Source organism: Gorilla gorilla, chromosome X (genome assembly GCF_029281585.2).
Source record: "Gorilla gorilla gorilla isolate KB3781 chromosome X, NHGRI_mGorGor1-v2.1_pri, whole genome shotgun sequence".
Lineage (NCBI taxonomy): Eukaryota > Metazoa > Chordata > Mammalia > Primates > Hominidae > Gorilla > Gorilla gorilla.
Genome location: NC_073247.2, coordinates 169,963,226 through 170,107,404, shown reverse-complemented (window position 1 = coordinate 170,107,404; position 144,179 = coordinate 169,963,226).

Genomic DNA, 144,179 nt, shown 5'->3' with positions numbered 1-144,179 from the left:
AATAAAAGCCTACACCAAAAAAGAGGAAAGATTTTCAAATCACAAAGCAAAATTATACACTTCAAGTAACTAGAACATCAAAAACAAACTAAACCCAAAATTGGTAGAAGGAAGGAAATAATAAAGCTCACAGCAGATATAAATGAAACAGACACTAAAAAATATTTCAAAAGATAAATAAGACAAAGTGTAAAGGTAAAACTGACAAACCTTTAGCTAAACTAAGACAAAAGGAGAGAAAATTCAAATAAATAAAAGATGAAAAAGGAGACATTACAACTGATACACCACAGAAATATAAGGGATTGTAAGACATTACTCATAACTATATGCCAACAAATTTGATAATGTAGAATAAAGTGAATAAATTTCTGCACACATACAACTACCCAGATTAAATTGTGAGGAAATATAACATCTGAACACATCAATAATTAGTTTGGAAATTGAATCAATAATAAAACATCTTCCATCAAAACAACAACAACAACAACCAACACCCAGGACCTGATGTCTTCACTGCTGAAATCTACCAAACAGTTAAAGAATAACTACCAATTCTCCACAAACTTTTCCACAAAAGTAATGAGGAAGGAATACTTCCATACTCATCTTATGAGGCTCGCAATATCCTGATTCTAAAACCAGACAAAGACATGCACAAAATGAAAATAACAGGCCAATATTCCTGGAGAACATAGATACAAAAATTCTCAACAAGATACAAGTGAACTGACTTCGACAGCACACTAAAAAGAGTATTCACTATAATCAAGTGGGATTCATCCCAGGGATGAAAGGATGGCTTAACATGCACAAATCAGTAAATATGATACACCACCACAATAGAAAGAAAAACAAAAACCATGTGATCATTTCAACAGATGCAAAAAGAACACTTGACAAAAGTCAACATTCCTCTTTGATAAAAACTGTCAAGAAAGTAGGTATAGGAGTGTACCTCAACGCAGTAAAGGCCATATGTGACAAACCCACAGCTAACATCTTATTTATGGTGAATAGTTAAATGCTTTTCCTCTATGATATGGAGGAAGACAAGGATGTCAACTTCTACCACTTCTATTTAGCATAGTACTGGAGGTCAGAGCCAGAGCAATTAGACAAAAGAAATAAATAAGAGGGATCCAAACTGGAAAGAAGGAAGTCAGATTGTTTCTGTTTGTAGAAAATGTGATCTCACATACATATGTATACATCTATATATATGATCATATAGATATATATGATCTCTCTCTCTTTAGGGTTCTTTCTATATATACTTATATAGAGTGAGAACCCTAAAGACTTGACCAAAAACTACTAGAAATCATAAATAAATTCAGTAAAGTTGTAGTATACAAAATCAACACAGAAAATTCAGTGGTGTTTCTATACACTAATAGTGAACTATCTGAAAAAGTCATCAAGAAAGGAATTCCATTTACAATAGCTACCAAGAAATCTGCAGATAAATTTTATCAAGGTCGTGAAAGATCTCTACAATGAAAACTATAACACACTGATGGAAAAATTTACAATACACAAAAAATGGACACTATATACTCATGGAATGGAAGAACTGATACTATTGAAATGACCATACTAACAAAATGTCCTACAGATTCAATGCAATCCCTATCAAAATACCAATGAAATTCTTCACAGAAATAGAAAAAAATACCCTCAAATTTGTATGAAACCAGAAAAGACCCCAAATAACCAAAGCAAACCTGTGCAAAAATAACAAAGCTGGAGGCACCACACTACCTGACTTCAAAATATACTACAAAGCCATAGTAAGCAAAACAGCATGGCACTGCCATAAAGCAAACACATAGACCAGTGGAAGAGAATATACAGCTCAGAAATAAATTCTCATACCTAAAGTCAACTGATTTTCAAAAAAGGAGTCAAGAGCACACACAGGGGTAAAGACAGTCTCTTCATTAAATGGTACTGAGAAGATTGGATATCTACATGTGGCATAATGAAATCAGACCCCTATCTTTTACCTTATACAAAAATCAACTCAAATGTGATTAAAGACCTAAAGGTAAGATTGAAAACTATGAAAAACTACTAGAAGATAACTTGTGGGAAATTCTCTATAACTTTGGGTTGTACAAGGATTTTTTAAATGAGACGTCAAAAGCACAGGCAACAAAAGCAAAAATAGATAAATGGGGTTTCATCAAACTAAAATGCTTTTGCACAGCAAACGAAACTTAACAGAGTGAAAAAACAACTTACAGAATGGGATACAATATTTGCAAACTATACATCTGCTAAGGAGTTAATGCCCAGATTATATAAGAAACTTAAACAACTCAACAGCAAAAACATAAATAACTTATTTAAAAATGGGCAAAACTGGGAGGCTGAGGCAGGTGGATTGCCTGAGGTCAGGAGTTTGAGACCAGCCTGACCAATATGGTGAAATCATTTCTCTACTAAAAATACAAAAATTTAGCCAAACATGATGGCGTGTGCCTGTAACCCCAGCTACTCAGCAGGCTGAGGCAGGGGAATTGCTTGAACCAGGGAGATGGAGGTTGCCGTGAGCCCCGATTGCACCACTGTACTCCAGCTTGGGCAACAGAGCAAGACTCCTTCTCAAAAAAAAAAAAAGGACAAAATAAACTAAAAGACATGCCACAAGAGAAAATATAGAAATGGTCAAGACGAATATATAATAAAATCATGTTCAACATCACTAACCATCAGGGAAATGCAAATCAAAACCACAGTGAGATACCAGTTCACCCATTAGAATGGCTATTACCAAAAAGGTAAAAGATAACAAGAGTTGGCAAGGAAGTGGAGAAAAGGGAACACTTACACACTGTTGATGGGGTTGTAAACTAGTACAACCATTAAGCAAAACTTTATGGAAATTCGCTAAAAAATAAAAAAAACAAAAAAACAATCATTCGATCACATAACCCAGCAATCCCACTACTGGGTATTCATCCATAGGAAATGAAATCATTGTGTTTGAAAAATATCTGCACTCTTATGTTTACTGTAGCACTATTTCTAATAATCAAATATGGAATCAATCTATGTGTCTAAAAACAAACAAGTGAATTATATATATACAATATATATTATGTATATTACATATATAATATATATTATGTATATTATATATAATATATAATGTATATAAGATATATTATATATTATATATAATATATATTATGTACATAATATATACTATGTATATTATACATAATATATATTATCTATATAATATATATTATATATAATATATATTATGTATATTATATAATATATATTATGTATATTATATAATATATATGATGTATAATATATATAATATATTATGTATATTATATATAATATATATTATGTATATTATATATAATATATATTATGTATATTATACATAATATATATTATGTATATTATACATAATATATATTATGTGTATTATACATAATATATTATGTATATTATACATAATGTGTTACGTATATTATACACATAATATATATTATGTATATAATATACATTGTATATTATGTATATTATATATAATATATATAACGTATAATATATAATATACGTTATGCATATTATATATAATATACATAACGTATATTATATATAATATACATAACGTATATTATGTATATTATATATTACATATAATATATATTATTATATATAATTATAATTATATATAATTTTATGTGTAATTATAATTATACATAAAATTAATTATATATATATATATATATATGTATATGGACACACACACAATGAAATACTATTCAACCATAAAAAAAGAATGAAATTCTGCCAGTTGCAACAACATGGATGACCCTGTAGGATACAATGTTAAGTGAAATAAGCCAGACACAGAAAGCAAATACCGCATGATCTCTCTCATATGTGGAATCTTAAAAGAAAAAAGTTAATAGAGAATTAGAGTAGAATAGTGGTTACCAAACAGTGAGGAAGAAGTGGGGAGGGCAAAATGGAGATAGATTGGTTAACAGTTATGAAATCACAATTATATAGGAAGAATAAGTTTTAGTGTTCTTTGCAAAGCAGGGTGACTATAGTTAAAAGTAAAGTATTGTGTATTACAAAGTATCTAGAAGAAAGGATTTTGAAATTTCTTATGAAAAAGAAATGATGAATGCATGAGGTAATTAATACACTAAGTATCCTTATTGGATCATTAGACAATATACATATTCATTGAAACATCAAATTGTATCCTATAAATCTATATAATTACAATGTGAAAATTTTTTAAAAATAAATTAATGAATTAAATAACAATTTTAAAATGTTCTCAATCACCAACGCAAAGTTTAGGAGCTCTGTTCTTGACTCAGCCTGAAGACTGAAAACTAATGTGTTAGAAATATTTGTAGATCCTCTCAATTTTGAAAGAATCCTAGCTAAACTACTGAAATATAAAATATATTCTATGTAATATGCTCTTAGGTATATTCTTAGGTGAACTCTGCTTTTAGATGAAGCTTATAAAAATGAAAAACGTATCTGAAATAAAATTTTAAAGTATTTGGAAAATTACAGCTTAACCTATTAAAGACAAATTTTCTATACAGTAACCTTTTTATATGCTTTTGAAATGGGATATACAATTATTTTCCCTGATGTGAAACAAAATATAGAAAGTTGGCATTTTATCTAAGAAGTTAACTTAGGAAGGAAGAGTGAGAGGCAGAGGAATGAGGGAAGAAAGGAAGGCTGATGATGGGATACCTTATCAAGTTGCCTAATGCTGTATTGGAACCTAATAGGCCTTCTAAGGAGTTTTATTACATAATGCAAGACTCCTCAATCTGGGAGGAGGAAAGGGCTTTATTTTTGAGTGGTCACAGGTTGCCCCATGGGCATAAACTCTACCAAGCTTCTAGGTTACACCTACATGAGCATCCCACCTGCTTAAGTGAGAGCAGCCACAAACTGTGGGCCATTCCAGGTAAGTGTCATATCACACCTGCACCAACTAGTCAAAGCCTGGGTCAAAGCCTGTGCAGAACTGATTGCTACAGCAGAGGCTAAAATAAGAAATGGGGCTAAGAGAATGAAAAGCAGTGCCCATATGTATCCAAAAACAGGTTGAAGATATCTTTAGGAAGGAACAGATAATTTTTTTTATTCATACAATAACAGATGCATATGAACTCCTCGAGTAGTCACCCATTCCTGTCAGCCCTTGGGCTTCATAACTAAATCACTCTTCCTTTGTAATCCAGTCCCACATTTTCAGCTATCTCTCTATGTTTCTTATCTTAAATATTTCTTTGCTCTATACTCTTCCCCTAGTCTTCAACCAATTTCTTTCTTTATTGTCCCAACCCACAGACTGTTATTTCCACTTCGATGTCCCATAGAAGCTTCAAGGGTTTGAAATACCTAAAAAACAACTCATCTTTCTCCCTAAAACTGCCTCTCCTTCTCCCACTTCAAAATTTCAACTAATGGCTCCCCCTGTTATCCCTACCAGAATCCTGAATGATCCCTGTTTCTCCTCATTCACTCCATACATGTAAATCTCATTAACGTTACTTTCTAGATATTTCATGAATCCTTTCCATTCATTCTGTACTAGAAAGTGTTCCCAGTTTAGACCCTGGTGGTTGGTGGCCTCTTACCTAGGCTCTCTCTCTCTCTCTCTCTCTCTCTGTGGGTGTGGGTGTGGGTGTGTGTGTCCTGAGAATTTATTTACTTCTGGTTTTTGTTTGTTTTTTAGTATCCAGAATCTACAGGGAACTTAAATCAATTAGAAAAAAAATAACCCAATTAACAAATGGGCAAAGGACATGAACAAACTCATCTCAAAAGAACATATACAAATGGCCAACAAATACACGAAAAAAAATGGTTAGAATCACTAATCATCAGAAAATTGCAAATCAAAACACAATGAGATACCATTTCATACCGGTTGGAATGGCTATTATTAAAAAGTCAAAATACAACAGATGCCAGCAGGGCTGTAGACAAGAGGAAGTGTCTGTATATTTTTAGCTATAGCCCTACTTCAAACGTGTCCCCCTTACAGCCAAAAGAGCAGCCTATCTAAAGCACTGTTCTGATCAGCTCACTTACCTGACTGAAACCTTCAGTGACTCCCATGGCCTGCAGGTCAATGCACTAATTCATGACTATAACATCTGAGATATCCTTGATCTGGCTACTGGTCTAGCCCTCTCTGACTCACGCTTTATAAACCATGCATTCTGGAACTTTTTAGTTGTTTCCCACATCAGCATGCTACTTCCCATCCATGTAGATTTGCAGAGACCTCCTCATCTTTTTAATTCCCAGTTCCCACTCTCAACATGGGCCATCTCCTACCCACACTTCAAAACCTAAGCAAAACAACACCTTCCGTGACACCTCCATGCTGAGTCAGATGCCATCCCCTTTGTATTGTAGTTCTTTGCTTGTGTGCCTTTGTCTCACTTTGTTCTCTTTAAAATAAACTCCATGAGGACAATGATCACCTGCTATTTGTGTTAATATCTGCACCAAGTGGCATAGTGTCTGGAGTATAGTAGGATCTATTTTCAAGGAACAAAAGATTATATCTATACCAATAGACATGAATTAGCGCTTTTTTTTTTAAAGATAAGCTCCCTTTGAACTAAGTCAATGTTTACAAGAAGAGTTATACTAAAAGGTTCACTTTTGCTGCTTATGTTTCATTTATTTCAGGCAATTAATTCATTGTTATTGGTAAATCGATACTTTTTATTGATACTGAAAAGAGAGAAATAAACTAATGACTATCTCTGTTAGAGTAGATTTGTTCATATCTATCAGTAAAATGTTAATTATCTGAAAGTCAATAATAAAACATAAACTGTGATCTTAAATGCTTTTAGGGGCTCAAAAATAATTAGAATTCATGTCAGCATATAAAAAAAGATCAGAGTATTTTTAAGATATGATAAAATTTTATTTTAGTTTCTTAATTGGGATTTTTGTGACCTTATAGAGTTCAACTAATTATAATTTTAAAAATAGGATTGATAGAGTTTTAGAATTAGAAACAATTTATAGATTATTTTATTTTTCTTTTGAGGAATCAGGTCATCAGAAGATCAAGGAACACCTATAATGTCACTAGATCCTAATTTAATTTAAATTTTAGAATCCAGGTATTCTAACTCCTGTCTTGATACTATTTCTACTTTATTATGTTGCTTCCCAGGGCTTTAAAAAATAAAAGCTGGGAAATTAAATTTCTTTTGCACATACAGCACCAATTATCAAATTCAGCATAAAAGCATAACATGTATACATCAAAAAGAAAACATAAAAACTTCATATTAAAAGCATCTCAAAACAATTGAATACAATAGGGAAACCTTATACAAATGCAACACTCCCCCATTAATAAAAAGAAACCAATTGGAGAAAAAAGAAATTCAATATAAACATGTTGGAATATAACCTAATTCATTTTAATCCAATGCTTCAAATTGAAAAAAATTAGCACTAGTGTTATTTTCCTTCATCATTACAATCTTGCTTTTCATTACATTATGCTATGTTTTGTATTAAACATAAAATCAATTTTTCACCTTAACACATGCTAGAAATACAGAGTCACCATGCTGGAAATCAGTAGAAAGTGTCTTTGTTTCTACTTTTTTTTTCTTTGAAAAAGCTTTGGGAAAAAATATCATTTACAATGTTTAATTTTAATAACTTAAAGAATGTAATTGATTTTTGTTTGTTTTTGACATGGAGTTTCACTCTTGTCACTCAGGCTGGAGTACAATAGCATGACCTCGGCTCACTGTAACCTCCACCTCCCAGGTTCAAATGATTCTCCTGTCTCAGCCACCCGAGTAGCTGGGATGACAGGCACTCGCCACCACACCTGGCTAATTTTTGTATTTTTAGTAGAGATGGGGTTTCATCATGTTGGCCAGGCTGGTCTCAAACTCCTGACCTCAGGCGATCCACCCACCTCGGCCTCCCAAAGAGCTGGGACTACAGGCGTGAGCCACCCTGCCCAGCCAATTGAATAGTTTTTAACTCAGAGGATAAATGCTTGAGGGGATGGAAAGCCCATTCCTCATGATGTGATTATTTCACACTGCATGCCTGTATCAAAACATCTCATGTACCCCACAAATATATAAACCTCCTTTGTACCCACAAACATTTTATAAAATAATGAAAATATTTTAAAACTAAAAAATTGTTTTTTAATTAAGCAACCTTATTTAAATAAAATCATTCTTCCTCATCCTCAGTCCTGGGATCTACCAGAAAGAATTAGCAACATCTTAAAGATGACAAAGTGTTAAAGATAAGCTGCTATTAAGTAAAAGTGTGAAGTGTGGAGGGGACAAGCTGGATGCCTGAACCATTTTATTCTATCTTTAGGACAGTGAAAGAGCAAGATGCAGGGTTGGGGTGGGGGACACTTATTCTGTTGAGCATTGTCACCACTATATTCACTGAAATTCATCTGCATGCTTGTATGTATACTGTTGATTCGCCTGATACACTGAAAATTATATGAAATTGTTCTCTATTCTTTAGATAATTATAATCTAAGTGCTAATATGAAGCTTAGAATTTATATGAAATATTTATGCCCACAACAAGACATTTCAGCTATTTCCTAGATAATAATCTCACTTCACCCTGCACAAAACAGGCACATGATCATGTCACTCTGACCTGGTTTGAGTCCAAGGAGACTTTTGTTTTTAAAATAATTTAGGTTAGTAGTTAAAATATGAACTTTGGGCCAGGAGTGGTGGCTCATGCCTATAATCCCAGCACTTCCGGAGGCTGAGGCGGGCGGATGACTTGAAGTCAGGAGTTGGAGACTGGCCTGGCCAACATGCTGAAACCCCATCTCTACTAAAAAAAAAAAATACAAAAATTAGCTGGGTGTGGTGGCAGGGACCTATAATCCCAGCTACTTGGGAGACTGAGGCAGGATAATTGCTTGAGCCTGGGAAGTGGAGGTTGCAGTGAGCAGAGATCTTACCACTACACTCCAAAACAAACAACAAACAAAAAAATTCTAGAGTCACACTGAAAATCTTAACAACCTGCTTCTACTTCTCATTTTTTTTTATTTTGACCTGATTTTAGACTGATGGTAAAATGCACAAATAACACAAAGTGCCCCCTATGTCCCTCACCCTGCTTCCCCTACTACTAACATTTTCAGAGCCATCCTTATTTTCTCTATAAAAAAGCAGAATTCTCCTTTTAGAGATTTGGAAAGATTATTAAAAGATAAGTTACAAAATACAGTACCTGACACGTATAAAATATTAAATAAATATTAGCCATGCTTAATTATTTGGTTTTGAGTCTATATGAGTCAAGTTTTAGTAGAAATATGGGCTAGAAAACAAAAGAAACAGAAAGCGGGACTCTGTGATCCGACTTGGGCTTATAGAACAGACTGTACTAGTTTGTTCTCATGCTGCTAATAAAGTCCTACCCAAGACCGGGTAATTTATAAAGGAAAGAGGTTTAATGAACTCACAATTCCACATGGCTGGGGAGGCCTCACAGTCATGGCAGAAGGCAAAAAAGAAGCAAAGGCACATCTTAAATGGTAGCAGAGAAGAAAGCTTGTGTAGGGAAACTCCCATTTGAAAACCATCAGATCTCGTGAGACTTATTCGCTACCAGGAGAACAGTAGGGGGAACCCGCCCCTATGATTCAATTATCTCCACCTGACTCCATCCTTGACATGCGGGGATAATTACAATCAAGGTGAGATTCGGCCGGAGACACAGCCGAATCATATCAATGACTAATGAGAGTTATGTCCAGAACCTAATGAAAACCTGTCTGAGGCCACATTCCCTGTAAAGCAGATTTGAGATAGAGATTTGTGTAGAGAACATTTAACTGGGTAAAATCCTAGGAACCAACAACTGTGGCGAAAAAGCTGAATTGGATAAAGGGAGTTGAGATGTGAGGCAGTCACAACAAATACCTCAGCTAATCTCAAGGGGGAGCTGAGAAGCTGGAGTGACCCTTCAGAGTTGCCCTAAATTGAGGCAGGAGTATGGAGTTTTAATACCTTTCACTGGCCATTCTTCAGATACGAGTTGTCCCAAGGATGGACATCAGCTTGACAAGTTATTAATTAGATCTCCTGAGAATAAGTTCTAGAGAGAATCAGCTGAGAGGCATGATTTGCCAACACTCCCAATAGCTGGGCAAACTTCAGTTTTGAGGGAGGATTTGGGTCACACACAAAAGTCTCCACAAATAATTATTCATGGGAAATTCTATGTAGGCAGAGCTATTTCATGGCCAGTTAATCAAAACTACATAATCTATTTGGTTAAGCAAAAGAAATTAAAAAGATAAAATAAAATCTATATATTAACACTCAAAAGATTTTAATGCATTTGCCTTGCATTTCGTATGTTTTGCCTTGCATTTCACATGTTTTGCCTTGCATTTGTTTATTTGCTTTTAAGAACCTTTAGAGAACAATAATTACTAATATAATATGCAGTAGCACAGCATAAACGAGGGAAGCTAACTCTCTCCCTTTTCCCAGGACCTGGAACAGCTAAAGATCCTAAGCATTGTCAGCTTTGGTATCTGACATAGTTTGGATGTTTGTCCCCTTCAAATCTCACGTTAAAATGTGATCCCCAATGTTGGAGACAGATGCCCCCTGAATGGCTTGGTGCTGTCCTCTTGGTAATGAATGAGTTCTTACCCTGTGAGTTCATGCGATATCTGGTTGTTTAAAAGAGACTGACACCTCCTCCCTGTCTCTCTTGCTTCCTCTCTCACCATATGATATGCTGGTTTCCCTTCACTTTCCACCATGATTGGAAGGTTCCTGAGGCCCTCCCTAGAAGCAGGTGCCAGTACTATGCTACACGTACAGCCTTCAGAACAAGGAGCCAAATAAACCTCATTTGTTTATAAACCACCCAGTCTCTGGTATTTCTTTATAACAATGCAAATGGGCTAAAAGAGTATCATTCATGGATAGTGAGTGTATTAGTCAATGTTCAAGCTGCTGATAAAGACATACCCAAGACAGGGTAATTTATAAAGAAGAAGAGGTTTAATGAATTCACATATCTGCACCGCTACCTGTATAAATATGGAAATATCTTAACCGCTACCTGTACAAACATGGAAATATCTACACCACCATCTCTATAAACATGGAAATACCTACACCGCCATCTGTATAAACATGGAAATATCTACACCGCCATCTCTATAAACATGGAAATATCTAAACTGCCATCTGTATGAACATGGAAATATCTACACCGCTATCTCTATAAATGTGGAAATATTAACAAAGCCATCTGTATAAACATGGAAATATCTACACCGCTATCTATATGAAGATGGAAATATCTACACCACCATCTCTATAAACGTGCAAATATCTACACCGCCATCTGTATGAACATGGAAATATCTACACCGCCGTCTGTATGAACATGGAAATATCTACACCGCCATATCTATGAACATGGAAATATCTACACTGCCGTCTGTATGAACATGGAAATATCTACACCGCCAACAGTATGAACATGGAAATATCTACACTGCTATCAGTATGAACATGGAAATATCTACACCGCTATCTGTATAAACATGGAAATATCTACACCACTATCACTTTAAACATGGAAATATCTACTACGCTGTCTGTATAAACACGGAAATATCTACACCGCCATCTGCATAAAAATGGAAATATCGACACCGCTATCTGTATAAACTTGGAAATATCTACTCCGCTATCTGTAAAAACATGGAAATATCTACACCACTATCTCTATAAACATGGAAATATCCACACCGCCAATTCTGTCAACATGGAAATATCTACACCGCCATCTGTATGAACATGAAAATATCTACACCGCCATCTCTATAAACATGGAAATAGCTATACCGCCATCTCTATAAAGATGGAAATATATAAACCACCATCTGTATGAACATGGAAATATCTACACCGCTATCTCTATAAAGAAGGAAATATCTATAACGCCATCGGTATAAACATGGAAATATTTCCAGGGCTATCTGTATAAAGATGGAAATATCTACACCGCTTTCTGAATAAACACGGAAATATCTACACCACCATCGGTATAAACATGGAAATATCTACACCGCCATCTGTATGATCATGGAAATATCTACACCGCCATCTGTATGAACATGGGAATATCTGCACCGCCATCTGTATGAACTAGGAAATATCTACAACGCCATCTGTTTTAAGATGAAAATATCTGCACCGCTATCTGTATAAACATGGAAATATGTACACCACTATCTGTATATACATGGAAATATCTACACTGCTCTCTGTATAAACATGGAAATATCTGCACCTCTATCTCTATAAACATGGAAATATCAACACCGCTATCTGTATATACATGGAAATATCCACACCGCTATCTGTGTAAACATGGAAATATCTTCACCGCGATCTGTATAAACATGGAAATAACTACACCGCTATCTCTACAAACATGTAAATATCTACAACGCTATCCGTGTAAACATGGAAATGTCTACACCGCTCTCTGTGTAAACATGGAAATATCTACATCACTATCTGTATAAACATGGAAATAACTACACCGCTATCTCTACAAACATGGAAATATCTGCACCGCCATCTGTATAAACATGGAAATATCTACACCTCCATCTCTATAAACATGGAAATATCTAAACCGCCATCTGTATGAACATGGAAATATGTACACCTCCATCTCTATAAACGTGTAAATATCTACACCGCTATCTGTATAAACTTGGAAATATCTACATCGCTATCTGTATAAACAAGAAAATATCTAGACCACCATCTCTATAAACGTGTAAATATCTACACCGCTATCTGTATAAACTTGGAAATATCTACACAGCTATGTGTATAAACATGGAAATATCTACACCGCTATCTCTATAAACTAGGAAATAACTACAACGCTATCTCTATAAACATGGAAATATCTAGACCGCCATCTCTATAAACATGGAAATATCTACACCGCCACCTGTATACATGGAAATATCTATACCGCTATCTCTATTAAGATGGAAATATCTACAAGGCTATATCTATAAACATGGAAATATCTACAGCGCTATCTCCATAAACTCGGAAATATCTACACCTCTGTGTGTATCAATGTGGAAATATCGACACCGCTATCTCTGTAAACATGGAAGTGTCTAAACCGCCCCCTGTATAAACATGGAAACATCTACACCGCCATCTCTATAAACATGGAAATTTCTACAACGTTATCTCTATAAACATGGAAATATATACACTGTCATCTGTATGAACATGAAAATATCTACACCGCCATCTCTATAAACATGGAAATAGCTATACCGCCATCTCAATAAAGATGGAAATATCTACACCGCCATCTGTATGAACATGGAAATATCTACACCGCCATCTGTATGAACATGGATATATCTACACCGCCATCTAGATGAACATGGAAATATCTACACCGCTATCTGTATGAACATGGAAATATCTACAGAGCTATCTTCATATACATGGAAATATCTACACAGCTTTCTATACAAACATGGAAATAACTGCACCACTACCTCTATAAACTTGGAAATATCTACACCGCCATCTGTATGAACATGGAAAATCTACACCGCCATCTGTAGGAACATGGAAATATCTACACCGCCATCTGTATTAAGATGGAAATAACTACACCGCTATCTCTATCAACATGGAAATACCTAAACCGCCATCTGTATGAACTTGGAAATATCTACACCACTATCTGTATAAACATGGAAATATCTACAGAGCTATCTGTATATACATGGAAATATCTACAAAGGTATCTCTATACACATGGAAATATCTCTACCGCCATCTCTATAAACATGGAAATATCTGCATCGCCATCTGTGTAAACATGGAAATATCTACACCTCCATCTCTGTAAACATGGAAATACCTGCACCGCCATGTGTATGAACATGGAAATATCTGCACCGCCATGTGTATGAACATGGCAATATCTACACCGCCATCTGTATGAACATGGGAATATCTGCACCGCCATCTGCATGAACAAGGAAATACCTACCACGCCATCTGTATTAACATGGAAATATCTACACCGCTATCTGTATAAACATGCAAATATCTACACCGGTATCTCTATAAACATGGAAATATCTACACCGTTATATCTATAAACATGGAAATATCTACACCGCCATCTCTCTAAAGGCGGAAATTTCTACAGCGCTATCTGTATGAACATGGAAACTTCTACACTGCTATCTGTATAAACAAGGAAATATCTAGACCGCCATCTCTTTAAACTTGGAAATATCTACACGTCTATCTGTATAAACATCGAGATATCTACACCGTTATCTGTATAATCATGGAAATATATACACCGCTATCTCTATAAACTTGGAAATATCTAGACCGCCATCTCTATAAACATGGAAATATCTACACCGCCATCTGTATAAACATGGAAATATTTATACCGCTACCTACATAAAGTTGGAAATATCTGCAACGCTATCTCTATCAACATGGAAATATCTACACCGCTGTCTCTATAAACTTGGAAATATCTACACCGCTATGCGTCTCATCATGGAAATATCTACACCGCCATCTCTATAAACATGGAAATATATACACCGCCAACTGTATGAAAATGGAAATATCTACACCGACATCTCTATAAAGGTGGAAGTATCTACACCGCTATCTGTATGAACATGGAAATATTCACACTACTAACTGTATAAAAACGGAAATATCTACACTGCTATGTCTATAAAGATGGAAATATCTACACCGCTATGTGTATAAACCTGGAAATACCTACACTGCTATCTGTATAAACATGGAAATATCTAAACTGCTATCTGTATAAACATGGAAATATCTACAACACTATCTCTATAAACTTGGAAATAACTACACCACTATCTCTATAAACATGGAAATATCTACACTGCCATCTGTATGAACATGGAAATATCTTCACCGCCATCTGTATGAATATGGAAATATCTACACCGCCATCTGGATGAACATGGAAATATCTACACCGCTATCTGTATGAACATGGAAATATCTAAAATGCTGTCTGTATAAACATGGAAATATTTACTCCGCTATCTCTATAAACTTGGAAATAACTACAACACTATCTCTATAAGAATAGAAATATCTAGACCGCCATCTGTGTAAACATGGAAATATCTACACCGCCATCTGTATATACATGGAAAAATCTATAACGCTATCAGTATAAGCATGGAAATATCTACACTGCCATCTCTATAAACATGGAAATATCTACACAGCCATCTGTATGAACATGGAAATACCTACACCACCATCTCTACAAAGGTGGAAATATCTACACCGCTATCTGAATGAACATGGAAATATCTACATTGCTATCTGTATAAAAATGGAAGTATCTACACCGCTATCTCTATAAACATGGAAATATCTACTCTGCTATCTGTATAAACAAGGAAATATCTAGACCGCCATATCTATAAACATGGAAATATCTACACCGCAATCTCTATAAACTCTGAAATCTCTACACCGCTATGTGTATCAACATGGAAATACCTACACCACTATCTCTGTAAACATGGAAATATCTAAACCGCCCTCTGTATAAACATGGAAATATCTACACCACCATCTGTATGAACATGGAAGTATCTACACCGCCATCTGTATGAACATGGAAATATCTACACCGCCATGTCTATGAACATGGAAGTATCTACACCGCCATTTGTATGAACATGGAAATATCTACACCGCCATCTCTATGAACATGGAAATACCTACACCGCCATTTGTATGAACATGGAAATATCTACACCGCCATCTGTATGAACATGGAAATATCTAGACCGCCATCTCTATAAACGTGGAAATATCTACACCGCTATCTGTATGAACTTGGAAATATCTACACTGCTCTCGGTATAAAATTGAAATTATCTACACCACTATCTCTATAAACATGGAAATATCTACAAAGCTATCTGTACGAACATGGAAATATCTACACCACTATCTCTATAAACATGGAAATAACTACACTGCTATCTGTATAAACATGGAAATATCTACACCGCCATCTCTATGAACATGCAAATATCTACACCGCCATTTGTATGAACACGGAAATATCTACACCGTCATCTCTATGAACATGGAAATATCTACACTGCCATTTGTATGAACATGGAAATATCTACACCGCCATCTCTATGAACATGGAAATATCTACACCGCCATTTGTATGAACATGGTAATATCTACACCGCCATCTGTATGAACATGGAAATATCTTCACCGCCATCTGTATGAACCTGGATATATCTACACCGTCATCTGGATGAACATGGAAATATCTACTCTGCTATCTGCATGAACATGGAAATATCTACACAGCTATCTGCATAAACATGGAAATATCCACACCGCTATCTCTGTAAACATGGAAATGTCTACACCGCAATCTGTGTAAACATGGAAATATCTACACTGCCATCTGTGTAAACATGAAAATATCTACACCGCGATCTCTATAAACATGGAAATATCTACACCGCCATCTGTATGAACATGTAAATATCTACACCGCCATCTGTATGAACATGGAAATATCTACACCGCTAACTGTATGGACATGGAAATATCTACACTGCTATTGGTATGAACATGGAAATATCTACACCGTTATCTGTATGAACTTGGAAATATCTACACCGCTATCTGTATAAACATGGAAATATCTACACCGCTATCTGTATGAACATGGAAATATCTACACCGCTATCTGTATGAACATGCAAATATCTACCCAGCTATCTGTATAAAATTGAAATTATCTACACCGCTATCTCTATAAACATGGAAATAACTACACTGCTATCTGTATAAACATGGAAATAGCTACACCGCCATCTCTATGAGCATGGAAATATCTACACCGCCATTTGTATGAACATGGAAATATCTACACCGCCATCTCTATGAACATGGAAATATCTACAACGCCATTTGTATGAACATGGATATATCCACACCGCCATCTGTATGAACTTGGAAATATCTTCACCGCCATCTGTATGAACATGGATATTTCTACACCGGCATCTGGATGAACATGGAAATATCTACACCGCTATCTGCATGAACATGGAAATATCTACACAGCTGTCTGCATATGCAAGGAAATATCTACACAGATTTCTCTATAAATATGGAAATAACTACAGCGCTATCTCTATAAACTTCGAAATATCTACACCGCCATCTGTATGAACATGGAAATCTCTACACCGCCATCTGTACGAACATGGACATATCTACACCGCCATCTGTATTAAGATGGAAATATCTACACCGCTATCTGTATAAACATGGAAATATCTGCCCAACTATCGGTATAAACATGGAAATATCCGCACCGCTATCTGTATAAACATGGAAATATCTAAACCGCTATCTGCATGAACATGGAAATATCCACACCGCGATCTGCGTAAACATGGAAATGTCTACACCGCTATCTGTGTAAACATGGAAATATCTACACCGCCATCTGTGTAAACAGGGAAATATCTACAGCGCCATCTCTATAAAGATGGAAATATCTACACCGCCTTCTGTATGAACATGGAAATATCTACCCCGCCATCTCTATAAACATGGAAATATCTACACCGCTATCTGTATGAACTTGGAAATATCTACACTGCTATCTGTATAAAGATGGAAATATCTTCACCGCTATCTGTATAAACATGGAAATATCTGCAATGATGTCTCTATAAACGTGGAAATAACTACACCACTATCTCTATAAACATGGAAATATCTAGACTGTCATCTCTATAAACATGGAAATAACTACACCACCATCTGTATAAACATGGAAATTTCTATACCGCTATCTGCATATACATGGAAATATCTACTCCGCCATCTCTATGAACATGGATATATCTACACCACCATCTGTACGAACATGGAAATATATACAACGCCATCTGCATGAACATGTAAATATCTACTCCGCCATCTGTATGAACATGGAAATATCTACACCGCTAACTGTATGAACATGGAAATATCTACACCGCTATCTGTATGAACATGGAAATATCTACACCGTTATCTGTATGAACATGGAAATATCTACACCGCTATCTGTATGAACATGGAAATATCTACACCGCTATCTGTACGAACATGGAAACATCTACACCGCTAACTGTATGAGCATGCAAATATCTACACAGCTATCTGTATATCAATGGAAATATCTACACTGCTATCTCTATAAACATGGAAATAACTACACTGCTATCTGTATAAACATGGAAATATCTACACCGCCACCTGTATGAACATGGAAATATCTGCACTGCCATCCGTACGAACATGGAAATATCTACACCACCATCTGTATGAACATGTAAATATCTACACCGCCATCTGTATGAACATGGAAATATCTACACCGCTAACTGTATGAACATGGAACTTTCTACACCGCTATCTGTATGAAAATGGGAATATCTACACCGCTATCTGTATAAACATGGAAATATCTACACCGCTATCTGTATGAACATGGAAAAATCTACACCGCTATCTGTATGAACATGGAAGGATCTTCACCGCCATCTGTATGAAAATGGATGTATCTACACCGGCATCTGGATGAACATGGAAATAACTACACCGCTATCTGCATGAACATGGAAATATCTACACACCTATCTGCATATACATGGAAATATCTACACAGATTTCTATGTAAATATAGAAGTAACTACAGCACTATCTCTATAAACTTCGAAATATCTACACCGCCATCTGTATGAACATGGAAATATCTACACCGCCATCTGTACAAACATGGACATATCTACACCGCTATCTGTAATAAGACGGAAATATCTACACCGCTATCTGTAATAAGACGGAAATATCTACAACGCTATCTGTATAAACATGGAAATATCCGCACCACTATCTGTATAAACATGGAAATATCCGCACAGCTGTCTGTATAAACATGGAAATATCTACACCGCTTTCTGCATAAACATGGAAATATCCACACCGCTATCTGTGTAAACATGGAAATGTCTACACCGCTATCTGTGTAAACATGGAAATATCTACACCGCCATCTGTGTAAACATGAAAATATCTACACCACCATCTCTATAAACATGGAAATATCTACACCGCCATCTGTATGAACATGGAAATATCTACAACGCCATCTCTATAAACGTGGAAATATCTACACCGCTATCTGTATGAACTTGGAAATATCTACACTGCTATCTGAATAAAATTGTAATTATCTGCACCACTATCTCTATCAACATGGAAATATCTACACCGCTATCTGTATAAACACGTAAATATCTACACCGCTATCTGTATAAACATGGAAATATCTTCACCGCTATCTGTATGAACATGGAAATATCTACAACGCTGTCTCTATAAACTTGGAAATAACTACACCACTATCTCTATAAACATGGAAATATCTAGACCGCTATCTCTACAAACATGGAAATATCTACACCAACATCTGTATAAACATTGAAATATCTATACCGCTATCTGCATAAACATGGAAATATCTACACCGGCATCTCTATGAACATGTAAATATCTACACCACCATCTGTATGAACATGGAAATATCTACACCGCCATATGTATGAACATGTAAATATCTACACCGCCATCTGTATGAACATGGAAATATCTTCACCGCTAACTATAAGAACATGGAAATATCTGCACCGCTATCTGTATGAACATGGAAATATCTACACCGTTATCCGTATGAACAAGGAAATATCTACACCGCTATCTGTATGAACATGGAAATATCTACACTGCTATCTGCATGAACATGGAAACATCTACACCACTATCTGTATGAACATGCAAATATCTACACAGCTATCTGTATATCAGTGAAAATATCTACAATGCTATCTCTATAAACATGGAAATAACTACACTGCTATCTGTATAAACATGGAAATATCTACACCGCCATCTCTATGAACATGGAAATATCTACACCGCCATTTGTATGAATATGGAAATATCTACTCCGCCATCTCTATAAACGTGGAAATATCTACCCCGCCATCTGTACGAACATGGAAATATCTACACCGCCATCTCTATAAACGTGGAAATATCTACACTGCTATCTGTATGAACTTGGAAATATCTACACAGCTATATGTATAAAATAGAAATTGTCTACACCACTATCTCTATAAACATGGAAATATCTACACCGCTATCTGTATAAACATGGAATTATCTACACCGCTATCTGTATAAACATGGAAATATCTTCACCACTATCTGTATGAACATGCAAATATCTACACAGCTATCTGTATATCAATGGAAATATCTACATTGCTATCTCTATAAACATGGAAATATCTACACTGCTATCTGTATAAACATGGAAACATCTACACCGCCACCTGTACAAACATGGAAATATCTACACTGCCATCCGTACGAAAATGGAAATATCTACACCGCCATCTGTATGAACATGGAAATATCTACACCGCCATCTGTATGAACATGGAAATATCTACACCGCTAACTGTGTGAACATGGAAATATCTACACCGCTATCTGTGTGAACATGGAAATATCTACACCGCTATCTGTATGAACATGGAAATATCTACACCGCTATCTGTATGAACATGGAAATATCTACACCGCTATCTGTATATCAATGGAAATATCTACAATGCTATCTCTATAAACATGGAAATAACTACACTGCTATCTGTATAAACATGGAAATATCTACACTGCCATCTCTATGAACATGGAAATATCTACACCGCCATTTGTATGAACACGGAAATATCTACACCGACATCTCTATGAACATGGAAATATCTACACCGCCATTTGTATGAACATGGAAATATCTACACCGCCATCTGTATGAATATGGAAATATCTTCACCGCCATCTGTATGAACATGGATATATCTACACCGGCATTTAGATGAACATGGAAATATCTACACCGCTATCTGCATATACATGGAAATATCTACAGAGATTTCTCTATAAATATGGAAATAACTACAGCGCAATCTCTATAAACTTCGAAATACCTACACTGCCATCTGTATGAACATGCAAATATCTACACCGCCATCTGTACAGACATGGACATATCTACAAAGCCATCTGTATAAAGATGGAAATACCTACACCGCTATCTGTAGAAACATGGAAATATCTACCCAACTATCTGTATAAACATGGAAATATCCGCACCGCTATCTGTATAAACGTGGAAATATCTACACCACTATCTGCATAAACATGGAAATATCCACACCGCTATCTGTGTAAACATGGAAATGTCTACACCGCTATCTGTGTAAACATGGAAATATCTACACCGCCATCTGTGTAAACATGAAAATATCTACACCGCCATCTCTATAAACATGGAAATATCTACACCGCCATCTGTATGAACATGGAAATATCTACACCACCATCTCTATAAACGTGGAAATATTTACACCGCTATGAGTATGAACTTGGAAATATCTACACTGCTATCTGTATAAAATTGCAATTATCTACACCCCTATCTCTATAAACACGGAAATATCTACACTGTTATATGTATAAACATGGAAATATCTACACCGCTATCTGTATAAACATGGAAATATCTTCACCGCTATGTGTATTAACATGGAAATATCTACAACGCTGTCTCTATAAACTTGGAAATAACTACACCACTATCTCTAAAAACTTGAAAATATCTAGACCGCCATCTCTATAAACATGGAAATATCTACACCACCATCTGTATAAACATTGAAATATCTATCCCGCTGTCTGCATAAACATGGAAATATCTACACCGCCATCTCTATGAACATGGAAATATCTACACCGCCATCTGTATGAACATGGAAATATCTACACCGCCATCTGTATGAACATGTAAATATCTACACCGCCATCTGTATGAACATGGAAATATCTTCACCGCTAACTATATGAACATGGAAATATCTGCACCACTATCTGTATGAACATGGAAATATCTACACCGTTATCTGTATGAACAAGGAAATATCTACACCGCTATCTGTAAGAACATGGAAATATCTACACCGCTATCTGCATGAACATGGAAATATCTACACCGCTATCTGTATGAACATGCAAATATCTACACAGCTATCTGTATATCAGTGAAAATATCTACAATGCTATCTCTATAAACATGGAAGTAACTACACTGCTATCTGTATAAACATGGAAATATCTACACCGCCATCTCTATGAACATGGAAATATCTACACCGCCATTTGTATGAACATGGAAATATCTACACCGCCATCTGTATGAACATGTAAATATCTTCACTGCCATCTGTATGAACATGGATATATCTACACCGGCATCTGGATGAACATGGAAATATGTACACCGATTTCTGCATGAACATGGAAATATCTACACAGCTATCTGCATATACATGGAAATATCTACACAGATTTCCATGTAAATATAGAAATAACTACAGCGCTATCTCTGTAAACTTTGAAATATCTACACCGCCATCTGTAGGAACATGGAAATATCTACACTGCCATCTGTACGAGCATGGACATATCTACACCGCCATCTGTGTTAAGATGGAAATATCTACACCGCTATATATAAACATGGAAATATCTGCACCACTATCTGTATAAACATGGAAATAACCGCACTGCTATCTGTATAAAGATGGAAATATCTACACCGCTATCTGCATAAACATGGAAATATCCACACCGCTATCTGTGTAAACATGAAGATATCTACACCGCCATCCCTATAAACATGGAAATATCTACACCGCCATCTGTATGAACATGGAAATATCTACACCGCCATCTCTACAAACGTGGAAATATCTACACTGCTATCTGTATGAACTTGGAAGTATCTAAACTGCTATATGTTTAAAATAGAAATTGTCTACACCACTATCTCTATAAACATGGAAATATCTACACCGCTATCTGTATAAACATGGAAATATCTACACCGCTGTCTGTATAAACATGGAAATATCTTCACCACTATCTGTATATACATGGAAATACCTACAATGCTGTCTCTATAAACTTGGAAATAACTACACCACTATCTCTATAAACATGGAAATATCAAGACTGCCATCTCTATAAACATGGAAGTATCTACAACACCATCTGTATACACATGGAAATATCTATACCGCTATGTGCATAAACATGGAAATATCTACATCGCCATCTCTATGAACATGGAAATATCTAAACCGCCATCTGTACGAACATGGAAATATCTACACCGCCATCTGTATGAACATGTAAATATCTACACCGCCATCTGTATGAACATGGAAATATCTACACCGCTAACTGTATGAACATGGAAATATCTACACCGCTATCTGTATGAACATGGAAATATCTGCACCGTTATCTGTATGAACATGGAAATATCTACACCGCTATCTGTATCAACATGGAAATATCTACACCGCTATCTGTACTAACATGGAAATATCTACACCGCTATCTCTATGAACATGCACATATCTACACAGCTATCTGTATATCAGTGGAAATATCTACACTGCTATCTCTATAAACATGGAAATAACTACACTGCTATCTGTATAAACATGGAAATATCTACACCGCCACCTGTATGAACATGGAAATATCTACACTGCCATCCGTACGAACATGGAAATATCTACACTGCCATCTGCATGAGCATGTAAATATCTACACCGCCATATGAATGAATATGGAAATATCTACACCGCTAACTCTATGAACATGGAAATATCGACACCGCTATCTGTATGAACATGGAAATATTTACACCGCTATCTGTATGAACATGGAAATATCTACACCGCTATCTGTATGAACATGCAAATATCTAAACAGCTATATGTATATCAATGGAAATATCTACACTGCTATCTCTATAAACATGGAAATAACTACACTGCTATCTGTATAAACATGGAAATATCTACACCGCCATCTCTATTAACGTGGAAATATCTACACCGCCATTTGTATGAACATGGAAATGTCTACACCGCCATCACTATGAACATGGAAATATCTGCACCGCCATTTGTATGAACATGGAAATATCTACACCGCCATCTGTATGAACATGGAAATATCTTCACCGCCATCTATATGAACATGGATATATATACACCGGTATCTGGATGAACATGGAAATATCTACACCGCTATCTGCGTGAACATGGAAATATCTACACAGATTTCTCTATAAATATGGAAATAACTACAGCGCTATCTCTAAAAACTTCGAAATATCTACACCGCCATCTGTATGAACATGGAAATATCTACACTGCCATCTCTACAAACTTGGACATATCTACACGGCCATCTGAATTAAGATGGTAATATCTACACCGCTATCTGTATAAACATAGAAATATCCGCACCGCTATCTGTATAAACATGGAAATATCTACAATGCTATCTGCATAAACATGGAAATATCCACACCGCTATCTGTGTAAACATGGAAATGTCTACACCGCTATCTGTGTAAACATGGAAATATCTACACCGCCATCAGTGTAAACATGAAAATACCTACACCGCTTTCCCCATAAACGTGGAAATATCTACACCACCATCTGTATAAACATGGAAATATCTATACCGCTTTCTGCATAAACATGGAAATATCTACACCGCCATCTCCATGAACATGGAAATATCTACACTGCCATCTGTACGAACATGGAAATATCTACACCGCCATCTGTACGAACATGTAAATATCTACACCGCCGTCTGTATGAACATGGAAATATCTGCACGGCTAACTGTATGAACATGGAAATCTCTACACCGCTATCTGTAGGAATATGGAAATATCTACACCGTTATCTGTATGAACATGGAAATATCTACACCGCTATCTGTATGAACATGGAAATATCTACACCGCTATCTGTACGAACATGGAAATATCTACACCGCTATCTGTATGAACATGCAAATATCTACACAGCTATCTGTATATCAATGGAAATATCTACATTGCTATCTCTATAAACATGGAAACATCTACACTGCTATCTGTATAAACATGGAAATATCTACACCGCCACCTGTACGAACATGGAAATATCTACACTGCCATCCGTACGAACATGGAAATATCTACACCGCCATCTGTATGAATATGGAAATATCTACACCGCCATCTCTATGAACATGGAAATATCTACACCGCTAACTGTGTGAACATGGAAATATCTACACCGCTATCTGTGTGAACATGGAAATATCTACACCGCTATCTGTATGAACATGGAAATATCTACACCGCTATCTGTATGAACATGGAAATAACTACACCGCTATCTGTATATCAATGGAAATATCTACAATGCTATCTCTATAAACATGGAAATAACTACACTGCCATCTGTATAAACATGGAAATAACTACACTGACATCTCTATGAACAAGGAAATATCTACACCGCCATTTGTATGAACACGGAAATATCTACACCGCCATCTCTATGAACATGGAATTATCTACACCGCCATTTGTATGAACATGGAAATATCTACACCGCCATCTGTATGAACATGGAAATATCTTCACCGCCTTCTGTATGAACAGGGATATATCTACACTGGCATTTAGATGAACATGGAAATATCTACACCGCTATCTGCATGAACATGGAAATATCTACACAGCTATCTGCATATACATGGAAATACCTACAGAGATTTCTCTATAAACATGGAAATAACTACAGCGCAATCTCTATAAACTTCGAAATATCTACACCGCCATTTGTATGAACATGCAAATATCTACACCGCCATCTGTACAGACATGGACATATCTACAAAGCCATCTGTATAAAGATGGAAATATCTACACCGCTATCTGTATAAACATGGAAATATCTGCCCAACAATCTGTATAAACATGGAAATATCCGCACCGCTATCTGTATAAACGTGGAAATATCTACACCGCTATCTGCAAAAACATGGAAATATCCACACCGCTATCTGTGTAAACATGGAAATGTCTACACCGCTATCTGTGTAAACATGGAAATATCTACACCGCCATCTGTGTAAACATGAAAATATCTACACCGCCATCTCTATAAACATGGAAATATCTACACTGCCATCTGTATGACCATGGAAATATCTACACCGCCATCTCTATAAACGTGGAAATATTTACACCGCTATCTGTATGAACTTGGAAATATCTACACTGCTCTCTGTATAAAATTGAAATTATCTACACCACTATCTCTTTAAACACGGAAATATCTACACTGTTATATGTATAAACATCGAAATATCTACACCGCTATCTGAATAAACATGGAAATATCTTCACCGCTATGTGTATAAACATGGAAATATCTACAACGCTGTCTCTATAAACTTGGAAATAACTACACCACTATCTCTATAAACATGAAAATATCTAGACCGCCATCTCTATAAATATGGAAATATCTACACCACCATCTGTGTAAACATGGAAATATCTATACCGCTATCCGCATAAACTTGGAAATATCTACACCGCCATCTCTATGAACATGGAAATATCTACACCGCCATCTGTACGAACATGGAAATATCTACACCGCCATCTGTATGAACATGTAAATATCTACACCGCCATCTGTATGAACATGGAAATATCTACACCGTTATCTGTATGAACATGGAAATATCTACACCGCTATCTGTATGAACATGCAAATATCTACACAGCTATCTGTATATCAATGGAAATATCTACATTGCTATCTCTATAAACATGGAAATATCTACACTGCTATCTGTATAAACATGGAAACATCTACACGGCCACCTGTACAAACATGGAAATATCTACACTGCCATCCGTACGAACATGGAAATATCTACACCGCCATCTGTATGAACATGGAAATATCTACACCGCCATCTGAATGAACATGGAAATATCTACACCGCTAACTGTGTGAACATGGAAATATCCACACCGCTATCTGTGTGAACATGGAAATATCTACACCGCTATCTGTATGAACATGGAAATATCTACACCGCTATCTGTATATCAATGGAAATATCTACAATGCTATCTCTATAAACATGGAAATAACTACACTGCTATCTGTATAAACATGGAAATATCTACACTGCCATCTCTATGAACATGGAAATATCTACACCGCCATTTGTATGAACACGGAAATATCTACACCGCCATCTCTATGAACATGGAAATACCTACACCGCCATTTGTATGAACATGGAAATATCTACACCGCCATCTGTATGAACATGGAAATATCTTCACCGCCATCTGTATGAACATGGTTATATCTACACCGGCAGTTAGATGAACATGGAATTATCTACACCGCTATCTGCATATACATGGAAATATCTACAGAGAATTCTCTATAAATATGGAAATAACTACAGCGCAATCTCTATAAACTTCGAAATATCTACACCGCCATCTGTATGAACATGCAAATATCTACACCGCCATCTGTACAGACATGGACATATCTACAAAGCCATCTGTATAAAGATGGAAATATCTACACCGCTATGTGTATAAACATGGAAATATCTGCCCTACTATCTGTATAAACATGGAAATATCCGCACCGCTATCTGTATAAACGTGGAAATATCAACACCGCTATCTGCATAAACATGGGAATATCCACACCGCTATCTGTGTAAACATGGAAATGTCTACACCGCTATCTGTGTAAACATGGAAATATCCACACCGCCATCTGTGTAAACATGAAAATATCTACACCGCCATCTCTATAAACATGGAAATATCTACACCGCCATCTGAATGAACATGGAAATATCTACACCGCCATCTGTATGAACATGGAAATATCTACACCGCTAACTGTGTGAACATGGAAATATCTACACCGCTATCTGTGTGAACATGGAAATATCTACACCGCTATCTGTATGAACATGGAAATATCTACACCGCTATCTGTATGAACATGGAAATAACTACACCGCTATCTTTATATCAATGGAAATATCTACAACGCTATCTCTATAAACATGGAAATAACTACACTGCCATCTGTATAAACATGGAAATATCTACACTGCCATCTCTATGAACATGGAAATATCTACACCGCCATTTGTATGAACACGGAAATATCTACACCGCCATCTCTATGAACATGGAAATATCTACACCGCCATTTGTATGAAGATGGAAATATCTACACAGCCATCTGTATGAACATGGAAATATCTTCACCGCCTTCTGTATGAACAGGGATATATCTACACCGGCATTTAGATGAACATGGAAATATCTACACCGCTATCTGCATATACATGGAAATACCTACAGAGATTTCTCTATAAATATGGAAATAACTACAGCGCAATCTCTATAAACTTCGAAATATCTACACCGCCATCTGTATGAACATGCAAATATCTACACCGCCATCTGTACAGACATGGACATATCTACAAAGCCATCTGTATAAAGATGGAAATATCTACAACGCTATCTGTATAAACATGGAAATATCTGCCCAACTATCTGTATAAACATGGAAATATCCGCACCACTATCTGTATAAACGTGGAAATATCTACACCGCTATCTGCAAAAACATGGAAATATCCACACCGCTATCTGTGTAAACATGGAAATGTCTACACCGCTATCTGTGTAAACATGGAAATATCTACACCGCCATCTGTGTAAACATGAAAATATCTACACCGCCATCTCTATAAACATGGAAATATCTACACTGCCATCTGTATGAACATGGAAATATCTACACCGCCATCTCTATAAACGTGGAAATATTTACACCGCTATCTGTATGAACTTGGAAATATCTACACTGCTGTCTGTATAAAATTGAAATTATCTACACCACTATCTCTTTAAACACGGAAATATCTACACTGTTATATGTATAAACATGGAAATATCTACACCGCTATCTGAATAAACATGGAAATATCTTAACCGCTATGTGTATAAACATGGAAATATCTACAACGCTGTCTCTATAAACTTGGAAATAACTACACCACTATCTCTATAAACATGAAAATATCTAGACCGCCATCTCTATAAATATGGAAATATCTACACCACCATCTGTATAAACATGGAAATATCTATACCGCTATCCGCATAAAGTTGGAAATATCTACACCGCCATCTCTATCAACATGGAAATATCTACACAGCCATCGGTACGAACATGGAAATATCTACACCGCCATCTGTATGAACATGTAAATATCTACACCGCCATCTGTATGAACATGGAAATATCTACACCGTTATCTGTATGAACATGGAAATATCTACACCGCTATCTGTATGAACATGGAAATATCTACACCGCTATCTGTACGAACATGGAAATATCTACACCGCTATCTGAATGAACATGCAAATATCTACACAGCTATCTGTATATCAATGGAAATATCTACATTGCTATCTCTATAAACATGGAAATATCTACACTGCTATCTGTATAAACATGGAAACATCTACACGGCCACCTGTACAAACATGGAAATATCTACACTGCCATCCATGCGAACATGGAAATATCTACACCGCCATCTGTATGAACATGGAAATATCTACACCGCCATGTGAATGAACATGGAAATATCTACACCGCTAACTGTGTGAACATGGAAATATCTACACCGCTATCTGTGTGAACATGGAAATATCTACACCGCTATCTGTATGAACATGGAAATATCTACACGGCTATCTGTATGAACATGGAAATATCTACACCGCTATCTGTATATCAATGGAAATATCTACAATGCTATCTCTATAAACATGGAAATAACTACACTGCTATCTGTATAAACATGGAAATATCTACACTGCCATCTCTATGAACAGGGAAATATCTACACCGCCATTTGTATGAACACGGAAATATCTACACCGCCATCTCTATGAACATGGAAATATCTACACCGCCATTTGTATGAACATGGAAATATCTAGACCGCCATCTGTATGAACATGGAAATATCTTCACCGCCATCTGTATGAACATGGTTATATCTACACCGGCATTTAGATGAACATGGAATTATCTACACCGCTATCTGCATATACATGGAAATATCTTCAGAGATTTCTCTATAAATATGGAAATAACTACAGCGCAATCTCTATAAACTTCGAAATATCTACACCGCCATCTGTATGAACATGCAAATATCTACACCGCCATCTGTACAGACATGGACATATCTACAAAGCCATCTGTATAAAGATGGAAATATCTACATCGCTATGTGTATAAACATGGAAATATCTGCCCAACTATCTGTATAAACATGGAAATATCCGCACCGCTATCTGTATAAACGTGGAAATATCTACACCGCTATCTGCATAAACATGGAAATATCCACACCGCTATCTGTGTAAACATGGAAATGTCTACACCGCTATCTGTGTAAACATGGAAATATCTACACCGCCATCTGTGTAAACATGAAAATATCTACACCGCCATCTCTATAAACATGGAAATATCTACACCGCCATCTGTATGAAAATGGAAATATCTACACCGCCATCTCTATAAACGTGGAAATATTTACACCGCTATCTGTATGAACTTGGAAATATCTACACTGCTATCTGTATAAAATTGAAATTATCTACACCACTATCTCTATAAACACGGAAATATCTACACTGTTATATATATAAACATGGAAATATCTACACCGCTATCTGTATAAACATGGAAATATCTTCACCGCTATGTGTATAAACATGGAAATATCTACAACGCTGTCTCTATAAACTTGGAAATAACTACACCACTATCTCTATAAAGATGAAAATATCTAGACCGCCATCTCTATAAACATGGAAATATCTACACCACCATCTGTATAAACATGGAAATGTCTATACCGCTATCCGCATAAACTTGGAAATATCTACACCGCCATCTCTATGAACATGGAAATATCTACACCGCCATCTGTACGAACATGGAAATATCTACACTGCCATCTGTATGAACATGTAAATATCTACACCGCCATCTGTATGAACATGGAAATATCTACACCGCTATCTGTTTGAACATGGAAATATCTACACAGCTATCTGTATATCAATGGAAATATCTACACTGCTATCTCTATAAACATGGAAATTACTACACTGCTATCTGTATAAACATGGAAATATGTACACCGCCATCTCTATGAACATGGAAATATCTACACCGCCATTTGTATGAACATGGAAATATCTACACTGCCATCTCTATGAACATGGAAATATCTACACCGCCATTTGTATGAACATGGAAATATCTACACCGCCATCTGTATGAACGTGGAAATATCTACACCGACATCTGTATAAACGTGGAAATATCTACATCGCTATCTGAATGAACTTGGAAATATCTACACTGCTCTCGGTATAAAATTGAAATCATCTACACCACTATCTCTATAAACATGGAAATATCTACACTGCTATCTGTATAAACATGGAAATATCTACACCGCTATCTATATAAACATGGAAATATCTTCACCGCTATCTGTATAAACATGGAAATATCTAGACCGCCATCTCTATAAACATGGAAATACCTACACCACCGTCTGTATAAACATGGAAATATCTAAACCGCTATCTGCATAAACATGGAAATATCTACACCGCCATCTCTAAAAACATGGAAATATCTACACCGACATCTGTACGAACATGGAAATACCTACACCGCCATCTGTATGAACATGTAAATATCTACACCACCATCTGTATGAACATGGAAATATTTACACCGCTAACTGTATGAACTTGGAAATATCTACACCGCTATCTGTATGAACATGGAAATATCTACACCGTTATCTGTATGAACATGGAAATACCTACACCGCTATCTGTATGAACATGGAAATATCTACACCGCTATCTGTACGAACATGGAAATATCTACACCGCTATCTGTATGAACATGCAAATATCTACACAGCTATCTGTATATCAATGGAAATATCTACACTGCTATCTCTATAAACATGGAAATAACTACACTGCTATCTGTATAAACATGGAAATATGTACACCGCCACCTGTATGAACATGGAAATATCTACACTGCCATCCGTATGAACATGGAAATATCTACACCGCCATCTGTATGAACATGTAAATATCTAAACCGCCATCTGTATGAACATGGAAATATCTACACCGCTATCTGCGTGAACATGTAAATATCTACACAGCTATCGGCATATACACGGAAATATCTACACAGATTTCTCTATAAATATGGAAATAACTACAACGCTATCTCTATAAACTTCGAAATATCTACACCGCCATCTGTATGAACATGGAAATATCTACAACACCATCTGTACGAACATGGACATATCTACACCGCCATCTGTATTAAGATGGAAATATCTACACCGCTATCTGTATAAACATGGAAATATCTGCCCATCTGTATAAACATGGAAATATCCGCACCGCTATCTGTATAAATATGGAAATATCTACACTGCTATCTGCATAAACATGGAAATATCCACAACGCTATCTGTGTAAACATGGAAATGTCTACAACGCTATCTGTGTAAATATGGAAATATCTACACCGCCATCTGTGTAAACATGAAAATATCTACACCGCCATCTCTATAAACTTGGAAATATCTACACCGCCATCTGTATGAACATGGAAATATCTACACCGCCATCGGTATGAACTTGGAAATATCTACACTGCTACCTGTAAAAAATTGAAATTATCTACACCCCTATCTCTATAAACATGGAAATAACTACACTGTTATCTGTATAAACATGGAAATATCTACACCACCATCTCTATGAACATGGAAATATCTACACCGCTATCTGTATAAACATGGAAACATCTTCACCGCTATCTGTATAAACATGGAAATATCTACAACGCTGTCTCTATAAACTTGGAAATAACTAAACCATTATCTCTATAAACATGGAAATATCTAGACCGCCATCTCTATAAACATGGAAATACCTACAGCACCATCTGTATAAACATGGGAATAACTATACCGCTATCTGCATAAACATGGAAATATATACACCGCCATCTCTATGAACATGGAAATATCTACACCGCCATCTGTACGAATATGGAAATATCTACACCGCCATCTGTATGAGCATGTGAATATCTACACAGCCATCTGTATGAACATGGAAATATCTACACCGCTAACTGTATGAACATGGAAATATCTACACCGCTATTGGTATGAACATGGAAATATCAACACCGCTATCTGTATGAACATGGAAATATCTACACCGCTATCTGTATGAACATGGAAATATCTACACTGCCATCTGTATGAACATGGAAATATCTACACTGCTATCTGTATGAACATGCAAATATCTACACATCTATGTGTATATCAATGGAAATATCTACACTGCTATCTCTATAAACATGGAAATAATTACACTGCTATCTGTATAAACATGGAAATATCTACACCGCCATTTGTATGAACATGGAAATATCTACACCGCCATCTGTATGAGCATGGATATATCTACACTGGCATCTGAATGAACATGGAAATATCTACACAGCTATCTGAATGAACATGGAAATATCTACACAGCTATCTGCATATACATGGAAATATCTACACAGATTTCTCTATATATGTGGAAATAACTACACAACTCTCTCTATAAACTTCGAAATATCTACACCGCCATCTGTATGAACATGAAAATATCTACAACGCCATCTGTACGAACATGGACATGTCTACACCGCCATCTGTATTAAGATGGAAATATCTACACCGCTATCTGTATAAACATGGAAATATCTGCCCAACTATCTGTAAAAACATGGAAATATCCGCACCGCTATCTGTAAACATGGAAATATCTACACCGCTATCTGCATAAACATGGAAATATCCACACCGCTATCTGTGTAAACATGGAAATGTCTACACCGCTATCTGTATAAACATGGAAATATCTACACCGCCATCTGTGTAAACATGGAAATATCTACACCGCCATCTCTATAAACATGGAAATATCTACACCGCCATCTGTATGAACATGGAAATATCTACACCGCCATCTCTATAAACGTGGAAATATCTACACCGCTATCTGTATGAACTTGGAAATATCTACGCTGCTATGTGTATAAAATTGAAATTTTCTACACAACTATCTCTATAAAGATGGAAATATCTACACTGTTATCTGTATAAACATGAAAATATCTACACCGCTATCTATATAAACTTGGAAGTAACTTCACCGCTATCTGTATAAACATGGAAATATCTTCAACGCTGTCTCTATAAACTTGGAAATAACTACACCACTATCTCTATAAACATGGAAATATCTAGACCGCCATCTCTATAAACATGGAAATATCTACACCACCATCTGTATAAACATGGAAATATCTATACCGCTATCTGCATAAACATGGAAATATCTACACTGCTATCTCTATGAACATGGAAATATCTTCACGGCCATCTGTATGAACATGGAAATATCTACACCGCCATCTGTATGAACATGTAAATATCTACAGCGCCATCTGTATGAACATGGAAATATCTACACCGCTAACTGTATGAACATGGAAATATCTACACCGCTATCTGTATGAACATGGAAATATCTACACCGTTATCTGTATGAACATGGAAATATTTACACCGCTATCTGTATGAATATGGAAATATCTACACCGCTATCTGTACGAAGATGGAAATATCTACACCGCTATCTGTATTAACATGCAAATATCTACACACCTTTCTGTATATCAATGGAAATATCTACACTGCTATCTCTATAAACATGGAAATTACTACACTGCTATCTGTATAAACATGGAAATATCTACACCGCCATCTCTATGAACATGGAAATATCTACACCGCCATTTGTATGAACATGGAAATATCTACACTGCCATCTCTATGAACAAGGAAATATCTACACCGCCATTTGTATGAACATGGAAATATCTTCACCACCATCTGTATGAACGTGGAAATATCTACACCGACATCTCTATAAACGTGGAAATATCTACATCGCTATCTGTATGAACTTGGAAATATCTACACTGCTCTCGGTATAAAATTGAAATTATCTACACCACTATCTCTATAAACATGGAAATATCTACACTGCTATCTGTATAAACATGGAAATATCTACACCGCTATCTATATAAACATGGAAATATCTTCACCGCTATCTGTATAAACATGGAAATATCTAGACCGCCATCTCTATACACATGGAAATAACTACACCACTATCTGTATAAACATGGAAATATCTACACCGCTATCTGTATAAACATGGAAATATCTATACCGCTATCTGTATAAACATGGAAATACCTACACCGCTATTTCCATAAACATGGAAATATCTACACCGCTATCTCTATAAACTTGGAAATATCTACACTGCTATCTCTATAATCTCAGAGATCTCCACACCGCTATGTGTATCAGCATGGAAATATCTACACTGCTATCTCTGTAAACATGGAAATATCTAAACTGCCCTCTGTATAAACATGAAAATATCTACACCACCATCTCTATAAACATGGAAATTTCTACACCGCCATCTGTATGAACATGGAAATAACTTCACTGCCATCTGTATGAACATGGAATTATCTTCACCGCCATCTGTATGAACATGGAAATATCTACACCGCCTTCTGCATGAACATGGAAATATCTACACCGCTATCTGTATGAACATGGAAATATCTACACCGCTATCTGTATGAACATGGAAATATCTACACAGCTATCTGTATATAAATGGAAATATCTACACTGCTATCTCTATAAACATGGAAATAACTACACCGCTATCTCTATAAACGTGGAAATAATTACACCGCCATCTCTATGAACATGGAAATATCTACACCCCCATGTGTATGGACATGGAAATATCTACACCGCCGTCTGTATGGACATGGAAATATCTACACCGCCATCTGTATGAACACGGAAATATCTTCACCGCCATCTGCATGAACATGGAAATATCTACACCGCCATCTGCATGAACATGGAAATATCTACACCGCCATCTGCATGAACATTGAAATATCTACACCGCTATCTGTATGAACATGGAAATATCTACAACGCTATCTGTATGAACATGGAAATATCTACACAGCTATCTGTATATCAGTGGAAATATCTACACTGCTATCTCTATAAACATGTAAATAACTACACCACTATCTGTATAAACATGGAAATATCTACACCGCTATCTCTATAAACGTGGAAATCTCTACACTGCCGTCTGTATGAACATGGAAATATCTACACTGCTATCTGTAAAACAGGGAACTGTGTACACCGCTATCTCTATAAACAAGGAGATATCTACACTACTATCTGTATAAACATTGAAATATCTACACCGCTATCTGTAGAAACATGGAAACATCTACAATGCTATCTCTATTAACATGGAAATGTCTACACCGCTGTCTCTATAAACATGGAAATATCTACAACGCTGTGTTAATAAACATGGAAAAATCTACACCGTTTTCTCTATAAACATGGAAATATCTACACCGCCATCTGTATAAACATGGAAATGTCTACACCGCCATCTCTATAAACATGGAAATATCTACTCCGCCTTCTGTATGAACATGGAAATATATACACCGCCATCTCTATAAACATGGAAATATCTAAACCGCTATCTGTATGAACATGGAAATATCTACACCGCTATCTCTATAAAGATGGAAATATCTTCACCGCCATCTGTATGAACATGGAAATATCTACACCGCTTTCCATATAAAATGGAAATATTTACACCGCTATCTGAATAAAAATGGGAATACCTACACCGCCATCTGTATAAACATGGAAATATCTTCACCGCAATCTCTATAAACATGGAAATATCTGCACCGCCATCTGTACGAACTTGGAAATATCTACCCCAAAATCTGTATGAACATGGAAATATCTACAACGCCATCTGTATGATCCTGGAAATATGTACACATTCATCTGTATGAACATGCAAATATCTTCACCGCCATCTGTATGAACATGGAAATACCTACACCGCCATCTGTATGAACATGGAAATATCTACACCACCATCTCTATAAACATGGAAATATCTACACTGCCATCTGTATAAACATGGAAATATCTACACCGCTATCTGTATATACATGGAAATATCTGCACCGCTATACATATAAACATGGAAATATCTATACCGCTATCTCTATAAAGATGGAAATATCTACACCACTATCTGTATAAACATGGAAATGTCCACACCGCTATCTGTATAGACATGGAAATATCTACACCGCTAACTGTATAAACATGGAAATATCTACACCGCTATCGGTATAAACATCCGTATTTGCTCTTAATTTATACCCAAGGCTGGGATGTTTCATATGATAAAAAGACCAAATACAGAATTAGTCTATATTTGGTCTGGCAATTGATCTCTGCAATAATCAAACCTCAAAGACAATCAAACCTGAAATCTAAGCTACATATTAAATAGCTTGGTTTTTAGGTAGCACATTGCTGTGTATGCTGGCTTCATAGAATATGCAAGTAGCAATGGCCATTTTTTAATAGTCATTAGCCTTGAAGTTCTCCTAATTTTGAATCACATAGAAATAGAAATCTAATCTCACTAGATTTTTTTTTTGAAACAGGGTCTGGCTTCATTGCCCAGGGTGAAGAGCAGGGCATGATCTTGGCTCACACCTCTGCCTCTTGGACTCAAGCCATCCACCCACCTCAGCCTTGGGGTAGCTGGGACCACAGGCATGTGCCGCCATATCCAGCTAAAATTTTTATTTTTGTAAAAATGGGGATTGTCATCTTTCCCAGGCAGGCCTCAAACTCCAAGACTCAAGAAATCCACCTGCCTTGAATTCCCAAAGTACTGGGTTTACAGGTGACAGCCACTACGCCCAGCAACTAAACTTCTAAAAATCAATTTTACATAAAATTATCTAAGCGTGCAAGGAAAGATAAGAAGCCTAAGGAACCAGTGAGTTGAAGAATAAATGCAGTTTAAATCATACATGTAAACAACATGATGTGATGTGGTAGGAATCATCTAACATGCTTTAAAGCATGAGTAAAAGTTCTTTTCTTAGAAAACTGGATCTTAGTTTAGGATATCTTTAGATAAGATTATGAAAAGTCATATCATATTGATAAGTAAAGTGCTTCCTTTGGCTAATTTTAGGGATAGGACATTTACTTTCATATAATTCATAGGAATCTTAGACTTAAAAATAAAATTTCCCTTCTCAAATCCTTACTTTCATACATTTTTTGCATTTCTTTCACTTTTGTGTTAATGGCCTATGTCTCAGCATATTCTATTAAGCCTTCTGGAAACACATACTTTGTTTCCAGCCTCTTCAGAGAACCATCACTCCACTTCCTAGGCTTCTGAAGAAGCAGACCCAAGCTTATAGTTATTACATATTTCTAAATCTAGGTGACCAAGAAAAATTGATACTTTTCCCATCATACCTTTAAGTTAATAATCAGGTGTATGCTGAGAGGTAAAGACCCAAGAGTGTTGGTTGTCTAATTGTGCAGCTGTATAAACAAATCTTAATGCTTGAAAATATTCAAAGGTTATTCTCACGTTGATTGTTGGTAACTATGTGTAACAACATGAAAAGAAAAAAAATCAAAGAATTACGTCTGAGGATAATACACAATCTCTAAGGGTAAGAAGAGCAACAAAAATTCTGCTTCAATTATCACTGAAATAATATATTTATCCTGTAAAATCTATGGTGGCTGATTGTAAAAATTAGGCATTAGCAAACTGATAACGACTTTTTAATGAAAACATTATGAAACATAGTTTTTAAAAAGTTAAATACACCCACACCAGTTTTTCACATTCTTTGGGCTGCTTTAATGCTGCCATTAAATAATTGATTTAGTTGTGACATAGATCCTATGTTCCATTGAGTCTACCATTCATAAAGATGCAATGTAAGGTAACAAAAATATAAATTGTGTGTGTGAGGGGGAGAAGTCAAGAGTATTTTTATGTGACAGATGTTAAGTTGTTATCAGTGTAAAATAGTCTGTTACAAATACAGGACTCTGTATGTTAGTTTCACCTACCCGAAAGAAATAAATTACAGCAGATACACACACACACACCAAAAAAGGGAAAAGAAACAAAGCTTAGCACCACAGAAAACCACCAAACTATAGAGATGAACAATAAGAAAGGAAGAAGTGAACAAGTAACCTAAAAAACAACTAATGAAATGGTAGAAGGAAGTCCTAATTTATCAATGATAAACTTGAATAGAAGTGGATTAAACTCTACTTAAAAGATATAAAGTGGATGAATGGATTCAGATAGCAAAACCCACCTATGTGCTGCCTACATGATACTTACCTCACTATTAAAGACAAATAGACTGAAAGTGAAGAGATGGAAAAATATATTTTATACAAACAAATGAAAAGCAAGCAGGAGTAGCCACAGTCATGTCATAATTTAAAAGGCTTTAAATAAAAATCTATATAAAAAAAGAATGTCACTGTATAATGAAATGATAAAAGGCCCAATTCAATAAGAGGACATAACATATATATTACTTAGGTGTAACTATATATGTACCCAACACCAGAACAACCAGATATGTAAAGCAAATATTAGATTTAAAGGTAGAGATAGACTGCAATATAATATTAGTAGGAAATTTCAACACTCCACTTTAAAAATGGACAGATTATATGAAGAGAAAATCAACCAAAAAATGACAGACTCAAACTATACCACAGACCAAATGGACCTAGCAGGTAAAGAAGATCTCACCTGATATGGTTTGGCTGTATATCCCCACCGAAATCTCATCTTGATTATAGCTCCCATAATTCATACATGTTGTGGGAGGGAACCAGTGGGAGATAATTGAATCATGGGGGCGGTTTCCCTCATACTGTTCTTGTGGTAGTGAATACGTCTAACAAGATCTGATTTTTTTATAATGTGGAACCTTTTCACTTGGTTCTCAATTCTATTTTGTTTGCTACCATGTAAGATGTGTCTTTCGCCTTCCATCATGATTGGGAGACCTCCCCAGCCACGTGGAACTATGAGTCCACTAAACCTCTTTTTCTCTGTAAATTACCCAGTCTCGGGTATGTCTTTATCAGCAGTATGAAAACAGACTAATACATCATCCAACAGCTGCAGAATACAAATTATTCTCAACTGTACACCAAACATTCTCTAGGACCAATCATACATTATGACACATAATAAGTCTTAACAAACTTAAGAAGACAGATATCATATGAAGTATCTTTTCTGATTACAGTGATATAAAGCCAGAAATCAACAACAGGAAAGCCCTTGGAAATTTTATAAAAACATGGAAATTAAATAGCATGCACCCAAGAAATCAATAGGTCTCATTAAGACATTAATAGGAAAATTTCAAAAGTCACTGAGACAAGTAAGAATGAAAATCCAACATACCCAAACCTATGGAACGTAGCAAAAGCAGTTCTAAGAGGGAAATTTATAGCAATAAAAGCCTACACCAAAAAAGAAGAAAGATTTTCAAATCACAAAGCAAAATTATACACTTCAAGTAACTAGAACATCAAAAACAAACTAAACCCAAAATTGGTAGAAGGAAGGAAATAATAAAGCTCACAGCAGATATAAATGAAACAGACACTAAAAAATATTTCAAAAGATAAATTAGACAAAGTGTAAAGGTAAAACTGACAAACCTTTAGCTAAACTAAGACAAAAGGAGAGAAAATTCAAATAAATAAAAGATGAAAAAGGAGACATTACAACTGATACACCACAGAAATATAAGGGATTGTAAGACATTACTCATAACTATATGCCAACAAATTTGATAATGTAGAATAAAGTGAATAAATTTCTGCACACATACAACTACCAAGATTAAATTGTGAGGAAATATAACATCTGAACACATCAATAATGAGTTTGGAATTTGAATCAATAATAAAACATCTTCCATCAAAACAACAACAACAACAACCAACACCCAGGACCTGATGTCTTCACTGCTGAATTCTACCAAACAGTTAAAGAATAACTACCAATTCTCCACAAACTTTTCCACAAAAGGAATGAGGAAGGAATACTTCCATACTCATCTTATGAGGCTCGCAATATCCTGATTCTAAAACCAGACAAAGACACGCACAAAATGAAAATAACAGGCCAATATTCCTGAAGAACATAGACACAAAAATTCTCAACAAGATACAAGTGAACTGACTTCGACAGCACACTAAAAAGACTATTCACTATAATCAAGTGGGATTCATCCCAGGGATGAAAAGATGGCTTAACATGCACAAATCAGTAAATATGATACACCACCACAATAGAAAGAAAAACAAAAACCATGTGATCATTTCAACAGATGCAAAAAGAACACGTGACAAATGTCAACATTCCTTTATGATAAAAACTGTCAAGAAAGTAGGTATAGGAGTGTACCTCAACGCAGTAAAGGCCATATGTGACAAACCCACAGCTAACATCTTATTTATGGTGAATAGTTAAATGCTTTTCCTCTATGATATGGAGGAAGACAAGGATGTCAACTTCTAACACTTCTACTTAGCATAGTACTGGAGGTCAGAGCCAGAGCAATTAGACAAAAGAAATAAATAAGAGGGATCCAAACTGGAAAGAAGGAAGTCAGATCGTTTCTGTTTGTAGAAAATGTGATCTCACATACATATGTATACATCTATATATATGATCATATAGATATATATGATCTCTCTCTCTTTAGGGTTCTTTCTATATATACTTATATAGAGTGAGAACCCTAAAGACTTGACCAAAAACTACTAGAAATCATAAATAAATTCAGTAAAGTTGTAGTATACAAAATCAACACAGAAAATTCAGTGGTGTTTCTATACACTAATAGTGAACTATCTGAAAAAGTCATCAAGAAAGGAATTCCATTTACAATAGCTACCAAGAAATCTGCAGATAAATTTTATCAAGGTCGTGAAAGATCTCTACAATGAAAACTATAACACACTGATGGAAAAATTTACAATACACAAAAAATGGACACTATATACTCATGGAATGGAAGAACTGATACTATTGAAATGACCATACTAACAAAATGTCCTACAGATTCAATGCAATCCCTATCAAAATACCAATGAAATTCTTCACAGAAATAGAAAAAAATACCCTCAAATTTGTATGAAACCAGAAAAGACCCCAAATAACCAAAGCAAACCTGTGCAAAAATAACAAAGCTGGAGGCACCACACTACCTGACTTCAAAATATACTACAAAGCCATAGTAAGCAAAACAGCATGGCACTGCCATAAAGCAAACACATAGACCAGTGGAAGAGAATATACAGCTCAGAAATAAATTCTCATACCTAAAGTCAACTGATTTTCAAAAAAGGAGTCAAGAGCACACACAGGGGTAAAGACAGTCTCTTCATTAAATGGTACTGAGAAGATTGGATATCTACATGTGGCATAATGAAATCAGACCCCTATCTTTTACCTTATACAAAAATCAACTCAAATGTGATTAAAGACCTAAAGGTAAGATTGAAAACTATGAAAAACTACTAGAAGATAACTTGTGGGAAATTCTCTATAACTTTGGGTTGTACAAGGATTTTTTAAATGAGACGTCAAAAGCACAGGCAACAAAAGCAAAAATAGATAAATGGGGTTTCATCAAACTAAAATGCTTTTGCACAGCAAACGAAACTTAACAGAGTGAAAAAACAACTTACAGAATGGGATACAATATTTGCAAACTATACATCTGCTAAGGAGTTAATGCCCAGATTATATAAGAAACTTAAACAACTCAACAGCAAAAACATAAATAACTTATTTAAAAATGGGCAAAACTGGGAGGCTGAGGCAGGTGGATTGCCTGAGGTCAGGAGTTTGAGACCAGCCTGACCAATATGGTGAAATCATTTCTCTACTAAAAATACAAAAATTTAGCCAAACATGATGGCGTGTGCCTGTAACCCCAGCTACTCAGCAGGCTGAGGCAGGGGAATTGCTTGAACCAGGGAGATGGAGGTTGCCGTGAGCCCCGATTGCACCACTGTACTCCAGCTTGGGCAACAGAGCAAGACTCCTTCTCAAAAAAAAAAAAAAGGACAAAATAAACTAAAAGACATGCCACAAGAGAAAATATAGAAATGGTCAAGACGAATATATAATAAAATCATGTTCAACATCACTAACCATCAGGGAAATGCAAATCAAAACCACAGTGAGATACCAGTTCACCCATTAGAATGGCTATTACCAAAAAGGTAAAAGATAACAAGAGTTGGCAAGGAAGTGGAGAAAAGGGAACACTTACACACTGTTGATGGGGTTGTAAACTAGTACAACCATTAAGCAAAACTTTATGGAAATTCGCTAAAAAATAAAAAAAACAAAAAAACAATCATTCGATCACATAACCCAGCAATCCCACTACTGGGTATTCATCCATAGGAAATGAAATCATTGTGTTTGAAAAATATCTGCACTCTTATGTTTACTGTAGCACTATTTCTAATAATCAAATATGGAATCAATCTATGTGTCTAAAAACAAACAAGTGAATTATATATATACAATATATATTATGTATATTACATATATAATATATATTATGTATATTACATATATAATATATATTATGTATATTATATATAATATATAATGTATATAATATATATTATATATTATATATATTATGTACATAATATATACTATGTATATTATACATAATATATATTATCTATATAATATATATTATATATAATATATATTATGTATATTATATAATATATATTATGTATATTATATAATATATATGATGTATAATATATATAATATATTATGTATATTATATATAATATATATTATGTATATTATATATAATATATATTATGTATATTATACATAATATATATTATGTATATTATACATAATATATATTATGTGTATTATACATAATATATTATGTATATTATACACAATGTGTTACGTATATTATATACATAATATATATTATGTATATAATATACATTGTATATTATGTATATTATATATAATATATATAACGTATAATATATAATATACGTTATGCATATTATATATAATATACATAACGTATATTATATATAATATACATAACGTATATTATGTATATTATATATTACATATAATATATATTATTATATATAATTATAATTATATATAATTTTATGTGTAATTATAATTATACATAAAATTAATTTTATATATATATATATATGTATATGGACACACACACAATGAAATACTATTCAACCATAAAAAAAGAATGAAATTCTGCCAGTTGCAACAACATGGATGACCCTGTAGGATACAATGTTAAGTGAAATAAGCCAGACACAGAAAGCAAATACCGCATGATCTCTCTCATATGTGGAATCTTAAAAGAAAAAAGTTAATAGAGAATTAGAGTAGAATAGTGGTTACCAAACAGTGAGGAAGAAGTGGGGAGGGCAAAATGGAGATAGATTGGTTAACAGTTATGAAATCACAATTATATAGGAAGAATAAGTTTTAGTGTTCTTTGCAAAGCAGGGTGACTATAGTTAAAAGTAAAGTATTGTGTATTACAAAGTATCTAGAAGAAAGGATTTTGAAATTTCTTATGAAAAAGAAATGATGAATGCATGAGGTAATTAATACACTAAGTATCCTTATTGGATCATTAGACAATATACATATTCATTGAAACATCAAATTGTATCCTATAAATCTATATAATTACAATGTGAAAATTTTTTAAAAATAAATTAATGAATTAAATAACAATTTTAAAATGTTCTCAATCACCAACGCAAAGTTTAGGAGCTCTGTTCTTGACTCAGCCTGAAGACTGAAAACTAATGTGTTAGAAATATTTGTAGATCCTCTCAATTTTGAAAGAATCCTAGCTAAACTACTGAAATATAAAATATATTCTATGTAATATGCTCTTAGGTATATTCTTAGGTGAACTCTGCTTTTAGATGAAGCTTATAAAAATGAAAAACGTATCTGAAATAAAATTTTAAAGTATTTGGAAAATTACAGCTTAACCTATTAAAGACAAATTTTCTATACAGTAACCTTTTTATATGCTTTTGAAATGGGATATACAATTATTTTCCCTGATGTGAAACAAAATATAGAAAGTTGGCATTTTATCTAAGAAGTTAACTTAGGAAGGAAGAGTGAGAGGCAGAGGAATGAGGGAAGAAAGGAAGGCTGATGATGGGATACCTTATCAAGTTGCCTAATGCTGTATTGGAACCTAATAGGCCTTCTAAGGAGTTTTATTACATAATGCAAGACTCCTCAATCTGGGAGGAGGAAAGGGCTTTATTTTTGAGTGGTCACAGGTTGCCCCATGGGCATAAACTCTACCAAGCTTCTAGGTTACACCTACATGAGCATCCCACCTGCTTAAGTGAGAGCAGCCACAAACTGTGGGCCATTCCAGGTAAGTGTCATATCACACCTGCACCAACTAGTCAAAGCCTGGGTCAAAGCCTGTGCAGAACTGATTGCTACAGCAGAGGCTAAAATAAGAAATGGGGCTAAGAGAATGAAAAGCAGTGCCCATATGTATCCAAAAACAGGTTGAAGATATCTTTAGGAAGGAACAGATAATTTTTTTTATTCATACAATAACAGATGCATATGAACTCCTCGAGTAGTCACCCATTCCTGTCAGCCCTTGGGCTTCATAACTAAATCACTCTTCCTTTGTAATCCAGTCCCACATTTTCAGCTATCTCTCTATGTTTCTTATCTTAAATATTTCTTTGCTCTATACTCTTCCCCTAGTCTTCAACCAATTTCTTTCTTTATTGTCCCAACCCACAGACTGTTATTTCCACTTCGATGTCCCATAGAAGCTTCAAGGGTTTGAAATACCTAAAAAACAACTCATCTTTCTCCCTAAAACTGCCTCTCCTTCTCCCACTTCAAAATTTCAACTAATGGCTCCCCCTGTTATCCCTACCAGAATCCTGAATGATCCCTGTTTCTCCTCATTCACTCCATACATGTAAATCTCATTAACGTTACTTTCTAGATATTTCATGAATCCTTTCCATTCATTCTGTACTAGAAAGTGTTCCCAGTTTAGACCCTGGTGGTTGGTGGCCTCTTACCTAGGCTCTCTCTCTCTCTCTCTCTCTCTCTCTGTGGGTGTGGGTGTGGGTGTGTGTGTCCTGAGAATTTATTTACTTCTGGTTTTTGTTTGTTTTTTAGTATCCAGAATCTACAGGGAACTTAAATCAATTAGAAAAAAAATAACCCAATTAACAAATGGGCAAAGGACATGAACAAACTCATCTCAAAAGAACATATACAAATGGCCAACAAATACACGAAAAAAAATGGTTAGAATCACTAATCATCAGAAAATTGCAAATCAAAACACAATGAGATACCATTTCATACCGGTTGGAATGGCTATTATTAAAAAGTCAAAATACAACAGATGCCAGCAGGGCTGTAGACAAGAGGAAGTGTCTGTATATTTTTAGCTATAGCCCTACTTCAAACGTGTCCCCCTTACAGCCAAAAGAGCAGCCTATCTAAAGCACTGTTCTGATCAGCTCACTTACCTGACTGAAACCTTCAGTGACTCCCATGGCCTGCAGGTCAATGCACTAATTCATGACTATAACATCTGAGATATCCTTGATCTGGCTACTGGTCTAGCCCTCTCTGACTCACGCTTTATAAACCATGCATTCTGGAACTTTTTAGTTGTTTCCCACATCAGCATGCTACTTCCCATCCATGTAGATTTGCAGAGACCTCCTCATCTTTTTAATTCCCAGTTCCCACTCTCAACATGGGCCATCTCCTACCCACACTTCAAAACCTAAGCAAAACAACACCTTCCGTGACACCTCCATGCTGAGTCAGATGCCATCCCCTTTGTATTGTAGTTCTTTGCTTGTGTGCCTTTGTCTCACTTTGTTCTCTTTAAAATAAACTCCATGAGGACAATGATCACCTGCTATTTGTGTTAATATCTGCACCAAGTGGCATAGTGTCTGGAGTATAGTAGGATCTATTTTCAAGGAACAAAAGATTATATCTATACCAATAGACATGAATTAGCGCTTTTTTTTTTTAAAGATAAGCTCCCTTTGAACTAAGTCAATGTTTACAAGAAGAGTTATACTAAAAGGTTCACTTTTGCTGCTTATGTTTCATTTATTTCAGGCAATTAATTCATTGTTATTGGTAAATCGATACTTTTTATTGATACTGAAAAGAGAGAAATAAACTAATGACTATCTCTGTTAGAGTAGATTTGTTCATATCTATCAGTAAAATGTTAATTATCTGAAAGTCAATAATAAAACATAAACTGTGATCTTAAATGCTTTTAGGGGCTCAAAAATAATTAGAATTCATGTCAGCATATAAAAAAAGATCAGAGTATTTTTAAGATATGATAAAATTTTATTTTAGTTTCTTAATTGGGATTTTTGTGACCTTATAGAGTTCAACTAATTATAATTTTAAAAATAGGATTGATAGAGTTTTAGAATTAGAAACAATTTATAGATTATTTTATTTTTCTTTTGAGGAATCAGGTCATCAGAAGATCAAGGAACACCTATAATGTCACTAGATCCTAATTTAATTTAAATTTTAGAATCCAGGTATTCTAACTCCTGTCTTGATACTATTTCTACTTTATTATGTTGCTTCCCAGGGCTTTAAAAAATAAAAGCTGGGAAATTAAATTTCTTTTGCACATACAGCACCAATTATCAAATTCAGCATAAAAGCATAACATGTATACATCAAAAAGAAAACATAAAAACTTCATATTAAAAGCATCTCAAAACAATTGAATATAATAGGGAAACCTTATACAAATGCAACACTCCCCCATTAATAAAAAGAAACCAATTGGAGAAAAAAGAAATTCAATATAAACATGTTGGAATATAACCTAATTCATTTTAATCCAATGCTTCAAATTGAAAAAAATTAGCACTAGTGTTATTTTCCTTCATCATTACAATCTTGCTTTTCATTACATTATGCTATGTTTTGTATTAAACATAAAATCAATTTTTCACCTTAACACATGCTAGAAATACAGAGTCACCATGCTGGAAATCAGTAGAAAGTGTCTTTGTTTCTACTTTTTTTTTCTTTGAAAAACCTTTGGGAAAAAATATCATTTACAATGTTTAATTTTAATAACTTAAAGAATGTAATTGATTTTTGTTTGTTTTTGACATGGAGTTTCACTCTTGTCACTCAGGCTGGAGTACAATGGCATGACCTCGGCTCACTGTAACCTCCACCTCCCAGGTTCAAATGATTCTCCTGTCTCAGCCACCCGAGTAGCTGGGATGACAGGCACTCGCCACCACACCTGGCTAATTTTTGTATTTTTAGTAGAGATGGGGTTTCATCATGTTGGCCAGGCTGGTCTCAAACTCCTGACCTCAGGCGATCCGCCCACCTCGGCCTCCCAAAGAGCTGGGACTACAGGCGTGAGCCACCACGCCCAGCCAATTGAATAGTTTTTAACTCAGAGGATAAATGCTTGAGGGGATGGAAAGCCCATTCCTCATGATGTGATTATTTCACACTGCATGCCTGTATCAAAACATCTCATGTACCCCACAAATATATAAACCTCCTTTGTACCCACAAACATTTTATAAAATAATGAAAATATTTTAAAACTAAAAAATTGTTTTTTAATTAAGCAACCTTATTTAAATAAAATCATTCTTCCTCATCCTCAGTCCTGGGATCTACCAGAAAGAATTAGCAACATCTTAAAGATGACAAAGTGTTAAAGATAAGCTGCTATTAAGTAAAAGTGTGAAGTGTGGAGGGGACAAGCTGGATGCCTGAACCATTTTATTCTATCTTTAGGACAGTGAAAGAGCAAGATGCAGGGTTGGGGTGGGGGACACTTATTCTGTTGAGCATTGTCACCACTATATTCACTGAAATTCATCTGCATGCTTGTATGTATACTTTTGATTCGCCTGATACACTGAAAATTATATGAAATTGTTCTCTATTCTTTAGATAATTATAATCTAAGTGCTAATATGAAGCTTAGAATTTATATGAAATATTTATGCCCACAACAAGACATTTCAGCTATTTCCTAGATAATAATCTCACTTCACCCTGCACAAAACAGGCACATGATCATGTCACTCTGACCTGGTTTGAGTCCAAGGAGACTTTTGTTTTTAAAATAATTTAGGTTAGTAGTTAAAATATGAACTTTGGGCCAGGAGTGGTGGCTCATGCCTATAATCCCAGCACTTCCGGAGGCTGAGGCGGGTGGATGACTTGAAGTCAGGAGTTGGAGACTGGCCTGGCCAACATGCTGAAACCCCATCTCTACTAAAAAAAAAAAAAAATACAAAAATTAGCTGGGTGTGGTGGCAGGGACCTATAATCCCAGCTACTTGGGAGACTGAGGCAGGAGAATTCCTTGAGCCTGGGAAGTGGAGGTTGCAGTGAACAGAGATCTTACCACTACACTCCAAAACAAACAACAAACAAAAAAATTCTAGAGTCACACTGAAAATCTTAACAACCTGCTTCTTCTTCTCATTTTTTTTTTATTTTGACCTGATTTTAGACTGATGGTAAAATGCACAAATAACACAAAGTGCCCCCTATGTCCCTCACCCTGCTTCCCCTACTACTAACATTTTCAGAGCCATCCTTATTTTCTCTATAAAAAAGCAGAATTCTCCTTTTAGAGATTTGGAAAGATTATTAAAAGATAAGTTACAAAATACAGTACCTGACACGTATAAAATATTAAATAAATATTAGCCATGCTTAATTATTTGGTTTTGAGTCTATATGAGTCAAGTTTTAGTAGAAATATGGGCTAGAAAACAAAAGAAACAGAAAGCGGGACTCTGTGATCCGACTTGGGCTTATAGAACAGACTGTACTAGTTTGTTCTCATGCTGCTAATAAAGTCCTACCCAAGACCGGGTAATTTATAAAGGAAAGAGGTTTAATGAACTCACAATTCCACATGGCTGGGGAGGCCTCACAGTCACGGCAGAAGGCAAAAAAGAAGCAAAGGCACATCTTAAATAGTAGCAGAGAAGAAAGCTTGTGTAGGGAAACTCCCATTTGAAAACCATCAGATCTCGTGAGACTTATTCGCTACCAGGAGAACAGTAGGGGGAACCCGCCCCTATGATTCAATTATCTCCACCTGACTCCATCCTTGACATGCGGGGATAATTACAATCAAGGTGAGATTCGGCCGGAGACACAGCCGAATCATATCAATGACTAATGAGAGTTATGTCCAGAACCTAATGAAAACCTGTCTGAGGCCACATTCCCTGTAAAGCAGATTTGAGATAGAGATTTGTGTAGAGAACATTTAACTGGGTAAAATCCTAGGAACCAACAACTGTGGCGAAAAAGCTGAATTGGATAAAGGGAGTTGAGATGTGAGGCAGTCACAACAAATACCTCAGCTAATCTCAAGGGGGAGCTGAGAAGCTGGGGTGACCCTTCAGAGTTGCCCTAAATTGAGGCAGGAGTATGGAGTTTTAATACCTTTCACTGGCCATTCTTCAGATACGAGTTGTCCCCAAGGATGGACATCAGCTTGACAAGTTATTAATTAGATCTCCTGAGAATAAATTCTAGAGAGAATCAGCTGAGAGGCATGATTTGCCAACACTCCCAATAGCTGGGCAAACTTCAGTTTTGAGGGAGGATTTGGGTCACACACAAAAGTCTCCACAACCAATTATTCATGGGAAATTCTATGTAGGCAGAGCTATTTCATGGCCAGTTAATCAAAACTACATAATCTATTTGGTTAAGCAAAAGAAATTAAAAAGATAAAATAAAATCTATATATTAACACTCAAAAGTTTTTAATGCATTTGCCTTGCATTTCGTATGTTTTGCCTTGCATTTCATATGTTTTGCCTTGCACTTGTTTATTTGCTTTTAAGAACCTTTAGAGAACTATAATTACTAATATAATATGCAGTAGCACAGCATAAACGAGGGAAGCTAACTCTCTCCCTTTTCCCAGGACCTGGAACAGCTAAAGATCCTAAGCATTGTCAGCTTTGGTATCTGACATAGTTTGGATGTTTGTCCCCTTCAAATCTCACGTTAAAATGTGATCCCCAATGTTGGAGACAGATGCCTCCTGAATGGCTTGGTGCTGTCCTCTTGGTAATGAATGAGTTCTTACCCTGTGAGTTCATGCAATATCTGGTTGTTTAAAAGAGACTGACACCTCTTCCCTGTCTCTCTTGCTTCCTCTCTCACCATGTGATATGCTGGTTTCCCTTCACCTTCCACCATGATTGGAAGGTTCCTGAGGCCCTCCCTGGAAGCAGGTGCCAGTACTATGCTACACGTACAGCCTTCAGAACAAGGAGCCAAATAAACCTCATTTCTTTATAAACCACCCAGCCTCAGGTATTTCTTTATAACAATGCAAATGGGCTAAAAGAGTATCATTCATGGACAGTGAGTGTATTAGTCAAAGTTCAAGCTGCTGATAAAGACATACCCAAGACAGGGTAATTTATAAAGAAGAAGAGGTTTAATGAATTCACATATCTGCACCGCTACCTGTATAAATATGGAAATATCTTCACCGCTACCTGTACAAACATGGAAATATCTACAATGCCATCTCTATAAACATGGAAATATCTACACCGCCATCTGTATGAACATGGAAATATCTACACCGCAATCTCTATAAACATGGAAATACCTAAACCGCCATCTCTATGAACATGGAAATATCTACACCACTATCTCTATCAAGGTGGAAATATCAACACCGCCATCTGTATAAACATGGAAATACCTACACCGCTATCTGTATAAAGATGGAAATATCTACACCACCATCTCTATAAACGTGGAAATATCTACACCGCCATCTGTATGAACATGGAAATAACTACACCGCCGTCTGTATGAACATGGAAATATCTACACCGCCGTCTGTATGAACATGGAAATATCTACACTGCTATCTGTATGAACATGGAAATATCTACACCGCTATCTGTATGAACATGGAAATATCTACACCGCTATCACTATAAACATGGAAATATCTACACCGCCATCTGTATAAACACGGAAATATCTACACCGCCTTCTCTATAAACATGGAAATATCTACACTGCCATCTGCATAAACATGGAAGTATCTACACCACTATCTGCATATACATGGAAATATCTACACCGCTATCCATATAAACATGGAAATATCTACACCGTTATCTGTATAAATGTGGAAATAACTACACCGCTCTGTCTACAAACACGGAAATATCTACACCGCTATCTGTATAAACACGGAAATATCTAAACTGCTATCTGTAAAACAGGGAAATATCCACACCGCTATCTCCATAAACATGGAAATATCTACACTGCTATCTGTATAAACCTTGAAATATTTACACCGCCATATGTATAAAAATGGAAATATCTACAACGCTATCTGTATAAACATGGAAATATCTAAACCGCCATCTCTATAAACGTGGAAATATCTACACAGCTATCTGTATGAACATGGAAATATCTACATTGCTATCTGTATAAACAAGGAAATATCTAGACCACCATCTCTATAAATATGGAAATATCTACTCCGCTATCTGTACAAACAAGGAAATATCTAGACCACCATCTCTATAAACATGGAAATATCTACACCGCTATCTCTATAAACTCTGAAATCTCTACATCGCTATGTGTATCAACATGGAAATATCTTCACCGCTATCTGTGTAAACATGGAAATATCTAAACCGCCCTCTGCATAAACATGGAAATATCTACACCGCCATCTCTATAAACATGGAAATATGTACACTGCCATCTATAAGAACACGAAAATATCTACACCGCGATCTCTATAAACATGGAAATAGCTATACCGCCATCTCTATAAAGATGGAAATATCTGCTTCGCCATCTGTATGAACATGGAAATATCTACACCGCCATCTGTATAAACATGGAAATATCTGCACCGCTATCTCTATAAACATGGAAATATCTACACCACTATCTGTATAAACATGGAAATATCCACACCGCTATCTGTGTAAACATGGAAATATCTTCACCGCAATCTGTATAAACATGGAAATAACTACACCGCTATCTCTATAAACATGTAAATATCTACAACGCTATATGTGTAAACATGGAAATGTCTACACCGCTCTCTGTGTAAACATGGAAATATCTACACCGCCATCTCTACAAACATGGAAATATCTGCACCGCCATCTGTATAAACATGGAAATATCTACACCTCCATCTCTATAAACATGGAAATATCTACACCGCCATCTGTATGAACATGGAAATATCTACAACGCCATCTCTATAAACGTGGAAATATCTACACTGCTATCTGTAAGAACATGGAAATATCTACACTGCTATCAGTATAGAATTGGAAATATATACACCGCTATCTCTATAAACATGGAAATATCTACACCGCTATCTGTATAAACAAGAAAATATCTAGACCACCATCTCTATAAACGTGTAAATATCTACACCGCTATCTGTATAAACATGGAAATATCTACACAGCCATCTCTATAAACATGGAAATAGCTATACTGCCATCTCAATAAAGATGGAAATATCTACACCGCCATCTGTATGAAGATGGAAATATCTACACCGCTATCTCTATAAAGAAGGAAATATCTACACCGCCATCTGTATAAAGATGGAAATATCTACACCGCTATCTGAATAAACATGGAAATATCTACACCGCCTTCGCTATAAACATGGAAATATCTACACTGCCATCTGTATAAACACGGAAATATCTATACCGCTACCTATATAAACATGGATATATCTGCAATGCTCTCTCTATAAACATGGAAATAGCTACACCGCTGTCTCTATAAACTTAGAAATATCTACACCGCTATGTGTATCAACATGGAAATATCTACACCGCCATCTGTATCAACATGAAAATATCTTCACCGCCATCTGTATGAACATGGATATATCTACACCGCCATCTAGATGAACATGGAAATATCTACACCGCTATCTGTATGAACATGGAAATATCTTCAGAGCTATCTGCATATACGTGGAAATATCTACACAGCTTTCTATATAAACATGGAAATAACTGCACCGCTATCTCTATAAACTTGTAAATATCTACACCGCCATCTGTAGGAACATGGAAATATCAACACCGCCATCTGTATTAAGATGGAAATAACTACACCGCTATCTCTATGAACATGGAAATATCTACACCGCCATCTGTGTAAACATGAAAATATCTACACCGCCATCTCTATAAACATGGAAATATCTTCACCGCTATCTGTAAATACATGGAAATAACTACATCGCTATCTGTATGAACATGCAAATATCTACATAGCTATCTGTATATACATGGAAAATTCTACACCGCTATCTCTATAAACATGGAAATAACTATACCGCTATCTCTATAAAACTGGAAATATATACACCGCCATCTGCATGAACATGGAAATACTTGCACCGCCATCTGTATGAACATGGAAATATCTACACCGCCATTTGTATTAAGATGCAAATATCCACACCGCTATCTGAAGAAACATGGAAATATCTACACCGATATCTGTATAAACATGGAAATATCTACACCGCTATCTGTATGAACATGGAAATATCTACACCCCCATCTCTATAAAGGTGGAAATATCTACACCGCTATCTGTATGAACATGGAAATAACTACACCGCTATCTGTATAAACAAGAAAATATCTAGACCGCCATCTCTATAAACATGTAAATATCTACACCGCTATCTGTATAAACATGGAAATATCTACACCGTTATCTTAATGAACATGGAAATATCTACACCGCTATCTCTACGAAAATGGAAATATCTACAATGCAATCTGTATGAACATGGAAATATCTACACCGCTATCTGTATGAACATGGAAATATCTACACCGCCATCTGTATGAACATGTAAATATCTACACCGCCATCTGTATGAACATGGAAACATTTACACCGCTAACTGTATGAACATGGAAATATCTACACCGTTATCTGTATGAACATGGAAATATCTACACCGTTATCTGTATGAACATGGAAATATCTACACCGCTATGTGTAGGAACATGGAAATATCTACACCGCTATCTGTATGAACATGGAAATATCTACACCGCTATCTGTATGAACATGCAAATATCTACAAAGCTATCTGTATATCAACGGAAATATCTACACTGTTATCTCTATAAACATGGAAATAACTACACTGCTATCTGTAAAAACATGGAAATATCTACACCGCCACCTGTATGAACCTGGAAATATCTACACCGCCATCTGTACGAACATGGAAATATCTACACCGCCATCTGTATAAACACGGAAATATTTGCACCGATATCCGTATGAACATGGAAATATCTACACCGCTATCCGTACGAACATGGAAATATCTACACCGCTATCTGTATTAACATGGAAATATCTACACCGCCATCTGTATGAACATGGAAATACCTACACCGCTATTTGTATGAACATGGAAATATCTACACCAACGTCTGTATAAAGATTGAAATAACTACACCGCTATCTGCATAAACATGGAAGTATCTACACCGCTATCTGTAGAAACATGGAAATATGTACACCGCTATCTGCATAAACTTGGAAATATCTACACCGCTATCTGTATAAACATGGAAATTCTTCACTGCTATCTGTATAAACATGGAAATATCTACACCGCTGTCTCTATAAACATGGAAATATGTAGAACTCTATCTGTGTTAGCATGGGAAAGACAACACCACTATCTGTGTAAACAAGGAAATACCTACACGGCCATCTCTATAAACATGGAAATATCTACACTGCCATCTCTATAAACATGGAAATATCTAAACTGCCATCTGTATAAACATGGAAATATCTACACCGCTAACTGTATGAACATGGAAATATCTACACCGCTATCTGTATGAACATGGAAATATCTACAACGCCATCCCTATAAACGTGGAAATATCTACACCGCTATCTGTAGGAACTTGGAAATATCTACACTGCTATCTGTATAAAATTGGAATTATCTACGCCACTATCTCTATAAACATGGAAATATCTACACCGCTATCTGTATAAACGTGGAAATATCTACACCGGTATCTGTATAAACATGGAAAAATCTTCACTGCTATCTGTATAAACATGGAAATATCTACAACGCTGTCTCTATAAACTTGGAAACAACTACACCATCTCTATAAACATGAATATATCTAGACCGCCATCTCTATTAACATGGAAATATCTACACCGCTATCTGTATAAATATGGAAATATCTTCACCGCCATCTGTATGAACACGGAAATATCTTCACCGCCATCTGGAAGAACATGGAAATATATACACCGCCATCAGTGGGAACATGGAAATATCTACACCACCATCTGTATTAAGATGGAAATATCTGCACCGCTATCTGTATAAACATGGAAATATCCACACAGCTATCTGTATACACATGGAGATATCCACACCGCTATCGGTGTAAACATGGAAATATCTACACCGCTATCTGTATAAACGTGGAAATATCTACACCACCATCTGTATAAACATGGAAATATCTGCACCTCCATCTCTATAAACATGGAAATATGTACAACGCCATCTGGATGAACGTGGAAATATCTACACCGCCATCTATACGAACATGGAAATATCTACATCGCTATCAGTATGAACATCGAAATATGTACACCGCAATCCGTATGAACATGGAAAAATCTACACCGCCATCTGTGGGAACATGGAAATATCTACACCGCCATCTGTATTAAGATGGAAATATCTGCACCGCTATCTGTATAAACATGGAAATATCTACACCGCTATCTGTATACGCATGGAGATATCCACACCGCTATTGGTGTAAACATGGAAATATCTACACCGCTATCTGTATAAACCTGGAAATATCTACACAGGCACCTGTATAAACATGGAAATATCTGCACCTCCATCTCTATAAACATGGAAATATCTACAACGCCATCTGTATGAACATGGAAATATCTACACTTCCATCTCTATAAACGTGGAAATATCTACACCACTACCTGTATGAACATGGAAATATCTACACTACTATCTGTATAAAATTGGAAATAACTACACCGCTATCTCAATAAACATGGAAATATCTACACCGCTATTAGTATAAGCAAGAAAATATCTAGACCGCCATCTCTATAAACATGTAAATATCTACACCGCTATCTGTATAAACATGGAAATATCTACACCGCTATCTGTATAAACATGGAAATATCTACACCGCTACCTGTATAAACTTGGAAATAACTACAACACTATCTCTGTAAACATGGAAATATCTAGACTGCCATCTCTAAAAACAGAGAAATATCTACACCGCCATCTGTATAAACTTGGAAATATCTACACCGCCATCTCTATAAACATGGAAATATCTACACCGCTATCTCTATAAACTTGGAAATATCCACACCGCTATCTCTATAAACTTGGAAATCTCTACACCGCTATGTGTATCAGCATGGAAATATCTACACCGCCATCTCTATAAACATGGAAACATCTACACCGCCATCAGTATGAAATGGAAATATCTACATCGCCATCCGTATGTACATCGAAATATCTACACCGCCATGTGTAAGAACATGGAAATAACTACACCGCCATCTGTATGAACATGGAAATATCTTCACCGCCATCTGTAGGAACATGGAAATATCTTCACCGCCATCTGGATGAACATGGAAATATCTACACCGCTAACTGTATGAACATGGAAATATCTACACCGCTATCTGTATGAACATGGAAATATGTACACCGCTATCTGTAAGAACATGGAAATTTCTACACCGCTATCTGTATGAAGATGGAAATATCTACACCGCTATCTGTAAGAACATGGACATATCTACAAAGCTATCTGTACATAAATGGAAATATCTACAATGCTATCTCTATAAACATGGAAATAACTACACCACTATCTCTATAAACCTGAAAATAACTACACCGCCATCTCTATGGACATGGAAATATCTACACCGCCATTTTTATGAACATGGAAATATCTACACCGCCATCCGTATGAACATGGAAATATCTTCACCGCCATCTGCATGAACATGGAAATATCCACACCGACATCTGGATGAACATGGAAGCATCTACACCGCTATCTGCATGAACATGGAAATATGTACACCCCTGCCAGTATGAAGATGGAAATATATACACCGCGATCTGTATGAACATGGAAATATCTACACCGCTATCTGAATGAACATGGAAATATCTACACTGCTATCTGTATGAACATGAAAATATCTACACAGCTAACTGCATATACATGGAAATATCTACACAGCTTTCTCTATAAACAAGGAAATAACTACACCGCTTTCTATAAACATGGAAATATCTACACTGCCATTTCTATGAACATGGAAACGTCTACACTGCCATCTGTAGGAACATGGAAATATCTACAATGCCATCTGTATTAAGATGGAAATATCTACACGGCTATCTGTATTAGCATGCAAATATTTACACCGCTATCTGTATAAACATGGAAATATCTACACCACCATCTGTATGAACATGGAAATATCTACACCGCTATCTGTATGAACATGGAAATATCTACACCGCCATCTGTGTAAACATGAAAATATCTACACCGCCATCTCTATAAACATGGAAATATCTACACCGCTATCTGTAAATACATGGAAATAACTACATCGCTATCTGTATGAACATGCAAATATCTACATAGCTATCTGTATATACATGGAAAATTCTACACCGCTATCTCTATAAACATGGAAATAACTATACCGCTATCTCTATAAAACTGGAAATATATACACCGCCATCTGCATGAACATGGAAATACTTGCACCGCCATCTGTATGAACATGGAAATATCTACACCGCCATCTGTATTAAGATGCAAATATCCACACCGCTATCTGAAGAAACATGGAAATATCTACACCGATATCTGTATAAACATGGAAATATCTACACCGCTATCTGTATAAATATGGAAATATCTACACCGGAATCTCTAAAAACATGGAAATATCTACACCGCCATCTGTATGAACATGGAAATATCTACACCGCCATCTCTATAAAGGTGGAAATATCTACACCGCTATCTGTATGAACATGGAAATAACTACACCGCTATCTGTATAAACAAGAAAATATCTAGACCGCCATCTCTATAAAGATGTAAATATCTACACCGCTATCTGTATAAACATGGAAATATCTACACCGTTATCTTAATGAACATGGAAATATCTACACCGCTATCTCTATGAACATGGAAATATCTACAATGCAATCTGTATGAACATGGAAATATCTACACCGCTATCTGTATGAACATGGAAATATCTACACCGCCATCTGTATGAACATGTAAATATCTACACCGCCATCTGTATGAACATGGAAACATTTACACCGCTAACTGTATGAACATGGAAATATCTACACCGTAATCTGTATGAACATGGAAATATCTACACCGTTATCTGTACGAACATGGAAATATCTACACCGCTATGTGTAGGAACATGGAAATATCTACACCGCTATCTGTATGAAAATGGAAATATCTACACCGCTATCTGTATGAACATGCAAATATCTACAAAGCTATCTGTATATCAACGGAAATATCTACACTGTTATCTCTATAAACATGGAAATAACTACACTGCTATCTGTAAAAACACGGAAATATCTACACCGCCACCTGTATGAACCTGGAAATATCTACACCGCCATCTGTACGAACATGGAAATATCTACACCGCCATCTGTATAAACACGGAAATATCTGCACCGATATCCGTATGAACATGGAAATATCTACACCGCTATCCGTACGAACATGGAAATATCTACACCGCTATCTGTATTAACATGGAAATATCTACACCGCCATCTGTATGAACATGGAAATACCTACACCGCTATTCGTATGAACATGGAAATATCTACACCAACGTCTGTATAAAGATTGAAATAACTACACCGCTATCTGCATAAACATGGAAGTATCTACACCGCTATCTGTAGAAACATGGAAATATGTACACCGCTATGTGCATAAACTTGGAAATATCTACACCGCTATCTGTATAAACATGGAAATTCTTCACTGCTATCTGTATAAACATGGAAATATCTACACCGCTGTCTCTATAAACATGGAAATATCTAGAACTCTATCTGTGTTAGCATGGGAAAGACAACACCACTATCTGTGTAAACAAGGAAATACCTACACGGCCATCTCTATAAACATGGAAATATCTACACTGCCATCTCTATAAACATGGAAATATCTAAACTGCCATCTGTATAAACATGGAAATATCTACACCGCTAACTGTATGAACATGGAAATATCTACACCGCTATCTGTATGAACATGGAAATATCTACAACGCTATCTGTACGAACATGCATATATCTACACCGCTATCTGTATATCAGTGGAAATATCTACACTGCTATCTCTATAAACATGGAAATAACTACTCCGCCATTTCAAAGAACATGGAAATATCTACACCACCATTTGTATGAACATGGAAATATCTACACCGCCATCTGTAGGAACATGGAAATATCTTCACCGCAATCTGCGTGAACATGGATATATCTACACCGCCATCTACATGAACATGGAAATATCCGCACCGCCATCTGGATGAACATGGAAATAGCTACACCGCTACCTGTATGAAGTTGGAAATATCTACACCGCCATCTGTATGAACATGGAAATATCTACACCGCTAACTGTATGAACATGGAAATATCTACACCGCTATCTGTATGAACATGGAAATATCTACACAGCTAACTGCATATACATGGAAATATCTACACAGATTTCTCTATAATCAAGGAAATAACTACACCGCTCTCTCTATAAACATGGAAATATCTACACCGCCATCTGTATGAACATGGAAATAACTACACCGCCATCCGTATGAACATGGAAATACCTACACGGCCATCTCTATGAACATGGAAATATCTGCACCGCCATCAGTATGAACATAGAAATATCTACCCTGCCATATGTATGAACATGTAAATATCTTCACCGCCATCTGTATGAACATGGAAATATCTACACTGCCATCTGTATGAACATGGAAATATCAACACCGCTAACTATGAACACGGAAATATCTACACGGCTATCTGTACGAACATGCAAATATCTACAACGCTATCTGTAGGAACATGGAAATATCTACACAGCTAACTGCATATACATGGAAATATCTACACAGCTTTCTCTATAAACAAGGAAATAACTACACCGCTATCTCTATAAACATGGAAATATCTACACCGCCATTTGTTTGAACATGGAAATATCTACACTGTCATCTCTATAAACATGGAAATATCTACATCGCCATCTGTATAAACATGGAAATATCTATACCGCTATCTGTATAAATATGGAAATAACTACAACGCTGTCTCTATAAACATGGAAATATCTACACTGGTTTCTCTATAAACATGGAAATAACTACACCGCTATGTGTATCAATTTGGGAATATCTACACCGCTATCTGTGTAAACATGGAAATATCTAAACCGCCATCTGTATAAACATCTAAATATCTACACCGCCATCATTATAAACATGGAAATATCTTCACGCCTTCTGTATAAACATGGAAATATCTACACCGCCATCCGTATGAACATTTAAATATCTACAGCGCCATCTCTATGAATATGGAAATATCTACACCGTCATCTCTATGAACATAGAAATATCTTCACCGCCATCTCTATGAACATAGAAATATCTTCACCACCATCAGTATGAACATGTAAATATCTTCACCGCCATCTGAAAGAACATGGAAATATCTACACCACCATCCGCATGAACATGGAAATAACTACACCGCTACCTGTATGAACATGGAAATATCTACACCGCTATCTGTATCAACATGGAAATATCTACACCGTTATCTGTATGAACATGGAAATATCTACACCGCTATCTGTATGAACATGGAAATATCTACACCGCTATCTGTATGAACATGCAAATATCTACACCGCTATTTGTATGTCAATGGAAATATCTACACTGCTATCTCTATGAACATGGAAATAACTACACCGCCATCTCTATGAACATGGAAATATCTACACCGCCATTTGTAAGAACATCGAAACATCTTCTCCGCCATCTGTATGAACATGGAAATATCTTCACCGCCATCTGTATGAACATGGATATGCCTACACTGGCATCTGGATGAACATGGAAATATCTACACCGCTATCTGCATGAACATGGAAATATCTACACAGCTATCTGCATATACTTGGTAATACCTACACAGCTTTCTCTATAAACCTGGAAATAACTACACCGCTATCTCTATAATCTTCGAAATATCTGCACCGCCATCTATTTGAACATGGAAATATCTACACCGCCATCTGTAGGAACATGGAAATATCTACAATGCCATCTGTATTAATATGGAAATATCTACACCACTATCTGTATAAACATGGAAATATCTACACCGCTATCTGTATAAACTTGGAAATATCTGCACGGCTATCTGTATAAACATGGAAATATCTACAACGCTGTCTCTATAAACTTGGAAATATCTACACCGCTATCTGTAAGAACATGAATATATCTACACTGCTATCTGTATAAATTTGGTATTATCTACACCGCTATCTCTAAAAACATGAAAATATCTACACCGCTATCTCTTTAAACATGGAAATATCTTCACCGCCATCTGTATGAACACGGAAATATCTTCACTGCCATCTGGATGAACATGGAAATATCTACACCGCTATCTGCATGAACATGGAAATATCTACAACGCTATCTGTATGAACATGGAAATATGTACACCGCTATCTGTATGAACTTGGAAATTTCTACACCGCTATGTGTATGAACTTGGAAATTTCTACACCGCTATCTGTATGAACATGGAAATATCTACACCGCTATCTGTATGAACATGGAAATATCTACACAGCTATCTGTGAAGAAATGGAATTATGTACACTGCCGTCTCTATGAAAATGGAAATATCTACACCGCCATCTCTATGAACATGGAATTATCTACATCACCATCTGTATGAACTTGTAAATATCTTCACCGCCATCTGTAAGAACATGGAAATATCTACACCGCTATCTGTCTGAACATGGAAATAGCTACACCGCTAACTGTATGAATATGGAAATATCTACACCGCTATCTGTATGAATGTGGAAATATCTACACCGCTACCTGTATGAACATGCATATACCTACACAGCTCTCTGTATATCAATGGAAATATCTACACGGCTATCTCTATAAACATAGAAATAACTACACTGCTATCTGTATAAACATGGAAATATCTACACCGCCATCTCTATGAACATGGAAATATCTACAGAGCCATTTGTATGAACATGGAAATATCTACACCTTAATCTCTATGAACATGGAAATAACTACACCGCCATGTCTATGAACATGGAAATATCTACACCGCCATCTGTATCAACATGGAAATATCTACACCGCTATCTGTATGAACATGGAAATATCTACACCGCTATCTGTATGAACATGCATATATCTACACCACTATCTGTATATCAATGGAAATATCAACATTGCTATCTCTATAAACATGGAAATAACTACACTGCTGTCTGTATAAACACGGAAATATCTACACCGCCATCTCTATGAACATGGAAATATCTACACCGCCATTTGTATGAACACGGAAATATCTAAACCGCCATCTCTATGAACATGGAAATATCTACACCGCCATTTGTATGAACATCGACATATCCACACCGCCATCTGTATGAACATGGAAATATCTTCACCGCCATCTGTATGAAAATGGATATACCTACACTGGCTTCTGGATGAGCATGGAAATATCTACACCGCTATCGGCATGAACATGGAAATATCTACACAGCTATCTGCATATACATGGAAATATCTACACAGCTTACTCTATAAACATGGAAATAACTACACAGCTATCTCTATAATCTTCGAAATATCTGCACCGCCATATATATGAACATGGAAATATCTACACTGCCATCTGTAGGAACATGGAAATATCTACACCGCCATCTGTATTAAGAAGGAATTATCTACGCCGCTATCTTTATAAACATGGAAATATCTACACCGCTATCTGAATAAACTTGGAAATATCTGCACGGATATCTGTATGAACATGGAAATATCTACACCGCTATCTGTATAAACATAGAAATACCTACACCGCTACCTGTATGAACATGCACATATCTACACAGCTCTCTGTATATCAATGGACATATCTACGCTGCTATCTCTATAAACATAGAAATAACTACACTGCTATCTGTATAAACATGGAAATATCTACACCGCCATCTCTATGAACACGGCAATATCTACAGAGCCATTTGTATGAACATGGAAATATCTACACCTCCATCTCTATGAACATGGAAATATCTACACCGCCATGTCTATGAACATGGAAATATCTACACCTCCATCTGTATCAACATGGAAATATCTACACCGCTATCTGTATGAACATGGAAATATCTACACCGCTATCTGTATGAACGTGGAAATATCAACACCGCTAAGTGTATGAACATGGAAATATCAACACCGGTATCTGTATTAACATGGAAATATCAACACCGCTATCTGTATGAACATGGAAATATCTACACCGCTATCTGTATAAACTTGGAAATATCTGCACCGCCATCTGTATGAACGTGGAAATATCTTCACCGCCATCTGTATGAACATGGATATATCTACACTGCCATGTGGATGAACATGGAAATATCTACACCACCATCTGGATGAACATGGAAATATCTACACCGCTATCTGTATGAACATGGAAATATCTACACAGCTTTCTGCATATACATGGAAATATCTACACAGTTTCTCTATAAGCATGGAAATATCTACACAGCTAACAGCATATACATGGAAATATCTACACAGATTTCTCTATAAACAAGGAAATAACTACACCGCTATGTCTATAAACATGAAATATCTACACAGCCATTTGTATGAACATGGAAATATCTACACGGCCATCTCTAAAAACATGGAAATATCTACACTGCCATCTTGATAAAGATGGAAATATCTGTACTGCTATCTATATAAACATGGAAATATCTACAACGCTGTCTGTATAAACATGGCAATATCTATACCAATAGCTCTATAAATTTGGAAATATCTACACCGCTATGTGTATCAACAAGGAAATATCTACACCGCTATCTGGGTAAACATGGAACTATCTAAACCGCCCTCTGTATAAACATGGAAATATCTACTCCGCCACCTTTATAAACATGGAAATATCTACAACGCCATCTGTATGAGCAAGGAAATATCTGGACCGCCATCCGTATGAACATGGAAATATCTTCACCACCATCTCTATGAACATGGAAATATCTACACCGCCATCTCTATGAACATAGAAAAACCTACACAGCCATCTGTATGAACATGTAAATATCTTCACCGCCATCTGTATGAACATGGAACTATCCACACCGCCATCTGTATGAACATGGAAATATCTACACCGCTAACTGTATGAACATGGAAATATCTACACCACTATCTGTATGAACATGGAAACATCTACACCGCTATCTGTATGAACATGGAAGTATCTACACCGCTATCTCTATGAACATGGAAATATCTACACCGCTATCTTTTTAAATATGGAAATATCTAAACTGCTATATGTATAAGCATGGAAATATTTACACCGCCATTTGTATGATCATGGAAATATCTACCCAGCCATCTGCATGAACATGGAAATATCTACAACGCTATCTGTATGAACATGGAAATATGTAAACCGCTATCTGTATGAACATGGAAATTTCTACACCGCTATCTGTATGAACATGGAAATATCTACACCGCTATCTGTATGAACATGGAAATATCTACACAGCTATCTGTATATAAATGGAAATATGTACATGCTATCTCTATAAACATGGAAATATCTACACCGCTATCTCCATAAACATGGAAGTAACTACACCGCCATCTCTATGAACATGGAATTATCTACACCGACATTTGTATGAACATGGAAATACATACACCGCCATCTGTAGGAACATGGAAATATCTTCACCGCCATCTACATGAACATGGAAATATCTTCACCGCCATCTGGATGAACATGGAAATATCTACACCGCCATCTGTATGAACATGGAAATATCTACACCGCTAACTGTATGAACATGGAAATATCTACAACGCTATCTGGATGAACATGGAAATATCTACAGAGTTAAGTGAATATACATGGAAATATCTACACAGCTTTCTCTATAAACAACGAAATAACTATACCGCTATCTCTATAAACATGGAATTATCTACACCGCCATTTGTATGAACATGGAAATATCTACACTTCCATCTCTATAACCCTGGAAATATCTACACCACCATCTGTATAAACATGAAAATATCTATACCGCCATCTGTATAAACATGGAAATATCTTCAACACTGTCTCTATAAACATGGAAATATCTACACCGCTATCTGTATGAACATGGAAATATCTACACCGCTATCTGTATGAACATGGAAATATATACACCGCTATCTGTTTGAACATGGAAATATCTACACCGCTAACTATTAACACGGAAATATCTACACCGCTATCTGTATGAACATGCAAATATCTACAACGCTATCTGTAGGAACATGGAAATTTCTACAACGCTATCTCTATGAACATGGTAATATCTACACCGCTCTCTGTATGAACATAGAAATATCTACACAGCTATCTGTATATAAATGGAAATATCTACACTGCTATCTCTATAAACATGGAAATAACTACACCACCATCTCTCTAAATATGGAAACAACTACACCACCATCTCTATGAACACGGAAATATCTTCACTGCCATCTGGACGAACATGGAAATATCTACACCGCTATCTGTATGAGCATGGAAATATCTACAACGCTATCAGTATGAACATGGAAATATGTTCACCGCTATCTGTATGAACATGGAAATTTCTACACCGCTATCTGTATGAACATGGAAATATCTACACAGCTATCTGTATATAAATGGAATTATCTACACTGCCGTCTCTATGAACCTGGAAATATCTACACCGCCATCTCTATGAACAAGGAATTATCTACATCACCATCTGTATGAACTTGTAAATATCTTCACCGCCATCTGTATGAACATGGAAAGATCTTCACCGCTATCTGTCTGAACATGGAAATATCTACACCGCTAACTGTATGAACATGGAAATATCTACAACGCTATCTGTATGAATATGGAAATATCTACACCGCTATCTGTATGAACATGGAAATACCTACACCGCTACCTGTATGAACATGAATATATCTACACAGCTCTCTGTATATCAATGGATATATCTATGCTGCTATCTCTATAAACATAGAAATATCTACACTGCTATCTGTATAAACATGGAAATAACAACACTGCTATCTGTATAAACATGGAAATATCTACACCGCCATTTGTATGAACATGGAAATATCTACACCGCCATCTCTATGAACACGGAAATATCTACACCGCCATTTGTATGAACTTGGAAATATCTACACCGCCATCTGCATGAACATGGAAATATCTTCACCGCCATCTGTATGAACATGGATATGTCTACATCGGCATCTGGATGAACATGGAAATATCTACACCGCTATCTGCATGAAGATGGAAATATCTACACAGCTATTTGCATATACATGGAATTATCTACACAGATTTCTCTATAAATATGGAAATAACTACAGCGCTATCTCTATAAACTTCGAAATATCTACACCGCCATCTGTATGAACATGGAAATATCTACACCACTATCTGTATAAACATGTAAATATCTTCACCGCCATCTGGATGAACATGGAAATAGCTACACCGCCACCTGTACGAACATGGAAATATCTACACAGCCATCTGTATGAACATGGAAATATCTACACCGCCATCTGTATGAACATGGAAATATCTACACCGCCATCTGCATGAACATGGAAATATCTACAATGACTTTCGTGTGAAAAGGGAAATATCTTCAGCACCATCTCTAAAAACATGGAAATATCTACAACGCCATGTGTACGAACATGGAAATATCTACACCGCCATCTGTATGAACATGGAAATATCTTCACGGCCATCTGTATGAACATGGAAATATCTTCACCACCATCAGGATGAAAATGGAAATATCTACACCGCTATCTATATGAACATGGAAATATCTACACCGCTATCTGAATGAACATGGAAATATCTACGAAGTTATCTGTATATCAATGGAAATATCTACACCGCTGTCTCTATAAACATGGAAATAACTACACCGCTATCTATAAACATGGAAATATCTACACCGTCATCTCTATGAACGTGGAAATATCTACACCGCTATCTGTATGAACATGGAAATATCTACGAAGTTATCTGAATATCAATGGAAATATCTACACCGCTATCTCTATACACATGGAAATAACTACACCGCTATCTATAAACATGGAATTATCTACACCATCATCTCTCTGAACATGGAAACATCTACACCGCCATTTGTATGAACATGGAAATATCTACACAGCCAACTGTATGAACGTGGAAATATCTTCACCACCATCTATATGAACATGGAAATATCTGCACCGCCATCTAGATGAACATGGAAATATCTACACCGCTATCTGTATGAACATGGAAATATCTACACAGATATCTGCATATACATGGAAATATCAACACAGTTTACTCTATAAACATACAAATAACTGCACCCCTATCTCTATAAACTTGGAAATATCTACACCGCCATCTGTAGGAACATGGAAATACCTACACAGCCTTCTGTACTAAGATGGAAATATCGACACCGCTATCTGTATAAACATGGAAATATCTACACTGCTATCTGTATAAACATGGAAATATCTGGACCGCTATCTGTATAAACATGGAAATATCTGCACCGCTATCTGTAGGAACATGGAAATACCTACATCGCTATCAGTACGAACATGGAAATATCTACATCGCTATCTGTATTAACATGGAAATATCTACACAGCTATCTGCATAAACATGGAAAACTCTACACCGCTATCTCTATAAACATGGAAATAACTACACCGCTATCTCTATAAACCTGGAAAAATATCCACCGCCATCTGTATGAACATGGAAATATCTGCACCGCCATCTGTATGAACTTGGAAATATCTACACCGCCATCTGTATTAAGATGCAAATATCTACACCGCCATCTGTAAACATGGAAATATCTACACCACTACCTGTATAAACATGGAAATATGTACACCACTATCTGTATAAACATGGAAATATCTACACGGCTATCTGTATAAACATGGAAATATCTGCACCGCTATCTGTATGAACTTATGAATATCTTCACCGCCATCTGTATGAACATGGAAATATCTACACCGCTAAATGTATGAACATGGAAATGTCTACACCGCTATTGGTATGAACATGGAAATATCTACACCGCTAAATGTATGAACATGGAAATATCTACACCGCTATCTGTACGAACATGGAAATATCTACACCGCTATCTGTATGAACATGGAAATATCTACACCGCCATCTATATGAACATGTAAATATCTACACCGCCATCTGTTTTAACATGGAAATATCTATACCGCTAACTGTATGAACAAGGAAATATCTACACCGCTATCTGTATGAACATGGAAATATCTACACTGCCATCTGCATGAACATGGAAATATCTTCACCGCCATCTGTATGAACTTGGATATGTCTACATCGGCATCTGGATGAACATGGAAATATCTACACCGCTATCTGCATGAAGATGGAAATATCTACACAGCTATCTGCATATACATGGAAATATCTACACAGATTTCTCTATAAATATGGAAATAACTACAGCGCTATCTCTATAAACTTCGAAATATCTACACCGCCATCTGTATGAACATTGAAATATCTACACCACTATCTGTATAAACATGTAAATATCTTCACCGCCATCTTGATGAACATGGAAATAGCTACACCGCCACCTGTACGAACATGGAAATATCTACACAGCCATCTGTATGAACATCGAAATATCTACACCGCCATCTGTATGAACATGGAAATATCTACAATGCCTTTCGTGTGAAAAGGGAAATATCTTCAGCACCATCTCTAAAAACATGGAAATATCTACAACGCCATGTGTACGAACATGGAAATATCTACACTGCCATCTGTATGAACATGGAAATATCTTCACGGCCATCTGTATGAACATGGAGATATCTTCACCACCATCAGGATGAAAGTGGAAATATCTACACCGCTATCTATATGAACATGGAAATATCTACACCGCTATCTGAATGAACATGGAAATATCTACGAAGTTATCTGTATATCAATGGAAATATCTACACCGCTGTCTCTATAAACATGGAAATAACTACACCGCTATCTATAAACATGGAAATATCTACACCGTCATCTCTATGAACGTGGAAATATCTACACCGCTATCTGTATGAACATGGAAATATCTACGAAGTTATCTGTATATCAATGGAAATATCTACACCGCTATCTCTATACACATGGAAATAACTACACCGCTATCTATAAACATGGAATTATCTACACCATCATCTCTCTGAACATGGAAACATCTACACCGCCATTTGTATGAACATGGAAATATCTACACAGCCAACTGTATGAATGAGGAAATATCTTCACCACCATCTATATGAACATGGAAATATCTGCACCGCCATCTTGATGAACATGGAAATATCTACACCGCTATCTGTATGAACATGGAAATATCTACACAGATATCTGCATATACATGGAAATATCAACACAGTTTACCCTATAAACATACAAATAACTGCACCCCTATCTCTATAAACGTGGAAATATCTACACCGCCATCTGTAGGAACATGGAAATACCTACACAGCCTTCTGTACTAAGATGGAAATATCGACACCGCTATCTGTATAAACATGGAAATATCTACACTGCTATCTGTATAAACATGGAAATATCTGGATCGCTATCTGTATAAACATGGAAATATCTGCACCGCTATCTGTAGGAACATGGAAATACCTACATCGCTATCAGTATGAACATGGAAATATCTACATCGCTATCTGTATTAACATGGAAATATCTACACAGCTATCTGTATAAACATGGAAAACTCTAAACCGCTATCTCTATAAACATGGAAATAACTACACCGCTATCTCTATAAACCTGGAAAAATATCCACCGCCATCTGTATGAACATGGAAATATCTGCACCGCCATCTGTATGAACTTGGAAATATCTACACCGCCATCTGTATTAAGATGCAAATATCTACACCGCCATCTGTAAACATGGAAATATCTACACCACTACCTGTATAAACATGGAAATATGTACACCGCTATCTGTATAAACATGGAAATATCTACACGGCTATCTGTATAAACATGGAAATATCTGCACCGCTATCTGTATGAACTTATGAATATCTTCACCGCCATCTGTATGAACATGGAAATATCTACACCGCTAAATGTATGAACATGGAAATGTCTACACCGCTATTGGTATGAACATGGAAATATCTACGGCGCTATCTGTATGAACATGGAAATATCTACACCGCTATCTGTATGAACATGGAAATATCTACACCGCTATCTGTATGAACATGGAAATATCTACACCGCCATCTATATGAACATGTAAATATGTACACCGCCATCTGTATGAACATGGAAATATCTATACCGCTAACTGTATGAACAAGGAAATATCTACACCGCTATCTGTATGAACATGGAAATATCTACACTGCTATCTGTATGAACATGGAAATATCTTCACCGCTATCTTTATGAACATGGAAATATCTACACCGCTATCTCTATGAACATGCAAATATCTACACAGCTATCTGTATATCAATGGAAATATCTACACTGCTATCTCTATAAACATGGAAATATCTACACTGCTATCTCTATAAATATGGAAATATCTATCCCGCCATCTCTATGAACATGGAAATATATACACCGCCATTTGTATGAACATGGAAATATCTACACCGCCATCTCCATGAACAATGAACTATCTACACCGCCATTTGTATGAACATGGAAAGACCTACACCACCATCTGTATGAACATGGAAATATATACACCACCATCTGTATGAACATGGAAATATCTTCACCACCATCTGTATGAACATGGATATATGTACACTAGCATCTGGATGAACATGGAAATATCTACACTGCTATCTGCATGAACATGGAAATATCTACACAGCTATCTGAATATACATGGAAATATCTACACAGATTTCTCCATAAATATGGAAATAACTACAGCGCTATCTCTATAAACTTCGAAATATCTACACCGCCATCTGTATGAACATGGAAATATCTACACCGCCATCTGTATGAACATGGACATATCTACACCGCCATCTGTATTAAGATGGAAATATCTACACCGCTATCTGCATAAACATGGAAATATCTGCCCAACTATCTGTATAAACATGGAAATATCCGCACCGCTATCTGAATAAACATGGAAATATCCGCACCGCTATCTGTATAAACATGGAAATATCTACACTGCTATCTGCATAAACATGGATATATCCACACCGCTATCTGTGTAAACATGGAAATGTCTACACCGCTATCTGCATAAACATGGAAATATCTATGCTGCCATCTGTGTAAACATGAAAATATCTACACCGCCATCCTTATAAACATGGAAATATCTACACCGTCCTCTGTATGAACTTGGAAATATCTACACAGCCATCTCTATAAACGGGGAAATATCTACACCACTATCTGTATGAACTTGGAAATAACTACACTGCTCTCTGTATGAAATTGAAATTATCTACACCACTATCTCTATAAACATGGAAATATCTACACTGCTATCTGTATAAACTTGGAAATATCTACACCGCAATCTGTATAAACATGGAAATATCTTTACCGCTATCTGTATAAACATGGAAATATCTACAACGCTGTCTCTATAAACTTGGAAATAACTACACCACTATCTCTGTAAACATGGAAATATCTAGACCGCCATCTCTATAAACATGGAAATATCTACACCGCCATCTGTATAAACATGGAAATATCTATACCGTTATCGGCATAAACATGGAAGTATCTACACCGCCATCTCTATGAACATGGAAATATCTACACCGCCATCTGTACGAACGTGGAAATATCTATACCGCCATCTGTATGAACATGTAAATATCTACAGCGTCTTCTGTATGAACATGGAAATACCTACACCGCCATCTGTATAAACATGGAAATATCTACACCGCCACCTGTATGAACATGGAAATATCTACACTGCCATCCGTACAAACATGGAAATATCTACACCGCCATCTGTATGAACATGGAAATATCTTCACCGCCATCTGTATGAACATGGAAATATCTACACCGCTAAATGTATGAACATGGAAATGTATACACCGCTATTGGTATGAACATGGAAATATCTACGCCTCTATCTGTAAGAACATGGAAATATCTACACCGCTATCTGTATGAACATGGAAATATCTACACCGCCATCTGTATGAACATGTAAATATCTACACCGCCATCAGTATGAACATGGAAATATCTACACAGATAACTGTATGAACATGGAAATATCTACACCGCTATCTGTATGAACATGGAAATATCTACACCGCTAACAGTATGAACATGGAAATATCTACACCGCTATCTGTATAAACATGAAAATATCTACACTGCTATCTCTATGAACACGCAAATATCTACACAGCTATCTGTATATCAATGGAAATATCTACACTGCTATCTCTATAAACAAGGTAATAACTACACTGCTATCTGTATAAACATGGAAATATCTACACCGCCACCAGTATGAACATGGAAATATCTACACCGCTATCTGTACAAACATGGAAATATCTTCACCGCTATCTGTATGAACATGGAAATATCTACACCGCTATTGGTATGAACATGGAGATATCCACACCGCCATCTGTACGAACATGGAAATAACTATGCCGCCATTTGTATGAACATGTAAATATCTACAACGCCATTTGTATGAACCTGGAAATATCTACACCACTATCTGTATGAACTTGGAAATATCTACACTGCACTTTGTATAAAATTGAAATTATCTACACCACTATCTCTATAAACATGGAAATATCTTCACTGCTATCTGCATAAACATGGAAATGTCTACACCGCTATCTGTATAAACATGGAAATATCTTCACTGCTATCTGTATAAACATGGAAATATCTACAACGCTGTCTCTATAAACTTGGAAATAACTACACCACTATCTCTGTAAACATGGAAATATCTAGACCGCCATCTCTATATACATGGAAATATCCACACCACCATCTGTATAAACATGGAAATATCTATACCGCTATCTGTATAAACATGGAAATATCTACAACGCTTTTTCTATAAACTTGGAAATAACTACACCACTATCTCTGTAAACATGGAAATATCTAGACCGGCATCTCTATATACATGGAAATATCTACACCACCATCTGTATAAACATGGAAATAACTATACCGCTATCTGCATAAACATGGAAATATCTACACCGCCATCTCTATGAACATGGAAATATCTACACCGCCTTCTGTACGAACATGGAAATATCTATATCGCCATTTGTATGAACATGTAAATATCTACACCGCCATCTGTATGAACATGGAAATATCTACACCGCCATCTGTATGAACATGTAAATATCTACTACACCGCTATCTGTACGAACATGGAAATATCTACACCGCTATCTGTACGAACATGGAAATATCTACACCGATATCTGTATGAACATGGAAATATCTACACAGCTATCTGTAAATCAATGGAAATATCTACACAGCTGTCTCTATAAACATGGAAATAACTACACTGTTATCTGTATAAACATGGAAATATCTACACCGCCACCTGTATGAACATGGAAATATCTACACTGCCATCCGTACGAACATGGAAATATCTACACCGCCATCTGTATGAACATGTAAATATCTACACCGCCTTCTGTATGAACATGGAAATATCTACACCGCTATCTGTATGAACATGGAAATATCTACACCGCTATTGGTATGAACATGGAAATATCCACACCGCCATCTGTACGAACATGGAAATAACTATACCGCCATTTGTATGAACATGTAAATATCTACACCGCCATTTGTATGAATCTGGAAATATCTACACCACTATCTGCATGAACTTGGAAATATCTACACTGCACTTTGTATAAAATTGAAATTATCTACACCACTATCTCTATAAACATGGAAATATCTTCACTGCTATCTGCATAAACATGGAAATGTCCACACCGCTATCTGTATAAACATGGAAATATCTTCACTGCTATCTGCATAAACATGGAAATGTCTACACCGCTATCTGTATAAACATGGAAATATCTTCACTGCTATCTGTATAAACATGGAAATATCTACAACGCTGTCTCTATAAACTTGGAAATAACTACACTACTATCTCTGTAAACATGGAAATATCTAGACCGCCATCTCTATATACATGGAAATATCCACACCACCATCTGTATAAACATGGAAATATCTATACCGCTATCTGTATGAACATGTAAATATCTACACCGCTATCTGTATGAACATGGAAATCTCTACACCGCTATCTGTATCAACATGGAAATATCTACACTGCTAGCTGTATGAACATGGAAATATCTACACCGCTATCTCTATGAACATGGAAATATCTACACCGCCATCTGTATGAACATGTAAATATCTACACCGCCATCTGTATGAACATGGAAATATCTACACCGCTAACTGTATGAACATGGAAATATCTACACCGCTATCTGTATGAACATGGAAATATCTACACCGCTATCTGTATGAATATGGAAATATCTACACCGCTATCTGTATGAATATGGAAATATCTACACCGCTATCTGTATGAACATGGAAATATCTACACCGCTATCTGTATGAACATGCAAATATCTGCACAGCTATCTGCATAAACATGGAAATATCCACACCGCTATCTGTGTAAACATGGAAATGTCTACACCGCTATCTGTGTAAACATGGAAATATCTACACCGCCATCTGTGTAAACATGAAAATATCTACACCGCCATCCCTATAAACATGGAAATATCTACACCGCCATCTGTATGAACATGGAAATATCTACACCGCCATCTCTATAAACGTGGAAATATCTACACCGCTATCTGTATGAACTTGGAAATATCTACACTGCTCTCTGTATAAAATTGAAATTATCTACACCACTATCTCTATGAACATGGAAATATCTACACCGCTCTCTGTATAAACAAGGAAATATCATCACAGCTATCTGTGTAAACATGGAAATATTTACAACGCTGTCTCTATAAACTTGGAAATAACTACACCACTATCTCTGTAAACATGGAAATATCTAGACCTCCATCTCTATAAACATGGAAATTTCTACACCATCATCTGAATAAACATGGAAATATCTATACCGCTATCTGCATAAACATGGAAATATCTACACCGCCATCTCTATGAACATGGAAATATCTACACCGCCATCTGTACGAACATGGAAATATCTATACCGCTATCTGTATGAACATGGAAATATCTACACCGTTATCTGTATGAACATGGAAATATCAACACCGCTATCTGAATGAACATGGAAATAACTACACCGCTAACTGGAAGAACATGGAAATATCTACACCGCCATTTGTATGAACCTGGAAATATCGACACCACTATCTCTATGAACTTGGAAATATCTACACTGCTCTCTGTATAAAATTGAAATTATCTACACCACTATCTCTATAAACATGGAAATATCTACACTGCTATCTGTATAAACATGGAAATATCTACGCCGCTATCTGTATAAACATGGAAATTTCTTCACCGCTATCTGTACGAACATGGAAATATCTACACCGCTATCTGTTTGAACATGCAAATATCTACACAGCTATCTGTATTTCAATGGAAATATCCACACAGCTATCTCTATTAACATGGAAATAACTACACTGCTATCTGTATAAACATGGAAATATCTACACCGCCACCTGTATGAACATGGAAATATCTACACTGCCATCCGTACAAACATGGAAATATCTACACCGCCATCTGTATGAACATGGAAATATCTTCACCGTTATCTGTATGAACATGGAAATATCTACACCGCCACCTGTATGAACATGGAAATATCTACACTGCCATCCGTACAAACATGGAAATATCTACACCGCCATCTGTATGAACATGGAAATATCTTCACCGCCATCTGTATGAACATGGAAATATCTACACCGCTAAATGTATGAACATGGAAATGTATACACCGCTATTGGTATGAACATGGAAATATCTACGCCTCTATCTGTATGAACATGGAAATATCTACACCGCTATCTGTATGAACATGGAAATATCTACACCGCTATCTGTATGAACATGGAAATATCTACACCGCCATCTGTATGAACATGTAAATATCTACACCGCCATCTGTATGAACATGGAAATATCTACACAGCTAACTGTATGAACATGGAAATATCTACACCGCTATCTGTATGAACATGGAAATATCTACACCGCTAACAGTATGAACATGGAAATATCTACACCGCTATCTGTATGAACATGAAAATATCTACACTGCTATCTCTATGAACACGCAAATATCTACACAGCTATCTGTATATCAATGGAAATATCTACACTGCTATCTCTATAAGCAAGGTAATAACTACACTGCTATCTGTATAAACATGGAAATATCTACACCGCCACCAGTATGAACATGGAAATATCTACACCGCTATCTGTATAAACATGGAAATATCTTCACCGCTATCTGTATAAACATGGAAATATCTACAACGCTGTCTCTATAAACTTGGAAATAACTACACCACTATCTCTGTAAACATGGAAATATCTATACCGCCATCTCTATAAACATGGAAATATCTACACCACCATCTGTATAAACATGGAAATAACTATACCGCTATCTGCATAAACATAGAAATACCTACACCGCCATCTCTATGAACATGGAAATATCTACACCGCCATCTGTACGAACATGGAAATATCTATATCGCCATTTGTATGAACATGTAAATATCTACACCGCCATCTGTATGAACATGGAAATATCTACACCGCTAACAGTATGAACATGGAAATATCTACACCGCTATCTGTATGAACAGGGAAATATCTACAACGTTATCTGTATGAACATGGAAATATCTACTACACCGCTATCTGTACGAACATGGAAATATCTACACCGCTATCTGTATGAACATGGAAATATCTACACCGATATCTGTATGAACATGCAAATATCTACACAGCTATCTGTATGAACATGGAAATATCTACACAGCTGTCTCTATAAACATGGAAATAACTACACTGCTATCTGTATAAACATGGAAATATCTACACCGCCACCTGTATGAACATGGAAATATCTACACTGCCATCCGTACAAACATGGAAATATCTACACCGCCATCTGTATGAACATGGAAATATCTTCACCGTTATCTGTATGAACATGGAAATATCTACACCGCCACCTGTATGAACATGGAAATATCTACACTGCCATCCGTACAAACATGGAAATATCTACACCGCCATCTGTATGAACATGGAAATATCTTCACCGCCATCTGTATGAACATGGAAATATCTACACCGCTAAATGTATGAACATGGAAATGTATACACCGCTATTGGTATGAACATGGAAATATCTACGCCTCTATCTGTATGAACATGGAAATATCTACACCGCTATCTGTATGAACATGGAAATATCTACACCGCTATCTGTATGAACATGGAAATATCTACACCGCCATCTGTATGAACATGTAAATATCTACACCGCCATCTGTATGAACATGGAAATATCTACACAGCTAACTGTATGAACATGGAAATATCTACACCGCTATCTGTATGAACATGGAAATATCTACACCGCTAACAGTATGAACATGGAAATATCTACACCGCTATCTGTATGAACATGAAAATATCTACACTGCTATCTCTATGAACACGCAAATATCTACACAGCTATCTGTATATCAATGGAAATATCTACACTGCTATCTCTATAAGCAAGGTAATAACTACACTGCTATCTGTATAAACATGGAAATATCTACACCGCCACCAGTATGAACATGGAAATATCTACACCGCTATCTGTATAAACATGGAAATATCTTCACCGCTATCTGTATAAACATGGAAATATCTACAACGCTGTCTCTATAAACTTGGAAATAACTACACCACTATCTCTGTAAACATGGAAATATCTATACCGCCATCTCTATAAACATGGAAATATCTACACCACCATCTGTATAAACATGGAAATAACTATACCGCTATCTGCATAAACATAGAAATACCTACACCGCCATCTCTATGAACATGGAAATATCTACACCGCCATCTGTACGAACATGGAAATATCTATATCGCCATTTGTATGAACATGTAAATATCTACACCGCCATCTGTATGAACATGGAAATATCTACACCGCTAACAGTATGAACATGGAAATATCTACACCGCTATCTGTATGAACAGGGAAATATCTACAACGTTATCTGTATGAACATGGAAATATCTACTACACCGCTATCTGTACGAACATGGAAATATCTACACCGCTATCTGTATGAACATGGAAATATCTACACCGATATCTGTATGAACATGCAAATATCTACACAGCTATCTGTATGAACATGGAAATATCTACACAGCTGTCTCTATAAACATGGAAATAACTACACTGCTATCTGTATAAACATGGAAATATCTACACCGCCACCTGTATGAACATGGAAATATCTACACTGCCATCCGTACGAACATGGAAATATCTACACCGCCATCTGTATGAACATGTAAATATCTACACCGCCTTCTGTATGAACATGGAAATATCTACACCGCTATCTGTATGAACATGGAAATATCTACACCGCTATTGGTATGAACATGGAAATATCCACACCGCCATCTGTACGAACATGGAAATAACTATACCGCCATTTGTATGAACATGCAAATATCTACACCGCCATTTGTATGAACCTGGAAATATCTACACCACTATCTGTATGAACTTGGAAATATCTACACTGCACTTTGTATAAAATTGAAATTATCTACACCACTATCTCTATAAACATGGAAATATCTTCACTGCTATCTGCATAAACATGGAAATGTCTACACCGCTATCTGTATAAACATGGAAATATCTTCACTGCTATCTGTATAAACATGGAAATATCTACAACGCTGTCTCTATAAACTTGGAAATAACTACACCACTATCTCTGTAAACATGGAAATATCTAGACCGTCATCTCTATATACATGGAAATATCCACACCACCATCTGTATAAACATGGAAATATCTATACCGCTATCTGTATGAACATGTAAATATCTACACCGCTATCTGTATGAACATGGAAATCTCTACACCGCTATCTGTATCAACATGGAAATATCTACACCGCTAGCTGTATGAACATGGAAATCTCTACACCGCTATCTCTATGAACATGGAAATATCTACACCGCCATCTGTATGAACATGTAAATATCTACACCGCCATCTGTATGAACATGGAAATATCTACACCGCTAACTGTATGAACATGGAAATATCTACACCGCTATCTGTATGAACATGGAAATATCTACACCGCTAGCTGTATGAATATGGAAATATCTACACTGCTATCTGTATGAATATGGAAATATCTACACCGCTATCTGTATGAACATGGAAATATCTACACCGCTATCTGTATGAACATGGAAATATCTACACCGCCATCTATATGAACATGTAAATATGTACACCGCCATCTGTATGAACATGGAAATATCTATACCGCTAACTGTATGAACAAGGAAATATCTACACCGCTATCTGTATGAACATGGAAATATCTACACTGCTATCTGTATGAACATGGAAATATCTTCACCGCTATCTTTATGAACATGGAAATATCTACACCGCTATCTCTATGAACATGCAAATATCTACACAGCTATCTGTATATCAATGGAAATATCTACACTGCTATCTCTATAAACATGGAAATATCTACACTGCTATCTCTATAAATATGGAAATATCTATCCCGCCATCTCTATGAACATGGAAATATATACACCGCCATTTGTATGAACATGGAAATATCTACACCGCCATCTCTATGAACAATGAACTATCTACACCGCCATTTGTATGAACATGGAAAGACCTACACCACCATCTGTATTAACATGGAAATATATACACCACCATCTGTATGAACATGGAAATATCTTCACCACCATCTGTATGAACATGGATATATGTACACTAGCATCTGGATGAACATGGAAATATCTACACTGCTATCTGCATGAACATGGAAATATCTACACAGCTATCTGAATATACATGGAAATATCTACACAGATTTCTCCATAAATATGGAAATAACTACAGCGCTATCTCTATAAACTTCGAAATATCTACACCGCCATCTGTATGAACATGGAAATATCTACACCGCCATCTGTATGAACATGGACATATCTACACCGCCATCTGTATTAAGATGGAAATATCTACACCGCTATCTGCATAAACATGGAAATATCTGCCCAACTATCTGTATAAACATGGAAATATCCGCACCGCTATCTGAATAAACATGGAAATATCCGCACCGCTATCTGTATAAACATGGAAATATCTACACTGCTATCTGCATAAACATGGATATATCCACACCGCTATCTGTGTAAACATGGAAATGTCTACACCGCTATCTGCATAAACATGGAAATATCTATGCTGCCATCTGTGTAAACATGAAAATATCTACACCGCCATCCTTATAAACATGGAAATATCTACACCGTCCTCTGTATGAACTTGGAAATATCTACACAGCCATCTCTATAAACGGGGAAATATCTACACCACTATCTGTATGAACTTGGAAATAACTACACTGCTCTCTGTATGAAATTGAAATTATCTACACCACTATCTCTATAAACATGGAAATATCTACACTGCTATCTGTATAAACTTGGAAATATCTACACCGCAATCTGTATAAACATGGAAATATCTTTACCGCTATCTGTATAAACATGGAAATATCTACAACGCTGTCTCTATAAACTTGGAAATAACTACACCACTATCTCTGTAAACATGGAAATATCTAGACCGCCATCTCTATAAACATGGAAATATCTACACCGCCATCTGTATAAACATGGAAATATCTATACCGTTATCGGCATAAACATGGAAGTATCTACACCGCCATCTCTATGAACATGGAAATATCTACACCGCCATCTGTACGAACGTGGAAATATCTATACCGCCATCTGTATGAACATGTAAATATCTACAGCGCCATCTGTATGAACATGGAAATACCTACACCGCCATCTGTATAAACATGGAAATATCTACACCGCGACCTGTATGAACATGGGAATATCTACACTGCCATCCGTACAAACATGGAAATATCTACACCGCCATCTGTATGAACATGGAAATATCTTCACCGCCATCTGTATGAACATGGAAATATCTACACCGCTAAATGTATGAACATGGAAATGTATACACCGCTATTGGTATGAACATGGAAATATCTACGCCTCTATCTGTATGAACATGGAAATATCTACACCGCTATCTGTATGAACATGGAAATATCTACACCGCCATCTGTATGAACATGTAAATATCTACACCGCCATCTGTATGAACATGGAAATATCTACACAGATAACTGTATGAACATGGAAATATCTACACCGCTATCTGTATGAACATGGAAATATCTACACCGCTAACAGTATGAACATGGAAATATCTACACCGCTATCTGTATAAACATGAAAATATCTACACTGCTATCTCTATGAACACGCAAATATCTACACAGCTATCTGTATATCAATGGAAATATCTACACTGCTATCTCTATAAACAAGGTAATAACTACACTGCTATCTGTATAAACATGGAAATATCTACACCGCCACCAGTATGAACATGGAAATATCTACACCGCTATCTGTATAAACATGGAAATATCTTCACCGCTATCTGTATAAACATGGAAATATCTACAACGCTGTCTCTATAAACTTGGAAATAACTACACCACTATCTCTGTAAACATGGAAATATCTACACCGCCATCTCTATAAACATGGAAATATCTACACCACCATCTGTATAAACATGGAAATAACTATACCGCTATCTGCATAAACATGGAAATATCTACACCGCCATCTCTATGAACATGGAAATATCTATACCGCCATCTGTACGAACATGGAAATATCTATATCGCCATTTGTATGAACATGTAAATATCTACACCGCCATCTGTATGAACATGGAAATATCTACACCGCTAACTGTATGAACATGGAAATATCTACACCGCTATCTCTATGAACAGGGAAATATCTACAACGTTATCTGTATGAATATGGAAATATCTACTACACCGCTATCTGTACGAACATGGAAATATCTACACCGCTATCTGTATGAACATGGAAATATCTACACCGATATCTGTATGAACATGCAAATATCTACACAGCTATCTGTATATCAATGGAAATATCTACACAGCTGTCTCTATAAACATGGAAAAAACTACACTGCTATCTGTATAAACATGGAAATATCTACACCGCCACCTGTATGAACATGTAAATATCTACACCGCCATCCGTACGAACATGGAAATATCTACACCGCCATCTGTATGAACATGTAAATATCTACACCGCCTTCTGTATGAACATGGAAATATCTACACCGCTATCTGTATGAACATGGAAATATCTACACCGCTATTGGTATGAACATGGAGATATCCACACCGCCATCTGTACGAACATGGAAATAACTATGCCGCCCTTTGTATGAACATGTAAATATCTACAACGCCATTTGTATGAACCTGGAAATATCTACACCACTATCTGTATGAACTTGGAAATATCTACACTGCACTTTGTATAAAATTGAAATTATCTACACCACTATCTCTATAAACATGGAAATATCTTCACTGCTATCTGCATAAACATGGAAATGTCTACACCGCTATCTGTATAAACATGGAAATATCTTCACTGCTATCTGTATAAACATGGAAATATCTACAACGCTGTCTCTATAAACTTGGAAATAACTACACCACTATCTCTGTAAACATGGAAATATCTAGACCGCCATCTCTATATACATGGAAATATCCACACCACCATCTGTATAAACATGGAAATATCTATACCGCTATCTGTATAAACATGGAAATATCTACAACGCTTTTTCTATAAACTTGGAAATAACTACACCACTATCTCTGTAAACATGGAAATATCTAGACCGCCATCTCTATATACATGGAAATATCTACACCACCATCTGTATAAACATGGAAATAACTATACCGCTATCTGCATAAACATGGAAATATCTACACCGCCATCTCTATGAACATGGAAATATCTACACCGCCATCTGTACGAACATGGAAATATCTATATCGCCATTTGTATGAACATGTAAATATCTACACCGCCATCTGTATGAACATGGAAATATCTACACCGCCATCTGTATGAACATGTAAATATCTACTACACCGCTATCTGTACGAACATGGAAATATCTACACCGCTATCTGTACGAACATGGAAATATCTACACCGATATCTGTATGAACATGGAAATATCTACACAGCTATCTGTATATCAATGGAAATATCTACACAGCTGTCTCTATAAACATGGAAATAACTACACTGTTATCTGTGTAAACATGGAAATATCTACACCGCCACCTGTATGAACATGGAAATATCTACACTGCCATCCGTACGAACATGGAAATATCTACACCGCCATCTGTATGAACATGTAAATATCTACACCGCCTTCTGTATGAACATGGAAATATCTACACCGCTATCTGTATGAACATGGAAATATCTACACCGCTATTGGTATGAACATGGAAATATCCACACCGCCATCTGTACGAACATGGAAATAACTATACCGCCATTTGTATGAACATGTAAATATCTACACCGCCATTTGTATGAATCTGGAAATATCTACACCACTATCTGCATGAACTTGGAAATATCTACACTGCACTTTGTATAAAATTGAAATTATCTACACCACTATCTCTATAAACATGGAAATATCTTCACTGCTATCTGCATAAACATGGAAATGTCCACACCGCTATCTGTATAAACATGGAAATATCTTCACTGCTATCTGCATAAACATGGAAATGTCTACACCGCTATCTGTATAAACATGGAAATATCTTCACTGCTATCTGTATAAACATGGAAATATCTACAACGCTGTCTCTATAAACTTGGAAATAACTACACTACTATCTCTGTAAACATGGAAATATCTAGACCGCCATCTCTATATACATGGAAATATCCACACCACCATCTGTATAAACATGGAAATATCTATACCGCTATCTGTATGAACATGTAAATATCTACACCGCTATCTGTATGAACATGGAAATCTCTACACCGCTATCTGTATCAACATGGAAATATCTACACTGCTAGCTGTATGAACATGGAAATATCTACACCGCTATCTGTATGAACATGGAAATATCTACACCGCCATCTGTATGAACATGTAAATATCTACACCGCCATCTGTATGAACATGGAAATATCTACACCGCTAACTGTATGAACATGGAAATATCTACACCGCTATCTGTATGAACATGGAAATATCTACACCGCTATCTGTATGAATATGGAAATATCTACACCGCTATCTGTATGAATATGGAAATATCTACACCGCTATCTGTATGAACATGGAAATATCTACACCGCTATCTGTATGAACATGCAAATATCTGCACAGCTATCTGCATAAACATGGAAATATCCACACCGCTATCTGTGTAAACATGGAAATGTCTACACCGCTATCTGTGTAAACATGGAAATATCTACACCGCCATCTGTGTAAACATGAAAATATCTACACCGCCATCCCTATAAACATGGAAATATCTACACCGCCATCTGTATGAACATGGAAATATCTACACCGCCATCTCTATAAACGTGGAAATATCTACACCGCTATCTGTATGAACTTGGAAATATCTACACTGCTCTCTGTATAAAATTGAAATTATCTACACCACTATCTCTATGAACATGGAAATATCTACACCGCTCTCTGTATAAACAAGGAAATATCATCACAGCTATCTGTGTAAACATGGAAATATTTACAACGCTGTCTCTATAAACTTGGAAATAACTACACCACTATCTCTGTAAACATGGAAATATCTAGACCTCCATCTCTATAAACATGGAAATTTCTACACCATCATCTGAATAAACATGGAAATATCTATACCGCTATCTGCATAAACATGGAAATATCTACACCGCCATCTCTATGAACATGGAAATATCTACACCGCCATCTGTACGAACATGGAAATATCTATACCGCTATCTGTATGAACATGGAAATATCTACACCGTTATCTGTATGAACTTGGAAATATCAACACCGCTATCTGAATGAACATGGAAATAACTACACCGCTAACTGGAAGAACATGGAAATATCTACACCGCCATTTGTATGAACCTGGAAATATCGACACCACTATCTCTATGAACTTGGAAATATCTACACTGCTCTCTGTATAAAATTGAAATTATCTACACCACTATCTCTATAAACATGGAAATATCTACACTGCTATCTGTATAAACATGGAAATATCTACGCCGCTATCTGTATAAACATGGAAATTTCTTCACCGCTATCTGTACGAACATGGAAATATCTACACCGCTATCTGTTTGAACATGCAAATATCTACACAGCTATCTGTATTTCAATGGAAATATCCACACAGCTATCTCTATTAACATGGAAATAACTACACTGCTATCTGTATAAACATGGAAATATCTACACCGCCACCTGTATGAACATGGAAATATCTACACTGCCATCCGTACAAACATGGAAATATCTACACCGCCATCTGTATGAACATGGAAATATCTTCACCGTTATCTGTATGAACATGGAAATATCTACACCGCCACCTGTATGAACATGGAAATATCTACACTGCCATCCGTACAAACATGGAAATATCTACACCGCCATCTGTATGAACATGGAAATATCTTCACCGCCATCTGTATGAACATGGAAATATCTACACCGCTAAATGTATGAACATGGAAATGTATACACCGCTATTGGTATGAACATGGAAATATCTACGCCTCTATCTGTATGAACATGGAAATATCTACACCGCTATCTGTATGAACATGGAAATATCTACACCGCTATCTGTATGAACATGGAAATATCTACACCGCCATCTGTATGAACATGTAAATATCTACACCGCCATCTGTATGAACATGGAAATATCTACACAGCTAACTGTATGAACATGGAAATATCTACACCGCTATCTGTATGAACATGGAAATATCTACACCGCTAACAGTATGAACATGGAAATATCTACACCGCTATCTGTATGAACATGAAAATATCTACACTGCTATCTCTATGAACACGCAAATATCTACACAGCTATCTGTATATCAATGGAAATATCTACACTGCTATCTCTATAAGCAAGGTAATAACTACACTGCTATCTGTATAAACATGGAAATATCTACACCGCCACCAATATGAACATGGAAATATCTACACCGCTATCTGTATAAACATGGAAATATCTTCACCGCTATCTGTATAAACATGGAAATATCTACAACGCTGTCTCTATAAACTTGGAAATAACTACACCACTATCTCTGTAAACATGGAAATATCTATACCGCCATCTCTATAAACATGGAAATATCTACACCACCATCTGTATAAACATGGAAATAACTATACCGCTATCTGCATAAACATGGAAATATCTACACCGCCATCTCTATGAACATGGAAATATCTACACCGCCATCTGTACGAACATGGAAATATCTATATCGCCATTTGTATGAACATGTAAATATCTACACCGCCATCTGTATGAACATGGAAATATCTACACCGCTAACAGTATGAACATGGAAATATCTACACCGCTATCTGTATGAATAGGGAAATATCTACAACGTTATCTGTATGAACATGGAAATATCTACTACACCGCTATCTGTACGAACATGGAAATATCTACACCGCTATCTGTACGAACATGGAAATATCTACACCGCTACCTGTATAAACATGGAAAAATCAGCACCGCTATCTGTATGAACATGGAAATATCTACACCGCTATCTGTATGAAAATGGAAATATCTACACCGCTATCTGCATGAACATGGAAATATCTTCACCGCCATCTGTATGAACATGGATATTTCTACACAGCAATCTGGATGAACATGGAAATATCAGCAACGGTATCTGTATGAACATGGAAATATATACACCGCTATCTGTATGAACATGGAAATATCTACACCGCTATCTGTATGCACATGGAAATATGTTCGCCGCCACCTGTATGAACGTGGATATATCTTCACCGCTACCTGTATAAACATGGAAATATCGGCACCGCTATCTGTATGAACATGGAAATATCTACACCACTATCTGTGTAAACATGTATACATCTTCACCGCTATCTGTATAAACATGGAAATATCTACACCGCTATATGTATGAACATGGAAATATCTACACCGCTATCTGTTTGAACATGGAAATATCTACGCCGCTATCTGCATGAAAATGGAAATATCTACACAGCTATCTGCATATACATGGAAATATCTACAAACCTATCTCTTTACACATGGAAATAACTACACCGCTATCTCTATAAACATGGAAATATCTACACCGCCATCTGTATGAACATGGAAATATCTTCACCGTTATCTGTATGAACATGGAAATATCTACAATACTATCTGTATGAACATGGAAATATCTACACCGCTATCTGTATGAACATGGAAATATCTACACCGCTACATGTATGAACATGGAAATATCTACACCGCCATCTGTATGAACATGTAAATATCTACACCGTCATCTGTATGAACATGGAAATATCTACACAGCTAACTGTATGAACATGGAAATATCTACACCACTATCTGTATGAACATGGAAATATCTACACCGCTATCTGTATGAACATGGAAATATCTACACCGCCACCTGTATGAACATGGAAATATCTACACTGCCATCCGTACGAACATGGAAATATCTACACCGCCATCTGTATGAACATGTAAATATCTACACCGCCTTCTGTATGAACATGGAAATATCTACTCCGCTAACTGTGTGAACATGGAAATATCTACACCGCTATTGGTATGAACATGGAAATATCCACACCGACATCTGTACAAACATGGAAATAACTATACCGCCATTTGTATGAACATATAAATATCTACACCGCCATTTGTATGAACCTGGAAATATCTACACCACTATCTGTAGGAACTTGGAAATATCTACACTGCACTTTGTATAAAATTGAAATTATCTACACCACTATCTCTTTAAACATGGAAATATCTTCACTGCTATCTGCATAAGCATGGAAATGTCTACACCGCTATCTGTATAAACATGGAAATATCTTCACTGCTATCTGTATAAACATGGAAATATCTACAACGCTGTCTCTATAAACTTGGAAATAACTACACCACTATCTCTGTAAACATGGAAATATCTAGACCGCCATCTCTATATACATGGAAATATCCACACCTCCATGTGTATAAACATGGAAATATCTATACCGCTATCTGTATGAACATGGAAATATCTACACCGCTATCTTTATGAACATGGAAATATCTATACCGCCATCTGTATGGACATGGAAATATCTACACCGCCATCTGTATGAACATGGAAATATCTACACCGCTAACTGTATGAACATGGAAATATCTACACCGCTACCTGTACGAACATGGAGATATCTATACCGCCGTCTGTATGGACATGGAAATATCTATACTGCCATCTGTATGAACATGGAAATATCTACACCGCTATCTGTATGAACATGGAAATATCTACACCGCTATCTGTACGAACATGGAGATATCTACACCGCTATCTGTATGAACATGCAAATATCTACACAGCTATCTGTATATCAATGGAAATATCCACACAGCTATCTCTGTTAACATGGAAATAACTACACTGCTATCAGTATAAACATGGAAATATCTACACCGCCTCCTGTATGAACATGGAAATATCTACACTGCCATCCACACAAACATGGAAATATCTACACTGCCGTCTGTATAAACATGGAAATAACTTCACCGCCATCTGTATGAACATGGATATATCTACACCGCTAAATGTATGAACATGGAAATGTCTACACCGCTATTGGTATGAATATGGAAATATCTACACCGCTATCTGTATGAACATGGATATATCTACACCGCTATCTGTATGAACATGGAAATACCTACACCGCCATCTGTATGAACATGTAAATATCTAAACCGCCATGTGTATGAACAAGGAAATATCTACACTGCTATCTGCATAAACATGGAAATATCCACACCGCTATTTGTGTAAACATGGAAATGTCTACACCGCTATCTGTGTAAACAGGGAAATATCTACACCGCCATCTGTGTAAACATGAAAATATCTACACCGCCATCCCTATAAACATGGAAATATCTACTCCACCCTCTGTATGAACATGGAAATATGTACACCGCCATCTCTATGAACATGGAATTATCTACACCGCCATTTGTATGAACTTGGAAATATCTACACCGCCATCTCTATGAACATGGAAATATCTACACCGCCATTTGTATGAACATGGAAATACCTACACCGCCATCTGTATGAACATGGAAATATCTTCACCGCCATTTGTATGAACATGGATATATGTACACCGGCATCTGAATGAACATGGAAATATCTACAGCGTAATCTGCATGATCATTTAAATATCTACGCAGCTATCTGAATATACATGGAAATATCTACACAGATTTCTCTATAAATATGGAAATAACTACATCGCTATCTCTATAAACTTTGAAATATCTACACCGCGGTCTGTATGAACATGTAAATATCTACACCACTATCTGTATAAACATGGAAATATCTTCACCGCTATCTGTATAAATATGGAAATATCTACACCGCTATCTGTATAAACATGGAAATATCTTCACCGATCTCTGTATAAACATGGAAATATCTACAACGCTGTCTCTATAAACTTGGAAATAACTACACCACTATCACTATAAACATGGAAATATCTAGACTGCCATCTCTATAAACATGGAAATACCCACACCACCATCTGTATAAACATGGAAATATCTATACCGCTATCTGCAGAAACATGGAAATATCTACACCGCCATCTCTATGAACATGGAAATATCTACACCGCCATCTGTACGAACATGGAAATATCTATACCGCCATCTCTATGAACATGTAAATATCTACACCGCCATCTGTATGAACATGGAAATATCTACACCGCTAACTGTATGAACATGGAAATATCTACACCGCTATCTGTATGAACATGCAAATATCTACACCGTTATCTGTATGAACATGGAAATATCTACACCGTTATCTGTATGAACATGGAAATATCTACACCGCTATCTGTATGAACATGGAAATATCTACACCGCTATTTGTATGAACACGCAAATATCTACACAGCTATCTGTATATCAATGGAAATATCTACACTGCTATCTCTATAAACATGGTTATAACTACACTGCTATCTGTATAAACATGGAAATATCTACACCGCCACCTGTATGATCATGGAAATACCTACACTGCCATCTGTACGAACATGGAAATATCTACACCGCCATCTGTACGAACTTGGAAATATCTACACCGCTATCTGTATGATCATGCAAATATCTACACAGCTATCTGTATATCAATGGAAATATCTACAATGCTATCTCTATAAACATGGAAATAACTACACTGCTATCTGTATAAACATGGAAATATCTACACCGCCATCTCTATGAACATGGAAATATCTACACCGCCATTTGTATGAACATGGAAATATCTACCACGCCATCTATATGAACATGGAAATATCTACAAAGCCATTTGTATCAACATGGAAATATCTACACCGCCATCTGTATGAACATGGAAATATCTTCAGCGCAATCTGTATGAGCATGGATATATCTACACCGGCATCTGGATGAACATGGAAATATCTACACTGCTATCTGCATGAACATGGAAATATCTACACAGCTATCTGAATATACATGGAAATAAATACAAAGATTTCTCAATAAATATGGAAATAACTACAGCGCTATCTCTATAAACTTCGAAATATCTACACCGCCATCTGTATGAACATGGAAATATCTACACCGCCATCTGTACGAACATGGACATATCTACACCGCCATCTGTATTAAGATAGAAATATCTACACCGCTATATGTATAAACATGGAAATATCTGCCCAACTATCTGTATAAACATGGAAATATCTGCACCGCTATCGGTATAAACATGGAAATATCTACACCGCTATATGCATAAACAGGGAAATATCCTCACCGCTATCTTTGTAAACACGGAAATATCTACACCGCCATCTGAGTAAACATGAAAATATCTACACCGCCATCTCTATAAACATGGAAATATCTACACCGCCATCTGTATGAACATGGAAATATCTACACCGCCATCTCTATCAACGTGGAAATATATACACCGCTATCTGTATGAATTTGGAAATATCTACAATGCTATCTGTATAAAATTGGAATTATCAACACCACTATCTCTATAAACATGGAAATATCTACACTGCTATCTGTATAAACATGGAAATATCTACACCGCTATCTGTATAAACATGGAAATATCTTCACCGCTATCTGTATAAACATGGAAATATCTACAACGCTGTCTCTATAAACTTGGAAATAACTACACCACTATCTCTTTAAACATGGAAATATCTAGACCGCCATCTCTATAAACATGGAAATATCTACACCACCATCTGTATAAACATGGAAATATCTATACCGCTATCTGCATAAACATGGAAATATCTACACCGCCATCTCTATGAACAGGGAAATATCTACACCGCCATCTGTACGAACATGGAAATATCTACACCGCCATCTGTATGAACATGGAAATATCTACACCGCCATCTGTAGGAACATGGAAATATCTATACCGCTATCTGCATAAACATGGAAATATCTACCACTCCATCTGTACGAACATGGAAATATCTACACAGCCATCTGTATGAACATGGAAATATCTAAACCGCCATCTGTACGAACATGGAAATATCTACACCGCTAACTGAACGAACATGGAAATATCTACACCGATATCTGTATGAACATGGAAATATCTACACCGTTATCTGTATGAACATGGAAATATCTACACCACTATCTGAACGAACATGGAAATATCTACACTGCCATCCGTACAAACATGGAAATTTCTCCACCGCCATCTGTATGAACATGTAAATATCTACACCGCCATCTGTATGAACATGGAAATATCTACACCGCTAACTGTATGGACATGGAAATATCTACATTGCTATTGGTATGAACATAGAAATATCTACATCGCTATCTGCATGAACATGGAAACATCTACACTGCTATCTGTATGAACATGGAAATATCTACATCGCTATCTGTATGAACATGGAAATATCTACACCGCTATCTGTATGAACATGCAAATATCTACACAGCTATCTGCATGAAATTGAAATTATCTACACCACTATCTCTATAAACATGGAAATAACTACACTGCTATCTGTATAAACCTGGAAATATCTACACCGCCATCTCTATGAACATGGAAATACCTACACCGCCATTTGTATGAACATGGAAATATCTACACCGCCATCTCTATGAACATGGAAATATCTACACCACCATTTGTGCGAACATGGAAATATCTACACCGCCATCTGTATGAACATGGATATATCTTCACCGCCATCTGTATGAACATGGATATATCTACACCGGCATCTGGATGAACATGGAAATATCTACACCGCTATCTGCATGAACATGGAAATATCTACACAGCTATCTGCATATACATGGAAATATCTACACAGATTTCTCTATAAATATGGAAATAACTACAGCGCTATCTCTATAAACTTCGAAATATCTACACCGCCATCTATATGAACATCGAAATATCTACACTGCCATCTGTACGAACATGGACATATGTACACCGCCATCTGTATTAAGATGGAAATATCTACACCGCTATCTGTATAAACATGGAAATATCTGCCCATCTGTATAAACATGGAAATATCTGCACCGCTATCTGTATAAACATGGAAATATCTACACCGCTATCTGCATAAACATGGAAATATCCACACCGCTATCTGTGTAAACATGGAAATGTCTACACCGCTACCTGTGTAAACATGGAAATATCTACACCGCCATCTGTGTAACCATGAAAATATCTACACCGCCATCTCTATAAACATGGAAATATCTACACCGCCATCTGTATGAACATGGAAATATCTACACCGCCATTTCTATAAACGTGGAAATATCTACACCGCTATCTGTATGAACTTGGAAATATCTACACTGCTATCTGTATAAAATTGAAATTATCTACACCGCTATCTCTATAAACATGGAAATATCTACAACGCTGTCTCTATAAACTTGGAAATAACTACACCACTATCTCTTTAAACATGGAAATATCTAGACCGCCATCTCTATAAACATGGAAATATCTACACCGCCATCTGTATGAACATGTAAATATCTACTACACCGCTATCTGTACGAACATGGAAATATCTACACCGATATCTGTATGAACATGGAAATATCTACACAGCTATCTGTATATCAATGGAAATATCTACACAGCTGTCTCTATAAACATGGAAATAACTACACTGTTATCTGTATAAACATGGAAATATCTACACCGCCACCTGTATGAACATGGAAATATCTACACTGCCATCCGTACGAACATGGAAATATCTACACCGCCATCTGTATGAACATGTAAATATCTACACCGCCTTCTGTATGAACATGGAAATATCTACACCGCTATCTGTATGAACATGGAAATATCTACACCGCTATTGGTATGAACATGGAAATATCCACACCGCCATCTGTACGAACATGGAAATAACTATACCGCCATTTGTATGAACATGTAAATATCTACACCGCCATTTGTATGAATCTGGAAATATCTACACCACTATCTGCATGAACTTGGAAATATCTACACTGCACTTTGTATAAAATTGAAATTATCTACACCACTATCTCTATAAACATGGAAATATCTTCACTGCTATCTGCATAAACATGGAAATGTCCACACCGCTATCTGTATAAACATGGAAATATCTTCACTGCTATCTGCATAAACATGGAAATGTCTACACCGCTATCTGTATAAACATGGAAATATCTTCACTGCTATCTGTATAAACATGGAAATATCTACAACGCTGTCTCTATAAACTTGGAAATAACTACACTACTATCTCTGTAAACATGGAAATATCTAGACCGCCATCTCTATATACATGGAAATATCCACACCACCATCTGTATAAACATGGAAATATCTATACCGCTATCTGTATGAACATGTAAATATCTACACCGCTATCTGTATGAACATGGAAATCTCTACACCGCTATCTGTATCAACATGGAAATATCTACACTGCTAGCTGTATGAACATGGAAATATCTACACCGCTATCTCTATGAACATGGAAATATCTACACCGCCATCTGTATGAACATGTAAATATCTACACCGCCATCTGTATGAACATGGAAATATCTACACCGCTAACTGTATGAACATGGAAATATCTACACCGCTATCTGTATGAACATGGAAATATCTACACCGCTATCTGTATGAATATGGAAATATCTACACCGCTATCTGTATGAATATGGAAATATCTACACCGCTATCTGTATGAACATGGAAATATCTACACCGCTATCTGTATGAACATGCAAATATCTGCACAGCTATCTGCATAAACATGGAAATATCCACACCGCTATCTGTGTAAACATGGAAATGTCTACACCGCTATCTGTGTAAACATGGAAATATCTACACCGCCATCTGTGTAAACATGAAAATATCTACACCGCCATCCCTATAAACATGGAAATATCTACACCGCCATCTGTATGAACATGGAAATATCTACACCGCCATCTCTATAAATGTGGAAATATCTACACCGCTATCTGTATGAACTTGGAAATATCTACACTGCTCTCTGTATAAAATTGAAATTATCTACACCACTATCTCTATGAACATGGAAATATCTACACCGCTCTCTGTATAAACAAGGAAATATCATCACAGCTATCTGTGTAAACATGGAAATATTTACAACGCTGTCTCTATAAACTTGGAAATAACTACACCACTATCTCTGTAAACATGGAAATATCTAGACCTCCATCTCTATAAACATGGAAATTTCTACACCATCATCTGAATAAACATGGAAATATCTATACCGCTATCTGCATAAACATGGAAATATCTACACCGCCATCTCTATGAACATGGAAATATCTACACCGCCATCTGTACGAACATGGAAATATCTATACCGCTATCTGTATGAACATGGAAATATCTACACCGTTATCTGTATGAACATGGAAATATCAACACCGCTATCTGAATGAACATGGAAATAACTACACCGCTAACTGGAAGAACATGGAAATATCTACACCGCCATTTGTATGAACCTGGAAATATCGACACCACTATCTCTATGAACTTGGAAATATCTACACTGCTCTCTGTATAAAATTGAAATTATCTACACCACTATCTCTATAAACATGGAAATATCTACACTGCTATCTGTATAAACATGGAAATATCTACGCCGCTATCTGTATAAACATGGAAATTTCTTCACCGCTATCTGGACGAACATGGAAATATCTACACCGCTATCTGTTTGAACATGCAAATATCTACACAGCTATCTGTATTTCAATGGAAATATCCACACAGCTATCTCTATTAACATGGAAATAACTACACTGCTATCTGTATAAACATGGAAATATCTACACCGCCACCTGTATGAACATGGAAATATCTACACTGCCATCCGTACAAACATGGAAATATCTACACCGCCATCTGTATGAACATGGAAATATCTTCACCGTTATCTGTATGAACATGGAAATATCTACACCGCCACCTGTATGAACATGGAAATATCTACACTGCCATCCGTACAAACATGGAAATATCTACACCGCCATCTGTATGAACATGGAAATATCTTCACCGCCATCTGTATGAACATGGAAATATCTACACCGCTAAATGTATGAACATGGAAATGTATACACCGCTATTGGTATGAACATGGAAATATCTACGCCTCTATCTGTATGAACATGGAAATATCTACACCGCTATCTGTATGAACATGGAAATATCTACACCGCTATCTGTATGAACATGGAAATATCTACACCGCCATCTGTATGAACATGTAAATATCTACACCGCCATCTGTATGAACATGGAAATATCTACACAGCTAACTGTATGAACATGGAAATATCTACACCGCTATCTGTATGAACATGGAAATATCTACACCGCTAACAGTATGAACATGGAAATATCTACACCGCTATCTGTATGAACATGAAAATATCTACACTGCTATCTCTATGAACACGCAAATATCTACACAGCTATCTGTATATCAATGGAAATATCTACACTGCTATCTCTATAAGCAAGGTAATAACTACACTGCTATCTGTATAAACATGGAAATATCTACACCGCCACCAGTATGAACATGGAAATATCTACACCGCTATCTGTATAAACATGGAAATATCTTCACCGCTATCTGTATAAACATGGAAATATCTACAACGCTGTCTCTATAAACTTGGAAATAACTACACCACTATCTCTGTAAACATGGAAATATCTATACCGCCATCTCTATAAACATGGAAATATCTACACCACCATCTGTATAAACATGGAAATAACTATACCGCTATCTGCATAAACATGGAAATATCTACACCGCCATCTCTATGAACATGGAAATATCTACACCGCCATCTGTACGAACATGGAAATATCTATATCGCCATTTGTATGAACATGTAAATATCTACACCGCCATCTGTATGAACATGGAAATATCTACACCGCTAACAGTATGAACATGGAAATATCTACACCGCTATCTGTATGAACAGGGAAATATCTACAACGTTATCTGTATGAACATGGAAATATCTACTACACCGCTATCTGTACGAACATGGAAATATCTACACCGCTATCTGTACGAACATGGAAATATCTACACCGATATCTGTATGAACATGCAAATATCTACACAGCTATCTGTATGAACATGGAAATATCTACACAGCTGTCTCTATAAACATGGAAATAACTACACTGCTATCTGTATAAACATGGAAATATCTACACCGCCACCTGTATGAACATGGAAATATCTACACTGCCATCCGTACGAACATGGAAATATCTACACCGCCATCTGTATGAACATGTAAATATCTACACCGCCTTCTGTATGAACATGGAAATATCTACACCGCTATCTGTATGAACATGGAAATATCTACACCGCTATTGGTATGAACATGGAAATATCCACACCGCCATCTGTACGAACATGGAAATAACTATACCGCCATTTGTATGAACATGCAAATATCTACACCGCCATTTGTATGAACCTGGAAATATCTACACCACTATCTGTATGAACTTGGAAATATCTACACTGCACTTTGTATAAAATTGAAATTATCTACACCACTATCTCTATAAACATGGAAATATCTTCACTGCTATCTGCATAAACATGGAAATGTCTACACCGCTATCTGTATAAACATGGAAATATCTTCACTGCTATCTGTATAAACATGGAAATATCTACAACGCTGTCTCTATAAACTTGGAAATAACTACACCACTATCTCTGTAAACATGGAAATATCTAGACCGTCATCTCTATATACATGGAAATATCCACACCACCATCTGTATAAACATGGAAATATCGGCACCGCTATCTGTATGAACATGTAAATATCTACACCGCTATCTGTATGAACATGGAAATCTCTACACCGCTATCTGTATCAACATGGAAATATCTACACCGCTAGCTGTATGAACATGGAAATCTCTACACCGCTATCTCTATGAACATGGAAATATCTACACCGCCATCTGTATGAACATGTAAATATCTACACCGCCATCTGTATGAACATGGAAATATCTACACCGCTAACTGTATGAACATGGAAATATCTACACCGCTATCTGTATGAACATGGAAATATCTACACCGCTAGCTGTATGAATATGGAAATATCTACACTGCTATCTGTATGAATATGGAAATATCTACACCGCTATCTGTATGAACATGGAAATATCTACACCGCTATCTGTATGAACATGGAAATATCTACACCGCCATCTATATGAACATGTAAATATGTACACCGCCATCTGTATGAACATGGAAATATCTATACCGCTAACTGTATGAACAAGGAAATATCTACACCGCTATCTGTATGAACATGGAAATATCTACACTGCTATCTGTATGAACATGGAAATATCTTCACCGCTATCTTTATGAACATGGAAATATCTACACCGCTATCTCTATGAACATGCAAATATCTACACAGCTATCTGTATATCAATGGAAATATCTACACTGCTATCTCTATAAACATGGAAATATCTACACTGCTATCTCTATAAATATGGAAATATCTATCCCGCCATCTCTATGAACATGGAAATATATACACCGCCATTTGTATGAACATGGAAATATCTACACCGCCATCTCTATGAACAATGAACTATCTACACCGCCATTTGTATGAACATGGAAAGACCTACACCACCATCTGTATTAACATGGAAATATATACACCACCATCTGTATGAACATGGAAATATCTTCACCACCATCTGTATGAACATGGATATATGTACACTAGCATCTGGATGAACATGGAAATATCTACACTGCTATCTGCATGAACATGGAAATATCTACACAGCTATCTGAATATACATGGAAATATCTACACAGATTTCTCCATAAATATGGAAATAACTACAGCGCTATCTCTATAAACTTCGAAATATCTACACCGCCATCTGTATGAACATGGAAATATCTACACCGCCATCTGTATGAACATGGACATATCTACACCGCCATCTGTATTAAGATGGAAATATCTACACCGCTATCTGCATAAACATGGAAATACCTGCCCAACTATCTGTATAAACATGGAAATATCCGCACCGCTATCTGAATAAACATGGAAATATCCGCACCGCTATCTGTATAAACATGGAAATATCTACACTGCTATCTGCATAAACATGGATATATCCACACCGCTATCTGTGTAAACATGGAAATGTCTACACCGCTATCTGCATAAACATGGAAATATCTATGCTGCCATCTGTGTAAACATGAAAATATCTACACCGCCATCCTTATAAACATGGAAATATCTACACCGTCCTCTGTATGAACTTGGAAATATCTACACAGCCATCTCTATAAACGGGGAAATATCTACACCACTATCTGTATGAACTTGGAAATAACTACACTGCTCTCTGTATGAAATTGAAATTATCTACACCACTATCTCTATAAACATGGAAATATCTACACTGCTATCTGTATAAACTTGGAAATATCTACACCGCAATCTGTATAAACATGGAAATATCTTTACCGCTATCTGTATAAACATGGAAATATCTACAACGCTGTCTCTATAAACTTGGAAATAACTACACCACTATCTCTGTAAACATGGAAATATCTAGACCGCCATCTCTATAAACATGGAAATATCTACACCGCCATCTGTATAAACATGGAAATATCTATACCGTTATCGGCATAAACATGGAAGTATCTACACCGCCATCTCTATGAACATGGAAATATCTACACCGCCATCTGTACGAACGTGGAAATATCTATACCGCCATCTGTATGAACATGTAAATATCTACAGCGCCATCTGTATGAACATGGAAATACCTACACCGCCATCTGTATAAACATGGAAATATCTACACCGCCACCTGTATGAACATGGAAATATCTACACTGCCATCCGTTCAAACATGGAAATATCTACACCGCCATCTGTATGAACATGGAAATATCTTCACCGCCATCTGTATGAACATGGAAATATCTACACCGCTAAATGTATGAACATGGAAATGTATACACCGCTATTGGTATGAACATGGAAATATCTACGCCTCTATCTGTATGAACATGGAAATATCTACACCGCTATCTGTATGAACATGGAAATATCTACACCGCCATCTGTATGAACATGTAAATATCTACACCGCCATCTGTATGAACATGGAAATATCTACACAGATAACTGTATGAACATGGAAATATCTACACCGCTATCTGTATGAACATGGAAATATCTACACCGCTAACAGTATGAACATGGAAATATCTACACCGCTATCTGTATAAACATGAAAATATCTACACTGCTATCTCTATGAACACGCAAATATCTACACAGCTATCTGTATATCAATGGAAATATCTACACTGCTATCTCTATAAACAAGGTAATAACTACACTGCTATCTGTATAAACATGGAAATATCTACACCGCCACCAGTATGAACATGGAAATATCTACACCGCTATCTGTATAAACATGGAAATATCTTCACCGCTATCTGTATAAACATGGAAATATCTACAACGCTGTCTCTATAAACTTGGAAATAACTACACCACTATCTCTGTAAACATGGAAATATCTAGACCGCCATCTCTATAAACATGGAAATATCTACACCACCATCTGTATAAACATGGAAATAACTATACCGCTATCTGCATAAACATGGAAATATCTACACCGCCATCTCTATGAACATGGAAATATCTATACCGCCATCTGTACGAACATGGAAATATCTATATCGCCATTTGTATGAACATGTAAATATCTACACCGCCATCTGTATGAACATGGAAATATCTACACCGCTAACTGTATGAACATGGAAATATCTACACCGCTATCTCTATGAACAGGGAAATATCTACAACGTTATCTGTATGAATATGGAAATATCTACTACACCGCTATCTGTACGAACATGGAAATATCTACACCGCTATCTGTATGAACATGGAAATATCTACACCGATATCTGTATGAACATGCAAATATCTACACAGCTATCTGTATATCAATGGAAATATCTACACAGCTGTCTCTATAAACATGGAAAAAACTACACTGCTATCTGTATAAACATGGAAATATCTACACCGCCACCTGTATGAACATGTAAATATCTACACCGCCATCCGTACGAACATGGAAATATCTACACCGCCATCTGTATGAACATGTAAATATCTACACCGCCTTCTGTATGAACATGGAAATATCTACACCGCTATCTGTATGAACATGGAAATATCTACACCGCTATTGGTATGAACATGGAGATATCCACACCGCCATCTGTACGAACATGGAAATAACTATGCCGCCATTTGTATGAACATGTAAATATCTACAACGCCATTTGTATGAACCTGGAAATATCTACACCACTATCTGTATGAACTTGGAAATATCTACACTGCACTTTGTATAAAATTGAAATTATCTACACCACTATCTCTATAAACATGGAAATATCTTCACTGCTATCTGCATAAACATGGAAATGTCTACACCGCTATCTGTATAAACATGGAAATATCTTCACTGCTATCTGTATAAACATGGAAATATCTACAACGCTGTCTCTATAAACTTGGAAATAACTACACCACTATCTCTGTAAACATGGAAATATCTAGACCGCCATCTCTATATACATGGAAATATCCACACCACCATCTGTATAAACATGGAAATATCTATACCGCTATCTGTATAAACATGGAAATATCTACAACGCTTTTTCTATAAACTTGGAAATAACTACACCACTATCTCTGTAAACATGGAAATATCTAGACCGCCATCTCTATATACATGGAAATATCTACACCACCATCTGTATAAACATGGAAATAACTATACCGCTATCTGCATAAACATGGAAATATCTACACCGCCATCTCTATGAACATGGAAATATCTACACCGCCATCTGTACGAACATGGAAATATCTATATCGCCATTTGTATGAACATGTAAATATCTACACCGCCATCTGTATGAACATGGAAATATCTACACCGCCATCTGTATGAACATGTAAATATCTACTACACCGCTATCTGTACGAACATGGAAATATCTACACCGCTATCTGTACGAACATGGAAATATCTACACCGATATCTGTATGAACATGGAAATATCTACACAGCTATCTGTATATCAATGGAAATATCTACACAGCTGTCTCTATAAACATGGAAATAACTACACTGTTATCTGTATAAACATGGAAATATCTACACCGCCACCTGTATGAACATGGAAATATCTACACTGCCATCCGTACGAACATGGAAATATCTACACCGCCATCTGTATGAACATGTAAATATCTACACCGCCTTCTGTATGAACATGGAAATATCTACACCGCTATCTGTATGAACATGGAAATATCTACACCGCTATTGGTATGAACATGGAAATATCCACACCGCCATCTGTACGAACATGGAAATAACTATACCGCCATTTGTATGAACATGTAAATATCTACACCGCCATTTGTATGAATCTGGAAATATCTACACCACTATCTGCATGAACTTGGAAATATCTACACTGCACTTTGTATAAAATTGAAATTATCTACACCACTATCTCTATAAACATGGAAATATCTTCACTGCTATCTGCATAAACATGGAAATGTCCACACCGCTATCTGTATAAACATGGAAATATCTTCACTGCTATCTGCATAAACATGGAAATGTCTACACCGCTATCTGTATAAACATGGAAATATCTTCACTGCTATCTGTATAAACATGGAAATATCTACAACGCTGTCTCTATAAACTTGGAAATAACTACACTACTATCTCTGTAAACATGGAAATATCTAGACCGCCATCTCTATATACATGGAAATATCCACACCACCATCTGTATAAACATGGAAATATCTATACCGCTATCTGTATGAACATGTAAATATCTACACCGCTATCTGTATGAACATGGAAATCTCTACACCGCTATCTGTATCAACATGGAAATATCTACACTGCTAGCTGTATGAACATGGAAATATCTACACCGCTATCTGTATGAACATGGAAATATCTACACCGCCATCTGTATGAACATGTAAATATCTACACCGCCATCTGTATGAACATGGAAATATCTACACCGCTAACTGTATGAACATGGAAATATCTACACCGCTATCTGTATGAACATGGAAATATCTACACCGCTATCTGTATGAATATGGAAATATCTACACCGCTATCTGTATGAATATGGAAATATCTACACCGCTATCTGTATGAACATGGAAATATCTACACCGCTATCTGTATGAACATGCAAATATCTGCACAGCTATCTGCATAAACATGGAAATATCCACCCCGCTATCTGTGTAAACATGGAAATGTCTACACCGCTATCTGTGTAAACATGGAAATATCTACACCGCCATCTGTGTAAACATGAAAATATCTACACCGCCATCCCTATAAACATGGAAATATCTACACCGCCATCTGTATGAACATGGAAATATCTACACCGCCATCTCTATAAACGTGGAAATATCTACACCGCTATCTGTATGAACTTGGAAATATCTACACTGCTCTCTGTATAAAATTGAAATTATCTACACCACTATCTCTATGAACATGGAAATATCTACACCGCTCTCTGTATAAACAAGGAAATATCATCACAGCTATCTGTGTAAACATGGAAATATTTACAACGCTGTCTCTATAAACTTGGAAATAACTACACCACTATCTCTGTAAACATGGAAATATCTAGACCTCCATCTCTATAAACATGGAAATTTCTACACCATCATCTGAATAAACATGGAAATATCTATACCGCTATCTGCATAAACATGGAAATATCTACACCGCCATCTCTATGAACATGGAAATATCTACACCGCCATCTGTACGAACATGGAAATATCTATACCGCTATCTGTATGAACATGGAAATATCTACACCGTTATCTGTATGAACATGGAAATATCAACACCGCTATCTGAATGAACATGGAAATAACTACACCGCTAACTGGAAGAACATGGAAATATCTACACCGCCATTTGTATGAACCTGGAAATATCGACACCACTATCTCTATGAACTTGGAAATATCTACACTGCTCTCTGTATAAAATTGAAATTATCTACACCACTATCTCTATAAACATGGAAATATCTACACTGCTATCTGTATAAACATGGAAATATCTACGCCGCTATCTGTATAAACATGGAAATTTCTTCACCGCTATCTGGACGAACATGGAAATATCTACACCGCTATCTGTTTGAACATGCAAATATCTACACAGCTATCTGTATTTCAATGGAAATATCCACACAGCTATCTCTATTAACATGGAAATAACTACACTGCTATCTGTATAAACATGGAAATATCTACACCGCCACCTGTATGAACATGGAAATATCTACACTGCCATCCGTACAAACATGGAAATATCTACACCGCCATCTGTATGAACATGGAAATATCTTCACCGTTATCTGTATGAACATGGAAATATCTACACCGCCACCTGTATGAACATGGAAATATCTACACTGCCATCCGTACAAACATGGAAATATCTACACCGCCATCTGTATGAACATGGAAATATCTTCACCGCCATCTGTATGAACATGGAAATATCTACACCGCTAAATGTATGAACATGGAAATGTATACACCGCTATTGGTATGAACATGGAAATATCTACGCCTCTATCTGTATGAACATGGAAATATCTACACCGCTATCTGTATGAACATGGAAATATCTACACCGCTATCTGTATGAACATGGAAATATCTACACCGCCATCTGTATGAACATGTAAATATCTACACCGCCATCTGTATGAACATGGAAATATCTACACAGCTAACTGTATGAACATGGAAATATCTACACCGCTATCTGTATGAACATGGAAATATCTACACCGCTAACAGTATGAACATGGAAATATCTACACCGCTATCTGTATGAACATGAAAATATCTACACTGCTATCTCTATGAACACGCAAATATCTACACAGCTATCTGTATATCAATGGAAATATCTACACTGCTATCTCTATAAGCAAGGTAATAACTACACTGCTATCTGTATAAACATGGAAATATCTACACCGCCACCAATATGAACATGGAAATATCTACACCGCTATCTGTATAAACATGGAAATATCTTCACCGCTATCTGTATAAACATGGAAATATCTACAACGCTGTCTCTATAAACTTGGAAATAACTACACCACTATCTCTGTAAACATGGAAATATCTATACCGCCATCTCTATAAACATGGAAATATCTACACCACCATCTGTATAAACATGGAAATAACTATACCGCTATCTGCATAAACATGGAAATATCTACACCGCCATCTCTATGAACATGGAAATATCTACACCGCCATCTGTACGAACATGGAAATATCTATATCGCCATTTGTATGAACATGTAAATATCTACACCGCCATCTGTATGAACATGGAAATATCTACACCGCTAACAGTATGAACATGGAAATATCTACACCGCTATCTGTATGAACAGGGAAATATCTACAACGTTATCTGTATGAACATGGAAATATCTACTACACCGCTATCTGTACGAACATGGAAATATCTACACCGCTATCTGTACGAACATGGAAATATCTACACCGCTACCTGTATAAACATGGAAAAATCAGCACCGCTATCTGTATGAACATGGAAATATCTACACCGCTATCTGTATGAAAATGGAAATATCTACACCGCTATCTGCATGAACATGGAAATATCTTCACCGCCATCTGTATGAACATGGATATTTCTACACAGCAATCTGGATGAACATGGAAATATCAGCAACGGTATCTGTATGAACATGGAAATATATACACCGCTATCTGTATGAACATGGAAATATCTACACCGCTATCTGTATGCACATGGAAATATGTTCGCCGCCACCTGTATGAACGTGGATATATCTTCACCGCTACCTGTATAAACATGGAAATATCGGCACCGCTATCTGTATGAACATGGAAATATCTACACCACTATCTGTGTAAACATGTATACATCTTCACCGCTATCTGTATAAACATGGAAATATCTACACCGCTATATGTATGAACATGGAAATATCTACACCGCTATCTGTTTGAACATGGAAATATCTACGCCGCTATCTGCATGAAAATGGAAATATCTACACAGCTATCTGCATATACATGGAAATATCTACAAACCTATCTCTTTACACATGGAAATAACTACACCGCTATCTCTATAAACATGGAAATATCTACACCGCCATCTGTATGAACATGGAAATATCTTCACCGTTATCTGTATGAACATGGAAATATCTACACCGCTATCTGTATGAACATGGAAATATCTACACCGCTATCTGTATGAACATGGAAATATCTACACCGCTACAAGTATGAACATGGAAATATCTACACCGCCATCTGTATGAACATGTAAATATCTACACCGTCATCTGTATGAACATGGAAATATCTACACAGCTAACTGTATGAACATGGAAATATCTACACCACTATCTGTATGAACATGGAAATATCTACACCGCTATCTGTATGAACATGGAAATATCTACACCGCCACCTGTATGAACATGGAAATATCTACACTGCCATCCGTACGAACATGGAAATATCTACACCGCCATCTGTATGAACATGTAAATATCTACACCGCCTTCTGTATGAACATGGAAATATCTACTCCGCTAACTGTGTGAACATGGAAATATCTACACCGCTATTGGTATGAACATGGAAATATCCACACCGACATCTGTACAAACATGGAAATAACTATACCGCCATTTGTATGAACATATAAATATCTACACCGCCATTTGTATGAACCTGGAAATATCTACACCACTATCTGTAGGAACTTGGAAATATCTACACTGCACTTTGTATAAAATTGAAATTATCTACACCACTATCTCTTTAAACATGGAAATATCTTCACTGCTATCTGCATAAGCATGGAAATGTCTACACCGCTATCTGTATAAACATGGAAATATCTTCACTGCTATCTGTATAAACATGGAAATATCTACAACGCTGTCTCTATAAACTTGGAAATAACTACAACACTATCTCTGTAAACATGGAAATATCTAGACCGCCATCTCTATATACATGGAAATATCCACACCTCCATGTGTATAAACATGGAAATATCTATACCGCTATCTGTATGAACATGGAAATATCTACACCGCCTCCTGTATGAACATGGAAATATCTACACTGCCATCCACACAAACATGGAAATATCTACACTGCCGTCTGTATAAACATGGAAATAACTTCACCGCCATCTGTATGAACATGGATATATCTAAACCGCTAAATGTATGAACATGGAAATGTCTACATCGCTATTGGTATGAATATGGAAATATCTACACCGCTATCTGTATGAACATGGATATATCTACACCGCTATCTGTATGAACATGGAAATATCTACACCGCTATCTGTATGAACATGGAAATACCTACACCGCCATCTGTATGAACATGTAAATATCTAAACCGCCATGTGTATGAACAAGGAAATATCTACACTGCTATCTGCATAAACATGGAAATATCCACACCGCTATTTGTGTAAACATGGAAATGTCTACACCGCTATCTGTGTAAACAGGGAAATATCAACACCGCCATCTGTGTAAACATGAAAATATCTACACCGCCACCCCTATAAACATGGAAATATCTACACCACCCTCTGTATGAACATGGAAATATCTACACCGCCATCTCTATGAACATGGAATTATCTACACCGCCATTTGTATGAACTTGGAAATAACTACACCGCCATCTCTATGAACATGGAAATATCTACACCGCCATTTGTATGAACATGGAAATACCTACACCGCCATCTGTATGAACATGGAAATATCTTCACCGCCATTTGTATGAACATGGATATATGTACACCGGCATCTGAATGAACATGGAAATATCTACAGCGTAATCTGCATGATCATTTAAATATCTACGCAGCTATCTGAATATACATGGAAATATCTACACAGATTTCTCTATAAATATGGAAATAACTACATCGCTATCTCTATAAACTTTGAAATATCTACACCGCGGTCTGTATGAACATGTAAATATCTACACCACTATCTGTATAAACATGGAAATATCTTCACCGCTATCTGTATAAATATGGAAATATCTACACCGCTATCTGTATAAACATGGAAATATCTTCACCGATCTCTGTATAAACATGGAAATATCTACAACGCTGTCTCTATAAACTTGGAAATAACTACACCACTATCACTATAAACATGGAAATATCTAGACTGCCATCTCTATAAACATGGAAATACCCACACCACCATCTGTATAAACATGGAAATATCTATACCGCTATCTGCAGAAACATGGAAATATCTACACCGCCATCTCTATGAACATGGAAATATCTACACCGCCATCTGTACGAACATGGAAATATCTATACCGCCATCTCTATGAACATGTAAATATCTACACCGCCATCTGTATGAACATGGAAATATCTACACCGCTAACTGTATGAACATGGAAATATCTACACCGCTATCTGTATGAACATGCAAATATCTACACCGTTATCTGTATGAACATGGAAATATCTACACCGTTATCTGTATGAACATGGAAATATCTACACCGCTATCTGTATGAACATGGAAATATCTACACCGCTATTTGTATGAACACGCAAATATCTACACAGCTATCTGTATATCAATGGAAATATCTACACTGCTATCTCTATAAACATGGTTATAACTACACTGCTATCTGTATAAACATGGAAATATCTACACCGCCACCTGTATGATCATGGAAATACCTACACTGCCATCTGTACGAACATGGAAATATCTACACCGCCATCTGTATGAACTTGGAAATATCTACACCGCTATCTGTATGATCATGCAAATATCTACACAGCTATCTGTATATCAATGGAAATATCTACAATGCTATCTCTATAAACATGGAAATAACTACACTGCTATCTGTATAAACATGGAAATATCTACACCGCCATCTCTATGAACATGGAAATATCTACACCGCCATTTGTATGAACATGGAAATATCTACCACGCCATCTATATGAACATGGAAATATCTACAAAGCCATTTGTATCAACATGGAAATATCTACACCGCCATCTGTATGAACATGGAAATATCTTCAGCGCAATCTGTATGAGCATGGATATATCTACACCGGCATCTGGATGAACATGGAAATATCTACACTGCTATCTGCATGAACATGGAAATATCTACACAGCTATCTGAATATACATGGAAATAAATACAAAGATTTCTCAATAAATATGGAAATAACTACAGCGCTATCTCTATAAACTTCGAAATATCTACACCGCCATCTGTATGAACATGGAAATATCTACACCGCCATCTGTACGAACATGGACATATCTACACCGCCATCTGTATTAAGATAGAAATATCTACACCGCTATATGTATAAACATGGAAATATCTGCCCAACTATCTGTATAAACATGGAAATATCTGCACCGCTATCGGTATAAACATGGAAATATCTACACCGCTATATGCATAAACAGGGAAATATCCTCACCGCTATCTTTGTAAACACGGAAATATCTACACCGCCATCTGAGTAAACATGAAAATATCTACACCGCCATCTCTATAAACATGGAAATATCTACACCGCCATCTGTATGAACATGGAAATATCTACACCGCCATCTCTATCAACGTGGAAATATATACACCGCTATCTGTATGAATTTGGAAATATCTACAATGCTATCTGTATAAAATTGGAATTATCAACACCACTATCTCTATAAACATGGAAATATATACACTGCTATCTGTATAAACATGGAAATATCTACACCGCTATCTGTATAAACATGGAAATATCTTCACCGCTATCTGTATAAACATGGAAATATCTACAACGCTGTCTCTATAAACTTGGAAATAACTACACCACTATCTCTTTAAACATGGAAATATCTAGACCGCCATCTCTATAAACATGGAAATATCTACACCACCATCTGTATAAACATGGAAATATCTATACCGCTATCTGCATAAACATGGAAATATCTACACCGCCATCTCTATGAACAGGGAAATATCTACACCGCCATCTGTACGAACATGGAAATATCTACACCGCCATCTGTATGAACATGGAAATATCTACACCGCCATCTGTAGGAACATGGAAATATCTATACCGCTATCTGCATAAACATGGAAATATCTACCACTCCATCTGTACGAACATGGAAATATCTACACAGCCATCTGTATGAACATGGAAATATCTAAACCGCCATCTGTACGAACATGGAAATATCTACACCGCTAACTGAACGAACATGGAAATATCTACACCGATATCTGTATGAATATGGAAATATCTACACCGTTATCTGTATGAACATGGAAATATCTACACCACTATCTGAACGAACATGGAAATATCTACACTGCCATCCGTACAAACATGGAAATTTCTCCACCGCCATCTGTATGAACATGTAAATATCTACACTGCCATCTGTATGAACATGGAAATATCTACACCGCTAACTGTATGGACATGGAAATATCTACATTGCTATTGGTATGAACATAGAAATATCTACATCGCTATCTGCATGAACATGGAAACATCTACACTGCTATCTGTATGAACATGGAAATATCTACATTGCTATCTGTATGAACATGGAAATATCTACACCGCTATCTGTATGAACATGCAAATATCTACACAGCTATCTGCATGAAATTGAAATTATCTACACCACTATCTCTATAAACATGGAAATAACTACACTGCTATCTGTATAAACCTGGAAATATCTACACCGCCATCTCTATGAACATGGAAATACCTACACCGCCATTTGTATGAACATGGAAATATCTACACCGCCATCTCTATGAACATGGAAATATCTACACCGCCATTTGTGCGAACATGGAAATATCTACACCGCCATCTGTATGAACATGGATATATCTTCACCGCCATCTGTATGAACATGGATATATCTACACCGGCATCTGGATGAACATGGAAATATCTACACCGCTATCTGCATGAACATGGAAATATCTACACAGCTATCTGCATATACATGGAAATATCTACACAGATTTCTCTATAAATATGGAAATAACTACAGCGCTATCTCTATAAACTTCGAAATATCTACACCGCCATCTATATGAACATCGAAATATCTACACTGCCATCTGTACGAACATGGACATATGTACACCGCCATCTGTATTAAGATGGAAATATCTACACCGCTATCTGTATAAACATGGAAATAACTGCCCATCTGTATAAACATGGAAATATCTGCACCGCTATCTGTATAAACATGGAAATATCTACACCGCTATCTGCATAAACATGGAAATATCCACACCGCTATCTGTGTAAACATGGAAATGTCTACACCGCTACCTGTGTAAACATGGAAATATCTACACCGCCATCTGTGTAACCATGAAAATATCTACACCGCCATCTCTATAAACATGGAAATATCTACACCGCCATCTGTATGAACATGGAAATATCTACACCGCCATTTCTATAAACGTGGAAATATCTACACCGCTATCTGTATGAACTTGGAAATATCTACACTGCTATCTGTATAAAATTGAAATTATCTACACCGCTATCTCTATAAACATGGAAATATCTACAACGCTGTCTCTATAAACTTGGAAATAACTACACCACTATCTCTTTAAACATGGAAATATCTAGACCGCCATCTCTATAAACATGGAAATATCTACACCACCATCTGTATAAACATGGAAATATATATACCGCTATCTGCATAAACTTGGAAATATCTACACCGCCATCTCTATGAACAGGGAAATATCTACACCGCCATCTGTACGAACATGGAAATATCTACACCGCCATCTGCATGAACATGGAAATATCTACACAGCTATCTGCATATACATGGAAATAACTACAAAGATTTCTCAATAAATATGGAAATAACTACAGCGCTATCTCTATAAACTTCGAAATATCTACACCGCCATCTGTATGAACATGGAAATATCTACACTGCCATCTGTACGAACATGGACATATCTACACCGCCATCTGTATTAAGATAGAAATATCTACACCGCTATATGTATAAACATGGAAATATCTGCCCAACTATCTGTATAAACATGGAAATATCTGCACCGCTATCGGTATAAACATGGAAATATCTACACCGCTATATGCATAAACAGGGAAATATCCACACTGCTATCTTTGTAAACACGGAAATATCTACACCGCCATCTGAGTAAACATGAAAATATCTACACCGCCATCTCTATAAACATGGAAATATCTACTCCGCCATCTGTATGAACATGGAAATATCTACACCGCCATCTCTATCAACGTGGAAATATATACACCGCTATCTGTATGAATTTGGAAATATCTACAATGCTATCTGTATAAAATTGGAATTATCAACACCACTATCTCTATAAACATGGAAATATCTACACTGCTATCTGTATAAACATGTAAATATCTTCACCGCTATCTGTATAAACATGGAAATATCTACAACGCTGTCTCTATAAACTTGGAAATAACTACACCTCTATCTCTATAAACATGGAAATATCTAGACCGCCATCTCAATAAACATGGAAATATATACACCACCATCTGTATAAACATGGAATTATCTATACCGCTATCTGCATAAACATGGAAATATGTACACCGCCATCTCTATGAACATGGAAATATCTACACCGCCATCTGTATGAACAGGGAAATATCTACACTGCCATCTGTATGAACACGTAAATATCTACACCGCCATCTGTATGAGCATGGAAATATCTACACCGCTAACTGTATGAACATGGAAATATCTACACCGCTATCTGTATGAACATGGAAATATCTACACCGTTATCTGTATGAACATGGAAATATCTACACCACTATCTGTATGATCATGTAAATATCTACACCGCCATCTGTAGGAACATGGAAATATCTACACCACTAACTGTATGGACATGGAAATATCTACACTGCTCTTGGTATGAACATAGAAATATCTACACCGCTATCTGCATGAACATGGAAACATCTACACTGCTATCTGTATGAACATGGAAATATCTACATCGCTATCTGTATGAACATGGAAATATCTACACCGCTATCTGTATGAACATGCAAATATCTACACAGGTATCTGTATATCAATGGAAATATCTACACTGCTATCTCTATAAACATGGAAATAACTACACTGCTATCTGTATAAACATGGAAATATCTACACCGCCATCTCTATGAACATGGAAATATCTACACGGCCATTTGTATGAACATGGAAATATCTACACCGCCATCTCTATGAAAATGGAAATATCTACACCGCCATTTGTACGAACATGGAAATATCTACACCGCCATCTGTATGAACATGGATATATCTTCACCGCCATCTGTATGAACATGGATATATCTACACCGGCATCTGGATGAACATGGAAATATCTACACCGCTATCTGCATGAACATGGAAATATCTACACAGCTATCTGCATATACATGGAAATATCTACACAGATTTCTCTATAAATATGGAAATAACTACAGCGCTATCTCTATAAACTTCGAAATATCTACACCGCCATCTATATGAACATGGAAATATCTACACTGCCATCTGTACGAACATGGAGATATGTACACCACCATCTGTATTAAGATGGAAATATCTACACCGCTATCTGTATAAACATGGAAATATCTGCCCATCTGTATAAACATGGAAATATCCGCACCGCTATCTGTATAAACATGGAAATATATACACTGCTATCTGCATAAACATGGAAATATCCACACCGCTATCTGTGTAAACATGGAAATGTCTACACCGTTATCTGTGTAAACATAGAAATATCTACACCATCCTCTGTATGAATATGGAAATATATACACCGCCATCTCTATAAACATGGAAATATCTACACCGCTATGTGTATGAACTTGGAAATATCTGCACTGCTCTCTGTATGAAATTGAAATTATCTACAACACTATCTCTATAAACATGGAAATATTTACACTTCTATCTGTATAAACATGGAAACATCTACACCGCTATCTGTATAAACATGGAAATATCTTCACCGCTATCTGTATAAACATGGAAGTATCTACAATGCTGTCTCTATAAACTTGGAAATAACTACACCACTATCTCTGTAAACATGGAAATATCTAGACCGCCATCTCTATAAACATGGAATTATCTACACCACCATCTGTATAAACAGGGAAATATCTATACCGCTATGTGCATAATCATGGAAATATCTACACCGCCATCTCTATGAACATGCAAATACCTACACCGCCCTCTGTACGAACATGGAAATATCTATACCGCCATCTGTATGAACGTGTAAATATCTGCACCGCCATCTGTATGAACATGGAAATATCTACACCGCTAACTGTATGAACATGGAAATATCTACACTGCTATCTGTATGAACATGGAAATATCTACACCGTTATCTGTATGAACATGGAAATATCTACACCGCTATCTGTATGAACATGGAAATATCTAAACCGCTATCTGTATGAACGTGGAAATATCTACACCGCTATCTGTATGAACATGCAAATATCTACACCGCTATCTGTATATCAATGGAAATATATACACAGCTGTCTCTATAAACATGGAAATAACTACACTGCTATCTGTATAAACATGGAAATATCTACACCACCACCTGTATGAACATGGAAATATCTACACTGCCATCCGTACAAACATGGAAATATCTACACCGCCATCTGTATGAACATGTAAATATCTACACCGCCATGTGTATGAACATGGAAATATCTTCACCGCTAACTGTATGAACATGGAAATATCTACACCGCTATCTGTATGAACATGGAAATATCTACACCTCTATCTGTATGAACATGGAAATATCTACACCGATATCTGTATGAACATACAAATATCTACACAGCTATGTGTATATCAATGGAAATATCTACACCGCTATCTCTATTAACATGGAAATAACTACACTGCTATCTGTATAAACATGGAAATATCTACACCGCCACCTGTATGAACATGGAAATATCTACATTGCCATCCGTACAAACATGGAAATATCTACACCGCCATCTGCATGAGCATGTAAATATCTTCACCGCCATCTGTATGAACTTGGAAATATCTACACCGCTAAATGTATGAACATGGAAATGTCTACACCGCTATTGGTATGAACATGGAAATATCTACACCGCTATCTGTATGAACATGGAAATATCTACACTGCTATCTGTATGAACATGGAAATATCTACACCGCTATCTGTATGAACATGGAAATATCTACACGGCCATCTGTATCAACATGGAAATATCTACACCGCCATCTATATGAACATGTAAATATCTACACCGCTAACTCTATGAACATTTAAATATCTACACCGCTATCTGTATGAACATGGAAATATCTACACCGCTATCTGTATCAACATGGAAATATTTACACCGATATCTGTATGAACATGGAAATATCTACACCACTATCTGTATGAACATGGAAATATCTTCACCGCTATCTGTATGAACATGCAAATATCTACACAGCTATCAGTATATCAATGGAAATATCTAGACTGGTATCTCTATAAACATGGAAATAACTACACTGCTATCTGTATAAACATGGAAATATCTACACCGCCATCTCTATGAACATGGAAATATCTACACCGCCATTTGTATGAACTTGGAAATATCTACACCACCATCTCTATGAATATGGAAATATCTACACCGCCATTTGTATGAACATGGAAATACCTACACCGCCATCTGTATAAACATGGAAATATCTTCACCGCCATTTGTATGAACATGGATATATGTACAATGGCATCTGGATGAACATGGAAATATCTACACAGCTATCTGAATATACATGGAAATATCTACACAGATTTCTCTATAAATATGGAAATAACTACATCGCTTTCTCTATAAACTTCGACATATCTACACCGCCTTCTGTATGAACATGGAAATATCTACACCGCCATCTGTACGATCATGGACCTATCTACACCGCCATCTGTATTAAGATGGAAATATCTACCCCGCTATCTGTATAAACATGGAAATATCTGCCCAACTATCTGTATAAACATGGAAATATCCGCACCGATATCTGAATAAACATGGAAATATCCGCACCGCTATCTGTATAAACATGGAAATATATGCACTGCTATCTGCATAAACATGGAAATATCCACACTGCTATCTGTGTAAACATGGAAATGTCTACACCGCTATCTGTGTAAACATGGAAATATCTACACCGCCATCTGTGTAAACATGAAAATATCTACACCGCCATCCCTATAAACATGGAAATACCTACACCGTCCTCTGTATGAACATGGAAATATCTACACCGCCATCTCTGTAAACGTGGAAATATCTACACCGCTATCTGTATGAACTTGGAAATATCTACACTGCTATCTGTATGAACATGGAAATATCTACACCGCCATCTGTATGAACATGTAAATATCTACACCGCCATTTGTATAAACATGGAAATATCTACACCGCCGTCTCTATGAACATGGAAATATCTACACCGCCATTTGTATGAACATGGAAATATCTACACCACCATCTGTATGAACATGGAAATATCTTCACCGCCATCTGTATGAACATGGATATATGTACACCGGCATCTGGATGAACATGGAAATATCTACACCGCTATCTGCATGAACATGCAAATACCTACACAGCTATCTGAATATACACGGAAATATCTACACAGATTTCTCTATAAATATGGAAATAACTACAGCGCTATCTCTATAAACTTCGAAATATCTACACCGCCATCTGTATTAACATGGAAATAGCTACACCGCCATCTGTACATACATGGACATATCTACACCGCCATCTTTATTAAGATGGAAATATCTACACCGCTATCTGTATAAACACGGAAATATCTGCACAACTATCTGTATAAACATGGAAATATCCACACCGCTATCTGTATAAACATGGAAATATCTACACCGCTATCTGCATAAACATGGAAATATCCACACCGCTATCTGTGTAAACATGGAAATGTCTACACCGCTTTCTGTGTAAACATGGAAATATCTACACCGCCATCAGTGTAAACATGAAAATATCTACACCGCCATCCCTATAAACATGGAAATATTTACACCGCCATCTCCATGAACATGGAAATATCTACACCGCCATCTCCATAAACATGGAAATATCTACACCACCATCTGTATAAACATGGAAATATCTATACCGCTATCTGCATAAACATGGAAATATTTATACCACCATCTCTATGAACATGGAAATATCTACAACACCATCTGTACGAACATGGAAATATCTATACCGCCATCTGTATGAATATGAAAATATGTACACCGCCATCTGTATCAACATGGAAATATCTACACCGCTAACTGTATGAACATGGAAACATCTACACCGCTATCTGTATGAACATGGAAATATCTACACCGTTATCTGTATGAACATGGAAATATCTACAATGCTATCTGTATGAACATGGAAATATCTACACCGCTATCTGTACGAACATGGAAATATCTACAGCGCTATCTGTATGACCATGCAAATATCTACACAGCTATCTGTATATCAATGGAAATATCTACACTGCTATCTCTATAAACTTGGAAATAACTACACTGCTATCTGTATAAATATGGAAATATCTACACCGCCATCACTATGAACATGGAAATATTTACACCGCCATCTGTATGAACATGGAAATATCTACACCGCTAACTGTATGAACATGGAAATATCTACACCGCTATCTGTATGAACATGGAAATATCTTCGCCATATGTATGAACATGGAAATATCTACACCGCTAAATACATGAACATGGAAATGTCTACACCGCTATTCGTATGAACATGGAAATATGTACAATGCTATCTGTATGAACATGGAAATACCTACACCACTATCTGTATGAAGATGGAAATATCTACACCGCTATCTGTATGAACATGGAAATAACTACACCGCCATCTGTATGAACATGTAAATATCTACACCGCCATCTGTATGAACATGGAAATATCTAAACCGCTAACTGTATGAACATGGAAATATCTACACCGCTATCTGTATGAACATGGAAATATCTACACCGCTATCTGTATGAACATGGAAATATCTACACCGCTATCTGTATGAACATGGAAATATCTACACCGCTATCTGTATGAACATGGAAATATCTACACTGATATCTCTATGAACACGCAAATATCTACACAGCTATCTGTATATCAATGGAAATATCTACACTACTATCTCTATAAACATGGAAATAACTACACTGGTATCTCTATAAATATGGAAACATCAACACCGCCATCTCTATGAACATGGAAATATCTACACCGCCATTTTTATGAACATGGAAATATCTACACTGCCATCTCTATGAACATGGAAATATATACACCGCCATTTGTATGAACATGGAAATATCTACACGACCATCTGTATGAACATGGAAATATCTTCACCGCCATCTGTATGAACATGGAAATATCTACACCGCTATCTGTATGAACATGGAAATATCTACACCGTTATCTGTATGAACATGGAAATATCTACAATGCTATCTGTATGAAAATGGAAATATCTACACCGCTATCTGTACGAACATGGAAATATCTACACCGCTATTTGTATGACCATGCAAATATCTACACAGCTATGTGTATATCAATTGAAATATCTACACTGCTATCTCTATAAACATGGAAATAACTACACTGCTATCTGTATAAATTTGGAAATATCTACACCGCCATCTCTATGAACATGGAAATATCTACAACGCCATCTGTATGAACATGGAAATATCTACACCGCTAACTGTATGAACATGGAAATACCTACACCACTATGTGTATGAACATGGAAATATCTTCGCCATCTGTATGAACATGGAAATATCTACACCGCTAAATACATGAACATGGAAATGTCTACACCGCTATTGGTAAGAACATGGAAATATCTACACCGCTATCTTTATGAACATGGAAATATCTACACCGCTATCTGTATGAACATGGAAATATCTACAACGCTGTCTCTATAAACTTGGAAATAACTACACCACTATCTCTGTAAACATGGAAATATCTAGACCACCATCTCTATAAACATGGAAATATTTACACCACCATCTGTATAAACATGGAAATATCTATACCGCTATGTGCATAAACATGGAAATATCTACACCGCCATCTCTATGAACATGCAAATATCTACACCGCCATCTCTGCGAACATGAAAATATCAATACTGCCATCTGTATGAACAGGTAAATATCTACACCGCCATCTGTATGAACATGGATATATGTACACCGGCATCTGGATGAACATGGAAATATCTACACCGCTATCTGCATGAACATGGAAATATCTACACAGCTATCTGAATATACACGGAAATATCTACACAGATTTCTCTATAAATATGGAAATAACTACAGCGCTATCTCTATAAACTTCGAAATATCTACACCGCCATCTGTTTGAACATGGAAATATCTACACCGCCATCTGTACAAACATGGACATATCTACACCGCCATCTGTATTAAGATGGAAATATCTACACCGCTATCTGTATAAACATGGAAATGTCTGCCCAACTATCTGTATAAACATGGAAATATCCGCACCGCTATCTGTATAAACATGGAAATATCTACACCGCTATCTGCATAAACATGGAAATATCCACACCGCTATCTGTGTAAACATGGAAATGTCTACACCGCTATCTGTGTAAACATGGAAATATCTACACCGCCATCTGTGTAAACATGAAAATATCTACTCCGCCATCCCTATAAACATGGAAATATTTACACCGCCATCTTCATGAACATGGAAATATCTACACCGCCATCTCCATAAACATGGAAATATCTACACCACCATCTGTATAAACGTGGAAATATCTATACCGCTATCTGCATAAACATGGAAATATTTATACCACCATCTCTATGAACATGGAAATATCTACAACGCCATCTGTACGAACATGGAAATATCTATACCGCCATCTGTATGAACATGAAAATATCTACACCGCCATCTGTATGAACATGGAAATATCTACACCGCTAACTGTATGAACATGGAAACATCTACACCGCTATCTGTATGAACATGGAAATATCTACACCGTTATCAGTATGAACATGGAAATATCTACAATGCTATCTGTATGAACATGGAAATATCTACACCGCTATCTGTATGAACATGGAAATATCTACAGCGCTATCTGTATGACCATGCAAATATCTACACAGCTATCTGTATATCATTGGAAATATCTACACTGCTATCTCTATAAACATGGAAATAACTACACTGCTATCTGTATAAATATGGAAATATCTACACCGCCATCTCTATGAACATGGAAATATCTACACCGCCATCTGTATGAACATGGAAATATCTACACTGCTAACTGTCTGAACATGGAAATATCTACACCGCTATCTGTATGAACATGGAAATATCTTCGCCATCTGTATGAACATGGAAATATCTACACCGCTAAATACATGAACATGGAAATGTCTACACCGCTGTTGGTATGAACTTGGAAATATCTACACCGCTAACTGTATGAACATGGAAATAACTACACCGCCATCTGTATGAACATGTAAATATCTACACCGCCATCTGTATGAACATGGAAATATCTAAACCGCTAACTGTATGAACATGGAAATATCTACACCGCTATCTGTATGAACATGGAAATATCTACACCGCTATCTGTATGAACATGGAAATATCTACACCGCTATCTGTATTAACATGGAAATATCTACACAACTATCTGTATGAACATGGAAATATCTACACTGGTATCTTTATGAACATGCAAATATCTACACAGCTATCTGTATATCAATGGAAATATCTACACTACTATCTCTATAAACATGGAAATAACTACACTGCTATCTCTATAAATATGGAAACATCAACACCACCATCTCTATGAACATGGAAATATCTACACCGCCATTTTTATGAACATGGAAATATCTACACCGCCATCTGTATGAACATGGAAATATCTACACCGCCATTTGTATGAACATGGAAATATCTACATGACCATCTGTATGAACATGGAAATATCTTCACCGCCATCTGTATGAACATGGATATATGTACACCGGCATCTGGATGAACATGGAAATATGTACACCGCTATCTGCATGAACCTGGATCTATCTACACAGCTATCTGAATATACATGGAAATATCTCCACAGATTTCTCCATAAATATGGAAATAACTACAGCGCTATCTCTATAAACTTCGAAATATCTACACCGCCATCTGTATGAACAGGGAAATATCTACACCGCCATCTGTACAAACATGGACATATCTACACCGCCATCTGTATTAAGATGGAAATATCTACACCGCTATCTGTATAAACATGGAAATATCTGCCCTACTATCCGGATAAACATGGAAATATCCGCTCCACTATCTGAATAAACATGGAAATATCCGCACCGCTATCTGTATAAACATGGAAATATCTACACTGCTATCTGCATAAACATGGAAATATCCACACCGCTATCTGTGTAAACATGGAAATGTCTACACCGCCATCTGTGTAAACATGGAAATATCTACACCGCCATCTGTGTAAACATGAAAACATCTACACAGCCATCCCAATAAACATGGAAATATCTACACCGTCCTCTGTATGAACATGGATATATCGGCACCGCCATCTCTATAAACGTGGAAATATCTACACCGCTATCTGTATGAACGTGGAAATATCTACACTGATCTCTGTATAAAATTGAAATTATCTACACCACTATCTCTATAAACATGGAAATATCTACACGGCTATCAGTATAAACATGGAAATATCTACACCGCTATCTGTATGAACATGGAAATATCTACAACGCCATCTGTACGAATATGGAAATATCTACACCGACATCTGAATGAACATGTAAATATCTACACTGCCATCTGTATGAACATGGAAATATCTACACTGCTTACTGCATGAACATGGAAATATCTGTACCGCTCTCTGTACGAACATGGAAATATCTACACCGCTATCTGTATGAACATGGAAATATCTACACCGCTATGTGTAGGAACATGCAAATATCTACACAGGTATCTGTATATCAATGGAAATATCTACACTGCTATCTCTATAAACATGGAAATATCTACACTGCTATCTGTATAAACATGGAAATATCTACACCGCCATTTGTATGAACATGGAAATATCTACACCCCTAACTGTATGAACATGGAAATATCTACACTGCTATCTGTATGAACATGGAAATATCTACACCGTTATCAGTATGAACATGGAAATATCTACACCGCTATCTGTATGAACATGGAAATATCAACACAGCTATCTGTATAAACATGGAAATATATACACTGCCACCTGTATGAACATGGAAATATCTACACTGCCATCCGTACGAACATGGAAATATTTACACCGCCATCTTTATGAACATGGAAATATCTACACCGCTATCTGTATGAACATGGAAATATCTACAGCGCTATCTGTACGAACATGGAAATATCTACACCGCTATCTGTATGACCATGCAAATATCTACACAGCTATCTGTATATCAACGGCAATATCTACACTGCTATCTCTATTAACATGGAAATAAATACACTGCTATCTGTATAAATATGGAAATATCTACACCGCCATCTCTATGAACATGGAAATATCTAAACCGCTATCTGTATGTACATGGAAATATCTACACAGCTATCTCTATAAACATGGAAATATATACACCGCCACCTGTATGAACATGGAAATATCTACACTGCCATCCGTACGAACATGGAAATATTTACACCGCCATCTTTATGAACATGGAAATATCTACGCCGCCATCTCTATAAACATGGAAATATCTACACCACCGTCTGTATAAACATGGAAATATCCATACCGCTATCTGCATAAACATGGAAATATCTACACCGCCATCTCTATGAACATGGAAATATCTACACCGCTAACTGTATGAACATGGAAATATCTACACCGCTATCTGTATGAACATGGAAATATCTACACCGTTATCTGTATGAACATGGAAATATCTACACCGCTATCTGTATGAACATGGAAATATCTACACCGCTATCTGTACGAATATGGAAATATCTACACCGCTATCTGTATGACCATGCAAATATCTACACAGCTATCTGTATATCAATGGCAATATCGACACTGCTATCTCTATTAACATGGAAATAACTACACTGCTATCTGTATAAATATGGAAATATCTACACCGCCATCTCTATGTACATGGAAATATCTACACCGCCATCTGTATGAACATGGAAATATCTACACCGCTAAATATATGAACATGGAAATGTCTACACCGCTATTGGTATGAACATGGAAATATCTACACCGTTATCTGTATGAACATGGAAATATCTACACCGCTATCTGTATGAACATGGAAATATCTACACCGCTATCTGTATGAACATGGAAATACCTAGACCGCCATCTGTATGAACATGTAAATATCTACACCGCCATCTTTATGAACATGGAAATATCTGTACCGCTCTCTGTAGGAACATGGAAATATCTACACAGCTATCTGTACGAACATTGAAATATCTACACCGCTATGTGTAGGAACATGCAAATATCTACACAGCTATCTGTATATCAATGGAAATATCTAAACTGCTATCTCTATAAACATGGAAATATCTACACTGCTATCTGTATAAACATGGAAATATCTACACAGCCATTTGTATGAACATGGAGATATCTACACCCCTAACTGTATGAACATGGAAATACCTACACCGCTATCTGTATGAACATGGAAATATCTACACCGTTATCTGTATGAACATGGAAATATCTACACCGCTATCTGTATGAACATGGAAATATCTACACAGCTATCTGTATAAACATGGAAATTTATACACCGCCACCTGTATGAACATGGAAATATCTACACTGCCATCCGTACGAAAATGGAAATATTTACACCGCCATCTTTATGAACATGGAAATATCTACGCCACCATCTCTATAAACATGGAAATATCTACACCACCGTCTGTATAAACAGGGAAATATCCATACCGCTATCTGCATAAACATGGAAATATCTACACCGCCATCTCTATGAACATGGAAATATCTACACCGCTAACTGTATGAACATGGAAATATCTACACCGCTATCTGTATGAACATGGAAATATCTTCACCGTTATCTGTATGAACATGGAAATATCTACACCGCTATCTGTATGAACATGGAAATATCTACACCGCTATCTGTACGAACATGGAAATATCTACACCGCTATCTGTATGACCATGCAAATATCTACACAGCTATCTGTATATCAATGGCAATATCTACACTGCTATCTCTATTAACATGGAAATAACTACACTGCTATCTGTATAAATATGGAAATATCTACACTGCCAGCTCTATGAACATGGAAATATCTACACCGCCATCTGTAATAACATGGAAATATCTACACCGCTAAATATATGAACATGGAAATGTCTACAACGCTATTGCTATGAACATGGAAATATCAACACCGCTATCTGTATGAACATGGAAATATCTACACCGCTATCTGTATGAACATGGAAATATCTACATCGCTATCTGTCTGAACATGGAAATAACTACACAGCCACCTGTATGAACATGTAAATGTCTACACCGCCATCTTTATGAACATGGAAATATCTAAACCGCTAACTGTATGAACATTGAAATATGTACACCGCTATCTGTATGAACATGGAAATATCTACACCGCTATCTGTATGAACATGGAAATATTACACCGCTATCTGTATGAACATGGAAATATCTACACCGCTATCTGTATGAACATGGAAATATCCACACCGCTATCTCTATGAACATGCAAATATCTACACAGCTATCTGTAAATAAATGGAAATATCTACACTACTATCTCTATAAACATGGAAATAACTACACTGCTATCTCTATAAATATGGAAATATCAACACCGCCATCTCTATGAACTTGGAAATATCTACACCGCCATTTGTATGAACATGGTAATATCTACAGCGCCATCTCTATGAACATGGAAATATCTACACCGCCATTAGTATGAACATGGAAATATCTACACCACCATCTGTATGAACATGGAAATATCTTCACCGCCATCTATATGAACATGGATATATGTACACCGGCATCTGGATGAACATAGAAATATCTACACTGCTATCTGCATGAACATGGATCTATCTACACAGCTATCTGAATATACATGGAAATATCCACACAGATTTCTCTATAAATATGGAAATAACTACAGCGCTATCTCTATAAACTTCGAAATATCTACACCGCCATCTGTATGAACATGGAAATATCTACACCGCCATCTGTACAAACATGGACATATCTTCACCGCCATATGTATTAAGATGGAAATATCTACACCGCTATCTGTATAAACATGGAAATATCTGCCCAAATATCTGTATAAACATGGAAATATCCGCACCGCTATCTGAATAAACATGGAAATATTCGCACCGCTATCTGTATAAACATGGAAATATCTACACTGATATCTGCATAAACATGGAAATATCCACACCGCTATCTGTGTAAACATGGAAATGTCTACACCGCTATCTGTGTAAACATGGAAATATCTACACCGCCATGTGTGTAAACATGAAAATATCTACACCGCCATCCCTATAAACATGGAAATATCTACACCGTCCTCTGTATGAACATGGAAATATCTGCACCGCCATCTCTATATACGTGGAAATATCTACACCGCTATCTGTATGAACTTGGAATACCTACACTGCTCTCTGTATTAAATTGAAATTATCTACACCACTATCTCTATAAACATGGAAATATCTACACTGCTATCTGTATAAACATGGAAATATCTACACCGCAATCTGTATAAACATGGAAATATCTTCACCGCTATCTGTATAAACATGGAAATAACAACAACGCTGTCTCTATAAACTTGGAAATAACTACGCCACTATCTCTGTAAACATGGAAATATCTAGACCGTCATCTCTATAAACATGGAAATATCTACACCACCATCTGTATAAACATGGAAATATCTATACCGCTATCTGCATAAACATGGAAATATCTACACCGCCATCTCTATGAACATGGAAATATCTACACCACCATCTGTACGAACATGGAAATATCTATACCGCCATCTGTATGAACATGTAAATATCTACACCGCCATCTGTATGAACATGTAAATATCTACACCGCTAACTGTATGAACATGGAAATATCTACACCGCTAACTGTATGAACACGGAAATATCTACACCGTTATCTGTATGAACATGGAAATATCTACACCGCTATCTGTATCAACATGGAAATATCTACACAGCTATCTGTACGAACATGGAAATATCTACACCGCTATCTGTATGACCATGCAAATATCTACACAGCTATCTGTATATCAATGGAAATATCTACACTGCTATCTCTATAAACATGGAAATAAATACACTGCTATCTGTATAAACATGGAAATATCTACACCGCCATCTGTACGAACATGGAAATATCTATACCGCCATCTGTATGAACATGTAAATATCTACACCGCCATCTGTATGAACATGGAAATATCTACACCGCTAACTGTATGAACATGGAAATGTCTACACCGCTATTGGTATGAACCTGGAAATATCTAGACCGCTATCTGTATCAACATGGAAATATCTACACCGCTATATGTATGAACATGGAAATCTCTACACCGCTATCTGTATGAACATGGAAATATCTACACCGCCATCTGTATGAACATGTAAATATCAACACCGCCATCTGTGTGAACATGGAAATATCTACACCGCTAACTGTATGAACATGGAAATATCTACACCGCTATCTGTATGAACAAGGAAATATCTACACCGCTATCTGTATGAACATGGAAATATCTACATCGCTATCTGTATGAACATGGAAATATCTACACCGCTATCTGTATGAACATGGAAATATCTACACCGCTATCTGTATGAACATGTAAATATCTACACAGCTATCTGTATATCAATGGAAATATCCACACTGGTATCTCTATAAACATGGAAATAACTACACTGCTATCTGTATAAATATGGAAATATCTACACTGCCAGCTCTATGAACATGGAAATATCTACACCGCCATCTGTAATAACATGGAAATATCTACACCGCTAAATATATGAACATGGAAATGTCTACAACGCTATTGCTATGAACATGGAAATATCAACACCGCTATCTGTATGAACATGGAAATATCTACACCGCTATCTGTATGAACATGGAAATATCTACATCGCTATCTGTCTGAACATGGAAATAACTACACCGCCACCTGTATGAACATGTAAATGTCTACACCGCCATCTTTATGAACATGGAAATATCTAAACCGCTAACTGTATGAACATGGAAATATGTACACCGCTATCTGTATGAACATGGAAATATCTACACCGCTATCTGTATGAACATGGAAATATTACACCGCTATCTGTATGAACATGGAAATATCTACACCGCTATCTGTATGAACATGGAAATATCCACACCGCTATCTCTATGAACATGCAAATATCTACACAGCTATCTGTAAATAAATGGAAATATCTACACTACTATCTCTATAAACATGGAAATAACTACACTGCTATCTCTATAAATATGGAAATATCAACACCGCCATCTCTATGAACTTGGAAATATCTACACCGCCATTTGTATGAACATGGTAATATCTACAGCGCCATCTCTATGAACATGGAAATATCTACACCGCCATTAGTATGAACATGGAAATATCTACACCACCATCTGTATGAACATGGAAATATCTTCACCGCCATCTATATGAACATGGATATATGTACACCGGCATCTGGATGAACATAGAAATATCTACACCGCTATCTGCATGAACATGGATCTATCTACACAGCTATCTGAATATACATGGAAATATCCACACAGATTTCTCTATAAATATGGAAATAACTACAGCGCTATCTCTATAAACTTCGAAATATCTACACCGCCATCTGTATGAACATGGAAATATCTACACCGCCATCTGTACAAACATGGACATATCTTCACCGCCATATGTATTAAGATGGAAATATCTACACCGCTATCTGTATAAACATGGAAATATCTGCCCAAATATCTGTATAAACATGGAAATATCCGCACCGCTATCTGAATAAACATGGAAATATTCGCACCGCTATCTGTATAAACATGGAAATATCTACACTGATATCTGCATAAACATGGAAATATCCACACCGCTATCTGTGTAAACATGGAAATGTCTACACCGCTATCTGTGTAAACATGGAAATATCTACACCGCCATGTGTGTAAACATGAAAATATCTACACCGCCATCCCTATAAACATGGAAATATCTACACCGTCCTCTGTATGAACATGGAAATATCTGCACCGCCATCTCTATATACGTGGAAATATCTACACCGCTATCTGTATGAACTTGGAATACCTACACTGCTCTCTGTATTAAATTGAAATTATCTACACCACTATCTCTATAAACATGGAAATATCTACACTGCTATCTGTATAAACATGGAAATATCTACACCGCAATCTGTATAAACATGGAAATATCTTCACCGCTATCTGTATAAACATGGAAATAACAACAACGCTGTCTCTATAAACTTGGAAATAACTACGCCACTATCTCTGTAAACATGGAAATATCTAGACCGTCATCTCTATAAACATGGAAATATCTACACCACCATCTGTATAAACATGGAAATATCTATACCGCTATCTGCATAAACATGGAAATATCTACACCGCCATCTCTATGAACATGGAAATATCTACACCACCATCTGTACGAACATGGAAATATCTATACCGCCATCTGTATGAACATGTAAATATCTACACCGCCATCTGTATGAACATGTAAATATCTACACCGCTAACTGTATGAACATGGAAATATCTACACCGCTAACTGTATGAACACGGAAATATCTACACCGTTATCTGTATGAACATGGAAATATCTACACCGCTATCTGTATCAACATGGAAATATCTACACAGCTATCTGTACGAACATGGAAATATCTACACCGCTATCTGTATGACCATGCAAATATCTACACAGCTATCTGTATATCAATGGAAATATCTACACTGCTATCTCTATAAACATGGAAATAAATACACTGCTATCTGTATAAACATGGAAATATCTACACCGCCATCTGTACGAACATGGAAATATCTATACCGCCATCTGTATGAACATGTAAATATCTACACCGCCATCTGTATGAACATGGAAATATCTACACCGCTAACTGTATGAACATGGAAATGTCTACACCGCTATTGGTATGAACCTGGAAATACCTAGACCGCTATCTGTATCAACATGGAAATATCTACACCGCTATATGTATGAACATGGAAATCTCTACACCGCTATCTGTATGAACATGGAAATATCTACACCGCCATCTGTATGAACATGTAAATATCAACACCGCCATCTGTGTGAACATGGAAATATCTACACCGCTAACTGTATGAACATGGAAATATCTACACCGCTATCTGTATGAACAAGGAAATATCTACACCGCTATCTGTATGAACATGGAAATATCTACATCGCTATCTGTATGAACATGGAAATATCTACACCGCTATCTGTATGAACATGGAAATATCTACACCGCTATCTGTATGAACATGTAAATATCTACACAGCTATCTGTATATCAATGGAAATATCCACACTGGTATCTCTATAAACATGGAAATAACTACACTGCTATCTGTATAAACATGAAAATATCTACACGGCCATCTCTATGAACATGGAAATATCTACACCGCCATTTGTATGAACCTGGAAATATCTACACCGCCATCTCTATGAACATGGAAATATCTACACCGCCATTTGTATGAACATGGAAATACCTACACCACCATCTGTATGAACATGGAAATATCTACACCGCCATCTGTAAGAACTTATAAATATCTGCACCGCCATCTGTATGAACATGTAAATATCTAAACCGCCACCTGTATGAACATGGAAATATCTACACCGCTAACTGAACATGGAAATACCTACACTGCTATCTGTATGAACATGGAAATATCTACACCGCTGTCTGTATGAACATGGAAATATCTACACCGTTCTCTGTATGAACATGGAAATATCTGCACCGCTATCTGTATGAATATGGAAATATCTACACTGCTATCTGTATGAACATGCAAATATCTACACAGCTATCTGTATATCAATGGAAATATCTATACTGCTATCTCTGTAAACATGGAAATAACTAAAGTGCTATCTGTATAAACATGGAAATATCTACACCGCCACCAGTAAGAACATGGAAATATCTACACTGCCATTTGTATGAACATGGAAATATCTACACCCCTAACTGTATGAACATGGAAATATCTACACCGCTATCTGTATGAACATGGAAATATCTACACCGTTATCTGTATGAACATGGAAATATCTACACCGCAATCTGTATGAACATGGAAATATCTACACAGCTATCTGTATAAACATGGAAATATATACACCGCCACCTGTATGAACATGGAAATATCTACACTGCCATCCGTACGAACATGGAAATATTTACACCGCCATCTTTATGAACATGGAAATATCTACGCCGCCATCTCTATAAACATGGAAATATCTACACCACCGTCTGTATAAACATGGAAATATCCATACCGCTATCTGCATAAACATGGAAATATCTACAACGCCATCTCTATGAACATGGAAATATCTACACCGCTAACAGTATGAACATGGAAATATCTACACCGCTATCTGTATGAACATGGAAATTTCTACACCGTTATCTGTATGAACATGGAAATATCTACACCGCTATCTGTATGAACATGGAAATATCTACACCGCTATCTGTACGAACATGGAAATATCTACACCGCTATCTGTATGACCATGCAAATATCTACACAGCTATCTGTATATCAATGGCAATATCTACACTGCTATCTCTATTAACATGGAAATAACTACACTGCTATCTGTATAAATATGGAAATATCTACACCGCCATCTCTATGAACATGGAAATATCTACACCGCCATCTGTATGAACATGGAAATATCTACACCGCTAAATATATGAACATGGAAATGTCCACACCGTTATTGTTATGAACATGGAAATATCTACACCGCTATCTGTATGAACATGGAAATATCTACACCGCCATCTGTATGAACATGGAAATATCTACACCGCTATCTGTATGAACATGGAAATATCTACACCGCCATCTGTATGAACATGGAAATATCTACACCGCCATCTTTATGAACTTGGAAATATCTAAACTGCTAACTGTATGAACATGGAAATATGTACACCGCTATCTGTATGAACATGGAAATATCTACACCACTATCTGTATGAACATGGAAATATCTACACCGCTATCTGTATGAACATGGAAATATCTACACCGCTATCTGTATGAACATGGAAATATCTACACCGGTATCTCTATGAACATGCAAATATCTACACAGCTATCTGTAAATATCTACACTACTATCTCTATAAACATGGAAATAACTACACTGCTATCTCTATAAATATGGAGATATCAACACCGCCATCTCTATGAACTTGGAAATATCTACACCGCCATTTCTATGAACATGGTAATATCTACAGCGCCATCTCTATGAACATGGAAATATCTACACCGCCATTAGTATGAACATCGAAATATCTACACCACCATCTGTATGAACATGGAAATACCTTCACCGCCATCTGCACGAACATGGAAATATCTATACCGCCATCTGTATGGACATGTAAATATCTACACCGCCATCTGTATGAACATGGAAATATCTACACCGCTAACTGTATGAACATGGAAATGTCTACACCGCTATTGGTATGAACCTGGAAATATCTAGACCGCTATCTGTATGAACATGGAAATATCTACACCGCCATCTGTATGAACATGTAAATATCTACACCGCCATCTGTGTGAACATGGAAATATCTACACCGCTAACTGTATGAACATGGAAATATCTACACCGCTATCTGTATGAACATGGATATATCTACACCGCTATCTGTATAAACATGGAAATATCTACACCGCTATCTGTATGAACATGGAAATATCTACACCGCTATCTGTATGAACATGGAAATATCTACACCGCTATCTGTATGAACATGTAAATATCTACACAGCTATCTGTATATCAATGGAAATATCCACACTGGTATCTCTATAAACATGGAAATAACTACACTGCTATCTGTATAAACATGGAAATATCTACACGGCCATCTCTATGAACATGGAAATATCTACACCGCCATTTGTATGAATCTGGAAATATCTACACCGCCATCTCTATGAACATGGAAATATCTACACCGCCATTTGTATGAACATGGAAATACCTACACCACCATGTGTATGAACATGGAAATATCTACACCGCCATCTGTAAGAACTTGGAAATATTTACACTGCCATCTGTATGAACATGTAAATATCTAAACCGCCACCTGTATGAACATGCAAATATCTACACAGCTATCTCTATATCAATGGAAATATCTATACTGCTATCTCTGTAAACATGGAAATAACTAAACTGCTATCTGTATAAACATGGAAATATCTACACCGCCACCTGTATGAACATGGAAATATCTACACTGCCATCCGTACGAACATGGAAATATCTTCCCCGCCGTCTGTATGAACATGTAAATATCTACACCGCTCTCTGTATGAACATGGAAATATCTACACCGCTAACTGTATGAACATGGAAATATCCACACCGCTATCTGTATGAAAATGGAAATATCTACATAGCTATCTGAATGAACATGGAAATATCTACACAGCTATCTGTATGAACATGGAAATATCTACACCGCTCTCTGTATGAACATGGAAGTATCTACACCGCTATCTGTATGAACATGGAAATATCTACACCGCTATCTGTATATCAATGGAAATATCTACACTGCTATCTCTATAAACACGGAAATAACTACACTGCTATCTGTATCAACATGGAAATATCTACACCGCCATCACAATGAACATGGAAATATCTATACCGGCATCTGGATGAACATGGAAATAACTACACCGCAATCTGCATGAACATGGAAATATCTACACAGCTATCTGCATATACATGGAAATATCTACACAGATTTCTATATAAATATAGAAATAACTACAGCGCTATCTCTATAAACTTCGAAATATCTACACCGCCATCTGTATGAACATGGAAATATCTACACCACCATCTGTATAAACATGGTAATATCTATACCGCCATCTGCATAAAATTGGAAATATCTACACCACCATCTGTATAAACATGGAAATATCTATACCGCTAACTGTATGAACATGGAAATATCTACACCGCTATTGGTATGAACATGGAAATATCTACACCGCTATCTGTGTGAACATGGAAATATCAACACCGCTATCTGCATAAACATGAAAATATCCACACCTCTATCTGTGTAAACATGGAAATGTCTACACCGCTATCTGTGTAAACATGGAAATATCTACACTGCCATCTGTTTAAACCTGAAAATATCTACACCGTCATCTCTATAAACATGGAAATATCTACACCGCCATCTGTATGAACATGGAAATATCTACACCGCCATCTGTACAAACATGGACATATCTTCACCGCCATCTGCATTAAGATGGAAATATCTACAACGCTATCTGTATAAACATGGAAATATCTGCCCAACTATCTGTACAAACATGGAAATATCCGCACTGCTTTCTGAATAAACATGGAAATATCCACACCGCTATCTGTGTAAACATGGAAATATCTACACCGCCATCTGTGTAAACATGAAAATATCTACACCACCATCCCAATAAACATGGAAATATCTACACCGTCCTCTGTATGAACATGGAAATATCTACACCGCCATCTCTATAAACGGGGAAATATCTACACCGCTATCTGTATGAACTTGGAAATACCTACACTGCTCTCTGTATTAAATTGAAATTATCTACACCACTATCTCTATAAACATGGAAATATCTACACTGCTATCTGTATAAACATGGAAATATCTACACCGCTATCTGTATAAACATGGAAATATCTTCACCGCTATCTGTATAAACATGGAAATATCTACAAAGCTGTCTCTATAAACTTGGAAATAACAACGCCACTATTTCTGTAAACATGGAAATATCTAGATCGCCATCTCTATAAACATGGAAATATCTACACCACCATCTGTATAAACATGGAAATATCTATACCGCTATCTGCATAAACATGGAAATATCTACACCGCCATCTCTATGAACATGGAAATATCTACACCGCCATCTGTACGAACATGGAAATATCTATACCGCCATCTGTATGAACATGTAAATATCTACACCGCCATCTGTATGAACATGGAAATATCTACACCGCTAACAGTATGAACATGGAAATATCTACACCGCTATCTGTATGAACATGGAAATATCTACACCGTTATCTGTAGGAACATGGAAATATCTACACCGCTATCTGTATCAACATGGAAATATCTACACCGCTATCTGTACGAACATGGAAATATCTACACCGCTATCTGTATGACCATGCAAATATCTACACAGCTATCTGTATATCAATGGAAATATCTACACTGCTATCTCTATAAACATGGAAATAACTACACTGCTATCTGTATAAACATGGAAATATCTACACCGCCATCTCTATGAACATGGAAATATCTACACTGCCATCCGTACGAACATGGAAATATCTACACCGCTATCTGTATGAACATGGAAATATCTACACCGCCATCTGTATGAACATGTAAATATCTACACCGCCCTCTGTATGAACATGGAAATATCTTCACCGCTAACTGAATGAACATGGAAATATCTACACCGCTATCTGTATGAACATGGAAATACCTACACCGCTATCTGTATGAACATGGAAATATCTACACCGCTATCTGTATGAACATGGAAATATCTACACCGCTATCTATATGAACATGGATATATGTACACCGGCATCTCGATGAACATCGAAATATCTACACCGCTATCTGCATGAATATGGAAATATATACACAGCTATCTGCATATACATGGAAATATCTACCCAGATTTCTCTATAAATATGGAAATAACTACAGCGCTATCTCTATAAACTTCGAAATATCTACACCGCCATCTGTATGAACATGGAAATATCTACACCGCCATCTGTACGAACATGGACATATCTACACCTCCATCTGTTTTAAGAAGGAAATATCTACACCGATATCTGTATAAACATGGAAATATCTGCACGACTATCTGTATAAACATGGAAATAACCGCACCGCTATCTGTATAAACATGGAAATATCTACACCGCTATCTGCATAAACATGGAAATATCCACACCGCTATCTGTGTAAACATAGAAATGCCTACACCGCTATCTGTGTAAATATGGAAATATCTACAATGCCATCTGTGTAAGCATGAAAATATCTACACCGCCATCTATATAAACATGGAAATATCTACACCGCCATCTGTATGAACATGGAAATATCTACACCGCCATCTCTATAAACGTGGAAATATCTACACTGCTATCTGTATGAACTTGGAAATATCTACACTGCTATCTGTATAAAATTGGAATTATCTACCCCAGTATGTCTATAAACATGGAAATATCTACCCCGCTATCTGTATAAACATGGAAATATCTACACCGCTATCTGTATAAACATGGAAATAACTTCACCGCTATCTGTGTAAACATGGAAATATCTACAATGCTGTCTCTATAAGCTTTGAAATAACTACACCACTATCTCTATAAACATGGAAATATCCAGACCGCCATCTGTATAAACATGGAAATATCTACACCACCATCTGCATAAACATGGAAATAACTACGCCGCCATCTCTATGAACATGGAAATATCTACAACGCCATCTGAACGAACATGGAAATATCTACACCCACATCTCAATGAACATGTAAATATCTACACTGCCATCTGTATGAACATGGAAATATCTACTCCGCTTACTGTATCAACATGGAAATATCTGTACCGCTATCTGTATGAAGATGTAAATATCTACACCGTTATCTCTATGAACATGGAAATATCTACACCGCTATCTGTATGAACATGGAAATATCTACACAGCTATCTGCATATACATGGAAATATCTACACAGATTTCTCTATAAATATGGAAATAACAACAGCGCTATCTCTATAAACTTCGAAATATCTACACCGCCATCTGTATGAACATGGAAATATCTACACCACCATCTGTACGAACATGGACATATCTACACCGCCATCTGTAAAAAGATGGAAATATCTACACCGCTATCTGTATAAACATGGAAATATCTTCACCACTATCTGTATAAACATGGAAATAACCGCACCGCTATCTGTATTAACATGGAAATATCTACACCGCTATCTGCATAAACCTGGAAATATCCACACCGCTATCTGTGTAAACATGGAAATGTCTACACCGCTATCTGTGTAAACATGGAAATATCTACACCGCCATCTGTGTAAACATGAAAGTATCTACACCGCCATCTCTATAAACATGGAAATATCTACACCGCCATCTGTACGAACATGGAAATATCTACACTGCTATCTGTATGAACATGGAAATATCTACACCGCTATGTGTATGAACATGCAAATATCTACACAGCTATCTGTATATCAATGGAAATATCTACACTGCTATCTCTATAAACATGGAAATATCTACACTGCTATCTGTATAAACATGGAAATATCTACACAGCCATTTGTATGAACATGGAAATATCTACACCCCTAACTGTATGAACATGGAAATATCTACACCGCTATCTGTATGAACATGGAAATATCTACACCGTTATCAGTATGAACATGGAAATATCTACACCACTATCTGTATGAACATGGAAATATCTACACAGCTATCTGTATAAACATGGAAATATATACACCGCCACCTGTATGAACATGGAAATACCTACACTGCCATCCGTACGAACATGGAAATATTTACACCGCCATCTTTATGAACATGGAAATATCTTCACCGCCATCTCTATAAACATGGAAATATCTACACCACCGTCTGTATAAACATGGAAATATCTATACCGCTATCTGCATAAACATGGAAATATCTGCACCGCCATCACTACGAACATGGAAATATCTACAACGCCATCTGTACGAACATTTAAATATGTATACCGCCATCTGTATGAACATGTAAATATCTACACTGCCATCTGTATGAACATGGAAATATCTACACCGCTAACTGTATGAACATGGAAATATCTACACCGCTATCAGTATGAACATGGAAATATCTACACCGTTATCTGTATGAACATGGAAATATCTACACCACTATCTGTATGAACATGGAAATATCTACACCGCTATCTGTACGAACATGGAAATATCTACACCGCTATCTGTATGACCATGCAAATATCTACACAGCTATCTGTATATCAATGGCAATATCTACACTGCTTTCTCTATAAACATGGAAATAACTACACTGCTATCTGTATAAATATGGAAATATCTACACCGCCATCTCTATGAACATGGAAATATCTACACCGCCATCAGTATGAACATGGAAATATCTACACCGCTAAATATATGAACATGGAAATGTCTACACTGCTATTGGCATGAAAATGGAAATATCTACACCGCTATCTGTATGAACATGGAAATATCCACACCGCTATCTGTATGAACATGGAAATATCTACACCGCTATCTGTATGAACATGGAAATAACTACACCGCCATCTGTATGAACATGTAAATATCTACACCGCCATCTGTATGAACATGGAAATACCTAAACCGCAAACTGTATGAACATGGAAATATGTACACCGCTATCTGTATGAACAGGGAAATATCTACACCGCTATCTGTATGAACATGGAAATATCTACACCGCTATCTGTATGAACATGGAAATATCTACACCGCTATCTGTATGAACATGGAAATATCTTCACCGCTATCTCTATGAACATGCAAATATCTACACAGCTATCTGTATATAAATGGAAATATCTACACTACTATCTCTATAAACATGGAAATAACTGCTCTGCTATCTCTATAAATATGGAAATATCAACACCGCCATCTCTATGAACATGGAAATATCTACACCGCCATTTGTATGAACATGGAAGTATCTACAGCGCCATCTCTATGAACATGGAAATATCTACACCGCCATTAGTATGAACATGGAAATATCTACACCACCATCTGTATGAACATGGAAATATCTTCACCGCCATCTATATGAACATGGATATATGTACACCGGCATCTGGATGAACATGGAAATATCTACACCGCTATGTGCATGAACATGGATCTATCTACACAGCTATCTGAATATACATGGAAATATCTACACAGATTTCTCTATAAATACGGAAATAACTACAGCGCTATCTCTATAAACTTCGAAATATCTACACCGCCATCTGTATGAACATGGAAATACCTACACTGCCATCTATACAAACATGGACATATCTTCACCGCCATCTGCATTAAGATGGAAATATCTACACCGCTATCTGTATAAACATGGAAATATCTGCCCAACTATCTGTATAAACATGTAAATATCCGCACTGCTATCTGAATAAACATGGAAATATCCACACCGCTATCTGTGTAAACATGGAAATGTCTACACCGCTATCTGTGTAAACATGGAAATATCTACACCGCCATCTGTGTAAACATGAAAATATCTACACCGCCATCCCAATAAACATGGAAATATCTACACCGTCCTCTGTATGAACATGGAAATATCTACACCGCCATCTCTATAAACGTGGAAATATCTACACCGCTATCTGTATGAACTTGGAAATACCTACACTGCTCTCTGTATTAAATTGAAAGTATCTACACCACTACCTCTATAAACATGGAAATATCTACACTGCTATCTGTATAAACATGGAAATATCTACACCGCTATCTGTATAAACATGGAAATATCTTCACCGCTATCTGTATAAACATGGAAATATCTACAACGCTGTCTCTATAAACTTGGAAATAACTACGCCACTATCTCTGTAAACATGGAAATATCTAGACCGCCATCTCTATAAACATGGAAATATCTACACCACCATCTGTATAAACGTGGAAATATCTATACCGCTATCTGCATAAACTTGGAAATATATACACCGCCATCTCTATGAACATGGAAATATCTACACCGCCATCTGTATGAACATGGAAATATCTATACCGCCATCTGTATGAACATGGAAATATCTACACCGCTAACTGTATGAACATGGAAATATCTACACCGTTATCTATATGAACATGGAAATATCTACACCGCTATCTGTATGAACATGGAAATACCTACACCGCTATCTGTACGAACATGGAAATTTCTACACCGCTACCTGTATGACCATGAAAATATCTACACAGGTATCTATATATAAATGGAAATATCTACACTGCTATCTCTATAAACATGGAAATAACTACACTTCTATCTGTAAAAAACATGGAAATATCTACACCGCCACCTGTATGAACATGGAAATATCTACACTGCCATCCGTACGAACATGGAAATATCTACACCGCCATCTGTATGAACATGTAAACATCTACACCACCATCTGTATGAACATGGAAATATCTACACCGCTAACTGTATGAACATGGAAATGTCTACACCGCTATTGGTATGAACCTGGAAATATCTAGACCGCTATCTGTATCAACATGGAAATATCTACACCGCTATATGTATGAACATGGAAATCTCTACACCGCTATCTGTATGAACATGGAAATATCTACACCGCCATCTGTATGAACATGTAAATATCTACACCTCCATCTGTATGAACATGGAAATATCAACACCGCTAACTGTATGTACATGGAAATATCTACACCGCTATCTGTATGAATATGGAAATATCTACACCGCTATCTGTATGAACATGGAAATACCTACACCGCGATCTGTATGAACATGGAAATATCTACACCGCTATCTGTATGAACATGGAAATATCTACACCACTATCTGTATGAACATGTAAATATCTACACAGCTATCGGTATATCAATGGAAATATCCACACTGGTATCTCTATAAACATGGAAATAACTACACTGCTATCTGTATAAACAAGGAAATATCTACACAGCCATCTCTATGGACATGGAAATAACTACACCGCCATTTGTATGAACCTGGAAATATCTACACCGCCATCTCTATGAACATGGAAATATCTACACCGCCGTTTGTATGAACATGGAAATACCTACACCGCCATCTGTATGAACATGGAAATATCTTCACCGCCATCTGTATGAACATGGATATATGTACACCGGCATCTGGATGAACATGGAAATATCTACACCGCTATCTGCAAGAACATGGAAATATCTACACAGCTATCTGCATATACCTGGAAATATCTACACAGATTTCTCTATAAATATGGAAATAACTACAGTGCAATCTC